The following is a 110,912-nucleotide window of genomic DNA, read 5'->3' on the forward strand; positions in this document are numbered from 1 at the left end:
AGCACACGTCGGTGGAATTCACGTTACGACGATCTCTTCTCTGTCTCTTCATTTTGCCTCTTCGGGAGAGCCGCGTGCTTGGGGAGTTTTTCTTTGTCCGTTGTCTCTACTTCTCTCAGAATAGTTATGTCCGCTGTAGTCAGCTTCTCCTAAGGGCACATTTACTCTTTTCGTCTCTTCCTCTCCCTCTATTTTTTTCCAACTCATTTATTCAAGAAGGGCTCTCTACCTTGACAGGCTATTTCTATTCTCTTTCTCCTTTTATGTGCTAGAAAAAGCCACGCACCTTGGCTGACAAGTCACACACTTTCGGCAAGGAGAAAAACGCAATCTGTCATCCACCTTCCCGTGTCAGGCTCCACAGCAGTGCTCCAGCCGGTGGGCCTGGGCCTGCAGGAGGAGAGAAGCTCAGAGAAAGGCGGGAGCGTGGGGCGCGTTGGTGGCTCAGTTGGCAGAGCGTTGGCCTTCGGCTCAGATTATGATCCCAGGGTTCTGGGATCGAGTCCTGGATCACGCTCCTTGCTTAGCCGGGGGTGGGGGTGGAGGTGGGGGTGGGGGTGGGGGGTGGGGGGTTGTTGCTTCTCCCTCTATCCCTAACCCCTGCTCATGCCCTCTCTGTCTCACACACACTCTCTTTGTCAAAGAGATAAATAAAATCTGAAAGAGGGAGAGTGAGCATAGACTTGCTGTCAATTTTAGCCAACTGCGTAGAGAACAAAAGCCAAACATGGGACTGTGAGGAGCAAGAAAGCCCAGAGGAAGGTGTGCAAATGGAAGACGATCTGGATAAATTCCAGATAGAGCGAGCAGAGTATTTTTCACCTACTCTCCACCCTCTGCCTTGTGTAGTGGCTGAGAATCATCAGTGGCCAGGGTCTTGGTTCATTCAGGCTGCCGTAACAGAAATGCCACACGCGGAGTGGCTTGAACAGCAGACATTTATTTCTTCACAATCCAGAAGTCCAAGATCAAACTAGGAGCCCTGACAGATGATTTGGGGTCTTGTAAGGAACCACTTCCTGGTTCACAGATACTATCTTCTCGCTATGTCCTCACGTGTTAGAAGGGGCAAGAGAACTCTCTCGGGTCTCTTGAATAAGGATGTTCCCACTGATGAGGACTCTACCCTCAAGACCCACTTCCTGACAGTGGGGATTAGCATTTCCACCAATGATCCGGAGGGCGGGGGACACAAACATTCAGTTCATCACAGCCGGGCCTAAGCGGGCGGTAGTGAGCCTTGGTGAGGCCTCAGACAGTGTTAGGGAACGGCTAACTACACAAGTCCTGCACGCTGGATGCCAGAGGAGGAGAGAGGCGGGAAGGGAAGAGAAAGAGTAGCTGAGTTGTGACCCCTGCCGCCAGAGAGGACAAAGGAGGAAGCAAAACCAGGCCCAGTTCTTTCAAAAGTATCCAGAAATTATCTTTCGAAAGGCTTTTCAAAATTTTCTTTACAATCTCTTCTGTTTTAAACACAATTTTTTGGGCAGCCCGAGTGGCTCAGCAGTTTAGCGCCGCCTTTGGCCCAGGGTGTGATCCTGGAGACCTGGGATCGAGTCCCACGTCGGGCTCCCTGCGTGGAGCCTGCTTCTCCCTCTGCCTGTGTCTCTGCCTCTCTCTCTCTCTCTGTGTCTCCCATGAATAAATAAATAAGATCTTTAAAAAATAAAAAAATAAACACAAAATTTTAAAATACAACCAAAATTACTCTTCATTCAATTAAATGGTTATATTTACTGTTTAATATTATATTAGTATTTTTCTTTTGTTCATATTAGCAACGTAGAATGTAAATGTTGTTATCTGTAGAAATCAATTGTTTTTAAGATTTTATTTATTTGTAAGAAATGCACATGAGCAAGGAGAGGGGTTAACAAGAAAGGAAGAAGCGGACTCCCTTCTGAGCAGGGCTCCGAGGACCCCCTAGATCTGAGGACCCCCATGATCCCAGGATCATGACCTGAGCCTAAGGCAGAGGAAGGCAGATGACTAACCAACTGAGCCACCCAGGCACCCCTGTAGAAGTCAATTGTGTCAGATGAATTCCAAGATCCTATGCACCCCACCAAAGTCTGTAATTCTGTATCTTCACTTGCGTTTTATAAGCATTTGTAGTTCTGTGCCAGGAATCTATTTCATTCCCCCCCCCCTTTTTTCACCCCACTAGGGATGACGGTACAAGTTAAAATAATTAACTTATAAATAAGCTATTAGAACTAAACTAGTTGTATGTTGAATTTCTGCAAAGTATTTGAACTATTTTGAATATACACAAGAGGTTGAATTAGGTGAACATCATGAGCCTTTTTTTTATCATGAGCCTTTACAACTTAAAATTCTAGTGTCTTAAAATGCAATGTATGAAGATATGCCTATTTTTCTTTTAGAAGAGCAAGTAGCTTTAGTCATGAGTCTTGAAATGATCAGTTATTAAATATATTCTTCTTAGCTTACCTTTAAGAAGCTTATTTATAATTTCGGTATTTGAAAATATTCAAATCTCGATACACTTTAAAAATCTAGTCTGCAACACACATCCAAGGCTTTAAATTTCATATTGCAAAATAAAGGTAATTTTAATTACATTTCTGGTAATACGAATATTACACATGACTCGGTTAATTGTAGGGCCACCACCACATTGAGTGGAAAATTCGTTAAGTATAGAATTGTTCTGAGGCAATAATAGGAGAACTGGAGGACAGCACTACATTGTATCTTAAATCTTGTAGGTCATAAGCCATAATGTTATTCTTTCTCTCCTCTAAGAATATTTTAAATCTATTATGAATTCTTTTGTTTTGAATCACTGAGGCTTTTTAAAGTAAGAAATCTTTCTAAAAGTAATAAATAATGCTCTTACAGTGAAATTTTCACTCAGATGTCTGAACCACTATCAAATTTCTACTTTTCTTTCTTCTTTCTTTCTCTTCTTTCTTTCTCTTCTTTCTTTTTTTTTCTAAAACCCTTTTTAGTTTCACAGTGTGAAAAAGGTTTTGTCCAAAGAACTCCTTATTTCTGCAAATGTACTAATCACTGAAGTTTTTTTTTTTTTAAGATTTTATTTACTTGAGATAGAGCACAACAGAGAGCACCAGGGGAGGAGGGGGGGTGCAGAAGCAAAGGGAGAAGCAGACTTCCACTGAGCAGGGAATCCAATGTGGGGCTCAATCTCAGGACCCTGAGATCATGACTGGAGCCGAAGGCACACAGACATTCAGCCAACTGAGCCACCGGGGCGCCCCTAAACTATTTTAAATAATAATATTTTTAAAGTCCTCTTAGACACACATGTATGTACCACATTCAAGAGATGTATAAGGGACACTTACAGGATGGAGTGGAATATGGAACAATCAGAACCTGTGATTGTCACTTTATGGGATGGAGTGTCTTCCCTTCACAAACCACCAGGGCCTGACAATGGGAAATAATTGTGTGTGCCCAGGGCATGGAATGGGGGTGGGAGGTAGCAGCCGGTTTTGGAGTGGGATGGGGGACAAAAGTGGTGAGGAGGTAAATAAGAATCATGCTTCTTCTTTATCTGAATTGTCTCAGATACAGACAAATACCTCAATTCTCGTGAGCAGCCATACTGACTGTAGTGCTGTCGTATAGACACTGCAGAGAAAACTGGATGCCTAAAAGCTTAAAAATTTATCTTTTCTTCATTTTCCTTCCTCCCACTACTTCCCCCAGCACCACAGTGTGTTTAAGGCAATGCAAAGTGGGCCAAAAATACCATTCTTAATGTGGGAAGAATATACTATCTAAACGTGCCCAGAAAACAAACAAGGGACTTTAGTGTTTAACTGTAGAAATACAGTAGTCCCAGATTTCACTTTCCTGTGGTTTGAGCAGCCCAGGATCCTGGAGTAGACGATCCTCCTTCTGACATAGCATCATCAGGCCGATAGTGGGCCAACACCGTGGCAATGCCGAGACATTCACCTCACTTCATCTCATCACCATCAGAAGGGTTAGTACAGCACAATAGGATATTCTGAGAAAAAGAGTCACATATCTTTCATTATAGTATATTATTATAATTGTTCTACTTTATCATGAGCTATTGTTACTCTCTTACTATGGCTAATTTATAAATTTATCATAGATACATACAGGAAAAACATAATATATATAGGATTTGGTACTATTTGTGGTTCAAGACATTCACTGGAGGTGTTAAATGTGTCCCCCATGGAACTACTCTATCTAGCTACAAGGCAGAAAAAAAGAAAAAATATCTGCCCTAACTTATTTCCCTTTCAGCATTACGTTCAATACTGGCCAAACAAATACAGGCTCAGGAAGAGGATTTAATGGCCTTCAGGCCAATTCTGACAACAATTCTACTGGGAGACTCAATAGTCCAGGTTAAGATTGCTCATTTCACGACTTGTGAATCACTAATTGTACAAATTTATGGACGAAAGTTATTTTTCTTCCTAGCTGCTCAGAACCAACACATGTTTGCAAAACATCAAGATTTCAGAGAGAAATCGGAACTTTGCAGATTTCAATTGCTCGAAAATCTGTTAACCTGTACCTTTCCAAGAAATGGTCTTTATGCTATGATACTTTGTTGATGGTCTCTTTAGCAGAACAAGGTCCACAGCAGCAAAAACCATGACACTTAGGCTAAGACGACCTTCCAGTAGTGATTTCTTCAGTTGAAGGATTTGAGGAAGCAAGCGTTGCTTATTCACTTGATAACATCAACACGACGACTTCATACAGAACCTTTCCCTCACCCTGGAAAAAGGTTTAATTATATATACCCTGTCGTGGTATTACTCATTCTTTCAACATGTTTTTGAAAAAAAAAGAAAAAAAAAAAGTCCAGTACTTTCATAAGGTCTTTTTCTTTCGATGTTATCATCCCATCCAGTGCTACAACATAAAGACGTGGTAGGGAAGAATTTTCCCATCTCAAAGGCGGCCTTGTGTGCCAGCAGCAGAGGAGGCCCCTCTGGGAGCCCGGCCAGGACGCGGCCCCGCTTCCTCTACAACTGGATCTTTAGATGTACGTGAAGACGGGATCCTACCTGCACCGGCGGTAGCTGCAGGTTTAGTAAACGCGTTCTGTCCTTGCAGAGCACGTTGCTCAAATTGGGGGACTGCTTTCATGTTCCCATTTTTGTAAAGAGAATAGATCCTAAAACAAATTTCCGATTTTTTTTCTTTCTTTCTTTTTTTTTTTTTTGCAATAGTTGAAGTGCATTTATGGAGGTTTCAAGACTTCCTTTGGGTAGAAAAGTTCATGCAAACGGAACTCCGACGTGCCCCGGCGCCCCGGGAGCTGGGCGTTCGGGTCCCGGGCCTGTTCTGCAGAGCGGAGGCGGTGCGGGAGGGTGGGAAGGGGCGCCCCCCGCCGGGGGGTCTCCGCGAACGGCTGCGCGGGGGTCCCCGGGGCCGCGGGTGGGGCGGCCCGCACCTGCCGCCCCCGCCGCCCCCGCGCAGCGCGCCCGGGACCCACGCGAGGGCCGCACCTGGCGCCTCCGCCCCCGCCGGCCCGAGCCGGGCGCCCCGCGCTTCCGCGGCGGCCTGGGGGCAGGGCAGGGCCGGGCCGGGCGGGCTCCGCTCCTGAAATACCAGCTCGGGGACCTCGGGGACCTCGGGGACCTCGCCAGTTGCATGAGAGAGATTTTTTTTAATTGCAAATCTTCCCGGGGCGGCAGGCGGCTGGAGAGCAGGCCCGAGGCGGCGGCCCCCCTCCCTCCTCCACCCTCCCCTCCTCCTCCTCCGTCCCCTCCTCCTCCCTCTCCCTCCTCCTATTTCCCATCCCTCCCTCCCCCTCTTCCCCTCCCTCTCCTTTCCTGCCTCCCCTCCTCCTCCTCCCCATCCCTCCACACTCCCCTCCTCCCCCTCCTCCCCTCCCCTCCCCTCCTGCCCGCCCCCGCTCGGGTCCTCCCAGCTGCCGGCGGGATGGGCCGCCCTCCGGATTCCGCGGCGGGGGCGGCGGCGAGGGGCCGAGCCCGGGCCCCGCCGCCCCCGCCCCCGCCCCGCGGCCCACGCCGGGATCTGCGTCACTCGGCCGCGCGTGGGCGGGAGCCGCAGCGGCGAATGTAGCAAGAGCGGAATCTCCCGATGTGACAGCGCGGGGGGGGGCGGGGGCGGGGGCGGGGGGATGGGGAGGGGTGCGGCGCGGCGGGAGGAGCGGGACGGGGTGCGGCGGGAGGAGGGGGGCGGGGCGGGGGCGGGGAGGGGGAGGGCTGCCGCGCGCCGCGAGGACGGGGGGCGGCGGGGGGAGCGGGGCGGGGGCGGGGGCGGGGGCGGGGTGTAGCGCGCCCGGAGGAGCGGGGGAGAGGAGCGGGGGAGGGGAGCGGGGGCGGGGTGCGGCGCGGCGGGGGCGGGCGGGGAGGGGCGGGGGCGGGGAGGGGCCGCGGCCTCCGCCCGCGCTGGGGAGCCGGGCCGGCGCGGCGTTGGCGAGCTGAGCGCCGTCGGGGCCGGCGGCGGGGGCGGGGAGCCGGGAGAGCGCGCCCACCAGCGTCCCTTCCCCCCGATGGCGCGGGGGCGTCGGGGCCGCCGCAGCCGCCGGAGCGGGGAGAGCGGGCGGCCGCCACTCCGGAGTTGGCGCTGAGCGGCGCCGCCGGGAGACGGGCCGAGGCCGCCGAGGCCGCCGCAGCCGCGCCGCGGGCCGGGTACGTACCTGCTCGCGGGCCCAGGGTCGGGGCGCGGGGCGGCGTCCAGGCCGGAGGGGGCGGCCCCGGCGCGCGTGGGCGACCCGGGGGGGGCCGGGGCGCGGGGAGGGCGCGCGGGGCGCACGGGGCCGGGGCGCGCGGGGTCGGAGGCGGGCGGCGGGCCCTGGGCAGGCGGACTCCCGGGGCGCCCGCGGCCAGAGCCCCCCGCCCCCCCAGGCCGCCGGGGGCGGAAGCCGCGTCCCGCTGCAGGCGCTCGCGGACACCTGCCGGGCGCGCGGGGATGCTCGCTCGCCGGGGTCGCGTCTCAGGTGCGCGGGCTCGGGCCGGGGGCCTCAGGGTCGCAAGGCCGAGCCCTGAAACGACGCTCCCGGCGGCCTGGGTCCGGCTCGAAGGCCCCGGGACACGGAGCTTGGGCCGGAACGTGCGCGGACGGGCCCGCAGACCAAGTTTGCAGCAGGTGATAGGACCCCTCGACTCGCACGTGCCCCCCCCCCCCCCGCCCCTGGAGATGCGGCGGGCGTGGAAAATTGGGTGTGGGGGGGTAGCTGTCAATTTAAACTCTCCTCCGAAAGAGTTGACTCGGGTAACCTGTCACCACCAGTCGGCTCGTCTGCAAACTCCAGGAGTGCAAAGATCAGGAGCTGCGAGGGAAATTCTCAGATCTTGTTTAAAAATATTTTGGCACTTTTAATAGATGATATTAGATTGCATAGGAACAGAGGAACGGAATTTAAAATAGATTAGTCACGTAGGAAATGCTAGGCTGTTTTGTCGGAAAAGTGTGCACACAGGGAATTACGTTTTTAGATTTTTCACTTTTTTTTGAGAATTTTCTCTTGTAAAACGTACCAAATGATGACACATCGCGATTTATATGTGGGTTTCGAGAAGAAATATTGGAAAAGGATGCTTAGGATTTACTTAATTTTGGGTGGAGGCTGATATTTTCCTGAAGACTTCAAAGAGCTGCTCTCAGTCTCAGTGCCAGTACAAGTGGCTCTTAGATTCAAGGGTATCCATTTTCCTCCGTTTTCCAGTATTGAGACATTTTAGTATTGTCCTTTAAACTTCAAAGTTATGTTGTCCTTACAGGTATTGATACACATATAAAGATTCTCTTAAGAATGTATGGCTGGCTGGCAAGGTCAGCCTTCATTATTCTTGTTTGGGTGTTGGATGCCGGAGAATTAGGTCTTGAAAGAAAATTTCAAGGAATCATTGGAAACTTTCTTGTTTTGATTTTACTAGTTTGGCATCTTGCAGGAAAGTTAATATGCCATCCTGGTATTGGAAACATTTCATATTCCTTGGCTCTGGTGATTCCCGGTTAATATGTGGATGAAGCAATGGTAATAAAAACATTGAGGCGTTGTAGATTTTTAAATTTTCTCTCACTTTGCCTGCTAACTGTGGATGTGATTAAAATGACAGAAATTCTTAGGAATGCCATACCTGAAAAAAAGGAAATTTAATGAGTTTATATGTCTAATAAATAATCTGATGTATTTAATAATGTACATCTTGTTCTTTTTCACAATTATGAATACAACTTAATTTCAAATTGAAAATTTTCCCTTTTTGTGACTACTAGATAACACCCATTGTCTACAGTGAAGTTCATGTATTTTCATCCCCCTGGTTGTTAGAAAATCTGTTAAAGCATTTGGTATTTTAATCACACTTTAAGGACATAATGGTTTATTAAAGATTTGGGGGGTTTGCACTTTGGATGCTTTGGAAGAAGAAATTAAATGTATTACAAAGTGGGAGAGACCTTTGAAGAATCTATTGTTTAAACTTTAAATATTTGAAGTAAAAGGGTAGTTGGATGGAAACAAATATGTCAGGTTTTTGTGTCTCTTGACCTAAACTCTAAGACTTGGGCCTCATCTGTTCGATTAGAAGTCTGTTTGTGTTGGTACAATTCATGTGCATTATGTATATAATGTTTTATGTTATTTTCGTGGAATTGAGCGTTTTATAATCTGTTTTGAACAGTTTAAGATCTCGCTAATGTTTAATTGTCTTGCATATGCGTTATTTCATTGTGGAGTTTATGAAATATATTAAGTAATAAATAATACCCTTTCAAGCATAGTAGAAGATTCTTAGCCCTTTTGTTTCGGATTTAGTTCTGTCTTTTCTGCTTCTTTCGTTCTTCTTAGTGGAATGAAGAATAGTACAGTTACGGTATTAAATGCAGATTTCCTTTTTGATCTGACATGTTCAAAACTAGTACAATAATGCAGAATATACTCTCTTATACTTGATAATGGAACAAGTGAGAAATCAGAAGTTGGTGCTGGAAAAAAATAGTGATCCTCATCTTGTCAATTTTCAGCTAAAACGTGGCATTAAGCTTTCAAATAGTTTGTCATTTCTCAATACCTTGTATTTAGGGGGCTGCACAGTTAGTTTGCACAGTATGTTAATTTAATTTTAAAGAGAAATTTCTGGAAAAAGCATGCATTCTACATGCTCAGATAACATGAATGCTTATTGAATGGCTTGACTGTTAGTTGACTGAAGACTTCCCAGCCATAGCCTATGAAGGTTATTTATTTATTTATTTATTTATTTTTAAAGATTTATTTATTTATTCATTCAGAGAGAGCGAGAGAGAGGCAGAGACACAGGCAGAGGGAGGAGCAGGCTCCATGCAGGAAGCCCGATGTGGGACTCGATCCCGGGTCTCCAGGATCACACCCCGGGCTGCAGGCGGCGCCAAACCTCTGCGCCACCGGGGCTGCCCTATTTTTTTTTTTTTTTTTTTTATGAAGGGGTCTGTAGGACATTTTTTCTCCGGTCTTTATTCAGAATTAAAAAAAAAAAAATCAATAGGAGGGAACGTTTAAGTTCCCCAGGTTACCATTAACGCATTAGGACTACATGTTTAGTTCATAGCTATGAAAATAATAAGATCCCAAATATTTTAAGATCGCTGAATGCTTACTAAGAAACGTGCCGAGGTGGATCACTTGGTGCTTGGAACATACACAGAGTTAGTGCCTAGGCCAACTCTGCGATCGAAGCCACAGTTAATTATTTTAGCTGGAGTTCCAGCACTAGGACCAAAGTTAGAGGAATTCACTTCCTAGACTTCAAGGCTCGTCTTTCCCTAAGCCACCCTCTGGCCTGGCATACGCCTTTTCCGTTTCAGCCCGTAGTGTACCCAGTGCACCCTCCTCACCAGGCCCTTAAACTTCAGGCCACAGTCTTCCAAACTTGATGGTGCTTCAGGGGCCTTAAATGCAGTCTCTGCCCCCAGGTCTCCTCTTCCTTCCTTACCATTTCCAGTCCCCGTCTTTCATTCCTGTAGCCGGCACTGATCTGCAGCTAGATGTTAAGAGGAAAACTGTCTGGTGGAACTAATTCACCTTAATCTGTAAATGACTCATGAGCTGACTCTTCCCCAGTTCTTTCACATTTTGTGTAAGTCTGTAAGATGCTGCTGTTAATTTAGACAGTTCTAAAGTAAAAATTTCAGGCTGTGTTGGGAGGAAGGAATTTATAGTCCTTTGCATACAAAAGAAGTCCGATCTTACTGGGGTCCTGCCCCTGTTTCTCCTCACTCTGAGGAGTCTCCACTCCTTGCGTTGCCACAGACCTCATACAAGTGTGCACGTGCTGGGAGTGTGTTTCCTACCCCAGAATAGGAAGATTCAAGAGTAGTGATTACGAGTCCACTTGATATTTGTTATTTGAGGATAACTTATGTTGCATTTTAATTGACAGAGTCAAAGAGGGAAAAGACCTAGAATCTTTCATGACCTTTTGAAATGATGGTGTTGAGACTGGACTAACACAGGAAGTACTTATTAATTCCGGTGTTGGGAACACATCCTTAGATCTCTTGGAAAAATAGCTATGTTATGGGAATCCAAAGACAGCCTTATAAGAAAGAAGAATATTGAGGGTGAGAGAAGGTAAAAAATTATAGGGAAAGCAGTAATACTTAACCTACGTGATAGGTCATTGGGCACCAGTGTACGCAGAGAGCATAATGTGGAATATGAAGAGGCTGCTAATCAGATTCTTTCTCAAATGTTGGGTTTCATTCAACAGCAGCCTTTATAGAGATGTCACTGTACATTCAACACTTGGCTAGAAGTAAGGGGTAAAAGCTGAAATGAGACCCAGTTCCTCCCCTGAGGGAACTTATGACCTGTTGTACAGAGCCCGGTGAGGTTGCTTCTTTATTCCACGGCTCCTCATGTATGACACTTAGCATAGCGTTTATCACAGTGTTTGTCTGCCTATTTGTCTTCTTTCACCCTCACAACTCATTCTCCATGAAGGGTCCTCTTTCCTCCAGATCCCCAGGACTGGGTTAGTAACTGGCATATTTGAACAAGTGGGGGAAGAATGAGAGATCAAGTAGTGTAGGGTTCAGAGAAGGAAGAGGACACCTCGCCCAGGGAGTGTGGGCAAGGCTTTGTGGAGAAGGCCCGTGGAGGTGGGCCGGAGGGAGTATGGCTGGCACAGGGGCAGGGGAGTGGGAGGCACATTCAAGGAATGCCCGGTGTATCTGTTTGGCCTGAGAACAGGGACATACTAGGGACCAGAGAGAAGGCTGGGATACCTATATGAGTAGTTTGAATTTCTTTTTCTTTGCAATGGGGAAATTTGTAGAGGTGGGTAAAGAGCCACACCTGTACTTTAGGAAGATAAAGTTGGTATGGTAGTGTGGGATGATGTATCAAAGGCAAGGCAGCTGTTTTCAGAGTTGAAGCAGGAAGTAGGGAAATGTAGAATTAGGTGCTTTTGAGGCAGAGAAAGGAAAAGGGTGGTGTGGCTTAAGGAGATGAAGATTTGAGGAATGAAGAGGAAAGCACAAAGATCCAAGAGTAGTGGCGCAACTACAGAAGAGAGTTGGGAAGAGTGGATTTGGGAATCTGGAAGAAGGGAGGAAAATGGATGCTTGATTTTGGACTTAGAAAATTCGAGATTTTTGACAATCTCCAGGTGGTAGTTGAAATGAAAAATTAACAGAAAAACGATTTGTGCTGATGGTTCTCAAACTGGTCAGTTTTGAAGATCATTTTTTAAATTAAAAAATTACAAATGTTCATTGATAATTTTACTTTAGTGTTTGTTGATCGAGAATAGTATACTGTAATGACAACAGTTACTATGAATTGGGATGCCCTTTTAAAGAGTTTCTATTTTATTAAATCACTAGGTGTTTATTTACGTTCATTTGCAAAGTAGACCTGTGTGAGAGGCATGTTTCTTACTCACCAGCCAGTGCGTGCTGTGCATCTGCCAGTCACTGTGGCCTCCAGTCCAAGCTACAGACAGCAGTTTGGAGGTCAGTCTGCTGCTATATGTGATCGTTGGGAGTGGTATGGAAACCTGGGAGTGGTTGAGATCATCAAAGGAGAAAATGGAAAGACAACAGAAAAGAGATTTAATATGAAAGTTTAGAGAGCTTAGGGAAGTCAGGGAAGAGAGCATAATATGCCATTAGCCAAGTCCAGTAGTGAGCACTTCAGGGAGTTAGGGCAAGCTGCAGAGACGTTAGAGGGAGAGGTCAGTGATAACTCAGTAGGTACTTGAGAGTTTTGATAGAGTCATGGGCTCTAAGAAAGAAGCTTCTTGGAATGGATTGAGGCAGGGTTAAGGGATGCTGCTGCTTTCCCCTAGTGACTAGTAAAGGCCGTCTGTCCCGCACTGAATCCCCACATTACCAACTTGAAGAATGTCAAAGTTTTGCTTTTCATAGCCACACTGAGTGTTTCATTGTGGTTCAAGGACAAAATAAGAGTTGACTAGTCAAGTTTTCTGGTCCAAGCTAACCCCTTATTTCTTTGAGCGTGGTTTGAATCTGGCAGATGATTGATCCTCCCTTGTGAGGAGGCAAAGCGAGTTTTGATTTGCTTTATTTTTAAGGTTCTGGAACAATCATTACCATTTAAAATAGATTAATGAATAACAAATGACAACAAATGGCCTTAAACGAATCCATTGTTGTTTAATTCCCTGTCCTCTGGAACTGGAACTGACCGGGCTGAGCAAGGTTTAAGCTAGTGTGAGTGGAGATTGCTGTGTATAGGCAGCAGGCCTTTGATTGGATTTTGAATGCAGTAAAAATTAGTAACTGGTTTCTCTTAAACTGTGGAATTCACGGAAAGGTCAGACTCGGCGTGGTTGTCCCAGCATCCTGGAAAGGCCAGGTAGCAGTCGTTTTCAGCTGAGTAGATTTACTATACTGTTAGTTACCCGTTTATAGTGTTGTTAGGATCTCTTTCTATTTACTTCACATTGGAGAGCTTCAGCTAGAAGCTTGCTCCTGATTTATTTGACCTTCATGTTGAAGCATGAATAGATACAGCGTTTGTAAAAACAGAAAATCTCATCTTATAAGAATTTTCTTTTAAATCAAATCAAGTTAATGTATGAAGTGGTGGGTGTTTAAATGATCACAACAGGCTTTTGTAGGAAACTGAAACATTCTTCTAAAGCAAAAGCTTAAGGAGAAAACTCCTTTCCCAGCAGTAAGTGTGGGCCTTTAGAAGCCTCCTGGGACTCCAGCTAGCTCACATATTTATCTTTCATCTGGTATCTTGACTTTGGAAATGCACACTTGGTCCTATCAGTCATTACGGAGATAGTGTAATAATTACTACTTTCTTACTGGTACTGCTTTCTTACCACTTAGGAACTAGGCAACTTTCCTTTCTGGGTAAAGATGAGAAAGGATAAAAATATGAAATGAATATTTTCTAAAACTATTGACTGTGTTAGAAGAGTAAACTTAAGTTTGGGTCTTCAGTTCTCCTTTTCTTAAGTTTCCTTTTATGTTTGTCTAACATATTTTTTTTCTAATTGCTAATCAAAAAGCTTCAAAAGCTATTCCTACAGTCACTTTCTCACGTAGTCTTCTATTCCATAATTTTGGGGAGCGCAGATATCTAATGATATCTGCAGGTTTATAGCCCTCTTAAAACGATTGTGTGTGCAATGTGTGGTCTTGTGTGTGTGTGTGTGTGTGTGTGTATATATTTTTAATTCTTGAGTTGAAAGTGTTTGAAGCTATTGTATTAGGTGTATTATGGGAAAGAAAGTTTCCTTTTTTCTCCCTCAGACACTTTCTAGAAGTACTTTTACTTGGTATAATGCAGTTCAATACAGACTTTAAGTTGTGTCTGTAATTCCCAAGAGCTGTGTTTTTGTGGCTTAATGTCCAGCTGGATGATTCACACCCTCCCTGGAGAGTCTCCCTGGAGTGGGAGGACAAGTGGATCCTCTTGCGGGTGATTTAGAAGATGCAAGAATGTTTTTATCCAGAGGGGTAAAGTGGCATGAACCTGAAGGTAGACTTAAGGAATCTGAATGATTACAAAACATGTAGGAGTTTGTGGTGCCCAGAAGGTATACTAAATAGGAATCTTCTAGTGGAGTTTGCCAAACTTGCCAAATCATGGGAGCCTCCTAAGATACAACTCAGTGACCTGGGAAGTTGTATTTTTATTAGCACTCCAAGTGATGGTCCTGGATGTTAGCAGAAAGCTGCTGCTCCCCAGTTCAGTCTTTTTTTGTATCTTTTGGAAAGTCATCAAGTCACTAGGCAATATGCTTGTAATAAAATATAAAATAAAATTAAAAATATAAATATAGAAATATAAAAATATAAATATAAAATATAAATATATAAAATATAAAATAAAATTTAAAAAAACATAAAATTTGAGGTCACTAGTTGATCAAAGCAGATTGTGGGTGACACAGAGATTCCTGAAGATGGGGCTTCCCAGAAGTCAGTCCTTAGAGTAGTAGGGAGATGCATTCTCCTTGAATGGGAGGACTGAGACTAGAATTTTGATAGCATTCTGGTTGATGGCATAAAGCACAAGTCCCAGATTTGGGGATCTCCTGGCCTTTAAAGATATTCCTAATATTGCTCTGTTTGCCTTATCTCCCAGTTAAGTGTTGCTCTGTACTATTTTGAATTGAGAGTGGAGCTCCCATATTCCTCCAGTGTGCATATTCTTTTGCCCTTCTGTCCTTTTCTCCATAGAGGTCTACAGGGTCCTTTTTAATGCTAAAGGTACAAGTTGATTACAACACGTTTGTTTCTCTAAAATGGAAGTACTTGGCCAACTCCTCTTTGTATGTGGGAGGTCTCCAGGCAACTGTGAATAACTTCTAAAGGCTGCTAAGAGGTCAAGAAGTGCTTTGCCTGCTGTGTCTTTAAAAGCAGGCTCCTTGGTCTTGATTGGGCCCTAAAAGAATGTTTCTTCTTTGACTCTGTCTTGGGCTCTTAAACCCTCCTCTGTCACATGCTGTATCTCTGACCCTTACACCAAGATTCACCGAGATTTACCTCTGTTACTTTACACCCGGGGCAGATCTATTGAAGCACTCTCTCTACCTTACGCCATTTCCAGGTGCCATATATTTGAAAAAGAATCCCATCCTGATTTTTCCGTATCCCCAAAGCCTGTAGCCATTTTCTTAACTTCATCCCTTACACCTAAGTGATCACCAAATCTTGTCTTTTATTTGTTGAATTTTCCCTTTTTTTCTTCCGTTCTTAAATAGACCACCTCTTACCTCCAGTTCATGCTGAAATCCATTTTCCCCTGCCTGCCAAACTAATCTTGATATATATATATTTTTCTAAAATGGGAATTACTATACCAGTCTTGCAGAGCTGCTGCAAGAATGGACCGATCTTCCCTTACAATTGGGGGGATCCCTGGGTGGCGCAGCGGTTTAGCGCCTGCCTTTGGCCCAGGGCGCGATCCTGGAGACCCGGGATCGAATCCCACGTCGGGCTCCTGGTGCATGGAGCCTGCTTCTCCCTCTCCTTCTGCCTATGTCTCTGCCTCTCTCTCTCTCTCTGTATGACTATCATAAATAAATAAAAGTTAAAAAAAATTAAACAATTGGGGTTACGTTCCAATAAACCTGTCATACGTTAAAAAAAATGTCAGGAGTTGCGGTTAATGCACCTAACTTCATAGCTTAGCCTAGCCGGTCTTCAGTGCGCTCAGAACGCTTAGTTAGCTTACGTGTGGGCCAAATCACCTAACACAAGGCCTATTTTATAATAACGTGTCGAGTATCCTGTGTAATTTATGGAATACTGTTCTGAAAGTGAAGAACAACGGTTGGTACGGGGCAGGATGGTTGTAACCGCCTCGGTGGTTAGCCGCCTGGCCTCGTCGTGTGGCTGACTGGAAGCCGTGGTCACTGCTGCTGCCCGGCCTGACGAGAGAGCCGCGCTCCCCCAGGAAAGGATCCCAATTCAAAACGGTATGGTTTCTACGGAATCCTGGTGCTCCTGGGGCTCTCGCACCATCATAAGGTCGAAAAATCGGGCAGCCCGTCGGGCTCAGACGTTTAGCACCTGCCTTCGGCCTAGGGCGTGGCCCCGGGACCCTGGGATCCAGTCATGGAGCCTGCTTCTCCCTCTGCCTGAGTCTCTGCCTCTCTCTCTCTCTCTCTCTCTGTGGGTCTCTCATGAATAAGTAAATAAAATCTTTAAAAAAAAAAAAAAAAAGTTGAACCTGTAAGTTGGGGACCATTTGTAGGTGTAAAGTGTTCATCCGTATTGTCTGATGCAAAAGCAGCCTTCGGGTCGGGTTATGCTTCACCTGGCGTGTGTGCCGGTGCCCTGGAAGCCGTAAAGTCGGGGCCCTGTGAGCCCTGGTTTGGTGCTTAGGGGCTGCGTAACCAGCCGCGAGCCTGCAGGCAAGTCACTTGTTACTTTTTAGGTTTTTCGCCTTGAACCGGCAGCAGCTCTGCGGAGGCCTGGGCCTGAGCGGCGGCGAGTGCCGGGCCCTCGCGTGGGGGGGGGGCGGGGCTGGAGCGTCTCCTCGGCCTCCCCCCCGCCCCCCGCGCTGCACCGGGGAGTCCTGCGGTTGCCGGCCGGGGGTGGGGGTGGGGTGGGGTGCGGGGTGCTGAGCGTGCTGTCTCCTCCCCGCAGGTCCCGCGCTTCGCCGGGGATGGCCGCGGCCTTGCCCAGGACGCTGGGGGAGCTGCAGCTCTACCGCATACTGCAGAGGGCCAACCTGCTCTCGTACTTCGACGCCTTCATCCAGCAAGGCGGGGATGACGTGCAGCAGCTGTGCGAGGCCGGGGAGGAGGAGTTCCTGGAGATCATGGCGCTCGTGGGCATGGCCAGCAAGCCGCTGCACGTCAGGAGGCTGCAGAAGGCCCTGCGGGACTGGGTCACCAACCCCGGCCTCTTCAACCAGCCGCTGACGTCGCTGCCCGTGAGCAGCATCCCCGTGTACAAGGTGCCCGACGGCTCCGCGGCGTGGCTCGGGGTGCCCTGCGGCGGCCTCGACAGGGCCAGCGGCGCGCGCGAGCCCCACGCGCAGGCGCCCAAGTGCGCCGCGGCCACGTGCGTGCAGGGCGCGGGCCCCGGGCGGCCGGCGGCGCCGGGCGGCCTCGTGCTGCCGGCCGTGGGCGAGCCGCGGCTGTGGACGGGCCCGCGCGGCCCCGACAGCGAGCCCAGCCTGTCCCCCGGCGACCTGGGCTCCCCCGCGTCCCCGAGGGAGGGCGGCGAGGCGCTGGACGCGGCCGCCGCGCTCTCTGTGGCCGAGTGCGTGGAGCGCCTGGCCGCCACGCTGCCCCGCAGCGACCTGGGCGAGGTGCGGGAGCTGCTCCGGAGCAACAAGAAGCTGGCCAAGATGGTCGGCCACATCTTCGACATGAGCGCCGACGACCCGCACAAGGAGGAGGAGATCCGCAAGTACAGCGCCATCTACGGCCGCTTCGACTCCAAGAGGAAGGACGGGAAGCACCTGACGCTGCACGAGGTAAGGGCCCGCGCTCCCCGGCGGCGGCTCGGAGGTCTGAGGCGGGGCGACGGGGTGCTGAGGCGGTGTCTGAGGTGCGGCTGTGCAGGGCTGGGGCGGGCCTGTGCGTGGGGGGGGGGGGGAGGGGGGCTGAGGCGGGGCCGAGGCGGGGCTGTGCCGGGCCCAGGTGGTGTCTGAGGTGGGGCTGAGGCGGGACTGTGCTGGGGGGGGGTGTGCGGCGCGGGGCCGAGGTGGGGCCGAGGCGGGGCCGAGGTGGGGCCGTGCGGGTCCCAGGCGGTGTCTGAGGTGGGGCTGAGGCGGCGTCTGAGGCTGCGCAGGGCTGTGCAGGGGGGCGGGGGCTGAGGCGGCCTCTGAGGCTGGGCCGTTCGGCTCGAGGAGACTCCGCCCCGAGGGCCGCAACCCGGAACCTCCCCTCGGCGGGGCCGTGCAGCCTGCGCGTGGCGTGGTCGTGTGTGCGCCGGGCCCCGGGCGTGGAGCGCGGCAACCGCGGCGTGGGGCGACCTCTGCAAACCTGCCGGCCGCGGGCCCCAAGCCTTGCGGCAACGTGACGTGTCTTGGCACGTGACGCGGTGTGGGTTTGTTTGTTTTGTTTTTTTTTGTCAGAGTCTTGACGGTGCGCTCCGGAATTTGTATCTATTTTATTGATTTTATTCATGAGAGACGGGGTGGGGGGGGGGCAGAGGGAGCAGCAGGCCCCACACAGGGAGCCCCACGCGGGCCTCGATCCCAGGCGCTAAGCCGCTGAGCCCCCCCAGGCCGCCCTCGTTTGTTTTTCAATCAGGAAACAAACTGGGACTTGCAGTCGGACCATTCATTTAAAAAGCCCCTGGGGTCCCGGTGGCGTCAGCTGAGCCTGGATCTTGCCTCAGGTGAGGGTCTCAGGATCGAGAGATGCCTGCCCCCCTAGGTGGGCTCCCTGCGGCCTGGAGCCGCCTTAGGACCCCCTCCCCGCCCCCCTTTAGGAAAATAAATAAGCATTTTTGTAGACATTTTTTGACCAAAAAAAAATTTTTGTGAAAAGTAACCGGCACCTGAAAGTAATTCTCAGCCAGCACAGTGAGACGGGGTCCGGTGAAGTGTTTTTTAGGGCTGGAGATGCTGTCGGCTTGACCTTTGACCTCGGAGTCCTCCACTGGGCGTTTGTAGGCCTCTGTCGAGAAACACTCTCCCTGAGTACAAGGCCGCGGGTCGGTCTCTCCTGGTCCGTCAGGACAAGCTCCAGTCGTTGGGCTGCGTTCCCGCCGTGGGGCGACCCTCCCGTCCCTCTCCCAGTAACTCCACCTTGGCGGCTGACCTGCGTGGCAGGCTGTCCCCGCCTCATGCTGTGGGCTTCTTGGGGGCAGAGATCTCTTCTTGTGCATTTTTATATCCTCAGAATCTAACACACCCTCCACATGCTTGGAAAACAAATGCATTTTTTTTTTTAAGTTAAAAAGGCTATTTTATTGCAGAATTTCTTAGAGTGTTTATCCTGTAGAAATAAAGCCTGTGGAAGAAATAAATGTCCAGTTGACTGTAGCTTCCATGTAAGAACCTCGGATCTTCCCCTGGACGCTACTGCAACACAGAAGAGAACATACGCCTACTGCCAAAGATTCAGTTCTTACATGAGGATGTAAAGTAACGAAACCTATAAACTTTCAGATAGTTTTCTTTACGTATATAAGTAAGGGATCACATTTGGCACACTGTCCTCTGAATTTCCTCTTTTTTAAAAGAAATTTTAGCAGTATACTCCCAGTACAGTATACTGTCAGATAGCTTTCCAAGGGAATACAAATAGAGCTACCTTTTTTATTTCTGGGTTGCACTGTTTTCCATAATGTGAATGTGCCATTTTTAATTTATCTGAATCATTCACTTGGTGTCCTTAAGGCCTTTCTATTTTTTTGGATACTAGTGTACGGTGGTACCTGAACATTATATACGTGCTCCTCTACAGACAGACTTGTGCACGTTTACCTATGGAATAGATTCCAACATGTAAAATTACGGGACCAAAGAATATATATACATTTAATATTTTGGTCGATACTGCTCAATTGCATTCTAAAACCGCTTCTTCTATACTTTTATTATTACATACAAGCATCCATTTCTCCACACTCTTCCTAATACAGCATTTATCATTCTTTTTAATCTTTGCCAATCTAAGACATGACAAATTTTCATTGCTCAAATTTGCTTTCCTTACTGAGGATGAATGTCTTTTATATCTATAACAGACATCCAATTTTATGTCCTTACCCTTTGTTTTAATGTTGAGGTTGTTTTTCTTACCTGTAAAAAATTTGATTTGTTAGAACATTTTACATTTTAAGGATATTAACCTTTTGCCTTATGTTGTAAACATTTTCCCAGATTATCATTTGTCCCTTGACCTTTTGGACTCATTTGGCATGTGGAAGTTTAATTTTATGTAGTAATATTTATTTATTGATCTTACCGTATTGATTTCATTAGTCTAATTCTCTATTCCTTTACCAGTATAGGGTTACTTTAATGACTATAGCTGAATAATATATTTTGATATCTGGAAAGGCTGTAGTCTTGTTTTGTACCTTCTGTTTCTTTAGGTGGGTCATTTATTTCTCCTTTCAACGGAAATTTTTATTTATTTATTAAAAGATTGTGTTTGAGAGCAAGTGAGAGCACAAGCAAGGGGAGGTCCAGGGGGAGAGGGATGAGCAGACTCCCCACAGAGCAGGGGGCCAGATGTGGGGCTCACAATCCCAGGACCCCCCAAAATGAAATTTTTAATGCATAGGTTAAATTTCCCCCAAATTTCTATTGGTATTTTTATTACAAATTGCTTAAAGGTGTGGATTAATTTGGGAAAAACTGACATATTTACAGTAACAAAAACTCCCATACAGTAGTATAGTGTATATATTTAGATCTTTTATATTCCTCAGTAATTTTATAGTTCTTTATTCATATATCACATAGATTTTGCATATTTCTTATTAGGTTAAATACTGTGTAGTATATATATGCATGTTTAATGTCTATTACATATATTTAAGTTTATTTTAATACAGGATATGAAAATATATAAGATTTAGGGATCCCTGGGTGGCGCAGTGGTTTGGCGCCTGCCTTTGGCCCAGGGCGCGATCCTGGAGACCCGGGATCGAATCCCACGTCAGGCTCCCGGTGCATGGAGCCTGCTTCTCCCTCTGCCTGTGTCTCTGCCTCTCTCTCTCTCTCTCTGTGACTATCATAAATAAATAAAAATTAAAAAAAAAAAAAAATTTAAAAAAAAGAAAATATATAAGATTTAAAGAGGATAAAATTGGGGGCACCTGGATGGCTCAGTCAGTTGGGCAGCTGCCTTTGGCTCAGGTCATGATCCTGGCGTCCTTGGCATCAAACTTCACATGGGGCTCCCTGCTTAGCAGGGGGTCTGCTTCTTCCACCTCCTGCTTTTGTGCTCTTGCTTGTTCTCTCCCTCTGTCCCTCTCAAATAAATAAAATCTTCAAAAGGGGTAGGGGGGATATAATTGTAAATTAAGTTTTTTCCACTTTTTCTCAAATTATTATCACTGGTTGATTTTTGTACATGAATCTTGTTTTCAGCAATTCCATTATCTCCTCTTTTTAAATATATGCTTTTAGATGTGAATGCATATTGGAGCTCAAAATAAGGAAATTGGTTAGTAAATGTCTTAAGTAACAGTGAATCTTTGATTTGATCTATTTCGGGCATATCCTTTTGCAATTGTTGTATGTATTGTTGCCGTACAATGACTGACTGACAAGAATTTAGGAATCGATCTAGAAAATACACTTAGCATTATAATTCAGATATACTTTGATGCTTTTCATGACCCCTGAATTAATAAGCAGAATCTACTAAAAGGCCATTATAGTGGTCATCAATAGAAAACAAAGGGCAAAACATGTTGGCAATTTTAGTTTCATGCTTTAATCTAGTTTCATATAATTTTTAAAATATAACAGATGAAATACAAAGATGAGTCAGTATTTTTATGAAAGTGTAAGTATGTTACAGAGATGACTTTAATAAACCAAATCAACCTCGCTTTTTTTCCCCTTTTTTAAGGCCTAACCTACTTTTAAAAAATAGAAAAATTATTTCACACTTGGCTTATGCTAAAGGGTTCTTTGCTTCTTTGGATAAATAGGTACAGATGGTATTTAGGTAATGAGATTATCATGAGTTTCCCAAAATAAGAGAACTCTCAAAATGAATGCTAGTAGGCTGAGATATGGGAGTGGGGGCTTTAGAATATGTGGCTTGTATTTTTGAAACTTAGACCACTTGTTATTTGTAACTAAAGTATGAATCTGGTCCAAAAGTAGAGTTTAGGATAGATGTTTATGAATCAGGACGCTTCATTCAAACTAGTAACCATTCAACAGCTTCATGGAAATTATGAAATCTTGAGATAATTAAAAGAAAGAAGGCACTACGTTAAATGCACCTTCTAGATATTATTTTATATTTTCTTACTTGACTATATAAAATGAGTAAATATATGAGTTTTTCTAAATTTCTAAGATTAAAGAACAATACAGATTTGTCTTCAATTTCCAAACAAGAAAATATAGGACTCATTGTTAATTCACTGTTAGTATTTGAGGATTTTCTTCATATACACCTTGTGGACACTGTTCTTTTGATCTTTCTTTCTTTCTTTTTTTTTTTTTTTTTTCAATCTTTCAAGACACATAGCTGTAATAAATAGGTTTGTGGATGAAAATTAAGAAGTTATCTACACCTGAAAACATTTTTTCAACTCTGACAAAGTACATAAAATTCTCTTTCTTGTATGCATTGTTGTACTTGTTTCCAAAGGTACTGTATGTCAGGCAGTAAAGAATTATGAAATTAATCATTGTTATAATAAACGCTTTTTTTTTTTTAAGCCAGTGAATCAGCCATGGTCTTAAGACCTGGCTGGGGGGCAGCCTGGGTGGTTCAGTGGTTTAGCGCTGCCTTCAGCCCAGGCTGTGATCCTGGAAACCCGGGATCGAGTCTCACATCGGGCTCCCTGTGTGGAGCCTGCTTTTCCCTCTGCCTGTGTCTCTGCCTCTCTCTCTGTGTGTCTCATGAATAAATAAATAAAATCTTAAAAAAAAAAAAAGACCTGGCTGGGTATGGCCTGGTGTATAGGGGTCAGACCATTAAGATAGTGTGAGTGGCTGGGCCTAAAACCACACTTATTTTTGGTGTGAGGCAGGTTCTAAGGAGCAAACCCCCAAAGTATTAGGAACAGGACCAGCAGGCAGGATGTTTCCTCTCTCCAAAGGTGTGTTATGTGGTAAGCTAGACAAGCAGCACGCGTTGTCTGATCTTTCATCAGTGAATGGATGAGGAGAGAGAAGCTAAAAGTTGGGAATAACAAGGAAGTGGAGAACGTAGGAGCTTGGAATATTCAGAAATATAAGCAGGTAGGGACTGCGGCATTATAGAATATGTGTCAAATAGCAACTTCCAACCAAAGAGTTCTGGAACTCAAAAGGTGCAAACAGGAGGATGTGGAATCAATCAGTGGGTGAGTTGTAGACTTCCTAGAAATCCTACAGGAACTGAAGTGCATGTGTTAACCAAGAGAAGGACCTGGGCTCACAGAATATGCCACTTTTAGGTCAGTTTTCCTTGTAGTGTTGAGAAGTCAAGGCTGAAGCTCTCAGAGGAGTCCAGCAGTCTTAGTTCTAAGAGGGGAGAACTGTTGAATCAGAGAATCCCATAGACCCGAACACATTATTAATAAGTTATGGTGCTTTATTCTAACCTTTTAGAATGCACAGATTTCAGCATCAAATACTAGAAATGTTGTGATTTTTGTTATTTTAAAAAATGGGTTATAGGATTATTAGTCTGTTTTTGAGTCAATCTTGGTAAGATGTGCATTTCATCTAAGTTTTCAAACTTACTATCGTAAAGTTATTTATAGTTTTTAAGACCTAACATGATTTGTACATGTATCTCTTATTTTTAAAGATGTATTTGCTTGAGAGAGTGCGTAAGCACGAGTAGGGGGGAGGGGCAGAGGGAGAAAATCTTCAGCACATTCCTACTTAGCACAGAGTGTGATGTAGGGCTCAATCCCCAAAACCATAAGATAAGGATCTGAGCCAAAACAAAGAGTTGGATGCTTAACTGACTGAGCCACCCAGGCGCGCCCCCCCCTTCTCTCTCTCTTTTTTTTTTTTTTTTACCTGATCAATTTTGCCAGAGGTTTGTCTGTTTTATTTATCTTCTCAGGGGTCTGCAAACTATAGCCTGTGGGCCAAATGTTGCCCACCTCTGGATTTTGATGATAAGTTTGTATTAGAACACAGCCAGGCCAGTTTGTTGCTGTATTGCCCGAGGCTGCTGCTGAGCTAGAACTTCAGAGTTCAGTAGTTATAGCAAAGACAATTTGGCCTGTTAAGCCTAAAATATTTACTCTCTGATCTTTTACAGAAAAAGCTTTCCAACCCCTGATGTTTTTGAAGGAGGAACTTTAGGCTTAGCTGATATTCTTAGTTGTGCTGTGTGGATGTGTGTGTTCATTGATACTTTTCTTACAGTTCATTTTATTGTTCTTTTCTAACTTAAGTCAGGTGCTTATTGATTGTTGTGTTTTTTTTTTAAGCTGTTTTTATTTATTTATTTATTTATTTTTAGCTGTTCTTTTTTAATGTAAGCAATCAAGGCTATAAATTCTCACTATATGTTGATTGAGTGTAATTCCCAGTGTTTTGGGATGGAGTTGTTTTTTTCCCCACAATTCTGATTACTTCTCTTTTTATGATTTATTGCCCATGATTTATTTGAAGTGTTTTTTAACTTCCAAGTATAAGGGCTTTTCTTAATTATTTTTCTAACGATTTTTAACTGAATTACATTGTGGTCAGAGCACATGGTTTGCATAATGCCAAGACTTTAAAATTTGTTGAGATTTTAGTTATGGCTCAGTATATGGTCAGTGTTTTCTATGTGTTTCTGCAGATAGAATGTTCTGTATGTGTCTGTTTTAACAAGCTTTTTCTAACAGCTTTTTTTGTCTGCTCTATCAGGAAGAGTTGTGTATGAAGATCAACTACTGTGATTATGGAGTTGTCCATTTCTCTTTGTAATTTGCAGTTACTGTATTAATCTTTAATAACCCATTTTGCTTCAATAGCCTGTTTTGATACTGATATAAGTACATGTGTTTTCTATTTGTTAGTAATTATGCTTGTTACATCTTTTTACCATCTTTTTTACTTTCAGTTTTTCTGAGTCCATTTTACATACATCTCTCATAAATAAAATGCCAGTAGTTGAATTATAAAAACTCTAGGCAAATTTTGTGTTTTAACTGGAACATTTGGCCTATTTATGGCTAATATTTTGAATTTATCTCCCTTATTTTATTTTGTATTAGTATCCCTGTCTTTAGATCTGATTTACTGTCTGGAATTAGTTTCTTTTAGCCTGAAGTACATGTAGAATATTCTTTATTTTATTTTATTTTTTTCTTCTTTATTTTATTTTAATTCAATTTGCCAACAGGAAGTTTAGCACCCAGTGCTCATCACATCACATGCCCTCAATGCCCGATATAGAATTTTCTTAATGAAGGCCTACTGATGGCAAAATCTGTCCTGTCCCAACCCGCTGAAAAATATCTTTATTTTGCCTTCATTCTTAATTGCTGTTCATTTTGGGTATCAAATTCTATATTTGTCAGTTATCTTATTAATTGAAGGTATTATCTTGGCTTTTGGTTTTCATTGTTGGGTTTACAAGTCAATGTTAACTGACTGTTGTCTGCTTTTGAAATCTTATGTTTGCTTCCACCCCAATTTTTTCTCTCTTGCTTTCTCAGTTTTTCTTGGTCTTTTTTCCTGTATTATCCTTTCATCATATTTTCAACTTTTTTTTATATTTCTCTAAAAGAAGTCTTTGAGGGTTTTATTCTGCTGTTATTTCTTTCTTTGTTCTGTTTTAAAAAAAATTTTTTTTTTATTTCTACTGGTTTTTACTTTTGATGCCTTATTTCTTTGGATGTTTTATGATTTCTGTCTATAACTCCTATTTCCTGGAACTGTGGGAATGTTTTGAGGCCTAGGAAGAAGATGGATTCTCTTAGAGATTATTTGCTTTTGCTTCTACCAGGCGCCTGACTTCTGCACAATACAACTCAAAAACCCTGTGAAAGAAATCCTCAGCCCACTTAGTGTGAATTAGGGTTGAAAATCATGTGAGGGCTGATTTGGGGTTTATGAAATCTCAAGGGAGTATCTTGTTTTCTCCTACTCCGTAACAGGGTTTAAGACAGGTAATTTCCCTTGAATTCTCCTGGGAGTACAAGTGTATTTCTAATTCAGGCTTACAGTGGGTATGTAGTAGTTTGGGATTTTAGCTTTGTGGAAGGAGGCGGGCTTAGACTCTTCACCTTTGGTAGATCTTGGGTTTTTTCCTCCTATTCGCTTTCCATATTAACCAGCCCTGTGAGGTTGTGAAGTCTGGAGCTCAGGGCCATCTGGTTTTAGCAACTGTCCTCAACTTACTCCTTTGGAGATACCATCTTGATTCATTTTAGCCAGAATAGTCCTTAACTGTTGTCTTGCCGTCTTATTGATGCTTTTAAGATATTTTTCCCTTCCCAATTTTATCCAGCGTTTTTAGTTGTTTTCTGTGAGAAAGCCAGTCATTCCCTCCATATGCTGGAAAGGAAAGCCTTGATTGCCTTTTGAGCCTCCCTGTCACACAGCATTCTTATTGCATTTTTATGCTAACAAGACTAAATGGAAAGTCACAATCATTTGATTGTTAAAGATTTTAACTACCATAAAGAAAACTTTAAGTCTAGTTATAACTTATAGAAAGCTAACTTTAAGAACTATTTAACATAAAAATATGAAAGGAATTTTGATATTTTTAGCCACAAAAAGGAGGACTAGGAGGAAGTAAGCCAATTAGAATATTTTATATTTTTAACAAAACTGGAAACAGAGGCATCTGTGTGGTTCAGTTGGTTAAGCATCTGACTCTTGGTCTCAGCTCAGGTCTTGATCTCAGGGTCAAATTCAAGCCCCATCTTGGGTTCCATACTGGGGATGGAGCCTACTTATAAAAAATAAAAAACCCAGAAATTTAGAATTTTTTCTTTAAAAAAAAAAAAAATCTTAAATAGGCTCCCACACTGGGGCTCAAACTCATGGGCCCTGGGATCAAGACTCACTCCACCACTGAGCCAGCCAGGTGCCCCTAGAAACTCACAATTTTTTTTTCCAAAGATTTTTACTTATTCACAAGAGACACAGAGAAAGAGGCAGAGACACAGGCCAGAGGGAGAAGCAGGCTCCCTGTGGGGAACCTGATGTGGGACTCCATCCCAAGACCCCAGGATCATGACCTGAGCCAAAGGCAGACACTCAACCACTGAGCCACCCAGGTGCCCCAAAACTTAGAATTTTTAGAAAGCTAGTATGGTACTGCAGTAACTACTGTATTAGAGTATTTGTATAATTTTTTTAAAAATCTTCATAATAGTTACTGATTTAATTTTTAACAATTTGGAGCATGAAATACAGAAAACACATTTTTGAGGGAGAATCCTGATAAGTCAGCTGCTTATTGCAACTTGGGGTGAGCTATAGTTATTTTTGCAGCCTCAGTTTTAATACCAGAAGTTTCCCTAAGGGCTTGGAGAGCTTAGTCTACTTTTTTGATGTTTGGAAGCCTGAATACAGTAACAAAGGCTGTGTTTTGGGTTTCTGGTAGGATGATGGAAGGAATACTAGAACACTATTTTTCGGTTTACGTTGAGTCTTTTCTGTGGTTGTGCAAAAGGGAACACCTCTGAAATGTCCGTTAAAATACCTTACTGACAATCTGAAGTTCTCCATGCTAATTTTAGGGTATGAGTACAAGAAAGAAAAGGCTACATAAAAAGGTGCTTGAGAAGGTCTTCAAGGTCATTGTAGCTACTGTTAAGCTGAAATTGAAATTTATTTAGAAAATCATTCTTTAAAGTACATTTCAGGGCAGCCCCGGTGGTTTAGCGGTTTAGCGCCGCCTTCAGCCCAGGGCGTGATCCTGGAGTCCCGGGATCGAGACCCACGTCGGGCTCCCCGCATGGAGCCTGCTTCTCCCTCTGCCTGTGTCTCTGTCTCTCTGTCTCTAATAAATAAATAAATCTTAAAAAAAAATAAATAAATACATTTCACTTTTAGCTCCAGTAACATTGTGCCTTTCAAAAGCACTTAGAGATTGGGATCCCTGGGTGGCGCAGCGGTTTGGCGCCTGCCTTTGACACAGGGCACGATCCTGGAGACCCGGGATCGAGTCCCACGTCGGGCTCCCGGTGCATGGAGCCTGCTTCTCCCTCTGCCTATGTCTCTGCCTCTCTCTCTCTCTCTCTATCATAAATAAAAAAAAAAAAAAAAAAAAAAGCACTTAGAGATTGATCTATTGATGATTCTTTAGGAAAAGGAGAGAGGACTGAAAATACATTGTTCCTCTTATGCTTTCATATTCAGTTGTGGGTTTAAAATAGAAGCCCTGGGTTTATTTTAACCTTGTCTGTAGCAAGATTATTTGAGAATTAGCCACTATAAATTACAGGTAGAAATCTGAAAAGGGGGATGTTAGATATATGATGATATCATATAATACATTTTAAATGGTTTCAGTAGTTAAGTGGAAAAAATAAAACTATTAGGATAAATTAGAGGAGAACCTTTATATTTTATTAGGGTGAGAAGGGAGTTTCTGTGCATGGCACCCAAGACAAAAACTGTAAGACTAATGATAAACTATGAAAAAGAAAACTGCTGCATATATAGAGTTAGTGCTCCTAATGCATAAAGAATTCATAAAGTCCATAAGAAACAAAATGGTGCAATAGAAGAAACAGGCAACTGCCATGAACAAGCAGATTTTAAAATAATTTAAAAATATAAGAAAAAGGTTGAGTTTTATAGTCAAGGAAATATAAATTATAACCATATATTACTGAAAATACATAAGATTTCTAAAGCTTTTAAGATAAAATAATCAGTGTTGCTTGATTCTGGATAATGGATCTTCATATAATTGTTGGTAGTGTTATGATTCGGAGCAATTTTCCTGGAGAGTAACTTGGTGAAATACATGAATCTTTTATAAGTTAGTGTGTTCTGTGACCTAACAAGTCTATTCTTAGGAGTTTATTCCAAGAAAATAATTCAATATGTGTGCAAAGACACAGTTAAGAATGTTCTTTGCAGCTTTCTTTGTAGCACATGATAAATGAGGGCAGTTTTAATGTTCAGAGTGAGGTTGATTTAAATAATATATTACTCTTTCCTACAATGAACTATTATATCTAGATGGTAAAAATGGTAGTGTAAAGAATATTTAAACTCATATTTCAGTCAACAAATATTTATTGAGCAACCCATGTCGGATACTGATGCACACAAGCCAAGTTTCTACCTTAACACATGATAAAAGTAAAAAATACAGCATACATAAGTAAAAAAGGCAATTGCAAACTATATTCACATGTATGTTTCTATGTACATAGAGATATTAGAATAATATACATTAAAAATATTAACAGATGGAAGGCTTGCATTCTGCATTTCTTTGCTTTTTTTGCTTCTCTGTACTTCTGAAAATTTTAAATACAGAACATTTTTGGGAACCATGTGGGATGCCTGGGTAGGGAGAAAGTAAATACTTGTTTTTTTTATGAAAGGAAAATAACTAATACTGAAGAACAACTTTGTGCCAGGTGTGTCTCTTCATTTATTTCTTGTTAGTCCCTTGAGGTAGTTCCCGTTTTGTTATCCTATTTTTGCCTCTGAGAACACTGAGGCTCAGAAGTTTTTACATGCCAGAGTCACACAGATGGTAAATGATGGAGCAAGACTCCCCTCAGCTCTGTCTGCCATCAAATCCCTTTCTCTTTTTGCTGTTAATCATGCCTAGAACGAGTATGTTTCTTATTTTTAAAAAAACAATGGCAATTCCCTACATCTATTTAAATTGGCAAAATTATGTGAAAAAAACCTTTTCTGATTTATTAAACAATTCAGATTTTGAATATCAGATAACATTTGCTATTTTGAATTCCAGTACAAGGTGCTCTGTCAAGTAGCAACTCTATTCCATTATTTAATACTTAAATAAAAGAGTGGAATTAGATGAAATTTAAAGAATTAGTGACTCCAAGACTTTGATTTTCCTTTATAGTTCTATTTTACAATAACCCCCTTTTTTAAATCTAATTTGATAAATATTTAACTCAAATCATCAAATTTTTATTCCTTCCTATGAATTTTCAAGTCAGTTCACCTTGAAAAAAAAAGTATCTGTCAGACCATGTGTACTCACTTTTAGTTAGGGAAGTATTACCAACAAACATACCAAATCTTTGACTTTTCATAAAACAGATACAGAACATTTTTTACTTTATTTTTATTTTGCTTATTTTCAATAAACTCATACCTAAACAAAAATAAATTAAGCATATAAATAAAACCAAGATGACTATTTTGGTTAATTTGAGTTCTGAGAGATGGTAGGCGATGTGATTTTTCTTCTGAAATTAGGCATTAGGACTAATAAGGAATAAAGAAAGACACACCCTGATTTTCATAAACTATGATCCCATTCTATAATTATGTGACATTTTTATATCCTTAAGTGAAATGTTTTTCATATTGATGAAATAAAGATGTTTATAAGCTTTAAATTTTGTTTTGGATACACAGCTCACTGTTAATGAAGCGGCTGCTCAGCTCTGTGTGAAGGATAATGCCCTGCTGACAAGAAGAGATGAACTGTTTGCCCTGGCGAGGCAGATTTCTCGAGAAGTCACCTACAAATATACCTACAGAACCACCAAGTAAGTGTGTAACTGACAGTATCGCTTGATAGAAGTAGAACTTACAACACTACCCACTGTTAGAATATAATAAGCATTTTTCAAAAGTAGAAGTGTGATGTGATTGATGATGGTTCTGTAAAATTTTAAAGAGTGAAGGGACTTTTCAAAACATTGCTAATGTGGTTTTTGTTGTTTTGTTTAATTTTCTTTTCTTTCTTTTGAAAGACAGTTCCCTAGCACTACAGCATTGTTCTGGTGGTGGTTGTAAACCTTCTTCTCACACAGAAGCTTTGGTTTTGAGTGTGATGATGGGATTTAGTTAGTCAGCATGTATAGATTTATTTGTATACCCACTAACTATATGAACTTGTTGAACTCTTTGAGGAAGCAAAGTGGTTCCTTTTGCAAGTTGTTTGCAATCTAATGAAGTTAGTTCAATAGATGAAAAGACTCCATTGACCCGTGTTTAAGGGAAAATTGGAAGATGCCAGATTACATGGACTATGGACATGTGTTTGAAATATGGAAGTGGAATATGGAATATTTGAAGTAAAAAACCTACATGTTGAAAAGCAGTGGTGATTTTAAAGTTTACTATAAATACATCTTATTCCTCATCTCATCTTCACTTAAATCCTAAGCCAAATTGTGTATTACTATTTTGATTTTGTTCTCTTCTTCCACATGGACCCTGATTTCTAGTTTGTTGTCAGTTGTGTGTCCCACTGCTTCTCCGAGAAGATGCAGATGACCCTTTGCATTAGAGTCATTGAATGTGTGTTGAAAAGACACATCCTGAGTACCCTCCCCAGCCCTAATAACTCACAATTTCTGGGGACGGAGTCTTGCAATCCAAATTTTCACAAGTGTCCCAAATTATTCTGTTCCTATTGAAGTTTGGAAAGCCACTGTTGAGGCCTTTGCTGTCATCATGATTTCCCCTAACTCATAGCAGCTTCCTGGGCCACCCTGCCTAAAGGGTCCACATATTTACAAACTGCCACAAAGTAAAAATATGCAGATTAAATGAACAGGCTCAGAATATACAGCAATATTATGGAATTATTTATAATATTTTTTTAAGTTAGGTAATCAGGAGCTGATGAAGTGATTTTTTTAATTTTTTTCACTCTATTACACATTTTCTGACTGGTTTCTTTAAATAATCTAATCAAAGTTATACATATACATGATTTAAGGAGACATATAGTACACAGAGCTTATAATGAAACTCAGCAGTTTCCCCACTCCACCCTTTTCCCCTTCTGAATACCACACCCCAGAGGCAACTGCTTTCAACAATTTTTAGCTGTTTCTTGTAGTATTTACATTTATGTACTTTTTAAGTTAAGTATATTTTTAAATATGTAATAACGTGTTTACATAATTTAGAAGCCAAAGCTCTGTGAATACATAATATAAAAAGTTACATTCCTCTTCTGGTCTCTTTTTAACTTCTTCTCCTCAATGTAAATAGTTTTACTAGTTTCTTTTTCATCTTTCCAATGTATGTTTATACATTTGCAGATAAAAATATGTTTTCTCATTTTTACCTTTTTTCCAAAAAACAATAGGTAGTATTTATGCACTTATTCTGTATTTTGCTTTTAACTTATCTTGGAGATCTCGTCATAGAGAGATACATACACACCTTGCTCACTATTTTTTACAGCTGCATGGTATTGTACTGTGTGGATTATTATGATTTTTTAAAAAATATTATTTATTTGAGAGAGGGAGCAAGCATGAGCAGGGGGAGGGGCAGAGGCAAGGGAGAGAAACAGGGATTCCCCATGTGAGGCTCGATCCCAGAACCCTGGGATCATGACCTGAGCTGAAGGCAGATGCTTAACAAACTGAGCCACCAGGTGCCCCCAGCATGGTTTATTTAACCAGTCTTCTGTTGGTGGATACTTGAGTTATTTCTAGTCTTTTATCATTATAAATAGCACCATAATAAATAACACCATACGTATTGTGTTGATTCTGAAATGTACTTTTTTTGACATTTTAACATCTTTTGAGGGATAACTTATAATTGATAGCTTATTACAGTTTAATTGGCAGTAGTATTTCATATATCTGTAGGTATCTTTGGGATAGAGTCCCAGCAGAGGGATCTCTAGGTCAAGGGAAAGTGGATCTGTACTTTCACTAGGCAGACAAAATGCATTTTAATCCTACATAGCCCTGGGATGCCCGGGTGGCTCAGCGGTTGAGCATCTGCCTTCAGCTCAGGGTGTAATCCCGGGGTCCCAGGATCAAGTCCCACATCGGGCTCCCTGCAGGGAGCCTGCTTCTCCCTCTGCCTGTGTCTCTGCCTCTCTCTCTGTGTGTCTCATGAATAAATAAATAAAATCTTTAAAAATATGTATACACACACACACCCACATAATCTTACATAACCCTAAGCATTCATCTTAAATGGCCACTTTGGTCATTTTATTCTGAAGTGTTCCTACTGATCCATAAAAAGATAATCATGCAATACAATCCTCCTTGATTTTTTTTTCCTTTTTCATTATGTGATCATCACTGCATGTTTATTGAGTATTTTCTTTGTAGGGAATTCTTAGATAGTAGGTCTTTTAAAATGTTTAATTGTGTCTGCATATTTCCTTAATGTTAAGTAGAAATAATGAAAAGTCTCTTTTGTTATGTCAGTGTTCATTATGAATGTCTTACTTTCTGGTATGAGGGTTTCAGGGCTATATGGGTGGAAGTTTATAGATTGAGATGTCTTTAGAATAAGACTTGTTACCTTCTCAAGTTTTTCTCTTTTCCCATTCCATCCAGGTCAAAATGTGGAGAAAGAGATGAATTGTCCCCAAAAAGAATTAAAGTGGAGGTAAGATTATGCATTATATTTTCTTATGCTAATAATGTTTACTTACTAGTTCAAACTGGAAAAGGATGTTCCATAAACAAATGAAAAAGGTGAATTGTGGAATCTTTAAAACAATATAGAATTGTGTTGCCTTGAGGTATCTAATTTGAAGTAGGATACTAAAGAAATTCTTAGAAGGAAACAGTAATGAGATTGATGTCCAGTCAGTTTATCACAGGTTGATTTGTCAATAGGTTTTTCTTACAGATTTAAGATTTTGCTGGTTAAATGATTTGTTTTATGATCTTATATCATTAGTCATCAAATACATTCAGAGGAGCTAGAGGGCGGAGGGGAAGGGAGGCAAGAAGACTCTCCACTGAGCTGGGACCCCAAGCTTGGACTTGGGCTTGATCCCAGGACACTGAGATCATGACCCGAGCTGAAATCAGGAGTCAGATGCTAAACCAGCAGAGCCACCCAGGTGCCCTGAGGCTGTCCTGATTGTAGGCCTCCAAGAGGTAAAGTGGGAGTTGAGCAACAACAAAAAAAGTGCTTTTCTTAGGGCTGTCAGAACTGTAGAATGGTTTCAGAAGTACTGTTCCTTAATTTGGATTGAACGTTTTTTTAAAAGGCCAGTCTGCAGCAAGCAGTGTAGAAATTTGAAGTTTGACAGCTCCTTCCTTTTTTTTCTTGGGCAAGGGGATGAAGGTCCTTATTACTCTCTTAGTCATCTGTTATTTAATTTCAAGTTAGAGCAAATAAGCTATGTTTGACTATCCTAAACTCTTCTCATTTTAATGAAGCGTCTGTGTGGACTAATCTTTCAGTCATACCGAAGTCACAATGCTCTTTTAAAAACATAAATCCCTTTCTCACTTAAATCTTTCCAATGGCTTACTACTATACCTAGTGTAAAATCTACACTTTTCCCCAAGACATCTAAGACCTAACATGATTGGACTCTAACCTTGTATCTCTAACCTCATCTCCTACCACACTTCCCCCTTCTTACTGTGTCTCAGCTACACTGACCCACTTTCTGTTGCTGGAATATGCCACACTCATTTGTGCCTCAGCGCTTACTGTTTGTTGCCCTGCCTAGATCTTCCCATGGCTTCAGCTCATAGCCGAGAGTTTCCTTGACTTCCACGCCTCTCTTTGTAAAAGGGCACCCTTACCTCAAAATCAGCTTTAGGCTCATTCTCCTGGTTTGTTGTGTTTTCATAGTACTTAACTGGTATCTGAAATTATATATATTTGTTTTTATTATAAGTCTGCCCCATTAGATAAGACTCCAGCTCTTACCTGTCCACTACTTTATAGTCAGATTTGATAATAGTGCCTTGTACTTAATAGGCACTTAATAAAATCTGTTGGGTGAAATAATCAATGGCTATGATGAAGCATCTTTGACTTCTTGAAAACTTTAGCCTAAAGCAGTGGTTTTCAAAGAAGAGAAGACTTTTGTCCAAAAAAGGCCACACTTTAAAAAATTGTGCTTATATTTTTATTTTTAATCAACCTCACTGTTAGCTCTTTGTAATGTTTAAGATGGGTTAACCTCAGATATTATGCAAAAAACTTGCTGAAATTATCCAAAAGGCCATTAGAAGATAATCTAACTAGTGACGTAGTTTCCATCCTGTTGCATCCCAAGATCATGAACAAGAGAGGATCCCAGTGACTCTGCCCCTGAAGGGATGGCAGGTGAACATAGACACCGCTAAGAAGGCATGTGCCATTGAAGGATTTAGAGGAAAGACGGTATAAAATGTGCCTACAGACCAGGAAAAGTAGTCACCTGCTAGCCTACAAATTCTGTCCACCTCTCTTTCTGTCCACCATTGGCTCTCTGTGTGACCTGGACTCGCACTCTTGTCACATTTAGGCCCTGGTTTCCTTTGTTGTCTGTGTTCAGAGATCACTGTTGTACATTGAAATTTGAGATCATGAGTCTCATGGCCTGTTTGAGCTGTCATTTTTTTTCTTGTTAGGCTGTATTGGTAAGTCTTTCTGACCTTCTCATTGGCCCTTATCTGAAATTTAAGCAAAGTGTTTTTTGTATCCAGTCATAACGTTTTGAGTTTCCTTTTAGTAGCTCAGAATGTTGGGTTACTAGCATTAGATGTCACCTTTAAATATGTTCCACTAGAGATAATTGAATGATGGTTCTATTTGGTTAGTTTATTGTTTTTTTTTTTTTTTTTTAAATATTTTTTCTTTATTTATTTATGATAGTCACACAGGGAGAGAGAGAGAGAGAGAGAGGCAGAGACATAGGCAGAGGGAGAAGCAGGCTCCATGCACCGGGAGCCCGAGGTGGGATTCGATCCCGGGTCTCCAGGATCGCGCCCTGGGCCAAAGGCAGGCGCCAAACCGCTGCGCCACCCAGGGATCCCTGGTTAGTTTATTGTTTTACTAGCGTTCACAAAGCCACTTGAACAGTTCTGGACTTAGAATTAAGATAATCGCTGTTTCCTTTTTCTGTGAATAACAGTTTTAACCATTCCTAAATAAGACAAGTGTGATTCATCAACTCAGGCTACTTTAAACGCTCTTATAGACACTAAATTCTTGATTTTTGTTTCCCAGAAATAAATAGGGATTTGAGCTTTGAATTTAGGACAGTAGTTTACTTCTTTTGCTGGTTTGTTCTAAATGTTTTGTTTTTGCTTGTTTTTTTAAAAGCACTCATGTATGGTTGGGCAACAGTATCTTCAGAGTATGTGTGTGTTATGCATATGTGTTCCTACACATGTAGCCAGTGTAATCCTTTGCAAAATATACAGTATTGGCATCAATCCTTGTTTAAGTTCTCTGGTGTACTCTAATTCAGATCGAGATACCAGAGCTACTCATTCGGTTCTGGAAGCTGATTCTGAGGCAGGTAGTGAGTGGTGTGTAGGATTGTAAACTCCCTTAATGACATTTCATCAAGTATTAGTGCATTGTTTATACCTCCTTTCTATGTGGCTCCCAGCGAGGGGGGGAGAATTCCTGGCAAGAGGAGAGATTAAAGGAGGCTCTGTTGAGGGGATAAAAGAAGGGTAGAGTTCCAGAAGGTAAAGGTGTGGGGTCGAGGGGCATCACAGAGATACACTAGCATGGGCAGAGACAGAGCTAAGAAAATAACTACACATATTCAGAGAACAATGAGACCAGTTTGTTCGGAATTTATAACTGATACCAAGGACTTCATAAGTAAAACTAGAAGGATTTTAGAATTCTTTGAACATCCTGTTTCTTATTTCATTTGAATTACTAATTCTCCATTAAAAGAAAATCCTATAAAGATAAGCTTAATGCATTATAAATTATAGCAGATTACTAATTACTAGGCCCAAATTAATGAGAATTTTTCTTTCATTTTCATTTTTCTTTTTCTAAAATCCATGATAATAACCAATTAACACACATGCCAAGTTACTGACTTTTTTTATCTCAAAAAAAATTAGTTTTTCTAGTGAACAAAAAGAAATGTAATATCCAGTAGACAAAATAGAAATCACATAAAAAATAGACATGTAAGGGAAAGAAACATTTTCTTGCATGCCATTACCAGTACATTAGGACACTCATAAAACTAGCATTTTGTTCAAGCTTGGTAAGATGTTTTCTTCTTGCTAAATGCTGTGATTTTCTGATCTGTTTGTGGAAGGTTGGGTAGAAGTTTTAAAATCCTTGTGTGAGTTCTTTTTTTCCCCTCTTATTGTGTAGTAGGCTGTTTCCTTTTAAGGATAGTTAGCTATTTTTTTGTTTTTGTTGTTATCATTTAATATAGGATACGGATTGTAGTGAAGTACTCGGAATAATCTGTTGTCCTTAAATAGCATTCCTTTCTATAGGGAATATTAGATATTAAAAACCACAAGAGATTTTGAACCTTCTATAATTCTGAGAATAATGCAGTAGACATGGAGGAAGAAGCCTGCTAGCTTGGAAAGGCCTTAGGGTAACCCATCATTTGGAATGAAGCCTCTAAGGAAGGCACCTTTTCAACCTTTTATGTTAGTAAGTGAGGTTTGGGGGTATTTCTCCTGTCCCGGCTGGATAAATAGCTTGCCCACCTGGAATGCAACCCTTTGTATGGATCCACTTTCAGCTAAAATGGAAATGAATTATGTTTATTGCTTGCTTTTTCTTCAGAGACCTCAAATCTAGCTCTGGGAAACTTGCGAAAAATAACTTTTTTATTGAATCTGTTAATGCATGTCCCTGCTAGGCATTTGAAATTCATTATCACAAACCTTCTTGTTTATCCTTATGTGGAAGCTTTATGATTTCCATTTATAGCCAAAGAAACACCAAGAAAGTCTCAGTAACTTGCTCAAGTTGCCACATTGCTATCTAGTGGCAGAGCCAGGGCTTCAAATCTGGGTCTGACTCCTAAACTGCAAAGCAATACTACCTTCCTGGGTGCTGATGAGCATTCACAAAGCACCTTCCGTGTAAAAAGCACTGTTAGGATTAGAAGGCCGAGTGTGTGCAGAATTGGTAGTCTTTAAAGAGGGGGGAAGGAGTGGCATTTACCAGTTTCTATTTCAAGGAGGCATACCCAAACATTATTAAGTTTTGAGTGGAAAATTTAACAATATAAATTACAAAATGTATTTAAATTTAAGACATTGCCATTTGACAGACAGTTTAGGATGAAGAAAAACACTGTTGGAAAGAGAGTGAGTCAAGAAAAATTAGTTTGACTTATTTATATTGTACCTATGACAATGCATTTAAGACAACTTGACAGCTAGTTAAAGGAGATGAAAAACCAACACCCGAAGTCCCTGGTACTCTTGTCTTTTAAAAACATTAATTAAAAGTGGATTCAGTTGATAGCCTTTCTTTTTCATTAAGAACATAGCGTGTTGTACGAACAAATCCTGTCATTACCTCCAGTGTTGTAAGTAATATCTTGGAAGAGAGGAAGAATATGTAAGAGCACCTGTCTTGGGACTGGCCACGGGAGCTGACTAAATGGGCTGTTAGTGTTCAGATCTCATCTGTAGAATTTCTTCGTTCACTGAAATTGCTGAAGACTAGGCAAAGAGATGGGAGGTGACAGCATTCTTGATCCTGTGTGGGCTGGGAGTGCAAAGCAATCAGAGATAACTGGATGAAAGAAACGCGGTTTGTTAATAGAGACCAGAAAGTCAGAGAATTGGGGCTTGAAGAAGAAAGACTTAGAGGAAACATCTGCTAGCAGTTCCAGTGGGATGGGGGTGGAAGGAGGAGGCAGGGGGAGGGAAGAGGGTCAGAACATCCACCTACGCTGTTACTAAGTTTGTTGAAAGAAAGCTGGTCTAATTTGATGTAGACTCTTCCCCTCTGGATCAGAAAAACAGAAGCATTACAATCTGCTATTCATATAGAAAGTGTGAGTAAAAAAAAAAAAAGAAAGAAAGAAAAAAAAGAAAATGCACGTGTGAGGCTGAGAACATCTGGTGGAACAAACCATTTTAAAGACAGCTAAGCAGTGGCTTTAAAGTAGCTTGCTGATATTTGGTGGCAAGGTTGAGGAGGAATGGGGGTGGAGACCAATGGGATGAGAGTAATTAGGTCATGAACAGCATCCCACCCTGTGTCTTTTATTTTCTCAGTGCTCAGAATCAGAGTCTCCCCAGTATGGGAACACTATGATTAATGGCAGTAGCCAAGAATATGACATGAAGATAAATTGCTCATAGCAATGGTACAGCTGGTTCTGGAGAAAAACGCTTGAGAGACATATAACAAAAGTCCTGCACCAAACATCATGTGAAAGAGACCAGTTTCTTGGGAATGTTCTCACTCTTGTTTCTAAGCCATATATTTTGGGGTACCTGAAAATGTAGCTCCTCAGTCCTGTAGTTTCCCATAATGAACTATCAGAGACTGTGGGAGCAAATCAGAATGACTAATGTACTCCAGTCTCAGAGAGACCACTGATTACTTGGATATTGTCGTTTATTGCTTATTGCATGTTTTTACTTCTCTTTATTAACAAAGGAGCAGTGTCTTATTTCCCAAAATTTTTCACATGTAGAGTTTGAAGTCCTCCCCTTCCAGCTTTTCCATATTCTCATGGTTGAATAATCTGGACAATGGTGCCATCATATGTTTGTATAGCAGTGTGTACTTTGCCAAGAGTTACCATTTGCATTACTTCATTTAATCCCCACAAATCTCCACTGGGTGGATAAAGCAGATGGTTTCATCTCCATCTAAAACTTGGGAACAGGGTCCCTGGGTGGCGCAGCGGTTTGGCGCCTGCCTTTGGCCCAGGGCACGATCCTGGAGACCCAGGATCGAATCCCACGTCGGGCTCCCGGTGCATGGAGCCTGCTTCTCCCTCTGCCTATGTCTCTGCCTCTCTCTCTCTCTCTGTGTGACTATCATGAATTTAAAAACAAAAAACAAAAAAAACTTGGGAACAACGGAAATAAGGAGGTTAACTTTCCTGCCTGGTATCACACATCTAGTTCTCAACACAAGACTAGAACAGCACTGGAATATTGGAGGTTCTGGCCTGGGCACACTCCACCCAGGGCATGTTGAGAAGCCGGAACTGTATATTGTCCCCCTCACATTCATATTGGGCTTTAAGAAACGCAGATCTGGTTTGTTTCTTCCCCGAGACCTTCAGTGGCTTCTCTCTGATTTTAGGACAAAATCTACAGGTTTTTTTGTTTTTTTTTTTGTTTTGTTTTGTTTTAATCTACAGTTCTTAACATGGCTTTCAAGGCCTTACAGAATTTGGCCCTGCGTATCCAACTTCTCTCACCACTCCTTTCTCAGTGTATTCCCTTGTTAGCTATATTAAATATTGTCTGGCTTCCCAAGTGTGTTGTCCTGTTCTTTTTGCCTCCAGGCTTTTCTTTTCTTTGTTTCTCTCTCTTTCTCTTTTCTTTCTTTTTTCTTTTCTTTTCTTTCTTTCTTTTCTTTTCTTTTCTTTTCTTTCTTTTCTTTTCTTTTCTTTTCTTTCTTTTCTTTTCTTTTCTTTCTTTCTCTTTCTTTCTTTCTTTCTTTCTTTCTTTTTCTTTCTTTCTTCTTTCTTTTAAAGGTTTTTTATTTATTCATGAGAGTCACAGAGAGAGAGGCAGAGACACAGGCAGAGGCAGAAGCAGGCTCCACGCAGGGAGCCCGACGTGGGACTCGATCCCAGGACCCCAGTATCACGCCCTGAGCCAAAGGCAAACGCTCAACCACTGAGCCACCCAGCTGTCCGCCTCCAGGCTTTTCTATAAGCTTCTGTCTTTGCCTAGGGTTCTCTTCTTTCAAGTCTTAGCCTAGACATCATGCCCTCTCAGAAGACTTCCCTGACACAGTGTCCTCCACTATGTTCTGGATCTCTTTGTCCTTTTCTCTCAGGAGTCATTGAATCCCTAGCATTGAGTACAAAGTCTAGAACTTATTAGGCAAACGAGGGATTTTTGATTAATGAATAAACAAGTGTTTCCAAATTTCCGTTGTTCTTTCCACTAAAACAGTTCCTATCAAAATAGTATTGCTGATTTTATTGTTTAATACCCAAGATTTCTTATACCGTGTAAGTAATCTCTAAGATGTCTATACTATGTAAATATCCCTAACGTTTATCTTATTCCCCCTGTATCATAGAGATGCAGCAAGTCACTCATAGCATGCTATTTTACTGTGATTAAATCTGGTAGCATTTTGCTGAAGGAGAGATGGGTGGGGGAATGGGGTAACTGGGGGACAGGCAGTGAGGAGGCACTTGATGGGATGAGCACTGGGTGTTATGATATATGTTGGCAAATTGAATTTAAATTTTAAAAAGTAAAAAAATAAAAATCTGGTAGCATTTAAGGGGAACTTAATAAATATCAGTAGCAAACATCTATGGGGTAATATCTATGTGCCAGTCGTTGAGCTAAGTGTTCTTCATGAATTTTTTGGTTTCTTAGAATGGTTCTAAAGTTAGCTGAGTAGACACAAAAAGATGAAATAGTCTTTCTAGTATCAAAGTAAGTAAGTAGTAGAATTGAGTTTTGAACTCATTGTAAATCTAAATCAGTTCAGCTTATGAAAATCAGAGCTGTAAAGGATGTGATGTGCCTCTGTTTACGGCAGTGAATTTCATAAATGTGGTAACTCTGTGATTTTATACTTTGAGCAGAGGCTTTGAAGCCAGTGTCTGTAGCTGTAAAATGAAAGGAATCTAGGGCTGTGGTAGACATTAAATGAGATAGTATGTGTAAAATACAGAAACATAGTTGGAACTGGTGGTGTGGGGTAGTCACCTGGAAAGTGATAGCTTCTCTTGTTTTCCAGATCTTCTCCTAGCTTCCCTCATTGAATTTCCCTCGTTGAACAACCCCAACAGATAGGTGCTCTTAACGCAAAAGAGAGATTGCTAAAGAGAAAGTTAGATTTGTAGGTCTAAATAAGTTCTTAGAGGAAAATGGAATGACGAAACAAGTGTACTTTTGACTTGGATTTAGATTGTATCCACTTGTATAAAGTTCATTCTAGCTCAGTCAATGATTATATTACATACATTCCTCTGAGCCCAGAGTCCTTGGTTTTTGTGGGGTCCTGGAAAGGCAACTATTTTCATTACTTTAAAAATGCTGATTGTCTGTTGACCCACCATGGAGCTCTCTGAACTATCTCAAGATGTCAAATTTATTTGCCCTTGACTCTATTTCATTGCATGTCTTTGAATTTAAAAATGGCAAATTATTAAGAAATGAAATTTTTAGATGAAATCTTTGAAAACACGAGATCTACAGTGGAGAAATAAGACCCTGATGGAGAAAAACTTTTGAATCAGTATCTCTTATTTCATATAAGATAAGATATTATGTTATTATTACATCTCTTTCTGCTATGTTACTATAAGAATTTTGGTTTTTAATGATTTACTCTTTGCTACAAATAATTAGCTCATGAAACTAAGGGTGAAATATTTTGGAGATCAATGACCATTTCGGTGAGGAGTTCTTTAGTAGCTTTTAGTAAAGTTACTAAAACCATGCTGTTGTGATGTTTGTAGATATAAATTCACGTGGAGCAATAAATGAGAAAAAAAAAGCTGGAAAAAAGTAGTAGGTGGATTGGCACACTATATATATATAGTATACAGTGAAAATCATTTAAGTTGATGTATTGTCCAGGGGGAGAGTGCCCCCAAGTTAGTTCTGTTTAATAGACGTTCTGTTTCCTATGTATTGATACACTTACTTAGCAGTGATTACATGCTATAGGCAATGTCTCATCTGCTCCTCACAACAACCCTAACAGATAGGTGATCTTATCTGTATTTCTTTTAAAGATTTTATTAATTTGTTTGTTTCTGAGAGAGAAAGAGCAAGTGCACGCACAAGTAGCAGAGAGAGGGAGAGAGCCAATGCAGGGCTCCATCCCAGGACCCTGGGATCATAACCTGAGCTGAAGGCAGATGCTTAACTGACTGAGCCACCCAAGTGTCCGTCTCTATTTTTTATATGATAGAAGCTAAGGTTCTGGAAGGTGGAGTTACTCCTCCAGTGTTATATCGCGAATAAGTGATAGAATTGGAACATGGAAAGCAGAGCTTTCTTCAAGATTTATTTATTTCAGAAAGAGTGTATGTGTGAGCAAAGGGGTGCAGGGTGAACAGGGGGAGGGAGGGAGAGAATCCTGAAGCAGATTCCCCACTGAGCAAGGAGCCTGACATGGTGCCTCATTGCAGGACCTTGAACTTGTGACCTGAGCTGAAATCAGGAGTCAGCTTCTTAACCAACTGTGCCAACCCAGGCGCCCTGAGTGCAGGTCATTCTGATTCAGTTCCCATTGCCTGTCAATGAAATGCTGAAGGAGAAATGACACATCAGCAGAATTCTTTAGAAATTCAGGTTGGGATTATTGGGTAGCGCTTTGAAGAAAATTTTCATTGGTTCTTTATCCCATTATATAAAACAGAATAAATTTCTGATGGGTGGTTAGAGAGTTAAATTTAAAAAACAAAGCAAACAATGAAATAAAGCTTTAGAAAAATTAGAGGGGCAGATCCCTGGGTGTCTCAGCAGTTTGGCGCCTGCCTTTGGCCCAGGGAGTGATCCTGGAGTCCCGGGATCGAGTCCCACGTCGGGCTCACTGCATGGAGCCTGCTTCTCCCTCTGCCTGTGTCTCTGCCTCTCTTTCTGTCTCTCTATGTCTATCATAAATAAATAAATAAATAAATAAATAAATAAATAAATAAATCTATCTTTTAAAAAAAGAAAGAAAAATTAGAGGGTAGGTTTGAGTATCAAATCTCTAAAGCAGGATACCTTTTTGAAGCTTATAATGATAGAAGAATTTATAAATATATATAACTACAGTATATAAAAGTTTTAAAAATTTTGAATCTCATTACAAAAATATGAATTGGCAAAAATGAAGAAAACAACACCACCCAGTCCTGGCAAGAAAAACTTAGGGTTTGATTAACTAGTAAAGGCCCTTGGGGGAAGTAGTGAATGAAAAATGTTCATAAAAATGTTCATCCCTTTGCAGTAATTGAACTTCTAGGAATCGACTGTATTGGGTAATCTAAGCTACGGAAAATGCTATTTCTATGAAAATATTTTTGGAGTGTTTTTCAATCTAAGAATAAGAAAAAGAATCTAAACATCTGATTGAATATAGTGATTATCACTAATTGAACCACTAGGTGAAATGCTATATGAAATGTTATATAACCATTATTATTCACAAATGCTTGTGAAGTCTGTATTCCAGTGATGTATAAGTCTTACTATCTTTCTCATTTGTATTATTGTGAGGTTACAGCTGTAGAAATAGGGTAATTGTAGATAAAAGACTGAAAAGAAGTATTATACATTAAAATCTTAATCATGAAAAAAAAATCTTAATCATGATTACTTGGGTAGTAGGATTAACGTGGTTTTCTTTGCCCTGTTTTCTGAGTTGTTGATATTTTATTTACAAACTCTAAGTAAAAAAGGACTTATTCTTTGACCCATAGGATGGATTTCCAGATTTCCAGGACTCTATGCAAACACTCTTCCAGCAAGCTAAAGCTAAGAGTGAAGAACTCGCTGCTCTTGGTTCACAGGTAATGTAAACCACCAGTTAACATTCCATATTATTTATCTGTAGATTGAAAAATAAATGACTTCTTCAGCTAGAGTCCATTTTAAGCATCCAAGGACTGGATTTGTGTTGTTTTTGAAATGTCATTTGATCCACAGCTGTATCAACAAGATAGCAATAATAACGTAATGAGTAAAATCTGATACAGTGATACTTATTCTTTGTAGTTTTATAGGAAGAAAGACAGATTCTCTACTTAAGAAAACTTAAAAGAAGCGATTTGCTACCAGGAAAATAGCCATGTTGACTATGGCTGTGTGTAATACAACTCTGGATACAGTAGTACTAGTTCTCAATAAAACATTAATCATCAACATTGTAGCTATGGCTAAATCATTTTGATTCATGTATGAGAAAAAATAGTTACGTTTAATAGGTAGCTTCAGGCACTTTTTGCTATTATTTAATTGTCCTGTGCTGAAATTAACATTTAAAAAAGTCATTTCTGCAAATGCCACCTTTTAGAAAGCACCATAGGTTTTATGCCTGTGGATCTTCCAGCTAGTGATTGCTCTTGGCCAACTCAGTAGTGCCAAGTTTTGTTACTTCTTCTGAAGACAATGAAAAATACATTTCCTCCTTGGAAATCTTGCTGAAATTTTATCAATTAATTAGTAATAAGTTCAAATGAATTGAAGTTACAAGCTCCTTTTGATCTGGTTTATGTGCATTCAGAAAAATAGTATAAGATTTTATCCTCTTCTGTGAATTAATACTTTTCATTTATTGTTTTTTTTCTATTGTGAATTGAGATTTTTTTGTAACTAATTTTATATAGCTACTTCCTTATACTATTCTTCTATGTGGCATGGCAGTGATTCATATCTGCATTTTGACTATTAACGTCCTTGGCAAAATAACACAAATGCACTGCTTTGAACATCATATAAAAGTAATTTAAAGCAATACATAAAGAAAGAACTTATAAAACACATGCAAAGATGAATTTCTATTTACTTGTGTATTTTAAGCGTGTCTTTTTATGATTGGTTGGGAAATACTGCAGTTTCATTCCATGATGAAGGGGAAGAGTCTTGTTGGCACTGGTGTTTTTCCTGCATAATTTGCATTGTTTAATTTTGGTGGGAGGTGTGTTTGTCTTGTTCTTCTAGACAGCCATTTTACACCTTTCCTCCCCCAACATACTGTCATCATATCAGAGTAGATATAGTGCCAAATCCTAAAATAAAAATGCCAAGATCTCACCCTGTGTGTTAGAAGCAGTTTATAGCAGATGTTGCTGTTGCTCTGAGGTTCCTTTTAAAAAAAAAATATTTTAAAGGACTCAGTACTTGGGGAAACAAAGCTAAGGTTATTTTGCCTTTGAGCTGAAATGGAATTCTCTTTAAAGGATGTGCAGGAAGATTTTTTTTCTTTTGCACAGATTCCAACATTTTATGTTTTAACATGATAGAGACATCTAAGCATATTTATGGAACGTGTATACCACATGAAGTGTGAACTAATTTAATGAATACTAAATATATTTGCCTGGAGTCTGAAATAGGCATCTTTAAACCATTAAAAAAAATGTAGAATGTTTTAGTTACTGATTTTATTTTTGCTTTACTTACTAGCAGCCTGAAAAGGTGATGGCAAAGCAGATGGAGTTCCTTTGCACCCCAGCTGGCTATGAGAGACTGCAGCATGCTGAGAGAAGACTCTCTGCAGGACTTTACAGGCAAACCTCAGAAGAGCACAGCCCTAATGGTGTGACTTCTGATAATTCTGATGGACAAGGTATATCTTAGAGTGACCTACATTTTGAGAGCCAGTTACTATGTGCACTTTAAAGAGAAACAAAAGTTAGCTTATTTTTAAATACTGATATTTTATAGATTGTTATACATTCTTTATAAAAATTAGTTTTTAAATTGTCTTTTTCAAAAGAAAAATTTGATCCTGCAGATTTAATTAGCAGAGTTTGGTTTATATGTTTGTGTTTTACCTCATCCCTAAATTAGCTGACATACACAGTTGACACTTATTTTGTAAAGGGTGAGTGGGAATGGGACGTGTAAACAGTGTAGATCCTTCTCCCCAAAGAAACTGATTCCATGGGAGACATTTATCATTTTTTAAAAGATCACAATTTCAAAAAAAAAAAGATCACAATTTCGTATTTTCTTAGACTTCACAAACAAATTTTTCTATGATGTTTATAATATTTGGTTTCTAAGAGAGTACAGTAAGTACTTCTAAAGTACTATGACAAGAATACAGAGATTTGTAGAGATATTATAGGAATGGAAGAGACTTGAAGAAATTTTATGTGCTTTCAGGCTTTAGATTGGCCTACATTCCCTATGAAGGTATTTTATGTGGGACATTGGAAATTGTTCTCTTGAATTCTTAAGTTTAGAAAGCTATGATTGATGAATATTTTCATCATTTAAAAAAACTATTTTCATTTTTTTTTGTATTCACCCATGAAGAAAATCTCAAATCATCATCATTTACTCATAGTATCTCTTGTGTGCCAGGTGCTCTTCTAGGCACCAAAGATGCATCAGTGGCTTGGAGCTTACACCCTAATGGAGGAAAATGTACAATATATAATATAGAAGTATATCCTCTAGTTCCAAGTAATGATACATGTTTGAAAAAAAAAATGTTGTTTTACATATTATTATTATTATTATTATTATTTTAAGATTTTATTTATTTATTCATGAGACACACAGAGAGAGCCAGAGACACAGGCAGAGGGAGAAGCAGGCTCCATGTGGGGAGCCCAGCCCGATGTGGGACTCGATCCCAGGACTCCAGGATCATGCCCTGGGCCTAGGGCAGATATTCAACCGCTGAGCCATCCAGGCATCCCGATGTTTTACATATTATTGTTATACTTTTCTAGAGAGTGGCTGCCATTGTCAAAAAAAAAAAAAAAAAAGATTTCTAAGTGAGAACACCATCTTAACAAGCATTTTCTAAGTGTTGGATAAAATATATCAGCAGATCAGAGTGCTGGAGGAGAAGAGCATTCTTCCTTTTTAAAAATATTACAGAAACTGTTTAGTTGAGCTCTTGTTTAACTTCTCTAGTCATCCTTGACGGTTATGACTTAAAAGAGTTAAGCAAAACCAAAATTAAAGATTGGATGACTTTAATTCGTGAAACCAGGATAATGCAGTTTGGGGTGGCAGTCAGCTGAGTATGTAGATTTAGGTTCATGAGAGAGATGATTTGGCGTGTAAAACATTTTACCATATCTGTGCTAATTCTGTTTTAATGGATTTGCTATAAGTTTTGTTCTTGCTGTTTAGGATTAGGCAATTGTTTGAAGCCATCTCTGTCTTGATATTTGTTATTATGTGGTTAATGACATGTCTTGGTAAAATAATTGCACTGGTAGTAAGAGAATGCCTTACAGAGGGGATGAGGATGTTACCATATGCCAGAATTGGAGTACTTACTGGAAATCTGTCTTTAGTTTACGTATCCCTCTTAAAAAACGTCCTGATAGAATTGTAAAACCTTGGAACTAGCATGAATTGCCATTTCCCTTCTCAATTATTATTTAAAATATTCCTCTAGCTATTATTTAAATTCTTCGGTACCTGTTGCCTTTCCTTACTCCTTCCCTAAGGAGTGTTTAGGAAATTTGTGAAAACATATTTTTAAGAAAAACCAATAGTGTGTTTTTAATATTATTCATATTGGGTTTTTTCTTCCTTTTCATTAGGAGAAAGACCTTTGAATCTCCGAATGCCTAATTTACAGAACAGACAACCGCATCATTTTGTGGTGGATGGAGAGCTGAGTAGACTTTACTCCAGTGAGGCAAAGTCCCAGTCAGGTAAGAAAATGGGATGTGATGAGAGACAGTAACACTTGAATAAAACATCTTTAAATTCTACTTTCCAATCTTCCACATCTCCACCACCCCTCTGCGTCCCCTCCCCCCAGCCAAGAAAAAGTCATTACTAACAATGCTACTAGTCAGTTTTTCTCCCCTTGGAAATAAGATTGCCCTAATAATAGCCAGTCGTTTTTAGAACATAGTATTCCAAAGATTTGACAGGGGAAACTCATAAAGGTTGATACAGTTTTGATTATCTATTACACAAATGGTGACTTTTATACAGATTTTTAGAAATTTATTTATTTATTTATTTATTCATTCATTCATTCATTCATTCATGAGAGACAGAGAGAGAGGCAGAGGCACAGGCAGAGGGAGAAGCAGGCTCCTTGCCGGGAGCCCGACGTGGGACTTGATCCCGGGACTCCAGGTTCACGGCCTGGGCTGAAGGCGGCGCTAAACCACTGAGCTGCCCTTATACAGAATTTTATTTATTTATTTATTTATTTATTTATTTATTTATTTATTTATTTATTTCAGAATTTTAAACCAAATAATCCATGGCTGATTTGAGTTATGCTGTTGCCTTTTTCCAGCCTTTCATACTATGAAATTGATGGATTATGTGTTTGCTCTCCCACTAAGAAACCTTGTATACCAAAATCTAAACTTTTCTTGCAGATGCATGTTGGGGATGATATTTATATTTCAGAATAAACTGAACTCCATAAAAGGATAAGCTCTTCTTTTATTATAGTTAGATGTCTGCCTATTTTTCCCCAAGAGAAAGTGAGTTAGACACTAAGTAGTAGAGACCAGCACCATTTGAAAGTATCTAGTATCATTCCGTCTTTGAGTTAAAGTGAGTAACTTTAGGAGTCACTTGAAGTCTGTTGCTTTGTCTGTAAAACAGACATAATTTCTCCTGCATAGAGTAGTTATAAGCATTGAACAGGGTAGCATATATGAATTGCCTGGCTGATAGGAATTCAGTAAATGGTAGCTACTTTTTTTTTATACTCTTGCTAAATTTAAAATCCACTTTTGCATAGAGTGAGTAAATTCATAAATTGAACTGATTTCAGATAAGGCTTTATTTAGTTTTGGTTACACTTCTAGAATCCTTTTCAAAGTGTGTTTTGTGTATAGGTATCTGTCTTCCAGTATTTCACATAGAAACTACATTTTGTTGTTATTCTGTAGTGTTTTCGTGAGGTTGAGATAACTATATACACATAACCCAAGGAATGATTCCTTATGAAAGTAATCTTATCCCTGTTTCTCCCACCCTAATGTATCATGGATAGAACTTTTAAACACAGTTCCATGTTTAAATATGGAAGATGTTTTCTTTTTATTTTTTTAAGATTTTATTTATTTATTCATGAAAGACAGAGAAGCAGAGACATAGGCAGAGGGAGAAGCAGGCTCCCTTCAGGGAGCCTGATGGGGGACTTGATCCCAGGACTCCAGGATCACGCCCTGCGCTCAACCACTGAGCCACCCAGGCGTCCCGGAAGATGTTTTCTGTCTCATTTTTTCATTGATAGTAATTAAATATTTTAGCTAGTAACTTTGTTGTATATGCATGACCAGTTTTAGTTTACATGGTTTTTTATCATGTTGAACTAAGCATTAAATAAAAATATGGTCTATGTGCTAAGTGGCTTTTTGTGTCTTTCAGAATTTGACTCTCATGCCACCTTATATAGGTACTATCCCCCATTTTATAGATGAAGAAAGATACTAAGGCCTAGAGAGGTGTGTAAGTTGCCTAGAGATGTATATAGCTACTAATTGGCAGAGATGGAATTTAAATCCAGAATCCAAGCTCTTAACTGCAACTCTGTAAACACAAAATTTTTGTATGGAATCGCAGAATTATGAATAGTTGATACTGTTCTATGGAGTTTAGGGGTTTGTTTCATAAGTTGGAATTTGTTTTTTTGTGATTCATTGATTTAAAGTATTTGCACTCTTTGTGTTTCCATTTTTATGCAGAGAATCTTGGGATTTTAAAAGACTACCCTCACTCAGCTTTTACTTTAGAAAAGAAAGTCATCAAAACAGAGCCTGAAGATTCAAGATAGCTGTGATTCTCCCACTATTCTCTGGAAATGGCATTCGATTTAAGGATAATGCTCCATCATAGAAATAAGCCTTAATAACCAACGTTGCCTCATTCAGCTCAAACAGATTCATAGCCAAAGCATAAGGACTGATACGGTAGTCTGCGGAAACCAGGAAGACAAAACAACAGCCACAAAAGAGAAAATTGAGAGAATGTTGCAGTCTGTAACAGAAATATTGATCCATTCACATTCCTGTGTAAGTCATTTTATGTAGAAAAGCTTACAAATTAATATTGTAAGCATTCATTATTTAAGAATGTACAATGTATTTGTCTAATTTATAGAAGTAAAATCTAGATGTGGAGGCCTTTTGGTCCAATAAATGTGGAAACAGTTTATTTTACTTGAAATTTCACTGTCTACTTTTAAGTGTGTTTAGCATAAAATTATATGTTAGTTTAGAATCTTTGCAGTCATAAAGAAAGTTTAAGTGATGTAGTTATTGGCAGGGTTGCAGTGACTTTGGAAAAATGGAAAGCAAATGCTCAACTTAAACCAAGGAAAATATTGTGGATTTAATATTTGATAAAACTGATTTTGTTTAACGGGAAATGTGTCATTTTTAGTCGTAAAATGTCACTTTTGCTGGCTTAGTCAGGCACATTTATGCAATTAATAAATACTAAAGTAAAGTTAAAAAGATGAGCAATAGAGTAGAAATCTCTTACTTAGTTGACTCAGAATGCTTATATCATTATATCATAAAAATAGGAAGCTACTACTTGGACAAAGAACTTGAAACAACTGAACTGATGTGCAAAAGCCGTGACTTAAATATTGCTATTTAAGAAGGTGTTGAATGGATTAAGACATATGTAAGTTAACCCCAAATGTGAAAAGGATGGTGACTGTTAAAAAGGCTCTAATAATATAATAGAGTGAGAACCATTTTATAGGTTGAAATTCTTCTTTATGTCCTGGATGGAATCAGAGAAAGTCGGGGCTCGCCCAGACCATACAGGTGTGGACAATCACTACCCCACATTTGCAGGCATAATTCTGAGGAGGTTTAGTTGACACCTGGATTCGTTATTTATTTCACAACCTTGTATGCCTTTCATATATGTGTATGCAGTTTTTTCTTAAGATCCATTTTAGCTTGAAAGTATGTTTTCATCCCTTCCCCCTATTTAATTAATAGGCTGTGTGCATATTTGGGGGTGTGTGTGTGACTAAATGTTAATAATGTCCTTGCATACTTATGAGAATTACACATTGGAATCCATGGTTTAAAAAAAAAATACTATTTCTGCCAATTTACATTTTTTCTTTTGGTTTAAGAGAAGATATTTGACAGCTTACCTACTTCCTCCAGATTCATCTAAACCCAGGTATTGCTGAGAACAGCATACTGAACTGGAATATGTGGTTTTTTGGTTTTTAGTTCTGCTCTAGGTCATAACTGCGTAAAAAAAAATATTAAGTCATAATTTGTTATACTAAAATTCATCAGCCACATGTTAGATGAAATGTCTGGACTGTAGTCTCTGATCACTGTCACATATATAATTGCTTTTTCATTTTGATTTGTAGACTAGCTTTACGGTAGAAACACCAGTAAACAACTTTTATACTATTGAAAGGCTCTTTTTCCTACCTAAATGTTTTAATTGTACCATAGTGTTTTGCCCACTGAAGAAGCTTTTTATGGACCTTGCAACTTTGTTGCTAGCTTGAGGTTGATTATTGTGGTTGTATTGTTCACTGTGTGTAGAAATAGTATGAGTACAATTTAAATAGATTGTTCAGTTTTTAATATTAGCCATAGAACTGGTTAGTATCTCAGTAGTTTCATGAAACGTTTCCTGTATTCTAATCTATTTTGAGAAATTTTGTGGGTTTTTTTTAATTGTGTCTTACAGTTCAAGTTTGTAGATTTTAATAAGCAACAATTTTTAAAGATGCGGTAATCTTCCAGTTAATATTTATCTGTCTTTCATGGACCCACACACTGCATCTGCATCTTTAAATCCATAAATAAGTTTCCTTAAGTATCATACTTTCCTGGTCTTTCAAGCGTAATGATAAGGGGGAAGCACAAGAAAAATTTCAGTAGAATACAGTTTTTATTTTGTAAACACTAATGTATTAAATTTGCTATACATTGAAGCAAATAATATATATTTTTATTTGAATTGTATATATGAATTGGATGTTATAACTAGTTGATTTTTTTCATTGTGTTAGAGGTATTTTCACTGAACAAGGTCAATTGGTTACCTCAGTATTACAGCCAATATAGTCCAAGGGACCATTTCTCCCCAAGTCTGTGTTGTACTTTATTATGTGAAGTCTGCGTTTCTGTGACTCTTAAATCTGTTGGTGAGGTGGGACGAGTGCACTTGCTTCCTGTGGCAATAAAGATTTTCTGTGCCTCACACATTTATGTGTATAGAACTTTCTGCAAAGCACTTTTCACAGTAAGTAATACTAGCCCCCCCCCACCCCGCCCCGCCTCCCCTCAATGGTTATTAGGGCTAGGCTATGGTGTAAGGGGCCAGGCCCAGGACTTATGTCTGAAGTCAGGATGAAACATTATTATCAGCTACCTTCATTTCTAGAAAGTTATTTGGCAAACAGGTACTCTGTTGACTCTGGCCTTGATGGGGGATACGGTTTGGTTTGGTTTGTGTCATTCTCACATGAGAGAGGTTCACAAAGACATTGTAAAAGTGACCCACCATATCTAACCAACTAAATTAATAAAAGGAGGAACGTTAGGATTTAACATTTATCATATACTAATATTTTTAAAGTGTTAATGTGATTTGGCCTCAGTATTACCACTAATGATAAGATACTGAGCTCACCTAGGATAGAGATTAGCAGAAGCTTTGCAATGAAGGTGGTTTTCTTTTGTTTTGTTTTGTTTTTTGAGAGAGTGAAGTCGAGAGAGAGAGAGAGAGAGAGAGAGAGAGAGAGAGAGAGAGAGAAAACGCTGGGGAGAGGTGAGGGAGGAGCAGAGGGAGAGAATTTCAAGCAGGCCTCACCCCCAGTGTGGAGCCTGATGAGAGTTCAGGCTCGGCCTCACCACCTGAGATCACACAACTCGAGCTGAAATCAACAGTTGAATGCTTTAACCCACCAAGCCACCCAAGCACCCCTGCAGTGAAGTTAATCGATGAGTTTAGTAGATGAACTGAGGGCTTCACTGGTCCCTACACTGTGCTAGACGGTGGGATGCAGGGGGGGACCACAGAGGAAGCAAGGCGTGATCCTTGTCCCTTGTGAATCCCATACCTAGTTGAATGGGAACTAATACCACTCAGATAAAATGCAGATCCCAATGTGTTACAGAGTTGGAATGAATAAGGAGCTGACATGTAAGTGTATCCTGTGTACTTAGTAGGTATTTTACAGGTGAAAGAAAACATTCCGTGATTGAGATGCAGAAGAGATCAGCCAGGTCTAGGATAGTTCACAGAAAGGGGTGAGATGTGCTCGAAAGCCATTGTGGTGTGAATGTTTTTTAGACTTTGAGACTACTTAGACAAAAAAAAAAAAAAGTTGTTTTTGATGCTGAATGCCAGTTAGATCTGCTTAGATCAGGATAAGAATTCTTTTTTGACAGTCCCACTGAACCTACAAAAGGCAGGGGGGACGTGTGCTTTTTCTTGCCCTTAATTAGTAAAACCACTTGGAAAAAGCTTTAGGATTTGGTGATTATGAGGCTCCTCGCACCTAGTGTACCTTACACTAGTTACAGGTGGTGGTATTACAACCTACATAAGCGTGCAAGGAATTTTCTCACATATAGTCTGTTCACTTGGTTACTCAAATGTTAAGGTATTACTGACACATTTGACCTCTTTTGCTTGTATTCTTGTAACTTCACTTAATACTGACTGCACTGAGTCTTCAAAAGAAAATCAACCGACATATTAACCTAATGAAACTAGGAGGAGGTCTATCTTTTATAGGAAATGAATTTGGTTGGTAAACAGCTAAAGTTAGAATTGAGTAAATGTTTTGTTTGTAACAGGTTACAGCATATAACCATATATGGTAGCTGCTACTTAACTAAAAACCACCTTATGGTCCAGCTGTGTGCATGGGTGTTGTTTCAGGGAATCTAAGCTTTATTCATTATTATCTGTGGGTGTCCTCATAAATGAGATTCTCACATGGGCCTCCAAAATTAATAAAAGAATGATCCAATGTCCAGAAATATATTTTTATTGTGAATGTTTAATCTTAAACCAGAAACCTTACCGTTAACTATTTCCTGATTGACTCTGTAAGATGATTCTTATTTTACATAGAATTGATCAAAAGCTAAATGCTAGAGCTAGGGTTTTTTTTTTTTTTTCCTCAATATATTTATTCTCTAAGTTTTTATAATAAAAAATTTCAAACAAAAGAAGTTTTTAAGAGAAGTACAATGAATAACCATATTCCTAACACTTAGATTTAATAATTATTAACAGTTTCTGTATTTGCTTTACCTATTTATATATATTTTTTTCTGAATCATTTTAAAATAAGCAGAAGACATCATGCAGTCTTTACCCCTATACATTTCACATGCTATCCTCTGAGAATATGGGCATTGTCCTATATAATATCATGTGTGTGCAGTTTGTATGTTTGTCATAGGTGGTGCAGCATTGATAGGTTAATACTGTGTATTTTTTCCATTTTATACATGTATTATAATTGGTTAAATTAGTTTCTTTAGATACTATAAACATCAGGTACGCTGGTAACTTTCATCTTCTGAGATTTTTGTAGGGCCAGGGCTTTTCTTACTTTTTTGAGTAGGCAATGGTTCAAGCTTTAAAACCTCTGACTTCGTGTCTGCCGACCTGTGAAAATTAAAAAAAAGTAAATACCTTGAAGGTCTTTTTATCTTTTGTATGCAGAAAAAGCTAATCAGAACTTTATTATTTTTTTTTAGAACTTTATTTTTTAATTTGAACTTGTAAATCTTTCTCTAAGTTTAACAAATTTTAACAAACACTTTTAAGGGAACTATGAACAATGATAGGTTCTTTTTACAGAATTGGTTAACTAAGCTCCTTTATTTCTTTATTTCATATTCTCCCTGTCTTTTAAAGGCCACAAAATTTTCAAGTATGAAAACAACACAACATCCTATTGAATTCTAGGTCTCCTGGTTGTATCTATTTGGTCACAATTTCCAAGGTTATTTTTCTGACAGCTAAATTACTTCCAACATATCACTCCAGTAATGTTAAAGGTTTAGTCTTTACAAATTCATCTTCAATTAAAAGGAATTTTTATAGCAATTGGTTAAAACTCTCAAGGAACATCAGAAATGAATCAGATAAAATCCTAGTCTTGGGGTTTTTTCAACATAAATATGAAATGTTTAATTATGATCCTTTTTCTTTTTTTTTTAAGATTTTATTTATTCATAGAGATAGAGAGAGAGAGAGGCAGAGACACAGGCAGAGGGAGAAGCAGGCTCCATGCAGGGAGCCCGACGTGGGACTCGATCCAGGGTCTCTCCAGGATCATGCCCTGGGCTGCAGGCGGCGCTAAACCTCTGCACCACCGGGGCTGCCCTTATGATCCTTTTTCTATTTTATTTTTTCCCCATGTTATTATCGCCTGGTTCCAGACACTTCAGTGAGAAATTTTCTCTATTTAATTATTTTACTTTATTGTGCAACTGCTGTCTATTTAAGTTTTCCAGTGCAACTTCTCCAAAACATTGACTTCTTCACAAACTCAGAGTTAATTGAGTGCTGCCATCAAACATGTTGAAAATGCAGATGAAATAAATAGAACACTTGTTCGAGACAAGTTGGTAGTGCCACACAAGTGTTAACCTCAGCTGAGAATTTTCCTCATCAATTTATGAAAAGTGGCAAAGTTTGTGAGTGTCCTGGCAGTCCGAGCAATTTGGTAAACAGCCTAGTTTAGCTGTGGGTGAGCACCAATGATGGTGTAAGTTAGATTGTGCTTCATATTTACGCATTCTGAAACTTTATGAGTCATCTTTGCATTAAAAGTTTGCACCTCATAAATTTGTGTTTAAAGTGCCATGTTCAACACCCACACAAAATCCTAAGCAAGCAGGACCATTCTCTTATAACTGTCACAGATACCCTCTGCTGACAGGTCACTTGGGCTCAAGTATGTAGGAAGATAATTAAGTAGTACATACGTAGGTGGAGTCTTACCGGTAACTGGCTCAGCAGAAGCGTTTTAAAATTTTTCTGAGACTACGTACCACGTACCACTTTCAACTGTGAACTGTTAAACCAGACACCTGTGGTCTAGTCCCATACCCTGCTACTGATTATCCTTCCCAGAAGACAGTGATTTCTTTGGTAGCACAGTCTTATACTGTAGGGCCATTCAGAATATCCTCATTTTAGTTATGGGTTTTTCTTTTTTTTTTTAGATTTTATTTATTCATGAGAAACAGAAAGGCAGAGACACAGGCAGAGGGAGAAGCAGGCTCCATGCAGGGAGTTCGACGCAGGACTCCATCCAGGACCCCGGGGTCACGCCGTGGGCCGAAGGCAGGTGCTCAACCACTGAGCCACCCAGGGATCCCCTAGTTAGGTTTTTTAGAACACACTCTTTCTGCCTTCAGGTTCCCAATGACATAATGTAAGGATGTTTTCCACCAAAAGTTAAAATGGACTAGGTTGTCCTTTTTCTTTCTGAAGTCAGCCAGTTTTTCTGTCGTCAGAATGTGTCCATATATTTATTGGGTGGATTTTTTTGTATGCATTGGCTCTCAGAGTGGACCACATACATCTTTGATTTTTTTTTTTTTTTTTTGATGAGAAGACAAGACAACTTGTATGATGAGAAAAATATAGGTAGGTACTTAACTCCAACTGTTACTATTAAAAAGGCATTTTGCACTTATTTTAAAAATTAGCATTTCAAGGTGAGATAGATTTGAGGTTACCTAATTTCAACTGTTAGTATTAAAAAAGCATTTTGCAGTTATTTTAAAAATTAGAATTTCAAGGTGAGATAGACTTGAGGTTACCTAATTTATTCTGAGAATAAAAAATTAATATGTTGTAATATTTAAAGGTGAGTAGAAAGATCTCATTTCCCAAGACCTTAAACAGGAGAAATAAATCACTTTCTCCTATGTCCCCTTATTAAAAAGACAACTAGTTCTGCTTTGTAAAGCAAATGATCTAAAACAAGCTTATTTAATCTAGCAGTTGTGTTACTGCCATGTATCAAATTTACCATTTCCCAGCATTGGACCAACTGCCCTACATTTAATCCTCTGCAAGTCCAGGAGGTTATTGTTAACCCATTTTGCAGATCACGCTGCTAGGAAGTAGTAACCTGGGCCAGTCTGTCTGATGGCAAAGTCCACATGTGCCCCCATCCTGCCACATTTCCTTTGAACCAAGTGGCTGGCCTGTGCTATTCTAAGCCTTTTGCTTTCTAGAACAATAAACACTTTAAAATGCGGATGAAACTTCACTAAACACATAAACAACTAGGCTATGAGTATTGATCAGCTCTTTAGTTGTTAGTGGTGTCTAGATTCCAGCAGAAGCTTCCTAGAAGTGAATATCAAGCTATTCTGAAGGCAGGTATTTAAGCAGAGAAGTAAAAGGACGTTGCACTGCCTTGGGACAGGCCCAGATCGGGTAGTGGGAAAATCACATTCAGGTACCATTAGGAAATGTAAGGGACTAGAGCAAAGAATTCAAGCAAAAATTTAATTAGATTTAATTAGAGATGAAACCTCTAGAAAAGAGAATGCCCATTAAATGAAATCTTTTGAAACTCGTATGACATTCTCACTTAATTTGAAAAGTAACTAGAAGCTTTTCAGGAGGGTAGTTAAATAGTCCGAAAAAATGTTTGGAACACAAAAAGTAAAACAAATGGGATCCTTAAAAAATAAGGCGTTCCAAGGAGCCCCCAAGGGGCCAATTCTGGCTCTGAGGTATGGAAGGAGTGACAGGTACTGTTGCAGGTGTCTGACATTCAGGTGGCCAAAGTGAGCAATGAGAATAAGGTCCGAAGTGAACAAGAACGAAGGCCGCCCAGTCACGCAATAATTCATTCTTAGCAAACATTTGTTAAGTCGTGTGCCTACAAATAACCAGGCACAATGTTAGGAGCTAGGAACACAAAGATCTTAAGACATTGTCCCTGCCCTTGTGGGGCACTTACTATCCAGGAGAGCAAGATAGCGATCGAGACCATTGATGATAAAGTGGCAGGACCTGTTAACAGACCAAACTAAATGTCTGGCTCCTGCTAAAGGAACTTATTGACCAAGTAGATGAAAAATATCTATGACTCTGGGAAAAGGAGGGAATAGTAGTGTCACTTTTCCAAAAAAGAATTTAGGAAAGAAAGAGTTTGGTGTTCGATGACATTTTCTTCCCCACACGTTCTGTTTTGGAATTGTTGATATATGTGAGTAGGACTGCCATGCAAGCGATAAATATAAACAAAGGTAATGCAGAAAGTCCAAGCTGAGGTTAAGGATTCTTGAGAATTTGAAGTTGTTTTCCTAGAAGACTCCACCAAGAGCAAAGCTTGTTATAGAAAACTGATAATCCACAAATAAACCTTAACACCATGATGGAAGGTTAAGGTGTATTTTTGGTATGTTGTTGAAAGGAAGAAGAAACAGGGGATTCAGTGAAAGAAACAAATTAGATTTAGAACCAGGGTTCATTTGACTTCATTCATATCTCCAAATTTCACCCACAAATTATTAATTACAAAGAGAAAAAGCTAATTTTACAATTGTGAAATCTAGTGTATTCTTTGCCGAACTGAGTGAAAAAAATTCTAGAAATAGCACTTAAAGCTTGCAGTTGTGACCTAATTAATCCTTTTTTATCATTACAGTTGTGACCTAATTAATCCTTTTCACACCCTGCAAATTTGGAATTATTTTCCTTGTTTTATGAAAGAAAAAACTGCTCCAAGAGGTGTAGGAACTCATTGATACCTAGAGAAGGAATCTGTTTACAGGTAATGATTGCTTCTGCTTGGGTTTCTGTCCTTAACAAGGAAGGAAAATTAGACTGTACATTTAAAAAATGCAGGTTGCCTCCAGCTCCTCTATGCAAGCCAATGTGAGAGCTCTATTGAAACAATTATGGAAGGGTTGGGAAAGAAGCAGCATGGGCACTGATGCTTAAGATAAATTCAAGATCCAATATGTAAGTATTGTACTTCTTAAATCAAAGGTAAAAAAAAAACCTCAAAGGTAAAAAAAAAAAAAAAACCTCAAGGGTTTTCTAAATACAACAAAAATGACCATCATTGACATTTTTTAGGCACATCTAAGGACATAAGAACACATAATAAATTAAGGTATAATTCTTATTCCAAACATTTATGACCTAAACAGTGTTATTCTGAACAAATGCAGGGAGTAAGAACCACACCTGTTCTCTACTGTCACTCAAGGGCATGAGGACAAAACACGGATGTCACTGTGGGCCGTGGTGGCAGCTGCTTCCACGGTGAGCTCTGTTTGACGTGAATTTGAAGCCCTCACTTGGTCTTAGTGGAGCTATTTAGGATTTACCTGGAAACAAAAGCCGAGACACTGAAAACTCTAGAGCTCAGGTCAAGACTGGCGTCATAGATTTGGGAGTTACTGGTGTCTCACAAATTCTGGTTGCAGCCATGAGAGTGGATGAGAGAAGGAACATAGAAGATAGTGAAAGATAATCGCAGGAACTCTTGGTGCATATGGAGCCGCTGGAATGACCAGAGCCACCAAAGAGAACCCCGAGCCAACAGCAGAACTAAGAGGATACTGTCCTAGGGGCCACCGGGTAGAGGTCAGCCGTCGTGGCGGATTAGACAGGAGTCCCGTCGCTGAGAACGGGTTGAATTTGACTCTTGAGAAGCTGGTCACTGTTGACCTCTCAGTGCCACGAAGCAGGCTAATTGGGGGGATTAATGGATGCAACCCTTTATAATGCAATCCAAGTAAAACGCAACATGCTACTTAAACAGAGTATGAAGTTTACCAGCTGGCCAGATACAGGCGTTTACTCAGATGGCAGGATCGCCGGTTCCTTGATAAACGCCGCGTCCTTCCCTCGTCACAGAGACTTAGATTTACTTCAAGCTGTTTGCCACAGCCAAGCGTCCTGTGCACACAGAGTGCAGTGCCCCTGGGACCCGAAAGCTTCTATCCCCAGCTCTCGCCCAGAGTCTCCATCTCAAAAGGCTGAAGTAGAAATCTGGAACAACTCATTGGGAACCCCAAACTTCACAGCAGAACAGATTTGTGTACAAGAAAACATTTGTTTTCTTTTTTCTATGTGTTTCATTCAGCAAAATAACATTTTAACAGTAAAATACTGATGAATCTCAATCAACCCATGATGCCAGGCCACCATCACAATCATCTGGCTATTTATAATAATCTTGTGTTTGTTTTAAAATACTACTTTTATTTTATCAACTGCTTATTTACAGTTTTTAAGGCCTCAAAACCAGGTAGCAAATATCAAAAGGGATGTTTAGAAGAAGACGGTAATACTTCACCAATGAATATATTTTTTTACAGATCTGAAATATGTTTTAACCTCTCGAATGTCCTTGTTTACCTCATGCTAAAGGTAGCTTGGAGGTAGGATTAGAACACTCTAATAGCTGCAGTTCAGCCTAAACACACTGTCCCTGATCTCACAGAAATGATGAACCCTGATGACTTTAATTCCATGAAAGGGAATCTGACACATCTGCTCTTGGCTTCTGCCACCAAAGGAAGTGGAAGTGTACCTAATAGAGCTAAAAAGGAATATGTCCCCAACCACATCCTGGCAGTTTGGAAAGATGGGCCTGCCCAAACTCAAAGAAAATGAGAATCGAGAGTAAAGAGCTATAAAAATCCAAATTTCAGTAGTCTACAAGGTAATTAACTTTTTAAAAACCTCTGAGTTAAGGAAATTAGCCTTTTTGAAATTCGCTGTTTTTAACTTAATAAAAGCAGCTTTTACAATTCACTTGATTCTCTCAAAATCTCTCATGGGATGTCCATTTCATATTTGTCTGACTACGGGTGGGGCACCAGAATTCTAATATGGTGAGCGTTTCCTCGTGGGTGGTGGTACCCACGCACAGATGGAAGCATCTAGGGAACCCTTCCCGTTGGAGGATGTACAGTGTTGAGATCACGTGCCCTGTTCCCAAAATGAACCTAGGCCCACCTGTTGAGTGACTTGTTAAAGGTCTCACAGCCCCCAGGTGACGGAGCCAGGGCGACACCCTCCCCGGTCTAGCGCTCTTTCCCCTGCACCACTTTGCTTCTCCACCAGGGAAGACTTGTCTTACTTCCCCGAACAAAAAACTTCTTACTATCCGTGGTTGGAAACAATTCAGGAAACATGAACCTGAGTCCTGGTGCGTCTACCATTTATTTGACTTCCTACCACCAAGTCCCTTTATATTTCGTATCTAAAGCTACATTATTGGGGTTCCTGGGTGGCTCAGTTAAGTGTCTGCCTTCGGCTCAGGTCATCAGCCCTGGGATCGAGCCCTGTTATCAGGCTCCCTGCTCAGCGGGGAATCTCCTTCTCTCTCTGCTCCCCCCACCCCGCCCCACTTGTGTTCTCTCTTACTCTCAAATAAAAAATAAATAAATAAATAGATTAATTAATTAATTAAAACAAATACCTTAAAAAAAAGGCTACATTTCCCTTATCCAGAGAAGTACACTTTGGCAGTTCAAAGCCAAGTGCTACAGATCGAAGGACTGGCTCCTTTTATAACTGGCTTCATCTTCAGGTGATGAGACTTTTAAACAAGTCATTAAAGCTTTTTGACCTTCAGTTTTCTCATTTGTAAAATGTAAACCCTAAGAGGTGCTCTCGAAATTCCAGGATTATGGTGAGATTATGGCATATTAAAAAACATAAAGGTGCTCTAAAGCAAAGGTGCTGGAAACCTTACGTGATTCCGTGATATCTTGATAATCCATGAGGTTGTCTTACAGTGTTTAAACCATGGCTAAGGTTTGGAGCCTGCCTTTGGCCCAGGGCGTGATCCTGGACACCCGGGATCGAATCCCACGTCGGGCTCCCGGTGCATGGAGCCTGCTTCTCCCTCTGCCTGTGTCTCTGCCTCTCTCTCTCTCTCTCTGTATGACTATCATAAATAAATTAAAAATAAAAATAAACCATGGCTAATAGTTACTGAGGAAAAAGAATTCTTGGAGTCTGCAATTTTTCTTCCCATTAAAGAACATGCTTTAGTTTTTTGTTACATTCCTACTTTAAAAAATGAAGGGACTTTTTGAAAACGTAATAAAGGGACTGTTTTATTTGAATATTTAGGAGTTGCTGTGATGCAGCAAAAGAATATTGACTACGGTTCAGGACACCGAAATTCTAGTCCTTGGCTCTGCCATTGTCTTTATTATTTTTTTAATATTTCTTTTTTTTTTAAGATTTTACTTACTTATTCATGAGACACAGAAAGAGAGAGGCAGAGACACAGGCAGAGGGAGAAGCAGGCTCCACCCAGGGAGCCCGACATGGGACTCGATCCCAGGACTTGGGGTCACGGCCTGGGCCAAAGGCAGATGCCCAAACCTCTGAGCCCCCCTGGGTGTCCCTGCCATTGCCTTTATATGTGGCTCCCTGAGTCACATCTTTGCGATGCTGGAATTCCTCATCGTCTGTATAAAGAGGGTGGGCTTTCACGGGCTTCCCCAGCACGTGCCCTTTGATAATCTGAAGTGTATCGACCCCGTCCTAGTACACAGGCCTTTTGCACAAATTTCAGTGGACTCAGCCTCACCCAATGCATAAAGGACTCCAGGTTAAGAAGCCCTACCTCATTGATCTCTTCTAGCTTTAATCCTCCAGAAGGCTACAACGAAGCTGTCTGAAGCTATTTTGGACAAAGATGGCATTTCATTTCCGGTTATTTATTCATCAGAGTTCAACCTGAATCTTACATATGGCAGGAGATTTCTGGCACCAGGCCACCGCACAAACAGTGGAAATTTATAAGAAAATGATCTGATGGCCTCAGTATTATTAAAAATGAGAACTCCTGAATCTATCATCTCATATCTTAGGCATCGATCAATGACTTGGCTCGCACATCCAGGCCTATAACTAAAATAAAATGGCATCTGGTAAAACAAGGTCTTAATCTCTGTTCACATTGAAAAGCAAATTCAAGAAGCTGAAATACCTCTCGCTGCTTGAAAATGTACACGGGGGGACAGCTAGGTGGCCCAGGGGTTGGGCAGTCTCTGCACCAGGGCCCATTCAGGTCAGCATAAGCGCACGGGAGGGGGTTTTCTGGAAGGGTACAAGGATATTTCAGGGAATCACAGACAGGAAGGCAGTGCAGCTTCGGAAAGAACCGGAGCCTGGGAAGTTGGGAATCGGGCAAGCGTTCTCTTCTCTTGCTGTAGCACAGGAGCTAAGCGCTTCCCACTTGGCCCTTCCCTCCGTGTGTCTGTCGTGAAAATGATGGGAAAGGACCCCCCTCTCCTCCCCAAGGTGCCGCCCAGGCCCAGGCCCAGGCCCGCGCTACCAGGGGCCTCCTGCGGCCTTGGGGCCCGGGGCTCAGGGCCAGCCCTCATCCGGGGAAGGCAAGCCTGGCCAGCAACGCGGGGCCATGTGGAAGCTGGGTGTCCTCCTGTCCTCTCTGTCCCGACGGACGCCAACGCCGGAGGCTGCCCGCGGCCACCGCACCCCATGTCCTCGGCAGGAGGGTTGGCACAGTCGTAGCACATGGCACAGGTTTTCGTGCTAGAAGTTCTGGGCCATGGAACCACCTATTAATCTCTATAGAGCTTTTCCAGGACAGTTGGGAAAATGTTGATTAGCTTTGCAACCACAGAATTGTATTCGTCAGCGCCGTCCTGGCTGCGGGACAGGTGAGCGCCCTTGGGCCACCTGAAGGGCAAGCAGAAGCCAGGTCAGAAGCGCGCTGGTGTTTAAGGGCAGGAGGGCGACAGGCCTCTATTGGGCCTAAACCGGGAACCCCAACACCTGTCCCCCAGTCTTTTCAGCTCATCCCCACTATTGTCCCTGCCAACTGGCGTCACTTGCTCCCAGTTCACCGGGGGGCAAGGACTGCCAGCGACAGTGAGCGTACCCGCTTGGCCAGGTGGTTTCTTGAGCTACGAACTTGCACGTATGTCCCTGCTGTGCACTCCTGCGCCCCCGGAGCCATCCGCATGGACTAAAAGGGAATTAGGGAACTTCCAGCCAGTGGGCAAAGATAAACAGTCAAAGCTTGCTTGCTTTTTCTTTTTTTCTATTTAAAAAGGAGGCTCTTTTGTAAGAGTCTATCAGAAACAATAGTTCTGGAAGCCAAACTTTTTTTTTTTTTTTTAAGAGCAGTTGAAGGTTCACAGCCAAATTAAGGGGAACTTACAGAGATTTCCCAGATATTGCCGGCCCCATACATGCATAGAAGCCAAGGCTTTTGATCTGAATTAGGTAGGTTTTTATGGAGGAGAGAAAAGGATTGTGAGAAGTGAAAGGAAAGGCCTTCAAGGATGTAGGGCATAAAATTTGTGTTGTAATAATAATAATACACTGGAACGAGGGTGAAAGAAAACCCTGATGGTAATTACCCCGTCCACAGGGAGGAGTGAGGTCTGGTGAGATCAGTAGAGCCAGGATGTTAGGGGAGTCACGTGGAGGGAGGCAGAGTTGGTCTAGAGAGGTACCAACACCGGGGTTGGGAGCCACGTGGGGAAGCCCATGGGGCCACTATGAGAGTAAGGCCCTACTTGCCATGGTCCTCTGTACCAGGGAGCCACGATGATCTGGGCTTAGTTGCCTTGCGACCTGTTGAAGCCCTTCCACTGACAGCAGCGAGCCCATCACATCCCCTGGCCCTTCCAGCAGAAGGGGCCCCCCGGACTCCGGAATTTGAGAACCTCCCTCTCAGCTTCCCATGTTGATAATTGGCCTTTCTGACAGAACAGGACATCTGTCCACCACGGAAGGTGGCTCCTGACCTCAGAGGTGGGTAGTGGTCTGGACAAAGGTTGCCACTGGCCCTGTTCCTGGCTGGTACTAGACAGTGGAGAACGTGACCTTGTCACGGAGGCACACAGATTGCGGCCCTCTACCTCCAAGTCCAATTCCCAGTTGCCAGGGAGGAGGTTCTAAGCGGCTTAGCCTGGGTCTTGTGTACACACCAGTTCAACCAACTGTGGAAAGAGGAGCGGAGATTCATGTGCCTTAGGTGGGGGGATGTTGCAGGGGGATGTCATGGACAGGGTATATATTTCAAAGCGCTTTCATAGGAAACTCTTTACACAGTTGTAATTCGTACAATCGGATCATTACACGTATGTAGCTCTCAAACTAACAACATTTAATGAACTATTATATTGTCTTGGATATGACATCTTTGTGCCCCAGTTTTTTCACTTAAACCACAAAGACACTGGTAAAAGTATCTCGAATGTTTCTTAAACTCTTGATTTAAGGTTGCGTGATTCTCTTTATCTCACCATATGTATAGAAGGCCACGGGCTGATCGTTCAGACAGCCAGGAGGAAAAAATCAAATCCTCTGCTAAAATAACCAACACCTTCTGTACATGCAAACACACGAGGTAGGTCCTCCCCCCGCCGGCACACTGTGTCACTACCAACCCAGCCACCTGCCCACTCTCCCCACGCGCATGTACACTCATCTACCACAGGTTGCTCGTTCCCACTCTTCAGGATTAAAATCCTTGTCCTGAAACTGTGAGGGGAGAGAGGACGTTTTGTAGGACAGATGGGCTGAGGTAGAGGGAGGAGAAGGCTGGAAAGGGCAGAGTCACGTCTCTCCTCTTGGCCTGATGTGAGGTCCTCTGTGCAGTGAGGAGTTGGAGGCTGGAGTGGAGTGAGTTAGTCAGGAAGACTCTGAAATTTTGAGTACAGGCAGAGCTGCTTCAGGATCCCAGGTGACGAGGGGCCGAGACACCCCAAAGACTGGCAGCAGGGGGAACAGACCCACAACCCTGGACCAAAACTCTGGAGCCCTTGCAGGCTGGTGGCCACAGTGAGCCTTCTCCCTACCGCCTTCTGAGGAGCAGATGCCACCAAGCTGGAGCTAAAGCAAAAGAAGAGGAAGAAAGGACGCCGTGGGTGCATGTCCAGCAGGGTGCTGGCATGGTTTGGGAGTGCCACTTACTTGGGACTCACTTTCCCGGAAAGTCAATGTGCTGCATTGACTCAAAACTTTGTTTCCAGACATTACAGGGTGAGTTATATCCCCCTAAGAGGTCATATGTTGAAGTTTTAACTCCCCAGTACTTCAGAATGTAACTGTATTTGGAGACAAGGTCTTGAAAGAGCTAATTAAATTAAAATGAGGTTGTATGGATGGGCCCTAATCTAATATGATCGGTGCCCTTACAGAAAGAGGAAATTTAGGCCGCGGCACATACAGAGGGCAGATGAAGTGAAGACACAGGAAGAAGATGGCCATGGACAGGACGATGAGAGAGGCTGGAACGGGTCCTTCCCTCACAGCCCTCAGAAGGAACCATCTAGATCTTGGACTTCTAGACTCTAGAATCGTAAGAAAATTAAGTTCTGTTTTTTAAGCCACTGGGTTCATGGTACTTTGTTACAGCAGTCCTAGAAAAATAATACCGGGACGTTATTTTCCAAAGGAAGTGTCTTGATTTCTGCATTTTATAAACTTCTTAATAAAACAGACTAAAAGATTCATTGAAATATAACTGGTTTTTTTGTTTTGTTTTGTTTTGTTTTTTAGGAACACGGAGAAGACATTAATATTATCCATGTAAATAAAACATGTCACTGCAGAACAACAAAAGCTATCCCTTCAGCCCAGCTAGTGACTAATGACGTCACTAATAGTGAAACAGTCAGTTTCAAATGATTCCATAACAATGTTCTCTGAAAAAGACCAATGAACTGCTTCCATCATGGAGTCCCATGGGATTTCCCACAAAAGGAATTCTTTTAAACTCAGAGCTGGTTTAGAAGGTGACTAGCCTGACGTTGCCTGTCCTGGTCCTCCAGGCCCTAGGAAGTCACATGGACACACTGGAGAGAACCGGGGGGACATGGTGATGGGGAGCCGCCTACCAGGCTGGAAGGCGGTGGTTCTGCTCCTCTGGTGTTTGAGTAGAAATATCAAACAATCTCCAGTGAGTATCGCGCAACACACGAATGCCCTATTGTGTACTGCAATTTAAGTTGAGTACCAAGCATGAGATCCGCGGCTGGTTTCCTGAAGTCTTGACCAGCTAAAATTACGACCCCGGGGGCACCTGGGTGGTTCCACCAATTAAGCATCCAGCTCTTGGTTTCGGCTCAGGTTGTGATCTCAGGCTGGTGGGATTGAGCCTCCGTGTAGGGCTCCGGCCTTAGCAGGGAGTCTGCTGAAGAATCTCTCCTTTGCCCCTCCCCCGGTACGCATTCTCTCTCAAATAAATAAATAAATCTTTAAAAAATAAATAGAATAAAATTATGACACCAGTTATGATGAGGCATGATGCTATTTACTGGAAACAAGTGATTTGTCTTATTACCTACATTTTGAGCATTTACAGGGTACCCATGAAGTTTCCTATTTCAAAAAACTGAAAAATAAAACCAAAAAAAGAGAAAGACAGAGGAACAGAGAGAGAATTATACATAGGTTGGATCTTTTGGCCAAATTGTTTTAGTTTTCACTTTGGGCTAGAGGAGTTAATCTCTAAATGAAGGTGACTTCCTCTTATTTCTGTAAAAGTTTCTTGCACAGAATACATTTCACTTTCCAAGTTTGATATAAAAAAAAATTAAATAGAACAGTTTTGGCTGTCTGCTGGGTCAGATAATTATGATTCTGTAGCTGAAAACTAATTGAAACTGAGGCAGTATTCTTTTCCAAATGAAGCAAATTCCAGTGGGTTCAGCAAAATAGAATTTGATTGATATTAGTGACAGCAGTGATAGAAAAACTGAAAAGTGAAAATACTGTGTTACATTCAGGTCATGTAATAAGTCAAATCTTTTGAACATAAAGAAGTATATGGCTTTCATTAATAAAATATCCATTTATCCCCAACCGTATTAAACACATGTGGAACAATATTTAAAGAAGACTGGCTTGAATTTATGATATATTTGTTAGGTTCTGCTTGTATTATCTCTTCTATATCATTAGAAGAACTTTGTAATTAGGAAACAGTTGGATTCGTTCTTTCTCTTCTCAAATTACCTGATTCAAATATTTTTAGCCTATCAACTTTCGTAAGATGAGCTGTTTTCACCAAAATATGCTTAGGCAAAATTTGAAGGGGAGAACCAAGAAAGGGTAATTAGTCTGACTTCCGATTGGTGCCAATGATTTTCTTTTACTTAAATTTGAAACCTGAGTCATTTTTGAAACTTCTTTTTCTCTATCCTTTATATTCGGTCAGATACCAAGTCCTGTTAATTCTTCATTTGTATTTTCTCACACAGATATCCATTTCTTTCTAGCCTTATTGTTACTCTTTAGTTCAGTACATTTTCATCTCATGCAATTTCAACCTGTCTTTTCTATCCTCCAATCCATTCTGTATATTGTTTCCAGAATAATTCCCCCAAAACTATTTTCCTCATTCATTGCCTTGCTAAAGAAAACACAACAATTTCAATGACTCTCTAGTGCTAATAGAACAAAATCCAAATTCCTTAGGCAAGCATTTTTTAGGCTAAGTCAGTACCATTAAGAATTCTCTATCTTAATGCCAATGCCCCTGACTCACTAAAAAAACAAAAAAACAAAACAAAACAAACAAACAAACAAAAAAACAAAGTATATGCTTTGGCTTACATGACCTTACCATCTGGTACTTCAAATTTTTTATCATGTGTCTCATCACCAGATTTCTCATTGCCTGGCCCCTTCAGATTAATAGTGAGTTTGGATTCCTGTTTGGCTTTGGGTTGAATTTCTTCCCGAAAGGGGCTTCTGAAAGCTAGTGCAGCCAGTGATAGCCTCTGACAAATCTGACTCAGCTGGGGAGCAACACCCTAGCCTTCACCAGCTGGGAAAAGGAGCTCAGATAACTTTAATGCTGTCTTCAATATGGCCTCCATATATGCCTCTTTCCCTATGTAAATGATTTATTTCAGCAAAGAGTCCATTTATGGAACCCTAAATCTCTACTCATCCACGTTGAGTCCCCGACTATGAAAGTCCAAAGGGAGAGTTCATATCAGAATCCCTATTACTCATCACCAGAGAATGATAAGGCCCCCTCCTGTTTGTTTTTTTAGGATATTTTCTACTAACATGGATACAGTCTGGGAATCCAGCATGACCATCTCTATGTTTCATCTTGTTCTTTGTTTCTGTCGACAGTAGGTCTCCTCCTCATTGCCATTAACCAGGTATGACCAGCTCTAGTAATCTGCTTGAGGGCAGAGTCCCCTCCAGCTCTGTCTCTGCGTGATCCCTTGGCTTGCCATTCCCTACTTGATGAAATAAATAGAGCCTCAGTGAAGTGGTTTTTTGGTGGTGGTGGTGGTGTTATTGTTTTTTCCCATGGGAGTGTCAGATCCCAGAATAGAGGGCAGTGTGAAAGAAACACTGACTGTGTTTCTATCTGAGGTATTCCCTTGTCCATCTTAGAAAAAGCCCTTCCCAACTTGGGCTTTAAAGGAAAGATGTCTTCTGTAGATCCATCTTCCTATTCTTTCCTCCCTCTACTCCCCCAACTCCTCACTAAGGGGTTCATCCTCTGGGAAAATTCCTTCCATAGGAGGAAGAGAAGGCACTGTCCAAGGAAGCCATTTCCATTCCTGAAACTTGAGGTCCTCAGGCTTTGACAAGGTGTTCTTTGAGGGCACTGATGCTGGTTCGGTCAGCTCTCGAGGGAAGGGACAGACTCCAGGCCCCTGAATGAGGGTGAAATAGGATGTTTTATTACCAGTTTCATCTCCCCACCATGAGAACTGCAATCAGTTTCCCTTGCTGGTAACCTAGAAGTAATCATACTTCACCAATGCAAGCATTACGTTTTGTCTAAGAACACAATCTAAACTCACATTGAAGAAAGGATGTCTCTATTAACTGTGTTTTTTTCTTATTCTTTTCAGAAAAGTGGAACCTACTGTTTTTAAGGGCAAGAAACAATTGTTTCTTTACTGGGCCCAACTTGAAGATTTGAGTCGCCACACTAGCTATCCAAAAGGGGTGGCTCAGGCTTCACTCAGATTCTTTGGATTCCATGTTTCCCCTTAATAGGACTGTGACAATGAGGAGGATATTCTAGTTTATCCCATCTCTCTGTATTGTGCTCATATAGCAATGATTTAACTTCTCCTTTACAACTTATGCGGAGGAAATACATATGGACTTTGTGGGATATGCAAAGATAAATGAGCAATCTGAATTCCAGGAGTGTAGAAACTAACAAGTGATCTAAGTATGTTAGCAACTGGTCATGATATAAAAAAAATGAAATAACTTTTTTAATAGGTTGCAAATGAGTATGGAGGGGTGTGGATTTTAACTGGGGAGGGTTGATTTTGATCAAAAAAGCTTTCTTGGGAGTGGTGTCATTTAATATCCTTCAGTATGAGTGGGATCTTGGTAAGTGAATAATGGCATTGAGGTCAGATGAAATAACGTACAAAGGCCTAGAGTACTAGAGAATATGGCACTGTTGGGGAACAGTATGGATAAACAACAAAAATGCATTTCTAGCTTTGAGAAAAAAGAATATTCTTATCTAATTTTTGGTTGAGAAATATAATTCTCTGTTAATGGGAAGATTGGATTGGAAAGTCATGTATCAAATACTTGATAGGGCTGGTGAGCTTTGCTTGGACATATGACGCTTCCTTAAGGTCATCTGTAGCTAGCAGAAATCCAGGCATGTCATTTCTATGCCTTAGAGGATCTTTTCTGTTCCTTGAGGCCTTCCATCTCCCCATCAATGCTATTAACCAATTTTGAATTCTCCTGGTAACACATAGAGAGGGTCAGAGTCCCTCTTTGTATTGTATTACACTAGAAATACCCTTGGAAGTACATAGTAGAAATATAGGTGACTTTAGGGGATCCCTGGGTGGCGCAGCGGTTTGGTGCCTGCCTTTGGCCCAGGGCGCGATCCTGGAGACCCGGGATCGAATCCCACATCGGGCTCCCGGTGCATGGAGCCTGCTTCTCCCTCTGCCTATGTCTCTGCCTCTCTCTCTCTCTCTCTCTCTGTGACTAATAAATAAATAAAAAATTTTAAAAAATAGGTGACTTCATAGTTAGAAAAGAAAAACCATTAAAGTAAATAATGTGCTAATATCACTTTAATATTTACCTCATTATTCATAATGGTTATTATGTATGTTTGAAGATCCATAAAATTGATTTTCTACCCACTGGGGAATAAATGCGCTATTTAAAACTAGAGGCTCACAAACAAATCCCCTGAGGTGCATGAGAGCACATTTCCCTCCTGATAATCACCCACAATTAGAACTGATTCTTGCAGATACATAAATTAAAGCAATAAAATGAGATAACTATAAATAGCGCTGCTTATTCGCTCTGAAGGAATCGAGCTGTAAACTACAAATCTTTGCTCAAAATAACTTTGTTCTGTAGTTGCAAGCACTGATAAGAATAGGTTATGGAATCACCAGATGGGAAGAAATCCTAGTCTTTTCTTCCAAACTAGACTAGATCAAAGGCACAAGAATCTGCCCGGCTCTGATCAGCTGTATCGATGAGCATCCAGATTAGGCTGAAACAGCATTGAGAGTGTCAATGGGTGTTCTTACCTACTGCTCACACCTAACAGTATTCGTCTCTCAAGAGGTGAGACCTGGGCAGATGTCACATGCTGTGCCGGTGCTCAGGGACAGAGCATCCCTTCTTATCCAGGGGTGGGTTGGTTGAGAGCCCTGTCCTGAAGAGGCTTCTGAGTTACTGTGTCTGAAATCAGGATACCCACGTGAATGTGTCTGTGGGGACACCAGGGGCCAAGGTACGGAACTATAGCAGGACAAAGATTCAAAATCAGCGATTCTGAAGGGCTTGGAGTGGATGGGTTGGGTCCCTTTAAAAGATTTGAAATGCGGTGGGCCACACTTCCATTCCTGGATATTAAGTACAGACACTGTCTCCTCAGAGCAAGTTTCCTTAACATGAACTGCTTGAAAGACAATTGACTAATTAAAGAACATGTTTTGCATAACCCAAATTTCCTACAATTATAATCAAGAATTAGTACCAAAATAAGAAAAATGAAAATGCTATGGCTCACTCAGGCTAGGAATACATTGCTGCTTTGTGTGGCTGGCTGGTCATTTAACTCTTTCTTTTGTTACACTAGTTTTGTGTTTTGTTTGTAATAACAATGAAAGTGATAATAATTGTGTTTAAGAGACTCTAGATGCTAACCCCATCTTCCATGGCATAGTCACGTTTATAACAGATTTTTTGATAATGTGAGCTTTCCATAGTAGTATAATTTATGCTCTACGGCAGAATAGATATTTTCATTTACATTCCCTTGCTTTGAATTTAATATTATTCATTTCAAAAATACATCTCCAAGGACTTTATAATACAGATTAGATAAGATCTACCCATTTCTCCAGCTATTCAATCAGCCACACTCCCCCCCAAAATTTTTTTAACTCTTTTAAATCATGTATTAGAACTATCAAATCTTAGAGGTGAAACAAAGTCGAAAATCATCTGGTTCCAACTATCCGTTCCCAAATGAAATATGAGAAATCATGAGTAAAGGAAGTGATGAGGCCATCGAGGGGCAGGGCAGGGAATGCCAATACCGGACAAGATCTGGGCAGGACCCTGCGGGGCACTTCAGTGGTGGAGCCAGGATAAGGAAGAGCTTCCTTGCTAGTTTTATCTGGTGCTACAGAGAAGCCAATCTTTACTACACTGAAGAGTTCATCATACTGAAGTTAGAATTCTCAGAAAAAAATTTTTTGCCAACTCCATGAGTAAATGCCATTTCTTTCAATGATGTGTTTTTGCAACCCGAATTATTATATGTTCCTTTGAGAAATGTGTTACTAAAATTCTGATGGCTTAAATATTTGATGAGGAAGCACAGGGTACAACTCTGCATGGTACATACTGAAAGGGTTTTATATCAGTAAACTGTGCTCGAAAATTAAAAGAACTTTAGATTTTCATCTCAGAATTTCAACTGTAATGACATTCAGACATTTTTTGTGTGAGGCGGTTTTGCTTTAATATATATTTCTTTTCAATGACTGCAACAGGCTTGCAAGATCGAGATCACTGTAGAGAAGAAGACAGGGAAGTCCAGAGTGGGTGTAACCTGCCTGTGGTAAAACACAGCAGGTATCAGCCATGCAAGGATCTAAACTGGGTCTGACCTAATGCAAAGTCGGGAAAAATTATGGGAGAAATAGTTGTTTCTTCAGCTTTTATACTCATTTTAAGATAAATTTTTTTATTTACTTATTTTTTATGCTCTTCAGCAGAGTCTTCAGGATCCTCACAATGAAACCCTGCTCAACTAACCTAATCATTTCTTATAAATTGAAACACAATATTCCTGTTGTCTCAATATCACCCAGAGAGTATCTTTTATGAAACCCTGCAAAAACAGAACATCTACAAAAAAAGAAATTTAATCTGTCTTCTTTTAAAAGATAACACTAAATATATTAATTTAATCTTCTGACATTTCAAAACACAAAACATTTTTATTACAAAACAATATATTCACATTATATTTTAAAAGTATAGAAACAGAGATGAAAGAAATAAATTCTAACTCCATTGGACTAAAAAGGCAACTGCTTGCATGTTGTCATGACTTTTAAATTTCATAGTTTTTTCGTATGCATATTATTAATATATTATTATGCCTATTATTAATATATACTTTTTAAAGTTTTTATTCATTTTTATTTATTTATGAGAGACACAGAGACAGAGGCAGAAGGGGAAGCAAGCTCCCTGCAGGGAATCTGATGTGGGACTCAGTCCCAGGACTCCAGGATCACGACCTGAGCCAAAGGCAAATGCTCAACCACTGAGCCACCCGGGCATCCCTTATTAATATATTATGAATTCAGAATATCCCCTTTTCACTTGTTAACCTTAATATCTAAGCATTGGTTGTTTAACCTTGACTCTTTTGTTAAAGCAAATAAGACTAGAAAGAGTGAGTAGAAAGAAAAAGAACAGAAAGAATGAATAAAAGCTTCCTTCAGCCCTTACTGTGTTGAATTCTAATTTTTTCTGAAGGCCTCATCCCATCCTCAAGTAGTAAGTGGGCATAAATATCTTAGTTATACGCTCAGGTGGCTATAACAAAATGCCATAGACTGAATGGCTTCAACAGTATTTATTTCTCAGAGTTCTGGAGATGGGAAGTCCAAGGTCCAGAGGCTGGCCGGTTATTCTGTGCCTGGTGAGGACCTGCTTCCTGGGTTGCAGACCACCACCTGCATGGCCTTGATGCATGCACATGGAGAGAGGGAGCTCTCTGTCTTCCTCGTCTTATAAGGGCACTAATCTCATCATGGGGCCATTCCTTCATGGCTTCACCTAAACCTAATTACCTATTAAAGGCCTCATCTCCAAATATCATCACTTGGGAAATAGGCTTCAATATATGAATTTTGGGAGGACACAAATATTCAGCCCAAAATAATAAGAAAACTATAGTTTAACACAGTAAAAGCCCATCCTAGTGCTGGAAGCAGAGTCCAAAAAGTTCAACCAAGGAAAATGGGGCCAGTGTTACTGTGAGGTTAGTGAATGACCTGGGTGATGGGAAACTGTCACTAGTTACGTCACATCTGAACTTGAGCTATCACAGGGCATGCTATCTTTCGGTTTTGAAGGACCCTTATAAGGATGGGTATAAAGAAAGGAAATGAGCTCGTGAAGATGATGCCCCTCGTCTTCCCTTGTTGGATATTATGAGAGCCGTTTTAAACTGTGTGTTTAAGGCTGAGAAGTTCCATTTTCAACCTGCCAGCTCTAATGAGTTAGTGATGCCCACTTGAGCACTGCATTGAAGGGAAAGAAGAGGCCGTACCTTGGCTGAGAGGAATCGAAAGCCTGATTGATTAGTATTGTCCAGAATGACTGTGGGAGGGAAGGATGTAGGTGTGCATACTGTAAATTGGGCTTCCTGGGTTTCAGGCATGTCAGTTTTACTACTAATGAGGACATTCAGGGAGATCCTTCCAGAGAGGGTGAAGAAGAGAGGGAAAGTTGCCTGAAAGGATTGCCAGAGAATCTGAGAGAGTAAACGAAGCTGGTGACCTGAGTCAGGAAGAGCATGATTATTCCATGGGCTCAGAATAAGCCAATCACGAATGCCCTATAAATATGAAGAACATTGCTCTCTCTCCAACTGGAAATTAGCGGGCAGTTTAAGAAGGGGCTGGAACAGGAAGTGTCTCAGGTCCACTGTGGTGATCTTTAAGAGCAGACAAGCCTGTGGAGTAGATACCCACCATCAGTGCCACACAGCTGGGAGTGGGATGAAGCTGAGTGGTTGAACTTCACCTACAGCAGTAGCTCTCAGTGCTGACTGCATCTCAGATTTACCTGGGGAGCTTTACAACAATACGTCTGCCTGAGATTCACCCTAGAGAAGTGAAGTAATTATCTTCTGGGGGTATTTTAGCCCAGGTATTTTAGCTTAAGAGCTTCCTAGAATACGTGGACCACTGGCCTAAAGGAAGAAGAACCAGTATACTGGAATTCCCAGTTACTGAGAAGGATCTGAAAGCTATTGTGGAAGAGAAGGATCAAGAATGGAGCATGGTGAAAGAATTTGAGAAGCCCTCCATCCTTCCTACCAACTTGTAGCCCACTGCACTCCATCTTGAGCTATACTGAGAGCTCTGGGGCCTAAGGGGAGGACTTCATTCAGTAGCTTCTCTACCAAGTCTGGAACTGAACAGAGAGAGTGAGCAGAATGTAGGAGCTGGAAGAAGAATAGGAAAAAGGGAAAGAGAAACATGGAGAAATAGCAAGGAAGCCAAGAGTTCTCCCAGTCTTTAATATGTTTGTATAATTCTACTCAGGGCGTGGATGTCTGAGAGAATCAGGCGCTTAGCTCAGAGGAAAGCAGCCACAGGGACCAAGCTAACTGTGTTTAAATGTTTGAATGAAAAGTCCTAAGTGCCCGATTTTCTACCAAAGCCAGCCATGTGCCAAATTCGAGAGTAAGCAACATCCAAAATTCTTGGCATGTAGAGAGGGTTAGACTTCCTTATTGTGGCTCTAAAAGCAAAATTAGGGTTGAGGGATTTAAAGTTCCAAGATGCAGAATTCAGCTTGACCACAGGAAGAACTTTCTATATGAGGGACATTTTATAAAGGTAAAAAGGACTTTAAAAGGGCTTTAATCTGATGCACAGAGTCTAAGTCCTGGGTCCACCGCTATCAGCTGTGTGATCGTGAGAAATGTACTTAAGCTCTCTGAGTATTTCCTCGGCAACAAAATATAGGCGATAATATAGTTTTGAGGCTCATATGTGATTACATATATAAAGGCCAAAATATAACATACAGCATTGAGCAGGTAAACAGAAGATTCATGGGAAGCTTTCTTGTTGCCCTAACCCTAACTGGATCCAAAGATGAGGGCAAATATGTCAAAGACAAACAATAAATAATAAGTGAATAGGAATCAGACATTCCTTCCAAGATTTATCAAGAAGTGCGTGAACTGGGCTTGCTTCTCTAAACCTGCTCCCAGTCCCTGTAAGCAGGCAGGAGCCAGGGGGAGAGAATTCTGGAAAGTCCTTTATCCGGGGGAGGAGGGGCCTACATTGTGATGGGAGTTTTTCCTGCTCCCTCCTCATTTACCAGCCAGGCCTGCGCCGCAGATGGGTTGGCCTCCCTCTGCCTAATGTGGTGAGTGGAAAAGAGCATGGGAAGGAGGGCGGGAGCTTCCGTGACCAGGATCTAGCCCTTGGTGATGGATTGGTGATTTCAGCTGGGGTCAAAGCCTTGCTGCGGGGGGGGGGGGGGCGCGGCAGGCCTGAGCTGGTCTCCCCAACATCACACCCAGGAAGGGACCCTGGCCACAAGGAAGTGGGGGAAGCACCAGGAGCAGGAGCACATGGTAGAAATGGTGAAGTGGGGGGCCTCCTCTGGGGCCCTGGGGGTTCCCGGAGTCGTGGACGTGGCCGCAGAGGGGGGCCACCACCAGGCCTTGCAGAGAGAAGCTCTCTGAGCTTCCTGCCCGGGCTCACACGGGACGAGGCGTGTGCAGGAGCGGACGGCGGCCCAGGCGGCTTGCAGCAGCGGGTGGGCCTGGGCTGCCTTGGGAGGCCTGGGCACCCCGAGGTCGGCCCTGGGGCTGCAGCCGGGGCTCCGGGACCTGGACATGTGGGGACCCAACTCCCGGGGGAGCACCTCCAAGGCCTGGGGTGCCCCGAGGTCAGGCTGCCGGCGGGACCCACTTCCCTGGAGGGGGGGGAGCTCCGGCTCCTTCCCTGGGCCCCCTTCCCTGTCATGGGCCCTGACATTCAGGAAGCTCCCATCAGCCTCTTGCCTGTTTTGCTTCTGGTGTCCTGAGGGTTAAGGGACCAGGTCTGCGGCCTCACCTGGGGCAAAGCAGCAGAGGGGAGGGCGGTGACCCCCGCTCCCTGGAGACTTGGCAGGGGCTCGGCGCCCCACAGGCCCTCCTAGGAGCCAGGTTCACAAATGAGGGACCGAGGCCTCGAAGTTACGGAAGCGGCCTGAGATCCTCAGGGCCAAGGAGCGCCAGAGGCGGCCTGTGACCATCTCCGGCCCCCAGGCCACAGGTGAGCAAGATCCTAGGGGCCTACGAGCCTGCGACCATCCCCGGCCCCAGGCCACCGGTGAGCAGGCCCAGTACACGGCCCGCTGGGGAGGCCGTGACCCGCCGATTGGCGATGCACATACGGCCCCTAACATGACGGAAGTGGAGGAGGGAAGGCGGAGGAGGTCAGGAGCGGCTTCCTACAGGATGTGTGGTCTCCACCGAGTCTTGGATGCTGTGTGGGAGTTGGGAGAGGGCGGGAGCGCAGGGGTGGGGAGAGGAGGCTGACATTCCAGACCCGGGGGCCAGGGAAGTGATTCTCTCCCAAGGCTGGTTCAATAAATACCGGTTGAGAAGCTGAAGGACAGCGTGGACAAGCCAAGACAGAACACAGCTGTTAGGGGACGGGAGTGGGGACACTCTAAGCACATCAACAGGTCATGCACAGGGCCAGCCGGGCATGTCAGTGAGTCTACGGCCGTCCTGGAAGGCCATGAGCCTGATGGGGTGGAGGGGAGCAGCTGGGGCAGCGGAAATGTTAGGAAGTGGTTTTCCAAGAGTAGATTCTGGAATCTCCGGTTTCCGAGGCAGAAGACCTCGGGTGATGGGAAGGTGCAGGGGGCATGGGGTCACCGCAGCGGGGGCGGCTGCAATAACCCGGCGCTAAAGACCATTGGACTTTGAAGAGCATCCCAGCATTCCGCAGCTCAGGGCATGCCTTGCGACATCAGGAATCTCTTGCCATTAGTCACCTGGCTTTTCCTGGGCTGAGGGTGTCCGCAAAGTGCTTTAGTATCATTGTGCAAAGGCCGCTGCCTAATTAAAAGTTGCTGTTTCCTCGGCTTTCTCAAGGACACCGCCAGGGCGTTAGGTCAAAGCCTGTGCTTTTTGTGATAATTCCCAATTAAGCGTCTCAGGTTTGTGACTTGTGGACAGAGCGTTGATTTTGTGACCCTGACACCCTATAACCTGGCGCAATGAAAACACGGAGGTCCAGTGCACTGGTTTGCGTGCAGCTCAGCCGGTCCACATACGCACGACCTTACGACACAAGCCGTCCACAGAGGCTTAAGGGGAGAGAAGCAGCCGAGCAGAGGGCGGCAAAAGCCTGAGCCGCCGAAGGCATCTCTGGTGTTTGTAGGAATCTTGAGCAGCTTCCACCCATCCTGTACCTCCTCTCCTCCAACCCCTGGCCGGTGTGCGAGGCTCAGGTGCTAACTCTCCATCTGACAAGTCGCATCTGCACGTGGTTACAGAAACAGAGCGCCTCCCAGCACGCGGGAGCTTTCAGCTCTGAGCTTGCGGAGGTTGGGACTTCTTGCCATGTGAGCCCCTACCACACCTGCTGCTCTTCTGGTCACAAAAGCGACAAAGGTCCCAACAGCGTCTGAGAAGCTGGTTTTAAAGGGTTCGCTGCCAGCAGTAGACATCGACGCTTGCCTTTCCACTTCTCCCCAGTGAGAAGACAGCATAGACGCACACACACATCATTTGAGTCAAACTGAGAAGACTAATTTTGATCATCAGAAGAGGCAACGTGGCAGAAATGGGAGACGGTCTTTGACAACCAGAGTGAAGACTGACTTTATCAACTGCTACCTGCTGCTTAATGGCTACAAGGCTTCTGGGGAAAAGATGGTTCTGGGCCTACAGAGTCCTCATAAGTCTATATTCTGGGTGAAACTCAAAGGGGTGGTCCCTACGGGACACGATCCCTACTTGATCTCAGTCTTGGAGGTGGGACCCTGCACTGTGTGTGCGTCTCACGGCCACACTCCTTCCCTGCCGCTCACTGCGAAAGATCACGTCGATCTCAACTCTGTCATTTGAGAAAAAAATTCCCAACCTTAAAAAAAAAAGAAAGAAAGAAAGAAGAAAGAAAGAAAGAAAGAAAGAAAGAAAGAAAGAAAGAAAGAAAAAAAGGCCTCACATTTCAGCTTATGAATTTTTATGGTTGACGTAGAAAGGGCTAAGGACGGAGGGGGGAGCATGGGAGGGTTGGAATGGAAATACTGACTGGTTCTGACTTTACTGATGCTGACAAGCATCTACAGCACTTAAATCTCACAGACACAAACACGAGTCTTGCACTTTGAGTCTCTTGCGGGGTTGTTGGGGAGACCGCACGCGTGCTGACTTCACTGGAAATTCCCTGCTGAAGGACCCTTGCTAATATTCTGAACAGTGGGCCTCGGGGCTCTGATCCTCTCACCACCAGGCAGAGTAACCAGCCCTGCCCAGAGCAGCAGAGACCAGAGAGAACAAACCCCCCTGAACCGCAGGACCCGCCGAGGAGGAGGAGGACGGCCCTGCGGGCGCGAGCTCTCCCCGTGGGCGCCCAGGGGATACGCGGAAACGTCCAGGCCCACCCGGGGCACAGCGAGGCCTCTACACTCGGCCTGCGCTCCCGAGCGTCTTCCGCCTTTACACAACACTTCTTGGAAACTTGGATTGAAAGGCCTCCATTATTTTGTTCCTTCAGGAAATGATTCACAGTATTTCCAAAACCAACAGAATCCCTCTCATACAGCGGAATGTGTGAATTCCCAGAGCAGGAATTGCTCTCTGCAGGCCTCCACTGTCTCCTTGCTCATTACGTGCGGGCCTGCTGGTCTTCCACGCTGATGACTCTGGCCCCTGAGCCCCAAACAAGATGAAGAATGTATCTTCTAAAGGTTAATTTTTTAATTAAAAAAAAAAAAATCTCCAGTCTCCCTGAAGCACATCCAGGCTCTGGTTCTGTTTTCTAGGAGAGGGATTTTATGATGCAGAGGAGACGTGTGTGGGGTAGTGGAAAGAACACCGGAGATCAGACTCATCAGATCTCGGGCCTGCATCTGTTACTTACTGGCAGTGGAGCTCTGGGCTCATCCTGTAACCCCTAAGCCTCAATTTCCTCAATTAGAAGAATTGTCACGCTGCCCGCTGGGGCTCGCGTGAGATCAGAAGGCTTAGTGTTTGTAAAAAGAGATGTGAAGGACGAGATATCAGGCAAAATGATGTCTGAATATTGTGGCTCTTATTGTCTGAATGTTATTCTGAATATTATAATGACTTGGAGGCTGGACCCCTCCTCACTGAAGGGATCCGCTCTGTGTCTGCCCGTGGGGCACATCCCAGAGCCCGGGGGAAGGCACTGCCGCGCGCGGTCCCTCCAAGGAGCTGGCGGCGCTGGCAATAGGACCCATGTCAGCGCCTGGTCAGTAGAGCTCCCCGTCTGGTTTTCTGGAGAAAAGTCAGGGCTGCACTGAGGGCCCCGAGGTGCCAAGATGCTTTAGAAATATTCCATCCTGGGGATCCCTGGGGGGGCTCAACGGTTTGGCACCTGCCTTTGGCCCAGGGCATGATCCTGGAGTCCCGGGATCGAGTCCCACGTCGGGCTCCCCGCATGGAGCCTGCTTCTCCCTCTGCCTGTGTCTCTGCCTCTCTCTCTCTCTCTGTGTCTATCATGAATAAATAAATAATAAATCTTAACAAAAAGGAAATATTCCGTCCTCTGTGCCCTATGAACTCTTACAGCCCGCCATATATACCTATGCATCCTTGTTGCTTGAATTTAGACACCCTGGAACGTGAATTCCTGCCACTAGAATTCCAGCATCTTCAATGTGACTGGATCAAATTAGCCAGGAAGCAGCGGGGCCACTTATACCACAACTGCATGCATCACGCCCTCCGAGGTGGGTGCTGAAGCGCTCGCTGACCCAGCCCTCCTTCCCCACCATGAACTGCTCTCCCCCGAAAGGAGCTGGATGCCTCGACCACGAGGGCAGAGGGAGGTGTGGCCTCCTGGGCTCCATTTAGGGCATGTCTGAAGGACCACCCGGCTCCAGAGCTCTCCGGGGAATTGCGCGAGGCCTTTGCTGCAACTGCTTCACAGGGCGGCGAGACTTCTCTCCCGGCCCAGTCCTGCTTCCCTTCCCTCCTTACAGGTCATGTCCCTCCCATGCAGAGGGAGCGAGCCTGGCAGCCCAAGGCTGTTCTCTTTTGAAACACCTGCTGGTAAGTGTGGCCCTTGGCTGGCCTGGGAACTTGGGTTTCGGTGGGCTTTACACCTTTCCCGGACTGAGAAGAGCAGCTCACTGTCCCCAAATTGTTATAAAAAGAATGTGATCTGTGGTAGACGCCTCCTTTCCTCCTGGGAGTCCGGGGTCTGGTCTGTGGGAGGCCCGGGATACCTGTGACCGGTCTCCGGGAAAAGCCTGGCACCGAATCTCTAACACGCTTCCCTAGTGGATCCACCCTGCATGTGTGGCTCCTGGGGCAGCGGAGGCCCCGACGCTCGTGCGTGGTTTCTTCGGGCCTTCACCCCCCTGCCTTTCCCCCTCGCTGGCTTTTCTTTAAATCCCTTCGTTGTAATAACATCTGTGAGTACAGCTATGTGCCAAGCCTGTCGGTCCTCCAGCGAAGCACCCAATGCCCCGAAAGACTTTCTGCGTGCAGATCCCCGTTATCCCAGAAAACCTGGCCTAAGCGAGCCCCTTCCTCGCGGCTGCCCAGGACCCACCTTTCCCAGCAGTTTTATCTGTTTCAGTTGACTGTACCACCGTTCTTCCCGGCTGCTGACCTCATGATCTCAGAATCAAAACTCTCCCATCCAACTGCCTGATTGTCCTTCCAGATACATCTCTGTTATCAAACATAATCTGCATATTCACATCCCCCGAGTGTGTCCTCTGCATTGTCACCACCATCACTGCCATCGTTTGGGCCATGGTATTTTCCATCTAGATAATCACATCAGTTCCCTAATTGTTCTCTTCCCAATCGCACTGGTACACATGGCTGCCCAGTTCATCTTTCTAATGTTAATCTTGGAATAAGTGAGCTTTTCACTCCTTTTTTTTTTTTTTTTAAGATTTCATTTATCTATTTGAGAGAGAGAGAGCATGAGCTGGGGAGGGGCAGAGGGAGAGGGAGAAGCAGACTCCCGACTGAGCAGGGAGCTGGATGCAGGGCTCCATTCCAGGACCCCAGGATCATGACCTGAGCCGAAGGCAAATGCTTAACTGACTGAGCCACCCAGGCGTCCCCTCCACGTGAGTTTTTCACTTTGAAGCCAAACTAAAACAGAACTTTGGTTTTTTCTCACTGACTTCAGAATACCGTTCCACTTCTTAGCAAGACGTTCAAGGCCCCAAGAAGCTGGCCTCAGCCACCCAGCAGGCCTCCTCCTTCCCCTTTCGTCGGGCTACACCTTTTGGCCTTGCAGAACCTCATGCTGCCTTACTGAGCAAGCATTGCCTTTTTGCCTCTTTCCCTTGTTTATGCTCCTAACTCCGTCTCACAAGGTCCCTCACCTGTGTTCTCTCATCAAGGTCCTTGCACCATTTTAAATGCTGAACTTTTGAGACCTCTGCCGTGCAGCCTTCCAGGCTGCCTCCTTAAGGCGAGTTCAAGTCTCCTCCTGGGCTCTTCTACAGCAAAACAGCTTCCTGTGCTTCCGACCCCTCTGATGCGCGTCTCTGGCAGGAACACCAAGGCTTCTCCTCCCTCCTCCCTGAGCTGCATTGGGAGATCTGGCTCAACGAGGCCGAGAGCAGCGCTGAGCAAGAGCTGCCGTTCCTCACGGGGGACGGTACGCAGCCTAGAGACTCTGTGCCCTGGGCCAGTGGCCGGCCAAGGTTCTGCTTTATATGCCCCATGCATTTGGGCAAGTTTTTTTTTTTTTTAATTTTTATTTATTTATGATAGTCACATAGAGAGAGAGAGAGAGAGAGAGAGAGAGGCAGAGACATAGGCAGAGGGAGAAGCAGGCTCCATGCACCGGGAGCCCGACGTGGGATTCGATCCCGGGTCTCCAGGATCGCGCCCTAGGCCAAAGGCAGGCGCTAAACCGCTGCGCCACCCAGGGATCCCTGGGCAAGTATTTTCGACCTCAGACGCACCTGTGTGTGTTGTATACGTGTACATTGTGCCAGCATCTTCTGGACCTCACAGAACAGGCATAAATAGTGACGCGCAAAGGATGAGATAAAAAGTAGGTGTAGAAGGTTCTGATGTTTCCACGCCACACCCGGGGACTCCCGATGCATGAGGTGTGTACACTCCTTGGAGGACCCTGCTTTCTGCTCCTGGGACTCTGTGCTTAGTTTCGCCTTTGAGACCTCTGCCTTGAATTAAAAGATCTTTTTTTTTTTTTCAGTTGTGTTATAAGCAAAGCTAGGAAATATGATTTTTCTGTGGCTGTGGTGCAAAAGATTTATTTTGCAAGCTAAAGATGGATTTCACCCGCAGTGAAGATCTTGGTGGTTGAGCTGCCCTTCGTAGCCAGAGATTATTCAAAGGACATCTGAGTCTTATTTTTATTAAAGGAGGTAGCTATTCACACAGTCCCTGAAGGCTTTTGGCTTTGTCATTGTTGGGTGGTTGTGTGTTCAAACCACACCTCTGATATGTTGTATGATTACAAAGTCTCGTTGGGCTTGCAGGCAGGTTGAGGCAATGTTTTTCCCTTTAGTAATGACAGATCCAGCTTGATAATGCACATCTTTAAGTGGCAGTGACCTTAAAAATGTGAAGCTCTCAGCTCACTTTGCTGTCACAACAGACTTTTGAGCAATCCAAGCAGAAAAAAAAAAAAAAACAAAAACAAAAATGCAAGTGCAAGAAATATGTAAAGGGGGTGTGTGGCATAAAAATAACCATAGAAAGTTTTTGGAAAATAGAGTCAAATGCATATTAGCATCAAGCATAAACTTGAGAATATGACACAGAGTGAGGTTCAAAAAACAAGCGTAGTATAGAAGAACATTTCCGTAACCTTGAACTAGATAAGATCTTTGAACTTGAATTATTATGGAAAGAGAGCCCCAGAAGACAGAAAATTGCTGTTGTATGATAAATCTTTGGGCTGTTATTCTGGAAACTTTCTCCACATAACTCTAAAGTGATTGCATTAATATTGACATCACTTGAGAATTTTATAGTTACAAATGGACTCTCTCTCTGCTGCTACAAACAAGGCTTATTGGAAACCCCGTCAGCGAAAGTCACTGAGACATAGTCCCCTGCCACCATGACTCCAAATGGCAAACTGAGCATCATTCATTGCCGCTTCACACACATCCCACGCACCCCGCGCAACAGGGGTCAGGATGGGCCGCTGTCCACACTCCAGCTCTGAGTCTGATGTTTCAAATCCAATCACCAGTCCACCGCGAGGAATGGACAGTTTGGGGTTTAAAGCAAAATGCACATTTCCCTGGGGAAGACTCATTTCATCGAAGGTCAAAATAAATGAGGCAGAAAGAGAATATAATTAATTACTTTCTTCTCCTCAGTTGGGCTGGTATATTCTCCATCCACCCGGTTCCCCGGGCACTAGACTTTGCTTCATACACCGCTCGGCCCTCACACTCTCCAGGGGAGGCAGGAGCACAATCACCCCAGTGCACCGTGATGTAGACTCCGACTCCGGGCCCCAGTGGAGGCTTCTAGGCCGTGGCCTTCTCCCACAGCAAAGCTGGGGTACACACCAACAAATGTACAGCAAGTTGTGCAGGTAGTTAATAGGGATGTACCTGCCTTTTCTGCAAGGACTTGAGGAATTTAAGAGTGAAAGACAACTCATGCAACAGTTTATACAATAGTTGACGATTCTGAAAAAGCCACAGATATCTCGGAATGCAACTAGTCAGTTAATACAGAAAAAATCTAAAAAAGAAATGATTTTTATGTGTCTCTAGAGTGGAGGTATAGTGTGTATTTTAAGATCTTCTGTTCTGTTGATCTTAGATCAAATCCGGAATGAAGAAAGCACCTCACCTACTCAGTGGTGTGTGAACCAGGAGAAGGGACACACTGAGATTTATAAGTTTTTCCCTAATTCTAGGAAAATAGTAATATTTGATATTTGTAATTCAGGCTGTCTGGATAAATGGTTTGACATTCAATTTCCTAATAGGACACAAAGCCGCTAATAATACCAAATAAGGAAACACCCAACAGAAGTATAAATTGTAACTGAGAGGTGAGATCGCAACTAAGAGAGACCAGCAATATGGAAATATTTTTTTCTGACACTAACATAAATTTCGGCACAGAAGTCCCCACCCAGCCGGTCAGAATTTGCTGGTGGCCCTTTAGGTCCAGTCAGTGGACTTTGCAAGCCATGCGTTGTCACTGCGCTGCCTTCGTTATTCGCTGCCCATCCCCGATACCCTGTCTCAGCGCCTTAGGGAAGAGGAGACGACTTAGAGGGCCATCTCTTCAAATACTCTTCAGGGACATACACTGGCCCAACTCAAGCTCCACATCTCCTTCTCCAGGGGCTGTTAGAGCCTTTGAGGAAAGAAAAGTAATTCCTCTTCACACAAAACTCCATTTACTATTCTGGTTTCAGTTGGAAAACAGAAACCGGCGTCAGTATGTCAAACACGAAGGATTTAATACAGGGAATTGCTTGTAAAGTGTCGGGAGGACGGGAGAAGAGGAGATTCGCAGAGTTCAGAAACTGAACAATCCAAGTAGAATTCTAAGGCTTCTAAGCTAACACCCTCCAGGACTGGACCCGTCCGAAGCCTCCCTCCCTGACTAGGGCTGTACACAAAAGGGCTTCTGGTGAGGCCTGCAGCTGCGGCCCCTCCTGCTGGTGCTGGGTTTGGGCCTAGAACACTTCTCCCTTCCTCCAGCCGCTGCTTGTCCCAGTGTCTGCCATTGGCAGATGCTAACAGGAAGGCCCGGCAGGGAGTCTGAGAAATGTAATTTGCTGACCCCAGGCCCCAAGGAATTCAGAGCAGATTACAAAAGGTTAAGTATCAAGCTGAAAAACATGAGAGAAATAATCCCCACAGTCACACAATTTACTCTAAACCAAAGCTTCCTAAACTTCCTTTCAGTTCATAGCATATGCAGAAATTGGGATAAACTGGAGGAGATTTGAGGGCCTCTGCATGGGGCTTGGTAAAACCATCCATTACATTTTATTTATTTTGTAATTATGATGAATAAGTACGATGCAAAGTATAAGGGAAGATATTAGATATTGAATTTGTCTGAAATTTAAATAAAATATGTTTAATTTGATAAAACAGGAGTTTGCCCCCTTAAAAATTTGTGATTTATGCTTGAAATGGCTACAGGTAATTCTTATCAATGCTCTTCATTTTTTTTTTTTTTTAGATTTTTAAAAATTTTATTTATTCATTCATGATAGACAGAGAGAGAGAGGCAGAGACACAGGCAGAGGGAGAAGCAGGCTCCATGCAGGGAGCCCGATGTGGGACTGGATTCCGGGTCTCCAGGGTCATGCCCTGGGCCAAAGGCAGGTGCCAAACCACTGAGCCACCCGGGGATCCCCCTATCAATGCTCTTCAATAAAGAGCTCTTCAAATTGTTGATAGTCACTATTAATAAATTGTTCGCAAATGGACAGAAAAATTTTTTTTAATTTAGAGTAACAATTTCAGAAATTCACTACTATTGAAAACTTAAAAATGAACAGCTCTTCCTTTTCTTCACTGACAAACACAATGTTAACATTTCTTCTGATGACATGGTTTTTGAATTCTATAAAAAATTTTCAAATTCCCCTCATGTGTTTCTAATCACACACGCATTTTCAGCATAGTTACTCTGCAGCTAGCTTGGATGTCCCTAGAATGACACGTCAGTCGCAAATAGACAGGAGCATTAAATAAATATGAAAATAGAAGTATAGGGCAAATGCCGGGTTGGGAGCTACACTGGTGAGAAGCCCCTGCCCTAGCTGCTCCATTCCACCTTCTCTGTCTCTTGGGCACCCACAGCACAAACTTCCCCAGCAGGATCAGAGCCTCTTCGTTCACGTTAGTCCATTTCGGTGTGCTCTATGTGGCCGACGGATGGAGGTGCCAGATGGTAAAGCACCACCCTGACTGCAATCCCTGCATCTTGGCAGAGTGGAGGTAAAAGATATTATTCTGCTTGCCATCTGCAGGAGTCTTGGGCACACTGTCACACCCCCCTCCACTAAGGAACCAGTGTCTGGAATATAATTAGATCCATTTGCAGGGCACAAATTAGGCGGCTCTATCCTCAAGACCAGGAAGAAACACACGGTTTTACCTACTGCAGGTTTCAAAAATTTATTTGAGTCTAGCTCTGCTTGGAACTCCTTTCACTGATTCCTAAAAACCTACATTTATTCTCAATATACAGAGACATACGTTGACAAGAATTCTGGACAGATTTCTAGCAGAATTTTGCATTGCAGCTTTGAAATAAGAATTCTGGGAGACCATCGGTTGGTTTGTGTCGTTGGCAGCTCTAACTTGGCTCCCAGTGGTCCCTCCTCCTATATTCATGCCTGTGGTTTGCTTCTAATAAATAGAATCAGCAAAGAGTGATGGGATGTCACCACCAGGATTAGGCAACAACAGGACACTTGCTTGCATTTTGTTTTCTTTCTTTTGGTCTCTCACTTGCTCAGTCTGATTGAAACCAGTTGCTGTGTTATCAACTGCCCTAGGGGAGGCCCTTATGGCAAGAAACCAAGAGAGATCCTCAGTCAACAGCCTGAGAAGATCTGAGATGCTTGGTCCAAGAGCCTGGAGGAACTGAATCCAGTCAACAATCATGTGAGTGAATTTGGAAGTAGATCTTCCCCATTTGAACCTGCAAATGACTCTAGTCCTAGTTGATGACTTGAAGATTTGTAAGAAACCCTGAGCCAGGAGATCTGAGCTAAGCTGTACCCAGATTCCTGACCATAGAAATTGTGAGATATTATTTGTTGCTTTAAATTGCTAAGTTTGGGAGGAGGGGCAAGATGGCAGAGGAGTAGGGTCCCCAAGTCACCTGTCCCCACCACATTACCTAGATAACCTTCAAATCACCCTGAAAATCTATGAATTCAGCCTGAGATTTAAAGAGAGACCAGCTGGAAGGCTACAGTGAGAAGAGTTCACGCTTCTATCAGGTAGGAAGACGGGGAAAAAGAAATAAAGACACAAAAGGCCTCCGAGGGGGAGGGGCCCACGAGGAGCCGGGCTGAGGCCAGGGCGAGTGTCCCCAGGACAGGAGAGCCCCGTCCCGGAGAAGCAGGAGCTGCACCAACCTTCCCGGGCGGAAAGGGGCTCGCAGGGAGCTGGAGCAGGACCCAGGAGGGCGGGGATGCCCTCGGGCTTCCGGGGACACTAACAGACACCTGCGCCCCGGGAGAGTGCGCCGAGCTCCCTAAGGGCTGCAGCGCGCACAGCGGACCCGGAGCAGCTCGGAGGGGCTCGGGGGCGGCTCCGCGGAGGGGGCTGCGGGGCTGGAGCAGCTGGGGGGGCTCGGGGGAGGCTCCGCCGAGGGGGCTGCGGGGCGGGAGCAGCTCGGGGGGCTCGGGGGCGGCTCCGCGGAGGGGGTTGCGCGGCCCGGGAGCGCGAATCCAACAGCGCAGGCCCCGGAGCACAGGGCGCCGGGACACAGCTCAGGATCCGGCCTCCCCCGGGACAGGCAGAGGCCGGGAGGGCCCAGGACAGCAAGGACGGTCCTGCCCCGAGCTGAGCAGATCAGCGGCCCCGCCCGGAGCCTCCAGGCCCAGCAGACGGAGAGCTCCGGAACTACTGCGGGAGCTGACTCCAGGGCTGCAGAGCTGCCGCCGCCACTGGGGCTGTTGCTCCTGGGGCCTCACGGGGTGAACAATCCCCACTGAGCCCTGCACCAGGCAGGGGCAGAGCAGCTCCCCCACGTGCTCACACCTGAGAATCAGCACAACAGGCCCCTCCCCCAGAACACCAGCTAGACGGACAAGTTCCAGGGGAAGTCAAGGGACTTAAAGTATACAGAGTCAGAAGATACTCCCCCGTGTTTTTTTTTTTTTCTTCTTCTTCTTTTTTTCTTTCTTTTTGATTTCTGATTGCTTCCCCCACCCTTTTTTTACCTTTCTTTCTTTTTCTTTCTCTTTTTCTTCTCTTTTTTCATTTTTTTCTTCCTTTTTTCTTTTTCTTTTTCTCTTTTCTTTCCTTCTCTCTCTCCTCTCTTTTTCTCCTTTTCCCAATACAACTTGTTTTTGGCCACTCTGCACTGAGCAAAATGACTAGAAGGAAAACCTCACCTCAAAAGAAAGAATCAGAAACAGTCCTCTCTCCCACAGAGTTACAAAATCTGGATTACAATTCAATGTCAGAAAGCCAATTCAGAAGCACTATTATACAGCTACTGGAGGCTCTAGAAAAAAGCATAAAAGACTCAAGAGACTTCATGACTGCAGAATTTAGATCAAATCAGGCAGAAATTAAAAATCAATTGAATGAGATGCAATCCAAACTAGAAGTCCTAACGACGAGGGTTAACGGGGTGGAAGAACGAGTGAGTGACATAGAAGACAAGTTGATGGCAAAGAGGGAAACTGAGGAAAAAAGAGACAGACAATGAAAAGACCATGAAGATAGATTAAGGGAAATAAACGACAGCCTGAGGAAGAAAAACCTACATTTAATTGGGGTTCCCGAGAGCGCCGAAAGGGACAGAGGGCCAGAATATGTATTTGAACAAATCATAGCTGAAAACTTTCCTAATCTGGGAAGGGAAACAGGCATTCAGATCCAGGAAATAGAGAGATCCCCCCCTAAAATCAAGAAAAACCGTTCAACACCTCGACATTTAATAGTGAAGCTTGCAAATTCCAAAGATAAAGAGAAGATCCTTAAAGCAGCAAGAGACAAGAAATCTGTAACTTTTATGGGGAGGAGTATTAGGGTAACAGCAGACCTCTCCACAGAGATCTGGCAGGCCAGAAAGGGCTGGCAGGATATATTCAGTGTCCTAAATGAGAAGAACATGCAACCAAGAATACTTTATCCAGCAAGGCTCTCATTCAGAATGGAAGGAGAGATAAAGAGCTTCCAAGACAGGCAGGGACTGAAAGAATATGTGACCTCCAAACCAGCTCTGCAAGAAATTTTAAGGGGGACTCTTAAAATTCCCCTTTAAGAAGAAGTCCAGTGGAACAATCCACAAAAACAAGGACTGAATAGATATCATGATGACACTAAACTCATACCTTTCAATAGTAACTCTGAACGTGAACAGGCTTAATGACCCCATCAAAAGGCGCAGGGTTTTAGACTGGATAAAAAAGCAGGACCCATCTATTTGCTGTCTACAAGAGACTCATTTTAGACAGAAGGACACCTACAGCCTGAAAATAAAAGGTTGGAGAACCATTTACCATTCAAATGGTCCTCAAAGAAAGCGGAGGTAGCCATCCTTATATCAGATAAACTAAAATTTACCCCGAAGACTGTAGTGAGAGACAAAGACGGACACTATATCATACTTAAAGGATCTATCCAACAAGAGGACTTAACAATCCTCAATATATATGCCCCGAATGTGGGAGCTGCCAAATATTTAAACCAATTAATAACCAAAGTGAAGAAATACTTAGATAATAATACACTTCTACTTGGTGACTTCAATCTAGCTCTTTCTACCCTCGATAGGTCTTCGAAGCACAACATCTCCAAAGAAACGAGAGCTTTAAATGATACACTGGACCAGATGGATTTCACAGATATCGACAGAACTTTACATCCAAACTCAGCTGAATACATATTCTTCTCAAGTGCACATGGAACTTTCTCCAGAATAGACCACATACTGGGTCACAAATCAGGTCTGAACCATTACCAAAAGATTGGGATCGTCCCCTGCATATTCTCAGACCATAATGCCTTGAAATTAGAACTAAATCACAACAAGAAGTTTGGAAGGACCTCAAACACGTGGAGGTTAAGGACCATCCTGCTAAAAGATGAAAGGGTCAACCAGGAAATTAAGGAAGAATTAAAAAGATTCATGGAAACTAATGAGAATGAAGATACAACCATTCAAAATCTTTGGGATGCAGCAAAAGCAGTCCTGAGGGGGAAATACATCGCAATACAAGCATCCATTCAAAAACTGGAAAGAACTCAAATACAAAAGCTAACCTTACACATAAAGGAGCTAGAGAAAAAACAGCAGATTGACCCCACGCCCAGCAGAAGAAGAGAGTTAATTAAGATTCGAGCAGAACTCAACGAAATCGAGACCAGAAGAACCGTGGAACAGATCAACAAAACCAGGAGTTGGTTCTTTGAAAGAATTAATAAGATAGATAAACCACTAGCCAACCTTATTAAAAAGAAGAGAGAGGAGACTCAAATTAATAAAATCATGAATGAGAAAGGAGAGATCACTACCAACACCAAGGAAATACAAACAATTTTAAAAACATATTATGAACAGCTCTACGCCAATAAATTAGGCAATCTAGAAGAAATGGACGCATTCCTGGAAAGCCACAAACTACCAAAACTGGAACAGGAAGAAATAGAAAACCTGAACAGGCCAATAACCAGGGAGGAAATTGAAGCAGTCATCAAAAACCTCCCAAGACACAGAGTCCAGGGCCAGATGGCTTCCCAGGGGAATTCTATCAAACGTTTAAAGAAGAAACCATACCTATTCTACTAAAGCTGTTTGGAAAGATAGAAAGAGATGGAGTACTTCCAAATTCATTCTATGAGGCCAGCGTCACCTTAATTCCAAAACCAGACAAAGACCCCACCAAAAAGGAGAATTACAGACCAATATCCCTGATGAACATGGATGCAAAAATGCTCAACAAGATACTAGCCAATAGGATCCAACAGCACATTAAGAAAATTATTCACCGTGACCAAGTAGGATTTATCCCCGGGATGCAAGGCTGGTTCAACACTCGTAAAACAATCAATGTGATTCATCATATCAGCAAGAGAAAAACCAAGAACCATATGATCCTCTCAATAGATACAGAGAAAGCATTTGACAAAATACAGCATCCATTCCTGATCAAAACTCTTCAGACTGTAGGGATAGAGGGAACATTCCTCAACATTTTAAAAGCCATCTACGAAAAGCCCACAGCAAATATAATTCTCAATGGGGAAGCACTGGGAGCCGTTTGCCTAAGATCAGGAACAAGACAGGGATGTCCACTCTCACCACTGCTATTCAACATAGTACTGGAAGTCCTAGCCTCAGCAATCAGACAACAAAAAGACATTAAAGGCATTCAAATTGGCAAAGAAGAAGTCAAACCCTCCCTCTTCGCCGATGACATGATACTCTACATAGAAAACCCAAAAGCCTCCACCCCAAGATTGCTAGAACTCATACAGCAATTTGGCAGTGTGGCAGGATACAAAATCAATGCCCAGAAATCAGTGGCATTTCTATACGCTAACAATGAGACTGAAGAAAGAGAAATTAAGGAGTCAATCCCATTTACAATTGCAACCAAAAGCATAAGATACCTAGGAATAAACCTAACCAAAGAGGTAAAGGATCTATACCCTAAAAACTATAGAACACTTCTGAAAGAAATTGAGGAAGACACAAAGCGATGGAAAAATATTCCATGCTCATGGATTGGCAGAATTAATATTATGAAAATGTCAATGTTACCCAGGGCAATATACACGTTTAATGCAATCCCTATCAAAACACCATGGACTTTCTTCAGAGAGTTAGAACAAATTATTTTAAGATTTGTGTGGAATCAGAAAAGACTCCGAATAGCCAGGGGAATTTTAAAAAAGAAAACCATAGCTGGGGGCATCACAATGCCAGATTTCAGGTTGTACTACAAAGCTGTGGTCATCAAGACAGTGTGGTACTGGCACAAAAACAGACACATAGATCAATGGAACAGAAGAGAGAACCCAGAAGTGGACCCTGAACTTTATGGCCAACTAATATTTGATAAAGGAGGAAAGACTATCCACTGGAAGAAAGACAGTCTCTTCAATAAATGGTGCTGGGAAAATTGGACATCCACATGCAGAAGAATGAAACTAGACCACTCTTGTTCACCATACACAAAGATAAACTCAAAATGGATGAAAGATCTAAATGTGAGACAAGATTCCATCAAAATCCTAGAGGAGAACACAGGCAACACCCTTTTTGAACTCAGCCACAGTAACTTCTTGCAAGATACATCCACGAAGGCAAAAGAAACAAAAGCAAAAATGAACTATTGGGACTTCATCAAGATAAGAAGCTTTTGCACAGCAAAGGATACAGTCAACAAAACTCAAAGACAACCTACAGAATGGGAGAAGATATTTGCAAATGACGGATCAGATAAAGGGCTAGTTTCCAAGATCTATAAAGAACTTCTAAAACTCAACACCAAAGAAACAAACAATCCAATCATGAAATGGGCAAAAGACATGAAGAGAAATCTCACAGAGGAAGACATGGACATGGCCAACATGCACATGAGAAAATGCTCCGCATCACTTGCCATCAGGGAAATACAAATCCAAACCACAATGAGATCCCACCTCACACCAGTGAGAATGGGGAATATTAACAAGGCAGGAAACCACAAATGTTGGAGAGGATGCGGAGAAAAGGGAACCCTCTTACACTGTTGGTGGGAATGTGACCTGGTGCAGCCACTCTGGAAAACTGTGTGGAGGTTCCTCAAAGAGTTAAAAATAGACCTGCCCTACGACCCAGCCATTGCACTGTTGGGGATTTACCCCAAAGATTCAGATGCAATGAAACGCCGGGACACCTGCCCCCCCGATGTTTCTAGCAGCAATGTCCACAATAGCCAAACTGTGGAAGGAGCCTCGGTGTCCATCGAAAGATGATGGATAGAGAAGCTGTGGTCTATGTATACAATGGAATATTACTCAGCCATTAGAAACGACAAATACCCACCATTTGCTTCAAGGTGGATGGAACTGGAGTTTATTATGCTGAGTGAAGTAAGTCAATCGGAGAAGGACAAACAGTGTATGTTCTCATTCATTTGGGGAATATAAATAATAGTGAAAGGGAATATAAGGGAAGGGAGAAGAAATGTGTGGGAAATACCAGAAAGGGAGACAGAACATAAAGACTCCTAACTCTGGGAAACGAACTAGGGGTGGTGGCAGGGGAGGAGGGTGGAGGGTGGTGGTGAATGGGTGACAGGCACTGAGGGGGGCACTTGACGGGATGAGCACTGGGTGTTTTTCTATATGTTGGTAGATTGAACACCAATGAAAAATAAATTTATTAAAAAAAATAAATTGCTAAGTTTGGGGCTCATTTGTTCCTCCGCAGAGTAGTTGGGAAAGACATCTAGAAGAGCACCTATTTGCAGGGAAGGGCATAATCAGTTTGTGAGTCTACTTTCTCTTTGTCATTTCTCTTGCTCTTGGGTGAAAAATATGCATACCTGATGGTTAGAGTTCTGGCAACCATCTCGGAGCATACAGATGAGTGTCTCATTGTAAGAATGGCATGAACATCATTTCTCAATATCATAATCACTCTAGTGCTTAAACACATGGAGTAGAATGGAAAACAGAATTACTCTCACTAAGTAAACCTTTCTTTCTTTGCCCCTTGCCCGCTCTCTTATAGCTCAATTTGCATAAGCTAAAGGTACATTAAGATATAGCCCTCTGCATTGAACCTGTCTTCGTCTAACACCACTTTAGAAAGCTGTCAATTTCTATTCTATTCCTACATGACCAGAGGTTTCTTTAAAACAGTTAAAAATTCCCAACGCCAATGGTAATTTGCATGGTAGTCCTATGAATTAAGAGTATTTTTTTTTTTTGCACTTTATGTAGGATGTTTTCTTATGTGTGCTAGGCAGTGAAAGATAGAAGTAGGGAGGGGTTGCCTTACTACCAGTGGCTCTATCCATCCTTGAACTCCATAACTATTGGCTTCGATTGATGGAGTTTGCCAGGTTAATTCAACTGTGATAACCTGATCCAGCCATAGGTGAGCCATTGTCCAGGTACATCCTGACACTATGGGTACATTTAAGAGGCATAGCAAGTTATTTAAGCATCAGGTGACTGTTTAGGTGAAGCAAGAATGGCTCCAGAAGCATGAGACTGTGAGGAAAGGTGTCCCAGTCTCAAGCCAAAGTTGGGACTACCCACACAATGTTAGAACTCAGAGGCATCATTGAGAGAACATCTCAGAAGTGAGCAATATTTACTTGGGAATTCAAGGAATATAAAATAGTTTATAGGTTTCAGTTTCCCCCTTTCAAAATGAAAAGGTTTTTTTAGGTCTCATGGAAAAATGTAAAATCTTAGAACTTATGTCACCCAGTTCACTGAATTGAAAAACATCAGAGAGTGATATTGCTTTTTAGCCGCTAAAATGTTAATACATAGGCATATTTAGGAAGCCACTCACTAAAGGCAGCTTTATAACTTTTCATCTTGAAATTATGCTTCAAGCTGTAGTGCAAAGATGGTAAGGACTCCTGGATTGGACCTAATTATCACTGAAGATGGTCATTTTGCGAGGGGGAAAACTGAGGATGAGAAAGACCCAGAGGTCTTGGTGCCTGTTGATATTTCTAGGCCTGTAACCAACTCTCTTGACTCCCAAAGTCAAGGCTTCCTAGCACTGTTTTAGGAAATTTAGGAGGGGGTCAGCGTTGACTGGTTTAGAACTTAAGCGACTATTATTTGCCCATAAACTGTGTTGTACTGGACAATTGTTTTCACTTAATTGTGACAGCAACTACTGTTAATTCCCTTTTTAAAAATTAAGTTAAAACTGGTAAACTTTCTTTCATACCAGTCAAAACTGGTAAACATTCTTTCAAACTGGCTTTCATATGGTCTTCATTCCAACAGTCATGGGCTCAGAAGTTCCCAAGGAAGGAAGAAGAATGGACCTTGAAGATAACTCACTGTTTTTGCCACAACACACTTGGCTATCTGGAATGTTTTTATTTCCTTCTCCGCTGAGCAAACTCTAGTTCATCCCTATAGGTTTAGCTCAATTATTATCTTTCCTGCAAAGCCTTCTCTCTGTTTTCTCACTGGGTTTTATAAATCCTTCCATCTTGACACTTCCTTGTTATTCATTTAGCAAGTTTTAAGTCCCTCCATATGTTAGGCATTATTCTGGGAACTGGGGATTTAGCAGTGACCAAAACGAAGTCCTTTCCTTTGCAAAGCTTATTGCATCATAGCTATTTAGTATCTTTCGTACTCTAAGGCTGTCTCAAATCGAGATAAGAAGGACAATGTTCAAACTTCAAGCGTTTTTATTCCCAACTAAATGTATAAATCTATTATCCAGGATTAAGATAAAACAATTAGATAAGGCTTCAAAAGTACTTCAGATTCTTTCCTATTAACCACAAAGGTAGTATTTGTGATTTATAAATCATGTCTCTTTTAGGGAGTCATGGGCCTTGAAAGGACTTTGGAGATTATTTAATTAACTACTTCAGTTCAGATGAGAAATCTGAGTATTGAGTCACAAGATTTTATTAGCTCAGGATTATGTGCCCAAGTCAACATTAGGGCTAGAAGTAGAATCTAAGAATATTGATTCTTATACAGGTTCCTTTGATGTGCTGCATTTTGTGAAAAAGTGTCACACTGAAAAATATGATTTAATTATGTTTATAAAATTATCCTTTCCAAAAATTATAGCATTAAAATTCAGGTTAAAAAAAAAAGGCACTACAACAATCGGGATATGGTGGTGTGTGTGTGTGTGATAGTCTTAAGGACATTTTCTAGTTCCAATACATGGGGGAAAAAAGAGATATAAATAATCTGAATAAAAACATATTGGAGAATGGTAATACAGAGTTGAAAAATCTCAAGTTGCATTGTAAGTGTGACAAATGACATATCACATCAAGTTCTACACAGCCCTTTTCTAAAATTTTAAGGATTCCATTATAAATCTTCTTTATGTTAATTTGGGATCTGTGATAGTGCACACACACACTCAGAAACCTGAAAATCAGAGTTTTAATGGAAAACTGATAGAAAAATAAAGCCATTATGCACAGTTTTTAGCAACCACTGAATTCTAGCACACATTCTTGCTCTTTGAACCTTTGCTCTCACACACTAGCAGTCTAAGTCTAACCCCCCCACCCCGCTTTCACACCTACACATTCAGCCACTCACCTGCCCCTCACACACAGTCCTGACACATTATTCCATCTCCTTTATCTTTGGGAGATAGTGTGAGGGAGAAACAAAAGTCAGGAGCACAGATGCATGATGTACAAATGTGCGCATTACACAAAGCCTGTGGAAAAAAGCTTTGAATGAAACAGTAATAATTTATTTCAGAATAATTAACTTTAGTAAAATCAGTGAAAATATAGCCAGCTCCTCCAGCTTAATTTCATAAGGTTAGAAAGAAAGATTGTGATTCAGAGTTTAATCCTCCATTTTTTATAACAATATATCTAAACAAATACATTGATAATTTCCTGAGGAAAAGTACTATTAAAACAGTACTATTAAATTAGTTTTAATCATCCTAAAAAGAAGAAAATAATAGCTTTATTTCTTCTTCTGAAGTTTTTTTGGGTTTTCTTATATCTTTTATTTTTTTTCATTGTAAGTGTACTCAATCCTCATTTCCTGTTTCCCACATGCCCCACCCAACTCCCCTTTGGTAACCATCAATTTGTTCTTTATAGTCTTAAGAGTGTTTCTTGGTTTGCTTGTTTCTCTCTCTTTTTTTCCCTTTCCTCATTTGTTTCACTTCTTAAATTCCGCATATAAGTGAAGTCAGATTATATTTGTCCTTCTCTGACTGACTTATTTCATTTAACATAATACTCTAGCTCCATCTCTGTTGTTGCAAATGGCAAGATCGTATTCTTTTATATGGCCAAATAATATTTCATTATATATATATATAATAATGCACTACCTCTACTTTATCCATTCATCAGTTGATGGACATTTGGACTGCTTCTATAATTTGGCTATTATAAATAATGCTGCTGTAGACATAGGGTGCGTGTGTCCCTTTGAATTAATAATGTTTTTGTACTTTGGGGATAAATACCACTAGTGTGATTACTGGATAATAGAGTAGTTCTATTTTTAACTTTTTAAGGTACTTCCAACTGTTTTCCATAGTGGCTGCCATGGTTTGTAGTCCCACCAATAGTGCGCGAGGGTTCCTTTTTCTCCAAACACTTGCTGTTTGGGTTTTTGATTTTAGTCATTCTGACAGGTATGAGGTGATATCTTATTATAGTTTTGATTTGCATTTCCCTGATGATGAGTGATGTTGAGCATCTTTTCATGTGTCTGTTGGCCATCTATCTGTAGGTGTTCTTTGGAAAAATGTCTGTTCATGTCTTCTGCTCATTTTTAAATTGGATTATTGATTTTTGAGTATTGAGTTGTGTCAGTTATTTATATATTTCGGATACAAACCCTTTCTCGGATATGTCATTTGCAAATATCTTCTCCCATTCAGTAAATCTTTTAGTTTTGTTGGCTGTTTTCTTTGCTGTGCAGAGGCTTATTTTGATATAGTCCCAATAGTTTATTTTTCCTTTTATTTCCTTTGACTCAAGACATATATCTAGAAAAATGTTGCTATGGCCCTGTCAGAGATTACTGCTTGTGCTATCTTCAAGGATTTCTATAGTTTCAGGTCTCACTTTTAAGTATTTAATCCATTTTGAGTTTATGTTTGTTTATGGTGAAAGAAAGTGGTCCAGTATCATTTTTTTGCATGTAGCTATTCAGTTTTCCCAACACCACTTATTCGAAGACTGTCTTTTTCCAGTTGTATATTCATTCCTCCTTTGTTGAAGATTACTTGACCATACAGTTGTGGAATTATTTCTGGGTTTTCTGTTCTATTCTGTTGATCTATGTGTCTGTTTTTATGCCAGTACCATACTGGTTTAATCACTACTTCTGTGTAATATAACTTGAAATCTGGAATTGTAATACATCCAGTTTTTTTCTTTTTCAAGGTTGCTTTGGCTAATTGAGGTCCTTTGTGGTTCCACACAAATTTTACAATTGTTTAGTTCTAGTTCTGTGAAAGATGCTATTGGTAGTTTGATAGAGATTGCATTAAATCTGTAGATTGCTTTAGGTAGTATAGGCACTTCAACAATATTTGTTCTTCCAACCCATGAGCATAGAATGTCTTTCCATTGTCTTGATTTTTTTTCCATCAGTGTTTTATAGTTTTCAGAGTACAAGTCTTTCACCTTTTTTTTTAAAGATTATTTATTTATTTATTCATGGGAGACACACAGAGAGAGGTAGAGACACAGGCAGAGAGAGAAGCAGACTCCATGCAGGGAGCCTGACGTAAGACTTGATCCCGGGACTCCAGGACCACACCCCGGGCCGAAGGCAGATGCTTAACCACTGAGGCATCCAAGGATCCCCCCCTCTTTCACCTTTTAGATTAAGTTTATTCCTAGATATTTTATTGTATTTGGTGTAATTGTAAATGGAATTGTTTTCTTAATTTCACTTTCTGCTACTTTGTTATTAGTGTATAGGAATGCAACAGATTTCTGCACAATGATCTTGTATCCTGCAACTTTACTGAATTCATTTATTGGTTTTAATAGTTTTTTGGTGTGGTCTTTAGGATTTTTTATACTGTATCCTGTCATCTGCAAGTAGTGAGAGTTTTACTTCTTCCTTAGCAATTTGGATGCCTTTTATTTCTTTAGGTTGTCTAATTGCTGTGGCTAGGACTTCCAGCAACATGTTGAATAAAAAGTGGTGAGAATGGATATCCTTGTCTTGTTCCTGTCTTTAGGGGAAAAGCTCTCAGTTTTTCACCATTGAGTATGATGTTGGCTGTGGGTTTTTCATATAAGGCCTTTATTATGTTGAGGTAAACCTACTTTGCTAAGTGTTTTTTATCATGAATGGATGTTGTACTGTGTCAAATGTTTTGTCTGCATCTATTGAAATGATCATATTGTTTGTATCCTTTCTCTTATTGATGTGACTTATGTTGATTGTTTTGTGAATATTGAACCTCTGTTGCATCCTGGGAATACATCTCATTTGATCGTGGTATATGATTTTTTTTAATGTATTGTTGGATTCAGTTTGCTAATATTGATGACTTCTTCTTCTATAACCATGATATTGGCAAATATTTCTCTTTTTTTGTGGTGTCTTTATCTGGCATTGGTATCAGGATGATATTGGCCTCCTACAATGAATTTGGAAGTTTTCCTGATTCTTGTATTTTTTGGAATAGTTTGAGAAGAGTAAGTATTAACTCTTCTTTCAATGTTTCGTAGAATTAACCTATGAACCTATCTGGTCCTGACTTTTGTTTTTTGGGTTTTTATTCTTGATTACTGATTCAGTTGCATTGTTGGTAATTGGTCTGTTCAAATTCTCTTTCTCTTCCTGCTTTAGGTTTGGTAGTTTATATGTTTCTAGGAGTTTATACACTTCTTCTAAGTTGTCCAATATGTTGGCATATTGGTTTTCATAAGATGAAATGGTTGTTTCATCCATTGGTTGTTATTTTTCCTGTTTTATTTGTGATTTTGTTTATTTAGGTCCTCTCTCTCTCTCTCTCTCTTTTTTTTTTTTTTTTTTTTTTGATGGGTCTGGCTAGAGGTTTATCAATTTTGTTGATCTTTTGCAAGGACCAGCTCCTAATTTCATTGATTTTTTTCTATTGTTTTTTAGTTTCTATATCATTTATTTCTGCTCTAATATTTATTATTTCCTTCCTTCTATTGGTCTTTGGGTTTTGTTTATTGTTCTTTTTCTAGCAGTAAAGTATAAAGTTAGGTTGTTTATTTGAGATTTTTTTTTTGCTTCTTGAGGTAGGCCTGTATTTTTTTTTAATTTTAAAGATTTTATTTATTCACTCATGAGAGAGACAGAGAGAGAGGCAGAGACACAAGCAGAGGGAGAAGCAGGCTCCATGCACCGGGAGCCCGACGTGGGATTCGATCCCAGGTCTCCAGGATCGCGCCCTGGGCCAAAGGCAGGCGCCAACCCGCTGCGCCACCCAGGGATCCCTTCCCTCACTTTCAATCTGCAAATTACTTTAGGTCTGAAATGAGTCTCCTGTTGGCAGTATAGAGATGGGACTTGTTTTTTTAAATCCATTCTGTCACCTTATGTCATTTTCTTTTTCTTTTCTTTTTTTAGAGAGAGAGAGAGAGAGAGAGAGAGCATGAGCAGGGGTGAGAGGCAGAGGGAAAAGAAGAGAAAGAATCTTAGGTAGGCTCCACACTCAGTGAAGGGTTCAGTGAGGGGCTCATTCCCACATCCCTGAGATCATGACCTGAGGTGAAATCAGGAACCTGATGCTTAACTGACTGAGCCACCCATGCCCCTGTTACCGCATATCTTTTGATTGGAGCATTTAGTCCATTTACATTCACAGTAATTACTGAAAGTATATACTTCTTGCCATTTTGTTATTTGTTTTGTGGCTATAGTTTTTCTCTTTTGCTTTTTCTCTTCTCTCACAGTTAGTTGGCTTTTGGTAGTGATAAACTTGGATTCCTTTCTCTTTACTTTTTGCAGTTTGGTTTTTACTTTTTGCAGACTGGTTTTTAATTTGTGGTTACCAGTAGGTTGTATATAACATCTTCTACAGATAGTCTATATTAAGTTGATGGTTGCTTAAGTTTAAACCCATTCTTTACTCCTTTCCCCCACCATGTTTTAGATGTGTGGTATCACATATTTTACATCCTTTTATGAATCTTTTGACTGATTTTTATAGAAATACTTATTTTTACTGCTTTTGTGTTTTTTTTTTCTTTTCATACTTTCACATTTGGTCTTTCCTTTCCACTCAAAGGGTCCCCTTTAATATTTCTTGTAGGGCTGGTTTAGTGGTCATGAAATCCTTTAGTTTTTGTTTGAGAAACTCTTTCTCTCTCCTTCTATTCTGAATGATAGCCTTGCAAGGTAGAGTACTCTTGGCTGCAGATTTTTCTCTTTCAGTACTTTTAATATATCATGCCACTCTCTTCTGGCCTGCAAAGTTTCTGCTAAATAATTTGCTGATAGCCTAATGGAGTTTCCCTCATACGTAACTATCTTTTCTCTTGCTTCTTTTAATTTTTTTCTTTATCACTACTTTTTGCCATTTTGATTACTTTGTATCTTGGTGTGGACCTCTTTGTGCTGTTTTTGGTGGGATTTCTGTGCCTCCTCGGTCTGAATATCTATTTCCTTCCTCAAATTAGGGACATTTTCAGCTACTACCTCTTAAAATAAATTTTCTGTCCCCTTTTCTCTTTCTTCTTCTGAGATCCGTGTAACAGGAATATTATTATGCTTGATGGAGTCACTGAGTTCCCTAAAACTATGCTCAATTTGCATAATTTTCTTTCCTCTCATTTGTTCAGCTTGATTACTTTCCATTACTCTGTCTTCCAGGTTGTTAATTCATTCTTCTGCTTCATCTAGGCTGGTATTTATTCCATCAAATGTATTTTTAATTTCATTTATTGTGTTTTTAATCCCTTATTGGTTCTCTTAAGAGTGTTAAGGGTTTCACTGCTGTCTTCCATTCTTTTCTCAAGTCCAGTGAGTATCTTTATGAACATTACTTTAAATTTTCTACCAAGCATGTTACTTATATCCATTTTGCTTTAGTCTCTTGCTGTGATTTTGTTCTGTTGTTTCATTTGGGAAATATTTCCCTGTCTCTCATTTTGTCTGGCTTTCCACATCTGTCCCTGTGTGTTAGGAAAGTCAGCTGCTTCTCTTGCTCTTAATGATAATAGCCTCATGAAGAAGTAGTCCTGGTGGTGCAGGAAAACTCTAAATTTAACTTTCTACTGGCTTTGCCCTGCAGGCTGAACTCTTTCTGATTGTGTACTATATTTAGATTTAGGAAGCTATAATTAGGTCAAATATTAGATTTTTAAAACACACAAATATGGTAAACCATCAATGCCAAAATTACCCAAGCCAGACACCATGGCAAACCCAAAACTACCAAGTAAAATAGATGTTATAAAATCTCTCTGAAAGTGGTGGCCTTTGACTCTGCATTACTGTCCCTGACAAAGCATTTGTATTTTACATAATAAATTTTTGTTTATCAAAAATCTTGGATGTTCTAGCAAGTAATACAATTATGAACAACAGTATAGAAAGATGTATGCTTTCTCCAGAAATAGCTCACCTTCAGCACAGGTTGCAACTCTAAAAAATGAGTGGGATTCTTTTCGTTACTAGTGGCAGGAAAACTGACCCAATCTGGCCTAAAAGGAAACTTAATTGTTTTGTCTAACTAGAAAGCCCAAGTATAGGTCCCAAGGCTTCAAGAAGTAAAGCTGGATTCAAGCAAAACAATTCACTAGTGCTCCCGCCATTAATTCTCCTTCCACATGGCTTCATAATCAGGTTCCATACAGTAGTGCTCTAGTCCTTCCATCCTCTTAGGTTCATGATGAAAAAGCAAGAGCAAGTTGGCTTCCCCAAGAACTCAAATTTACTGACTTGAGTCTCGTTTTCATCCCTGAGTCAATCACTGTGGCTAAGGGAAATGATGCACTGACTGGCTTAAGCCTAAGGAGTATGTTTCACTTTTAGGTAAGAACAGAGGTATAGCCTGCTCAAGCACATGGACTGAAGGGAGAGTAAGGAAAGACTAAAACTTAGTATGAAAATTGGGAGCTGTCGCTGGAAGATGGAATGGATGGGATTCTAGAATACAAGCCACATATGCCTATTTTATGAGGAATCTCAATTGTGGCCATGGAGATATAGTTTTACTGGCTTTATCAGTACCAATTAAAAAATGGTCTTACATCAAAGGTGATGATAAAAAATGCATAGTGGGTCCACCATTTATAAGGCAGATGTGCCACTGGATTGTCAGTTTACATGGCTGTACAAAGACAGTTATACCACTTACAACTCATTTTTTGGGTGAGGATTGATAAACCAATGCATGTGAAAACATAGGTGGTTAACAAAGGTCAATTGTCTTCCCATTTTTCCTTGGACTCAAAATTTCTTTTCTTAGGTTTGGAATTATTCAAAATAGGAAGTATGCCTGATTCATTTTAAAAAAAATCTTTAGAACCTAAGACAATAGCTTAGTATAGTAAAAACTTAACATGTGCTGAAAAACTAAATAGGTGTATTGGTTAGGTTATAGGATAGGCTGCTGTAACAGAGAACACAATATATAATGGAGCAAACAAGATAAATGTTTATTTCTCTCTCACAGAGCAGTCTGGAGCTTTTGGGCAGTTTTTGGTAGGAAGGCAGCTCTGCTCCTATAGATCATATGGCCTTCAGTCTCATTTCATCTCTCCCTTGTTTTCTTTGTGAGCAAGGTTGAGACTTGCTGACCGTCATCACCACTGTGTTCCAGCCCATGGGAAGTGGGAAGAAGATACAATGGGCAAAGAGCTTCCTTTTAAGAAAGTGATACAAATATTGTGCACATCTTTCTAGTCACATTCTCTCAGACATTAGTCATATGGCTACAGTGAGCTACAAAGAATGTTGAGAAGGATAGCTTCTAACAAGGCAATCATAAGCCAGCTAAGGGGTATCCATTACAAAAAAAAAAAACAAAAAGATGAGGAGATAGAAGATCAATGAGTGGCTTCTGTCACATGCAGCCATGTGAAGATCAGAGACACTGCAGCAGTGGGTACCAGTTTTCTTGCAATGTCACTGACAATGAAAAAGCAAAGGAAAGGCCACTTGGAGAGAACTGGGTGTCACAGTTTCAGAGTGTCATATGTAAATGTGCCTCTGTGTGTTAGAGCTAAAGATGGAGGTTAAATTAATGGAATTTTAGCAAATTGACTAAGTATAATCTTAAATGAATTTTAGAAAGCACTCACTGTTTTTCATTCAGTTCACTTAATTTTATTAGGTTCAAAGTATAAACACAGAATTTATTTATTGGATTTTACTGCTAAAGGGTTACTTTTCTAAGAATGATTTGCCCTCATTTGATCACTTCTCCATATGAAAGTTCTAAGGAATGTAGGAAGCATTATTTGAGCTAAGAATTATGCTTTTAACTAAAGATATATAAAAGAATCTTAATTGATGAATTACAGTCTGTTCCATGTTGAAGAGAGCTGTCCTAAATCAAATATGACATATTTAGGCAATTAGATGTCCCAGAAAATCTGGGGCAGTCTAATTTTAGATATCTGGTGTTGTCACCAATTGTATAAAACATTTTTGAGCATATATCACCAATATATGTATATTTATATATCCGGGTGCTTATATATGAACTGACATGTGCATATTATAAAACATATCCCAAAAAAGAAAAAAAATTTAGAAGATCTTATTTATTTAAGACAGACAGAGAGAGTGCACTTGAGTGAGGGGAGGGGTAGAAGGAGAGAATCTTAAGGAGACACCACACTGAACATGGAGCCTGACGTGGGGCCTAATCTCAAGACCTTGAGATCATAACTGGAGCCAAAACCAAGAATTGGATGCTTAACTGAGTGCCCCCCAAAAAGAAATTTTTAAAAGATGAGCTAAACTAATTGCAAATAGAAGTTTTAATACTCACTTCTTATATCCTCCTAGGGCTCATGCATATACAACATGAAAATCATTGCCTAGTCAGTACTAGAGTCTAGACCAGAACCCAGGTCTAACTTATATAGTTCAGTGGTCTTTCCTCTTCACTGCATTACCTTTCATCTTTCTAATGTCCCATGTAACTAAAGTTCTGTTCCAGACAAGATGGAGTAAGTGTATCCCATTTTACACCTCCTGTTAATAACAACAGCAATACCAAAAAAACCCGAACAAAATATACAAGTCATTTACCAGAAGATCTGAAAAGTGGGGGAAAAGTGAATTAGCTAGACATCTTGAGACTTGAGTTATGACCTGGTAGTGAACTTCCTGTGTTTTTTTTTTTTTTCTTGCCCTCTATATATCCAGGTCTATATGCTAAAAATATCTGTAACCTTGAAACAACAGTGGGCAGAGACAAAAAAACAAATAAACGAAACAACAACAAAATAAGAAAACCTTATTTCTCTAGCCAAAGGACTGGGACAGGGGAAGCCCAGTGGAACAGAAACTTCTTAACTATATGTGGTAGGCAGAATTTAAATTGTACCCCCTGCCCCTCCCCACCTCCCCCCAAGGTTCCTACCATTGAGTACATGCCCTGACCTAGAACTGTGAATTTGAAGGACATGACGTCTGTGGTTAGACTATGTTATACGGCATGGTAGAAAATCAGATATGGAGATTATCCAGGTGCTCCTGGTATAATCACATGAGCCCTTTAGAAGTCAAGAGTTTTCTTTGCCTGGTAGTGGAAGGGGGAGAAGTCAGAGAGACTGAAGCGTGAGAAGCATTTGACATGAGGGTGGTCTTCTGTCGCTAAGATGGAGAAGTCTACATGGCAAAGATCTGAGAGTTTGGGAGCTGAGTGTAGACCCCTGCTGACAGGTAGTAAGACTCAGTGACCTCAGTCTAATGACCGGGAGGAAATAAATTCTGCCAGCGATGTGAAAGAGGTAGACGTGGAGCTTTCCCTAGTTGAACCTCCAGGAGGGGATGGAGTGGGCCTATATCTTGATTTTAGCCTTATGAGACATTGAGCTATGGGACTCTTAACTAAGGAAACCTTGAGCTAATACATTTTTGTTGTTTTAAACCACTAAGTTATTGGTAATTTCCTTGTTCTCAAGACAAACCCTATGAAAAAGCCATGTACTCCCTCATCCCTACAGTGCTGCAGGAGTGGGGCTGGTTGTCAGAATTCTGACTTCCACCATCTATTAGTTTCCTGTTGCAATTATAAAAAATTCCCAAAAATTAGTGGCTTAAAACAACACAAATTTATTATCTTACAGTTCTGGAGATCAGAAGGCCAAAATGGCTCTTGCTGGCTAAAATCAAGGTATCCATAGAGCTGCCTTCTTTCTGGAAGCCTTTCTGAGGCTTTGGGGAGAATCCATTTCCTCTCCTTTTCCGTTTTTTAGAGGCTGCTTGTATGCCTTGGCTCACGGCCCCTTTCTCTATCTTTAAAGCATAACTCCAATCTCTACTTCTGTGATCACATCTCCCCTCTTTTTTTTTGATCCTTTTGCCTTCTTTTTATAAAGACACTTGTGATTACGTTGGGCTCACCTTGATAATCCAGGGTAATTTTCCCATATCAAGATCCTTAACTTAATCACATTTGCAAAGTCTCTTACCATGGAAGGTAACATATTCACAGGTTCGAAGGATTAGGTTGTAGACACTGGGGAGCGGGGTGTGTGTGTGGGGAGGTGGGGGTGTGTGGTCATTGTTCTGTCACAGCAACTCCCACTGAATAACACTGTAGAAGCTTTATAAACCAAATTGACATTTGAATCACAGCCACAAATGTGAGCTAGAATTGCTCAATTAGGATATCTTTTTTCAGAGAGAGAAAGAAAAAGCAAGTGGGGAGAGGGGGCAGAGTGCAAGGGAGAGAGAGAATCCCAAGCAAGCTCCACACCCAGTACAGAGCCCAACATGGAGCTATATCCTATAACCCTGAGATCATGACCCGAGACAAAATTCAGAGTCAGACACTAACTACCTGAGCCACCCAAGTGCCCCTCAATTAGAATATTTGAATAGGAATCAGAGTCTTATGATAGTCAACTGTCCAGGATATATAAATACAGAATTGCTCACCGTATTAGGCAAATTTCAACTCCAGTAAGAAAATATAATAAAAAAAAGAAAGAAAGAAAGAAAGAAAGAAAGAAAGAAAGAAAGAAAGAAAGAAAATATAATCAACAGATGCCAACACCAAGATGACAAAGATGTTGGAATTATCAGACAAGGATTTTAAAAAGCTATTATAAAAGCATTCCTTAAATAAACAATTACAAATACTCTTGAATGAAATAAAAATAAATAGAAAATCTTAGGAAAGATTTATAGAAGATATAAAGATAAACCCAATGGAAATTTTAGAATTTAAAAATATAAAACTGAAGTAAAAAAATTCATTAGATGGGTGTTTTATTTTTTATTATTTATTTTTTTAAAAGATTTTATTCGTGAGAGACACAGAGAGAGAGAGGCAGAGACACAGGCAGAGGGACAAGTAGGCTCCATGCAGGGAGCACGACGTGGGACTTGATTCCAAGACCCCAGGATCACACCCTGGGCTGAAGGCAGCACTAAACCGCTGAGCCACCTAGGCTGCCCTAGATGGGTGTTTTAATTGAACCTATGATTTAATTTCTAAAAGTGACTAAATGATAACATGGCCAGGTCAGTGCCATTGAAAGAAGGGTTTATTAAGAGGCATGCCGTACCATGCACAGCTACATGAGGAAGTACCAGGGTCAGTCCCGAGGCAGGAGGAGCGAGAGGAAAGCACAGCCACAAGCCTTTATTTGGAAACCAAAAGAAAGAATGGGTGAGGCAGGATAGTCAAGTTTGAGCAAGTTTAGGAATGAATAGTTTGAATAATTTCAGCAGGCTCTGAGCTGTGGTGGTGATCTCTAGTTGTTCAGTACCTGACCCCACTGTGATTCGGAGCAGGGGAAATATTGGCTTGGTGTGTGAAAGTTAGTTAGAGTTGGTGGTTGAGGTAGAGCTCTGGATTGGTAGGTTTGTATGTAGTAGACAGTCATTTACTACCTCCGGGAATTAGTTAGCTCTGGGCGGGGCCCTCTTTCCCTAGCCAGCAAGACTCCCAATATGTGAAAGCATCATAAATATGGAAAATAAAAACATAATTAAGATAATGAGTTCAATAGCAAAATCAACAAGCCAGAAGAGTCCGTGAACTTGAAGGTAGAGCAGTAGAAATTACCAATATGAACAACAGATGGAAAAGAGATATTTTAAAAAAATGAATGGATCCCCAAGGACTTGTGGGATAGTAACAGAAGATTTAACATGCATGTTATCAAAGCTTCAGAAGAAGGAAAAGAACACTGAGCTGAAAAACACCAGAAGAAATAATGGCTCAAACTTCTCAACTTTGGTGAGAGACACAAACTTACAGATTCGAGAAACTGAATATACCCCCAAACAGAATAAGCTTAAAAGTTCACACGCAGACATGTTATAATCAAATCCCTGAAAAACAACACCAACCAACTTTCAAAAGCAGCCAGAGCCAGAGAGAAAGCAGGCATTACCAACTGGGAAACAACGAATCACATGCTAGCAGATTTCTCCTCAGAAACTCGTTGAGGACAGAAGAAAGAGGCAAACATTTTCCAAGTCCTGAAAGAAAAGCACTGTCAACCCAGAGTTCTATATTCAGCAAAAAATATCCCTCAAGAAAGAAGGTGAAGAAACACTCAGAGGATTTGTCACCCAGCAGACTTGCTCTGAAAGAATGACTTAAAAAAGCTATTCAGACAGAAAGGAAATGACAATGAAAGGACTCTTGGGACATCTTCATGATGGAAAAAAAAAAAAAAAGCAGTGGAATTATATAGATTGCATACTATAGAACATTCTTGAAGTGACAAAATTGTACTGATGGAGACTAGGTTGGTGGTTGCATGGTTTGGGGCCAGGAAAAGGTGTGATTATTAAAGTGTAACACAAAGAAGTTTCTTTCTGGTGATACGGTGATAGAACTGCTTCGGATTCTCCTTGTGGTAACTGTTACAGGAATCCACACGTGTGATAAGATTTCAAATTTCACCCTTAAAAAGAATATATGTAAAGAAAGACTGGTGAAACCCAAATAAAATCTGTATCTGAATGAACACCATTAAATTTCCTGGTTTTGACATTTTATTATGGTTATAGAAAATAGTATCCATGGGGCAAGTCTGAGTGCCCAGAAACTCTCTCTCTCTCTCTCTATATATATATATATAGATATATATATATAATTTTTTTACAATTTCTTATCTTAACTAATTTCAAAATAAAATATTGTAATAAAAATAGGACCTATTTTAGTTTTTTAAAATTTAATAATTGAGAAGGTAGGATAAGAGCAGATAGATAAATGTGGGATTTGGGGAAAATTAGCTGAATTGGCAACTGGTGTAGGATAGATTTTGGTTGGTTCAGTGAGATCATTCTTTGCACACATGTCCACCGATCTATACACACATATGTGCATATGTACACTCACAGACACACACAAACGCAATTATACTCACCTAGGTTTCAGTGTTCCCCTATTATCCTTCTACCATTCTCTTTCCAGCCAGCTTAGATTTCTCTGTGCTTAGCATTAGGAAAGATCTCTCAGGAGATCATCCCTCCTCCTGTTGGTGGTCTGACCCATTTAACTCCTCTGTGCACCCACTTCTGCTTCATCTCCTAACCCTTTTGGAGACCCTTTTAGTCCTTGTTGTCATGAAATTCTAGCTTCTGTCTCTAACAATTATGTTGCCATCAGTCTGCTTACTATCGCGGTGTTTGCCAAACCTTATTAGATATGACGGAGTGAG

The 110,912-nt window shown here is 41.6% G+C and overlaps 1 protein-coding gene and 2 long non-coding RNA genes across 4 annotated transcripts; 2 read left to right on the forward strand and 1 right to left on the reverse strand.

The window, feature by feature from the left end:
• Nucleotides 1-3,671: 3,671 nt before the first annotated feature.
• LOC118353470 (uncharacterized) lies at nucleotides 3,672-5,353 on the reverse strand. Its single transcript, XR_004812512.2, has 2 exons — nucleotides 4,550-5,353; nucleotides 3,672-4,003 (listed from the first exon to the last, which is right to left on the reverse strand). It is a non-coding gene; the product is annotated as an uncharacterized LOC118353470 (long non-coding RNA).
• A 1,109-nt stretch (nucleotides 5,354-6,462) lies between these two features.
• NAB1 (NGFI-A binding protein 1) lies at nucleotides 6,463-52,463 on the forward strand. Of its 2 annotated transcripts, XM_035710827.2 has the most exons (8): nucleotides 6,463-6,644; nucleotides 16,579-17,416; nucleotides 30,122-30,255; nucleotides 33,034-33,085; nucleotides 44,019-44,108; nucleotides 45,724-45,886; nucleotides 47,832-47,945; nucleotides 49,953-52,463. In XM_035710827.2, exons 2-8 carry the CDS (start codon nucleotides 16,598-16,600, stop codon nucleotides 50,039-50,041), a joined length of 1,461 nt encoding a protein of 486 aa, XP_035566720.1. In that variant the 5' UTR covers nucleotides 6,463-6,644; nucleotides 16,579-16,597; the 3' UTR covers nucleotides 50,042-52,463. The 2 variants fall into 2 exon arrangements, with proteins under 2 accessions (XP_035566720.1, XP_035566721.1); XM_035710828.2 differs by lacking the exon at nucleotides 6,463-6,644 and having other exon boundaries at nucleotides 45,727-45,886.
• A 9,710-nt stretch (nucleotides 52,464-62,173) lies between these two features.
• Nucleotides 62,174-74,218, forward strand: LOC118353471 (uncharacterized). The gene is made up of 4 exons (XR_004812513.2): nucleotides 62,174-66,574; nucleotides 66,775-67,174; nucleotides 69,279-69,392; nucleotides 70,101-74,218. It is a non-coding gene; the product is annotated as an uncharacterized LOC118353471 (long non-coding RNA).
• Nucleotides 74,219-110,912: the final 36,694 nt, after the last annotated feature.

Source organism: Canis lupus, chromosome 37 (genome assembly GCF_003254725.2).
Source record: "Canis lupus dingo isolate Sandy chromosome 37, ASM325472v2, whole genome shotgun sequence".
Lineage (NCBI taxonomy): Eukaryota > Metazoa > Chordata > Mammalia > Carnivora > Canidae > Canis > Canis lupus.

What these genes read in the sequence shown, in the direction of transcription:
- NAB1 (XM_035710827.2), top strand. Translation starts at nt 16,598, where the DNA reads ATGGCCGCGGCCTTGCCCAGGACGCTGGGGGAGCTGCAGCTCTACCGC. An exon ending in AGCACCTGACGCTGCACGAG is followed by an intron (nt 17,417 to 30,121) that starts GTAAGGGCCCGC and finishes TTGGATACACAG; the next exon opens with CTCACTGTTAATGAAGCGGC. An exon ending in TCGCTGCTCTTGGTTCACAG is followed by an intron (nt 44,109 to 45,723) that starts GTAATGTAAACC and finishes TTTACTTACTAG; the next exon opens with CAGCCTGAAAAGGTGATGGC.